Source organism: Zalophus californianus, chromosome 10, assembly GCF_009762305.2.
Source record: "Zalophus californianus isolate mZalCal1 chromosome 10, mZalCal1.pri.v2, whole genome shotgun sequence".
NCBI lineage: Eukaryota > Metazoa > Chordata > Mammalia > Carnivora > Otariidae > Zalophus > Zalophus californianus.
In genome coordinates this window covers 55,604,914-55,749,092 of record NC_045604.1, presented here as the reverse complement: position 1 = coordinate 55,749,092, position 144,179 = coordinate 55,604,914, and the positions used below count along the sequence as shown (strand labels likewise).

Sequence of the window (144,179 nt, the reverse complement as noted above, 5' to 3'; positions counted from 1 at the left end):
GAACTCTAGCGCTAGGGGAATACTGCACATAGAATTCATGGCTTTTTTTTTACCATGATTCATTAGTTTTTCAAAGTTAATTTTTTAACTGTTTTTTTTTAATTTTTCTTTTTCCCTTTTTCAACCAACATCTTATGAATCCCTTTTTGAAAAAAAAAATTTTCATTTTTCATTTTTAGAGTCATATTCTATCCCTTCAGAGTAGTTACCCTTATTTTTGGCATATATATATAAGTTGTTCTCTCTTTAAAATTTTGAGATACAGTTTCTTCTAACAGATCAAAATATACCCTAAATCACTAGTGTATGGCTTTGTTCTAGTCTCCTGCCTGATCACATTCTCTCCCTTTTTTTTTTTTAATCTTCTTCTTTCTTTTTTCAAACAGCTTCTTATCTTATCAATTCCTTTTATAAAATCTTTTATAATTTTCATATTTACAGTCATCTACCATCCCTTCATTGTATGAACCCTTATTTTGTACATATATAAATCTTTCTTTCTTTAAAATTTTAGGAGGCACTTTCTTCTAACAGACTAAAGTATGGGTAGCTATGGCGGCTGGGTCGAGTGGCTTGTTCCTGTCGGCGTTTGGGCTGCGATTGCTCTTGGCTGCTGTACTTCAAACGGTGTCTGCATTTGGTGCAGAGTTTTCATCAGAGGCTTGCAGAGAGATAGGCTTCTCCAGCAACTTGCTCTGCAGCTCTTGTGATCTTCTTGGACAGTTTAACCTGCTTCAGCTTGATCCTGACTGTAGAGCATGCTGTCAGGAAGAAGCACAATTTGAAACAAAAAAGCTTTATGCAGGTGCTATTCTTGAAGTTTGTGGATGAAAATTGGGGAGGTTCCCTCAAGTCCAAGCTTTTGTCAGGAGTGATAAACCCAAACTATTCAGAGGACTACAAATCAAGTATGTTCGTGGTTCAGATCCTGTATTAAAGCTTTTGGATGACAACGGGAACATTGCTGAAGAATTAAGCATCCTCAAATGGAACACAGACAGTGTAGAAGAATTCCTTAGTGAAAAGTTGGAACGCATATAAATCTTGCTTCAATTTTGTCCTATCCTTTTGTTACTTTATCAAATGAAATTATTACAGTACCTAGAGAATATTTTAGAGTTTTGCCTCCTCCCTTTGATCATTCTGTGAGGCATTAAACAGCTCATTAACAGTTGAAGTGGCAGCACAACCCATGGTATCTGAGGAGTTGGCAAGCTTAACAGAACCCAGTTTTCATAAATTTCCATCCTTCCATATTTGTTGATACCACTAACGAAATGCTTTGTAATAGTTGGCTAATTATGCAAATGATAGTTTGTAATAATTGGTCCAGTTTTAGGAACAGCAGATGTTTAGAGTAAGGCAGGTGATAAGGGAGAATGCCTACTGTGCCTCATGCATGTGCTGTGTGCTCTTTGAAAGCAACAGCAAAAACCACAAAGCAAGTAAGAGCCACTGAGCCTCAACAGATTGCCTGCTTCTTGTTTTCCCAGCTTTCCTTTTAATAGAAATGTTATAGTTCATAATGTGTTGCATTAAAACTTTATGGCTTCATTATTGTAAAACAGATTCAAGATCTACAGTAAGAATGAAACATTCAGAGATTTGCATTAATGAAGACTACACAGAAAACCTTCAGGAGGATTTCTGTGGTTCTGATATTTAGCAAGTTTTTGTGCTTCACACTCTTACAGAAAAATAAAAAATGATCATTTAAGACCAAAATATAAAGTTTCAAAAAAAAAAAAGACTAAAATACACCCAAAATCTAGTGCGTGGCTCTGATCTATGCACTACCCTGATCATATTTGATCATATTCTTTTTGTTTTGTTTTGTTCGGTTTTTATTTCTTTTTCTTTTTCTTTTTCTCTTTCTTTTTTCTTTCTTTCCCTTTCTTCTCCCCTGGTTTCAGGTCTTTTCTGATTTTTTTAGAGTATATTTGCTGGGGACATTGTTAACCTGTTAGCATTTTGTTCTCTCATTCATCTATTCTCCTTTGGACAAAATGACAAGGTGAAAAAAATCACCTCAGCAAAAAGAAAAAGAAGTAGTACCATCTGCCAGGGACCTACTCAATACGGACATTAGTACAATGTCGGACCTAGAGTTCAGAATCATGATTTTAAAGATACTAGCTGGGCTTGAAAAAAGCATGGAGTTTTAGAGACACCCTTCCTGGAGAAATAAAAGAACTAAAATCTAACCAAGTTGAAATCAAAAAGGCTATTAATGAGGTGCAATCAAAAAGGGGGAAACTAACTGCTAGAATAAATGAGGCAGAAGAGAGAATTAGCGATATAGAAGACCAAATGATGGAAAATAAAGAAGCTGAGAAAAACAGAGAGAAACAACTACTGGATCACGAGGGCAGAATTCGAGAGATAAGCAATACTATAAGATGAAAACATTAGAATAATTGGGATCCCAGAAAAAGAAAGAGAGAGAGGAGCAGAAGGTATATCGGAGCAAATTATAGCAGAGAACTTCCCTAAGGTGGGGAAGGAAACAGGCATCAAAATCCAGGAGGCACAGAGAACCCCTCTCAAAATCAATAAAAATAGGTCAACACCCCGACATCTAATAGTAAAACTTACGAGTCTCAGAGACAAAGAGAAAATCTTGAAAGCAGCTCGGGAGAAGAGATCTGTAACCTATAATGGTAGAAACATTAGACTGGCAACAGACCTATCCACAGAGACCTGGCAGGCCAGAAAGGGCTGGCATGATATCTTCAGAGCACTAAACGAGAAAAATATGCAGCCAAGAATACTATATCCAGCTAGGCTGTCATTGAAAATTGAAGGAGAGATAAAAAGCTTCCAGGACAAACAAAAACTAAAGGAATTTGCAAACATGAAACCAGCCCTCCAAGAAATATTGAAAGGGGTCCTCTAAGCAAAGAGAGAGCCTAAATGCAGCATAGACCAGAAAGGAACACAGACAATATACAGTCACAGTCACCTTACAGGCAATACAATGGCACTAAATTCATACCTTTCAATAGTTACCCTGAATGTAAATGGGCTCAATGCCCCAATCAAAAGACATGGGCTATCAGATTGGATTAAAAAACAAGACCCATCAATATGCTGTCTGCAAGAGACTCATTTTAGACCCAAAGACAACACCACATTGAAAGGGAGGGGGTGGAAAACCATTTACCATGCTAATGGACACCAAAAGAAAGCTGGGGTGGCAATCCTTATATCAGACAAATTAGATTTTAAAACAAAGACTGTAATAAGAGATGAGGAAGGACACTATATCCTACTTAAAGGGTCTCTCCAACAAGAAGATCTAACAATTGTAAATATCGATGCCCCTAACATGGGAGCAGCCACTTTTATAAGGCAATTAATAACAAAAGCAAAGAAACACATCAACAGCAATACAATAATAGTGGGGGACTTTAACACCCCCCTGACTGAAATGGACAGATCATCTAAGCAAACGATCAACAAGGAAATAAAGACTTTAAAGGACACACTGGACCAAATGGACTTCAAAGACATATTCAGAACATTCCATCCCAAAGCAACAGAATAAACATTCTTCTCTAGTGCCCATGGAACATTCTCCAGAATAGATCACATCCTAGGTCACAAATCAGGTCTCAACTGGTACCAAAAGATTGGGATTATTCCCTGCATATTTTCAGACCACAATGCTTTCAAACTAGAACTCAATCACAAGAGGAAAGTCGGAAAGAACTCAAATACATGGAGGCTAAAGAGCATCCTACTAAAGTATGAATGGGTCAACCAGGAAATTAAAGAAGAATTTAAAAAATTCATGGAAACCAATGAAAATGAAAACACAACTGTTCAAAGTCTTTGGGATGCAGTAAAGGCACTCCTAAGAGGAAACTATATAGCAATCCAAGCCTTTCTCAAGAAACAAGAAAGGTCTCAAATACACAACCTAACCCTACACCTACAGGAGCTAGAGAAAAAACAGCAACTAAAGCCTAAACCCAGCAGGAGAAGAGAAATAATAAAGATCAGAGCAGAAATCAATGAACTAGAAACCAAAGGAACAGTAGAACAGATCAACGAAACTAGGAGCTGGTTCTTTGAAAGAATTAACAAGATTGATAAACCCCTGGCCAGACTTATCGAAAAGAAAAGAGAAATGGCCCAAATCAACAAAATCATGATGAAAGAGGAGAGATCACAACCAACACCAAAGAAATACAAACAATTATAAGAACATATTATGAGCAACTCTATGCCAGCAATTTAGATAACCTGGAAGAAAGGGATGCATTCCTAGAGATGTATCAACTACCAAAATTGAACCAGGAAGAAATAGAAAACCTAAACAGACCTACAACCACTAAGGAAATGGAAGCAGTCATCAAAAATCTCCCAACAAACAAAAGCCCAGGGCCAGAGGGCTTCCCAGGGGAATTCTACCAAACATTTAAAGAAGAATTAACACCTATTCTCCTGAAACTGTTCCAAAAAATAGAAATGGAAGGAAAACTTCCAAACTCGTTTTATGAGGCCACCATTACCTTGATCCCAAAGCCAGACAAAGACCCCATCAAAAAGGAGAATTACAGACCAATATCCTTGATGAACATGGATGCAAACATTCTCACCAAAATACTAGCCAATAGGATCCAACAGTACATTAAAAGGATTATTCACCACGACCAAGTGGGATTTATCCCTGGGCTGCAAGGCCGGTTCAACATCCACAAACAATCAACGTGATACAATCTATTAACAAAAGAAAGAACAAGAATCATAGGATCCTCTCAATAGATGCAGAAAAAGCATTTGACAAAGTCCAGCATCCTTTCTTGATCAAAACTCTTCAGAGCATAGGGATAGAGGGTACATACCTCAATATCATAAAAGCCATCTATGAAAAACCTACAGCGAATATCATTCTCAATGGGGAAAAGCTGAGAGCTTTCCCCCTAAGGTCAGGAACGCGGCAGGGATGTCCACTATCACCACTGCTATTCAACATAGTATTAGAAGTCCTAGCCACAGCAATCAGACAATAAAAAGAAATCAAAGGCATCCAAACTGGCAAGGAGGGAGTCAAACTCTCACTCTTGGCAGATGATATGGTACTTTATGTGGAAAACCCAAAAGATTTCACCCCAAAACTGCCACAACTCATACAGGATTTCAGTCAAGGGGCAGGATATAAAATCAATGCACAGAAATCAGTGGCATTCCTATACACCAACAAGACAGAAGAGAGAGAAATTAAGGAGTCGATCCCATTTACAATTGCACCCAAAACCAGAAGATACCCAGGAAAAATCTAACCAAAGAGGCAAAGGATCTATACTCAGAAAACTATAAAATACTCATGAAAGAAATTGAGGAAGACACAAAGAAATGGAAAAACGTTCCATGCTCATGGACTGGAAGAAAAACATTGTGAAGATGTCAATGCTACCTAGAGCAATCTACACATTCAATGCAATCCCCATCAAAATACCATCCTCTTTTTTCAAAGAAATGGAACAAATAATCCTAAAATTTGTATGGAACCAGAAAAGATCCCGAATAGCCAGAGGAATGTTGAAAAAGAAAAGCAAAGCTAGCGGCATCACATTTCCAGACTTCTGGCTCTATTACAAAGCTGTCATCATCAAGACAGTATGGTACTGGCACAGAAACAGACACATAGATCAATGGAACAGAATCGAGAGCCCAGAAATGGACCCTCAACTCTGTGGTCAACTCATCTTTGACAAAGCAGGAAAGAATGTCCAGTGGAAAAAAGTCTCTTCAACAAATGGTGTTGGGAAAATTGGACAGCCACATGCAGAAGAATGAAACTGGACCATTTCCTTACACCACACACAAAAATAGACTCAAAATATTTAAAAGACCTAAACGTGAGACAGGAGTCCATCAAAATCTTAAAGTAGAACACAGGCAGCAACCTCTTCGACCTCAGCCGCAGCAACTTCTTCCTAGAAACATCACCAAAGGCAAGGGAAGCTAGGGCAAAAATGAACTCTTGGGATTTCATCAAGATAAAAAGCTTTTGCACAGCAAAAGAAACAGTCCACAAAACCAAAAGACAACCGACAGAATGGGAGAAAATATTTGCAAATGACATATCAGATAAAGGGCTAGTATCCAAAATCTATAAAGAGCTTATCAAACTCAACACCCAAAGAACAAATAATCCAATCAAGACATGGGCAGAAGACATGAACAGACATTTTTCCAAAGAAGACATCCAAATGGCCAACAGACACATGAAAAAGTGTTCAACATCACTCAGCATCAGGGAAATCCAAATCAAAATCTCAATGAGATACCACCTCACACCAGTCAGAATGGCTAAAATTAACAAGTCAGGAACTGACAGATGTTGGTGGGGATGCGGAAAAAAGGGAACCCTCCTACACTGTTGATGGGAATGCAAGCTGGTGCAGCCACTCTGGGAAGCAGTATGGAGGTTCCTCAAAAAGTTGAAAATAGAGCTACCATACGATCCAGCAATTGCACTACTGGGTATTTACCCCAAAGATACAAATGTAGAGATCCAAAGGGGTACGTGTACCCAATGTTTAATGCAGCAATGACCACAATAGCCAAACTGTGGAAAGAGCCAAGATGTCCATTGACAGATGAATGGATAAAGAAGATGTGATATATATATATAATGGAATATTATGCAGCCATCAAAAGGAATGAAATCTTGCCATTTGCAACGACGTGGATGGAACTGGAGGGTGTTATGCTGAGTGAAATAAGTCAATCAGAGAAAGACATGTATCATATGACCTCACTGATATGAGGAATTCTTAATCTCAGGAAACAAACTGAGTGTTGCTGGAGTGGTGGGGGAAGTGGGAGAGATGGGGTGGCTGGGTGATAGACATTGGGGAGGGTATGTGCTATGGTGAGCGCTGTGAATTGTGCAGGACTTTTGAATCACAAATCTGTACCTCTGAACCAAATAATGCAATATATGTTAAGAAAAAAAAAAGATAGCAGGAGGGGAAGAATGAAGGGGGGTAAATCGGAGGGGTAGACGAACCAGGAGAGCCGATGGACTCTGAGAAATGGACTGGGGGTTCTAGAGGGGAGGGGGGTGGGGGGATGGGTTAGCCTGGTGATGGGTATTAAGGAGGGCACATTCTGCGTGGAGCACTGGGTTTTATGCACAAACAATGAATCATGGAACACTACATCAAAAACTAATGATGTAATGTATGGTGATTAACATAACAATAAAAAATTTTTTTAAAAATGACAAAGTGAATAGAAAAAAAACTGTATTATCTTAAATTCAGCTACTCTGTTGTATATAATAATATTTTTGTCAATTCTCTTGGGTTCTCTAGGTATATGATCCTTACGTATAAAAAATAAAGATAACATATTGTTACCTCTGATCAAATTATTTTCCTAAATTGTATGTTTTTGCCTTGGCCTTTAAAGTTCCATTTTGTGAATAATCTGACCTCTCCTTTGCCCATTTACCTATTATGATCTGAGTGTTTTTCTCGGTGAATTATATGATTCTCTGTCTCTCTCTCCCTCAAAAACACACACACACACACACGTTTGTGAAGGATATCAAGTAGCTTATGAACATAGTGCTTTGACTATATACATCCTTAGTGAAATATATTCTAAGGACAAAAAAAATCTGTAAAGAAATATTCACTTTTACTGAGGAGTTTTATGAATATTGTATGTTGATGATATAATTTTAAGACTCTGGTATGCATTCATATAGCAGAAAGCAAATAAACAAATATATTAACACTATTGGCAAAAAGTTTTTCCAGGTAAGAAAAAGATGAAGCAAACATAAAACTGTTAAAAGTTAACATAAACTCTGTTATGTTATATTTGAATTGAATATATCAACATTGTCAAAATGAACTCATGACTTAAGAAATAAAAAAGAATAATTCTTAGTTTCAAGTAAAGGCCAAGAGGACATAATATTCCAATAACAATGAATACATTCTAGTACTCATTTCTAATGGTTGCCAAATATCATTGCTCACTAAAAGGAACCTTGTCTCCTTGAAGAAATGGCTGATTTCAGGGGCAAGAAAAATATAAGCCTGGGACATCTAGTTTTTCCACAAGCAAAGAAGTTCAAAGATAGATGGGTCACGTCAAAAGGATACAAAAGTCAACTTGAAAGGCCAAATTTAGCATCAAAAGAAAGAGTAACTGCAAATAATTATAATATATTGGGAAAAAAAATTTTTAAATGCTTGAGTCCATGGTGGGACTCAAACCCGGAGAGCTGGAAGAGAGAGACAGAGCGACGGATGCCAGCCAGTAAATATAGAAGGAATGCTAGACATGGAAAATTACCCCTTTGCAAGTTCCAGTGTGATAACTAAATAAAGAAATAATTATCAATGAATTTTAAAATCATTAAATGAAATGTTGTTGGAGAAGAATATTCACATAGTACCAAATAAATGGAAAATATGCCTTTATGTTTTGATGTGTGGTGATCACTCAAAAAGAACTTACCTTGATAATATTTGGAAATAACACATCAATAACCATCAGTCTTCCATTGTTCCTAATCAATTTCAATTATCTAATTTTCTTTGCCTCATAACTGGGACAAAGCCTGGCATATGTAATATAGAAAAGCTGCCCCAGAAGATCCTGGTCCCCATCCTTGGTTAAGAACCATTGACACAGAGAGTATCCAATATTCTTGTGAAGTTTTTAATCTATTTCACACCCTTTTTCTCACTGCTCATTTTATGTCTACTTTTTATATTATATTGGTCAAAATTGGCCTATTTGAATGCTTTTTTTTCTAGCACAGGCATTAGATTGATTAATTCCACTGTTTTTCTGTTTCCCAATTCCATAACCTCTGCTTCTACCTTTATTATTTTCTTATGCCAATTTTCTTTAGTTCAATCTTATTGCTTGTGATATTTCATGTCTTGTAATTTCAGGAAATAAATAATTTATTCATTTTTAACATTTCTTTTTAAGCAAAGTCAAGTTATGCATTTCCTTCCAACCACAGGGTAAACATCTATTTTATTTTTGTTGTTTTTATTGTTTTTGCAGTAATCTTTGTTGTATGTTTGATTTCCTCTGTGGTTTATAATTTTGATCCACAAAATAGAGGAGATTTCTCTTAAATTTCCAAGTGCTTATAGGCTTTTGTATTTCCACTTGAACTTTCTTCTTGGTTTCTTCTTTTATTATAGATACCATGATTTTTTTAAAGGTGGTTTTTAAATGATTTGCTTTAGGGAAGTTATTGATTTTTTGGATCTGATAATTAATTTTTGTGAAAGTTGTTTGGAATGTTGAAAAGAATATATGATCTACCCTCCCTTCTCACTGTTGCTCTCTTGTTCTCTATTCTTCTGTGTACTTGACCTGTCTTAGTGATATTTTAAATTCTTGAAATTTTTTTTCTAAAACTGTCATTTGTGTTTCTAAGGCATTTTAAAAATATGTATATTTTGGCTGCTAGTTACTAGATGCATAAAAGCTCATGGTAATCACATCTTCATTTTGGGTATTAGCTGTTAAAGACTAAAACTCTATAACCTAGCCTCCACATCCTGAGCCACCTGCCTTGCCTGTCCACCAACCTCACTACCCTTGCCATCCTATCACTCTGGCCTTCCTTCCGGTGTTCAAACACACCCTGCTTATTTACCACAGGCCTTTGCACATGGGTTACCCTCCTTGAGGAGATCTTCTCCAAACAATTTATCTAGCTAATGCCAACTCTGCTTTCAAGTCCAAATCTAAATATCACTTTTTATTCTAAATTCAGTTTACAACTGCACAGTCTAAATTCAGTTCTCCTTTAGATGTTTTTGTGGCACCTTGGAACTTTTCTTCCTAGTACTGATCAAAATTAGCAACTCTGTTTTCATTAGAATAGTGTAGTATAGCATTATTGTACAATATCAGTCTCTCTTGCTAGTCTATAAGCCCCACAAGGTCATGGATTGAGACTGTTTTGCTCACTACTGTATTCCCACTTACTAGCATAATACCTGGCCCATAGTAAGCACAGCCTCCTAGTACATATAAACATTCACTGTCAAGGAACTCACCCACCTAACTATAATCTGGGAGAGGGAGGTAATTTAAATTGAGTCACTAAGTTTCCAGCAATGGGGAGGAAAAAAATTTAATGCATATATTTAACTCCTAACAACATGGGAGTTGGATGCTGACCCCCATACCATCCAAAATCCACATATAACTTTTGACTCTCCAAAAACCTAACTACTAATAACATAAACAACACATATTCTGTATGTGGTATTGTATACCATATTCTTACAATAAAGTAATCTAGAGAAGAGAAAATGTTATTTTAAAAAATCATGAAGAAGAGGAATACATTTACAATATTGTGCTATAAAAAAATCTGTATATAAGTGGACCCACACAATTCAAGGGTCAACTGTAGATATATACAGAAATATATATGCATGTGCTTCCTATTATGACTGCTACTTCTCCTTCCAGAGAACACAAAAACTATGAACACAGAAATATGTGTGGGGATATGTGTAAGTATCTGGAGTTTTAGTGAGACTTGTGCTTCAGTTTTACTGAAAATGTCTCAATTTTTATGAGTGGCGCAGAAATAGTGCATTAGCCTTTAATTTTGCTTATGAACTTATCAACTGTTTTCTTTCAGCTTCTGAATAACTTCTTCAAGGACCCATTCCCAGAAGAGTTTTTGGTTCTCTTCAGAAACTGGGTCAATGACTCCAATCCTGCAGTTAGCAAGCTGAGCCTTCAGAAAATCGCCAGCATGGCACCAGTTATCAATGAGGCACGTGAGTGTATGATTTATGGATGCCGTCACCATCATAGTCAATCTAAGATTTGATATTGCTCAAGATCCTTACCGATAAAACACTGATATTTCTCAGTTTCTGTATAGCTAAAACAATTTCAAAGCCTGGGTTGAATGGAAGCAGTGTGGTAAGTAAACCCAGACGCTTAAGCACCCTGTTTATATTTTTCCTAGAAAATCATTCATTGCCCTTAGAATGGATCAGCATTGCCCTACACAAACTCATAGAGTCTAAACCAGACACACATAAGTTAATTTCCCCTCCAACATACACACCTGCTGACACATTAATTCCTATCCCAGAGCACTCGCTCAAGTTTTGTCTTCCATTCAGCACATTCCTCCTTTACCCATACATATTCACATTGGTCTCCTTTCTCAGCTCAGGTCAGACTCTGCTGAATATTCTGACCTGGCAGTCACATCCTTCTCAGAGCCACACCCACTATGAGCACTTGCTTATACAATACTTTATAACAATAGTTCTCCATATATGATGCTTGAACCAGCAGTATCAGCATCTCCCAGAAACTTGTTATAAATATAAATTGTTGGGCCCTACCCCAGGTCTGTGGAATCAGAAATCATGGAGGTGGGGCCCACCAACCTGTGTTTTTGAAAATCCTCCAGGTGATTCTAATAGTTTAAACCTGAGAACCACTGTCTTACATTCTTTACTACTGAGTCATGTGAATACTTCTTGCCTTCCAGGAAGACCGAATCTAAGCATGTTTTGTAATTCTCTTATAAATTCTTTTTTTTTAAGTTTTTATTTAAATTCCAGTTAGTTAGCATACAGTGTAATATTAGTTTCAGGTGTACAATTGAGTGATCCAACACTTCCATACCACACCCAGTGCTCATCACAAGTGCCCTCTTTAATCCCCATCACCTATTTCACCCATCCCAAAGTACCTTGCATAATGGAATTATGCTGATTCCATAAATCATTGTTGATTTAATAAGTTTAATAATAAATCCTTGTTTATCTATTAAGCATTGTCTCTAAAGGCTCAAAGACTGTCTGTGGGCACCCATTTTGAGAATGAAATGAGCCATGATCTGTTTGCTTGAAATAAATCACAGAAGTCAGTGTACATTCTTTTAGTAATCAGAGTTATTTATTGCCTTGTCTAGAGCTCTTCCCACTGTTATTAACAACTGAAAGGAAGATTCTATGTCAAGGTTATCTAGGAGAGTAAGAGAGAAACTGTGGAGAGTGAGCTGGGTTGAGGTCACGTACTATTTATTGGTAAAGACAACTTTTCAGAGACACAAGGCCTCTATTATTTTGGCAAATAGTATTTGTTTATTTCTTTTGCTTCGTCTCTTTCCAGACTTTGTTTCTCTTCTTTGGTGTCTCCTTTTTGCCTTTTTCCTTGCTTTCTATTCTGTTATCTCTGATCCACAATTGACTCTCATGATCTGGCTCAGCAGCTCAGCAGCTCCCATGTCCACATGAGTCACCGGCACCCGGTTTAGAGGTCATCCTGCTCATGGTGTGCTGGTGAATGCTTAACAACCAGCTCTCTGGAAATAATACCAATTGCTCTGGTGTACTCTTACCATGGCTAATTTCAAGCTATCAAAGGGACATCATTAAACATAGAATTGGGGAGAAATGCCTGGTAGTGCATCATTATTTAATATTTCCATCATACAGATATAATACATGTAAATAACCTCAAAGGTATATAAGAGTAAAATGGAGCAAAAGAAATAGCAAGTGATAAGTTTTGAGTATTTATTACCTTTATTTCTTCCTAGTTTTCTAAAACTTACTTTTTTAATAATGACTTTTTAATTTTAACTCCAGTGTAGTAAACATACAGTGTTATATTAGTTTCAGGTGTACTATGTGGCAATTCAACAATTTTATACATTACTCAGTGCTCATCGTGCTAAGTGGACTCTTAATCCCCTTCACCTGTTTCAGCCATCCCTCACCTCCCTCCCCTCTGGCAACCATCGGTTTGTTCTCTATAGTTAAGAGTCTGTTTTAACAATCAGCTTACAAAGTTTTTGACAATTTGACAATTGAATCTTGTGAAGCATTCCCAGCACATGACTGCATGCTGCCCAAACTCAGACGTGTGTGTGCCAAATGCTACCTCAAGTCTCCTTCTAGTTCCAAAATCCAACCATTTTCCTCTTTTATATATAGATAGAAAATGTCTGCAGCTTATTAATATCCATCTTGGATGCCTTCCTTTCAAAAGACAAGACTGTTATAATTCGGGCCTTAATCACCCTTCGAAGACTTTTAGTCAAACTGGACAAGGTGACCTACTCCTCTTTGTGTACTAGAATTGCTTCCAGCTACTGTCCTCTGATGGATCATGTGAGTTACACAGTTAGATATGTGAAATCATTAAGTTTTATAATTAAGCTGAAGCCCCAGCTGAGGCAGTGATATTACATTTCAGAATAAATCAACAGAAGATAGTCATTTTGTGCTGAGCTACCATTTCTTCTCCAGAGATAACAATATTAGTCAAAGAAGTACTATCTATCTATATATATATATAGTTATATACATATACAACTACATTTTATATATTTGTGTGTGTGTGGAGATATATATATATATACATATATATAACTACACTGTGAGAACCTGGAAAAGTTTGTCCCTAAGAGAGGAGAATCAAAGAACAGCCTCTGTCTTTGGAGGAAAGAGAAATTGTATGTAGCTTAGGGCTATATATTGGCTGACCCTAGATCAGGGCTGCCTGGGTTCAAATCATTATTCTGGCTCCACCTAAGCAGGTGATTCAGTTTCTTACTGCTTCAGTAATCCCCCCAATAAAATAGAAAGAGTAGAAGGTGTATTATGGACATTAGAGATGACATGTTAATGTTCCCAGTGTGTTTGTTATTATCATATAAAACTCAAAAGATCTTTCATCGGGATGCTTGAGTGGCTCAGTTGGCTAAGCATCTGTCTTCAGCTCAGGTCATGATCTCAGGGTTTTGTTATCGAGTCCAGAATTGGGCTCCTTGCTCAGAGGGGGCCTACTTCTCCTTCTGCCTGCCCCTCCCCCTGCTTGTGCTCTCTCTCTCTCTCTCTCTCTCTCTGATAAATAAAATCATTTAAAAAAAATAAAAGATCTTTAATCAAAAAGTTGTGCACTTTGAAAATTCTTGTTTTGTATGGTAAATGTATTCCAGAAAAGTTGGATGACAGTAACATACTTTAATAAGCAAAGACACTTTGGTATGCCATATGGAATATTTATATTTAAAGATTTATATAATGAGTTGTTTGTGAATCAGATAATTATTTCATAGAAAATTATTTTCCAAAAATTTATAAGTTCTTAATTATCCAGATTTCATTGAAGAAGGGAATATTATTAAATTATAGAAAGAAGTAATTTAATGGCAAGAATTATTTTCAAAAAGACATAAGGATAATAATAGTAATAATAATAGTGGCTGGATTTATTGAGCATTTACTAAGTACCAGTCACTATTCTAAGGGATCTACATGTACTATCTTATATAATTCTCTAAACAACTATTACTATTATCCAGTTTACATACAAGGAAAATGAAGCAAAGAGAAGTGAATATTTGGCAAGTTCACACAGCTAGTAAGTAGTTGGAATGTCCATGTAAAAAAAAAATATTTTCAAAATGAAATCACTTGGGGGAAAAAAAATGAAACTAAACTAAATAAATAATCAAACCACACCAAGTGAAAAGAAGCAAAATCAGAGAGAAGAGAAAATGACCAAATATCAATTTACCCTAAGTCATTCCTTGGAGATAGAGTGTTTGAAAAATATTAGGATATCAATGAAACTATGATACTGTGTTTCTCCATATTTAAAGAAAAACAATGACAGGCCTGCGGCCCACAATCTCCCTGGCCACCTCCCCCAGGCATGACACAAGGCCTCGGCTCCCTAGGGCAACAGCACCGCACAGCACCTGGACTCCAAGCTCCGTGCCAAAGCTGATGGTGAGAACATCAGCTCCATGTTCCAGGAGGAAGGGATGATGGAGTCAGTGCACACCTGTCAAGACCACAGTTATTTAGCGACCAACATGAACAAAAATGTCAGCTTTGCTAATTTGAGAATTTACCCACATGGATTGGTGTTGTCAGACCTTCAGAGTTACCGCCAGTCTTTTGAACAAAAGAGAAGCAAGAATGAAAGACTTGAGTCAGGACAGTACTGGCCGGGTGAAGCAATGACCACCCATAGTTCGAGGAAGGGCCATAGACAGATACCGACCCACCAGTAATGGTCGCCTGGTTGAGTAAGACATAGATGTAGTGGTGTATGATGGAGATTCACTTTATCAGAACACTAAAATTCTACAATCGAAGCAGTTTGGAAATACTCTAATCCTTAGTGGGGCTGTTACTCTGGCGGAGAGTGATTTGGGTATCCCCAGGCCATCATGCGCAGTGGGAAGGACTAAAAATAAAGAGGCAAAGACGCACTGATTCTGGGGGGTGGAGATGGGGCATTTTATGTGAAATAGTCAAACTGAAACCAAAGATGGTCACTATGGCAAGAAATTGGCCAAATGGATGGATGTAAGAAACACATGCGAAAAACATGTGGCCACGTCTTACACAGTCTTAAAGGAGACTGCCCTCAGGTCCTACTAGAAGACTGTATTCCAGTGCCGAAGAGGGAAACCAAAGAAGGGAGAGAGTTTGACTATATGATTAATGATTTCACAGCTGTTCCAATCGCCACATCTCCAGAAGAAGATTCCACATGGGAGTTTCTCAGATTGATTCTTGACCTCTCAGTGAAAGTACTGAAACAGGATGGGAAATATTTCACACAGGGTAAATGTGTCAATTTGAGGGAAGCCCTATCACTCTATGAAAAACAGCATTGGCACCTGTATTGTCTTATGGAATTCTTGAAGGAGTTCCTCTGTGTTACTTCAAACTTGGACTTGTATTTTACAGTTTGGAAGAAAGCTAAACCTTGAAGACCTGTATCCCCTAATCGTGTGTGCTGCAAATAGCCTTCCTGACCTTCATATGCCATACAGGAGATTGGAATGAGTCAGGCAATTGATTATGAATTCTTTCAGGTTTTCTTTTTTTTAATTATTATTTTTAATTTTTAGAAAAGCAAATGGAAAATGTATATGTTGATGAGCTAGGGTGGGTTGTTGATGGTGGTTTTTTGTTGTTTTGTTTTTTTTTTGAAAGTCAGCTGAAGAATGATTAGACAGCACAGGGAAGGCTGCTAAAGGCACTGAACCCCTAGAATGTGATTTTTGTTACTTTTTTGTGTGTGTTGGGGGTGCTTTTTGTTTTTGCTTTGGTAGACTTCAAATTTGGTTGGAGGAATGAACATCATTGTTTTGTACTTGATGCTGTTTCCCAAAAGATTTACCTAGATATTAAAATTTGGTGCTTATAAGAAAGAGTTGAGAAAAAAATGAATAGCAATGTTCTGATTAAAAATACAAATGAGAAAAAAATTAAAAAGAAGAGAAAAAATAACTTGCTCAAGCTTACCCAATCTTTGGGCGACAAAACTGGGATTTCAGCGGGTGTGGGGCATTTCAAAGCTCTTTCCACTAGTCCAGATAGGCTTTCAATGGTTAGCGTATATCTTCCTGTAGACCAAGGATACAAACAGGTAACCCACAGATGAATACAACTTGCAGGTGTGTTAAGTTTGAGTCTCAAACAGTGTAAGTCCAATATTTTTAAACTGGGAGATTTCTCACAGAAATCTGAATTGTAAATGAAGTTTCAGAAGATTTGAGAATACTAGAGCCCACAAAACTACCTGGCAACACTCTGCAGGAGCTGGATGCCCTCTCTGAGAGAGGGCCAGAGCTTTCCTTTGTCTCAGCCTCCCTGGTCTCCCTGCTTTCCTTGAATGCCACCTGCTTTGCTCATTTACATCAGCTTTCCAGCCCCTAGGACATGATTTGATGACCATTGCTTTATGTTTTCACTTTGATCCACATATACAACATAAGAAGGTATATTAGCCATTTGTATTTTCTTGGGAATATATCTGATATGTTCCTGAGAACAGAAAGTAAAAAAAAAAAAAAAAAAAAATTAATGAAATCATAAACATTTCCTAAAAACTGGAAAGTGATATTATATTTTTTAAAAAATTAACCTCTTCTCTAACTTGCAATTTTTCTCTTCTACCTCTTTATAATCCCATAACCTTCCTATCTGGCATAAGCAAGGCCTTAGAAAGCTGGTTCTACGCCAGTATGCAAAGAGCTCCCATTGGTATTCACTGGCAATCTGCAAAGGTCTACAGCATTTGAATACACCATGTTGCTTTACTTTAAGTACCTTTACAGAAATTACTTCCAGGTTATACAGATTATTCCAGTTTATCTTTTTAGGACATTATTAAATACTGTCTTCCTAAATTTAAGAAACACTTTTCTTTTTTTTTTTTTAAGATTTATTTATTTGACAGAGAGAGAGACAGTGAGAGAAGGAACACAAGCAGGGGGAGTGGGTGAGGGAGAAGCAGGCTTCCCGCGGAGCACGGAGCCCTATGCGGGGCTCGATTCCGGGACCCTGGGATCATGCCCGAGCCAAAGGCAGACACCCAAAGACTGGGCTACCCAGGCGCCCCCTAAGAAAACACTTTTCACAGGGAATTTTTCTAATGCATTTTTAATTTTGGTAAGCAAATCTTTATTTTACAATCAAAAAAAGAGCTGACTACTTAGACCCAGGTGAATCTTTTCTAAAAACAAATGATAAGGATGCCTGGGTGGCTCAGTAGATTAAGCATCTGTGTTACGCTCAGGTCATGAGCTGGGGTCCTAGGATCGAGTCCCACGTTCGGCTCCTCGCTTAGCAGGGAGCCTGCTTCGCCCTTTACCCCTCCTCCACTTGTGCTCTCTCTCTCTCTCTCTGACAAATAAATAAATAACCTTAAAAAATTTTTAAAAACAAAATAAAAATAATTGATAATAATTATATATGTATGTATGAACACATATCTACACGGTATATATACACATATAGTATATATACATGTAAATATATTAAACATATATATATTAAAGTGTGAGATATATATATCTCCCACTGCTTAAAGAAAAGAACCCAGTGATATCCTCAAATGAGGCCTTTTTCTGTGTGCATATTCTAGAGTAATGGAGGCATTCGGAGTATGGCCATTCAACACTTTGGTGAATTACTCAGGGACATGAGTCAGTACACATGGATGCTGAATGATGTGGTTCTTGGAGGCTTGGTGCCTCTGATCCTGTTTTTGGAGGACACAGAAATAAGAGTGGTTCAAGTAAGTCCTACAATCTTTTTTTTCTTAATTTTGCAGAGAATCTCAGTGTTTTATGTAACATCAGATGAACAGATCCTCAGTGACCTTTTTCTACTTCACAGGCATGTAAGTATACATTAGCAATTTGTGTCTCAGAATTAAATTGGCCAACATCGTATTTGCTCAAAGACGAATTTTACAGTTTTGAGGTGGTGGTGCTCAACATCTGTAACAATCTTGTAAGTAACCCCTCAGTATTTACTACCGTAAGAGTTATAGAAATAATTTTAAAGGAGATCCCAAGTGATGAAAGGTGTGGCAGGGACAAGAGTGGATCCTGGAGAAGGAATGTGAAGAAAAGATAACACATGAGTAATTACAGCTAGGGCTTAAGACCAGAAAAAAATTCAATTTTCCATTACCTCTTCCCTGACATTGATTCTCTCTGATTTTCTTTCTCCAACTCACCCACTTTTAGCTATGGATGGTTATAAAGATAGGAAGAGCATTTCAGATCACCAAAAGCAAAACTGGAATTATTTTGCCACCATCTACTGAGCTGGTGCTCTGAAAACCAGTATGAACTGCAGTGATAAACAAGTGGGGATGGAAGAATGCTTTCCAAAGGTTGGAAACACAAAATTGGGAATCACATAATAGACTGAATACACCAACAAACAAAAGAGTAAAGAGATTACTATCCCCTATTTTTAAATTGGCCCTGATTTGGTATAAGCAACCAAGCTCTTTTTTCTGGAAGCCTCTCCAGAGGGAGCAAATGTGCTTTTTTAATGATTGAGTATTTTTTCTTCATTTTATTCTCAGCTTACTTCTCATGAGAACTACATTACAGATTTGATATCTGATGCCTTAGGATTCCTGAGAAGTTCCCAAGTATATCTAAGGAGAGCATCAGTTATTTTAATAGGTAAAGAAAATTCAACTCTCATTATCTAATTTTCCTTAAAAGGTACAAAATGGGGTAGCAGCTGGAAATGTTTCTTTAAAAATATAAATTTTCTTTGTTTATGATGGACAGCGCCTGCCATGGTGATATCTATGAATAGAAGTTAATGCATGTGATGAGAATAGAGTTCTATTTTATAACACAGTGAATATTGCTGTGTGATTAAATTATTATACAAAGTGTATCCAACAAGATGAATTTCAAATTTAGGATGGACATCTCTAACCACAAACTACAACAAATGAGGAAATGCTACCAAATCCAGCAAAATTTTAAAAAAAATATTTTGGGGGAGGAGAGATGCAGGAAGATTCCAACAGAAGACACCTAAGGTTTTTGATCTTGGACAAACCTAACCAAAAAAAATTTTTCCCAGGCGCCTGGGTGGTTCAGTTGGTTAAACGACTGCTTTCAGCTCAGGTCATGATCCTGGAGTCCCAGGATCGAGTCCCTCATCGGGCTGCCTGCTCAGCGGGGAGTCTGCTTCTCCCTCTGACCCTCCCCCCTTCTCAAGCCGTCTCTCTCTATCTCATTCTCTCTCTCAAATAAATAAAATCTTAAAAAAAATTTCCCATTAAATTCTCACCATAAAGATCAAAATTAATAAACCTTTATTTGGAATGACAGGAAGTGAGTTCCCAATTTGACAGCGGGATCTTTCCTTGGCCCTATTTGGCATCATGGAGTAGCAGGGCCACCAAGGACTGAGGAAACACAGTCATGTTGTACTTGTAGAGAGGAGTCTTGTCAGTTAGTTAGGGTAGAAGGCAAACAACTATGATCATCACTAGAGCTCCTGATCTATGTTGATCTTAGAGGAGTAAGGGAACACATACAGAAAACCCTGTGTCATAGAGCTTTATTTCAAACCAGAAAGAATTCCTGCTATCTTGAATTCTACCCTGGAACTTTCTACAAACATTCCTCTGTATATAATATTGCAAGATCCAAAAATAAGTAATTTAAAAAAGCATTATCTTTCTACAGAGGTATTCTCAGGGGGAAAACAGAGGAAAAAAGAAAACAAAGTTTATAAAATGTTTCTACAGACCAGGTTAAAATCAGGATATATGTTTCCGTGAATCCAAAACTTTTTTATATAAAGATAAGGTATAGATACAAACACAGGAAATATAGGATGGGAAAATGGGAGCTCAGGAAAAATAAGCCTTGAAAGTATGGGAGGAAGCATAAGAAAAAATGCATAAACATTTTTAAAAGGTACACTACAACCATCAAAAGAGAAAATATATATTGTTGATAATCCAGTAAAAGACAAGGGGTACAAGGCTGAGAAATGCTAGTAAAAGGAATGAAAACCATCAAGAAACAGTTTGAAAAACTAAGGGACAATAAGAGATATGGAAGATAAATGAAAGACATCACTCATCCTGAGGGAACTACAAATCAAAACCACAATGAGATACCACCTCACACCTGTCAGAATGGCTAAAATTAACAATTCAAGGAAACAATAGGATGTGGAGAAAGAGGAACCCTTTTGTACAGTTGGTGGGAATGCAAACTGGTGCAACTACTCTGAAAAACAATATGGAGATTCCTCAAAAAGTTAAAAACAGAACTACCCTATGGCACGGCAATTGCACTACTAGGTATTTATCCAAAGGATACAAAAATGCTGATTCGAAGGGGCACATGCACCCCAATGTTTATAGCATCCCTATAAATAATAGCCAAATTATGGAAAGAGCCCAAATGTCCACCGACTGATGTATATATATATATTTATACAATGAAATATTAGTGATCAAAAAGAATGAAATCTTGCCATTTGCAACATTGTGGACAGAACTGGAGTGTATTATGCTAAGCAAAATAAGTCACTCAGAGAAAAACAAATATCATATGATTATGATTTTTGTATTAAAATAAAATTCCACTCATGTGGAATTTAAGAAACAAAACAGATGAACATAGGGGAAGAGAAGGAAAAATAAAGTAAATAAAAACAGAGAGGGAGGCAAATCATAAGAGACTCTTAAATAGGGGTGGAGCAAGATGGCAGAGGAGTAGGAGACCTGGATTTCCTCTGGTCTCAGGAATTCAGCTGAATAAGAATCAAACCATTCTGTACACCTATGAACTCAACAGGAGATCGAAGAAAAGAATAGCAACAACCCTGAACAGAAAAGCGACCACTTACTGGAAGGTAGGACGTGCGGAGAAGTGAATCCAAGGCGATATTCGGGAGGATAGACGGCGGGGTAGGGGGCCTCCATCTGCCGCTTCTGGCAAATGATAGAGCCGCAGAACACAAAATCGGAACTTTTAGAAGTCGGCTCCGCTGAGGGACGTCACTCCAGTGGCTAAGCAGGGGGTGGAACCGTCGCGGGACAATGTGGTCTCAGGACCCTTAGAGTCACAGAAAGACCGGGGGGGCCAGAGAGCGGCAGAGCTCCCAGGTATCGGAGCAGAGAGGCCGGCTGCAGAGATGGAGCCGAGGCACAGGCTCTCAGCTTGGGGTTGCCATAAACCATGATCCGCGGCACAGTCGGGCCACTGCTCCTCCAGCAGGGACCCAAAAGCAGCAGATCCAGGGAGACTTCCCTTCCTCCTCCGGGAGGAGTGGCAGGAGAGTGCACCGCAGGGATCTGCTGGGTTTGGAGACTCCACACCAAGTCAGGTGCCAGAGATAGAAACGCTCCGTCACAGGCTGGGTGAGCATGGAGTGCGGCCGGAGACCGGGGAGACGGGAGTGACTGACTGCTTTTCTCTGGGGGCGCACTGAGGAGCGGGGCCCCGAGTTCTCAGCTCCTCCAGGGCAGAGATTTGAGGCCGCCATTTTCACTCTCATCCTCCAAAGCCATGCGGACAGCTTGCAGGAAACAAAAGCTCCCGAGAGCAAACCTGAGCACATTGCTTAGCCCAGACTCACAAGGACGGGGGCAATTCCGCCTCCAGCAAAGACATTTGGGAACCACGGCAACAGGCCCCTCCCCCAGAAGATCAGCACGAATAGCCAGCCAAGGCCAAGTTTACCGATCAAGGAGAATGGGAGAACTCCAGCGCTAGGGGAATACTGCACATAGAATTCATGGCTTTTTTACCATGATTCATTAGTCTTTCAAAGTTAATTTTTTTAACTGTTTTTTTTTTTAATTTTTCTTTTTCCCTTTTTCAACCAACATCTTATCAATCCCTTTATAAAAAAAACATTTTTATTTTGCATTTTTAGAGTCATATTCTATCCCTTCATAGTAGTTACCCTTATTTTTGGAATATATACATAAGTTGTTTTCTCTTTAAAATTTTGTGATACAGTTTCTTCTAACAGATCAAAATATACCCTAAATCACTAGTGTATGGCTTTGTTCTAGTCTTCTGCCTGATCACATTCTCTCCCTTTTTTTTCTTTTAAATCTTCTTTCTTTTTTCAAACAACTTCTTACCTTATCAATTCCTTTTATAAAATCTTTTATAATTTTCATCTTTACAGTCATATTCCATCCCTTCATTATATCAACCCTTATTTTGTACATACATAAGTCTTTCTATCTTTAAAATTTTAGGAGGCACTTTCTTCTAACAGACCAAAATACACCCAAAATCTAGTGCATGCCACTGATCTATGCACTAGCCTGATCATATTTGATCATATTCTGGGTTTTTTTTGTTTTGTTTCATTTTTGTTTCTTTTTATCTTTTTCTTTTTTCTCTTTCTTTCTTTTTTCTTTCTTTCCGTTTCTTCTCCCCTGGTTTCAGGTCTTTTCTGATTTTTTTAGAGTATATTTTCTGGGGACATTGTTAACCTGTTAGCATTTTGTTCTCTCATTCATCTATTCTCCTCTGGACAAAATGACAAGTAGAAAAAAGTCACCTCAACAAAAAGAACAAGAGGTAGTACCATCTGCCAGGGACTTTACCTACTCAATAAGGACATTAGTACAATGTTGGACCTAGAGTTCACAATCATGATTTTAAAGATACTAGCTGGGCTTGAAAAAAGCATGGAAGTTATTAGAGAAACCCTTCATGGAGAAATAAAAAAACTAAAATCTAACCAAGTCAAAATCAAAAAGGCTATTAATGAGGTGCACTCAAAAATGGGGGCGCTAACTGCTAGAATAAATGAGGCAGAAGAGAGAAATAGTGATATAGAAGACCAAATGATGGAAAATAAAGAAGCTGAGAAAAACAGAGAGCAACAGCTACTGGATCACGAGGGCAGAATTCGAGAGATAAGCGATACCATAAGACAAAACAACATTAGAATAATTGGGATCCCAGAAGAAGAAGAAAGATAGAGAGGGGCAGAAGGTATATTGGAGCAAATTATAGCAGAGAACTTCCCTAAGGTGGGGAAGGAAACAGGCATCAAAATCCAGGAGGCACAGAGAACCCCTCTCAAAATCAATAAAAATAGGTCAACACCCCGACATCTAATAGTAAAACTTACGAGTCTCAGAGACAAAGAGAAAATCTTGAAAGCAGCTCGGGAGAAGAGATCTGTAACCTATAATGGTAGAAACATTAGACTGGCAAGAGACCTATCCACAGAGACCTGGCAGGCCAGAAAGGGCTGGCATGATATCTTCAGAGCACTAAACGAGAAAAATATGCAGCCAAGAATACTATATCCAGCTAGGCTGTCATTGAAAATTGAAGGAGAGATAAAAAGCTTCCAGGACAAACAAAAACTAAAGGAATTTGCAAACATGAAACCAGCCCTCCAAGAAATATTGAAAGGGGTCCTCTAAGCAAAGAGAGAGCCTAAATGCAGCATAGACCAGAAAGGAACACAGACAATATACAGTCACAGTCACCTTACAGGCAATACAATGGCACTAAATTCATACCTTTCAATAGTTACCCTGAATGTAAATGGGCTCAATGCCCCAATCAAAAGACATGGGCTATCAGATTGGATTAAAAAACAAGACCCATCAATATGCTGTCTGCAAGAGACTCATTTTAGACCCAAAGACAACACCACATTGAAAGGGAGGGGGTGGAAAACCATTTACCATGCTAATGGACACCAAAAGAAAGCTGGGTGGCAATCCTTATATCAGACAAATTAGATTTTAAAACAAAGACTGTAATAAGAGATGAGGAAGGACACTATATCCTACTTAAAGGGTCTCTCCAACAAGAAGATCTAACAATTGTAAATATCGATGCCCCTAACATGGGAGCAGCCACTTTTATAAGGCAATTAATAACAAAAGCAAAGAAACACATCAACAGCAATACAATAATAGTGGGGGACTTTAACACCCCCCTGACTGAAATGGACAGATCATCTAAGCAAACGATCAACAAGGAAATAAAGACTTTAAAGGACACACTGGACCAAATGGACTTCAAAGACATATTCAGAACATTCCATCCCAAAGCAACAGAATAAACATTCTTCTCTAGTGCCCATGGAACATTCTCCAGAATAGATCACATCCTAGGTCACAAATCAGGTCTCAACTGGTACCAAAAGATTGGGATTATTCCCTGCATATTTTCAGACCACAATGCTTTCAAACTAGAACTCAATCACAAGAGGAAAGTCGGAAAGAACTCAAATACATGGAGGCTAAAGAGCATCCTACTAAAGTATGAATGGGTCAACCAGGAAATTAAAGAAGAATTTAAAAAATTCATGGAAACCAATGAAAATGAAAACACAACTGTTCAAAGTCTTTGGGATGCAGTAAAGGCACTCCTAAGAGGAAACTATATAGCAATCCAAGCCTTTCTCAAGAAACAAGAAAGGTCTCAAATACACAACCTAACCCTACACCTAAAGGAGCTAGAGAAAAAACAGCAACTAAAGCCTAAACCCAGCAGGAGAAGAGAAATAATAAAGATCAGAGCAGAAATCAATGAACTAGAAACCAAAGGAACAGTAGAACAGATCAACGAAACTAGGAGCTGGTTCTTTGAAAGAATTAACAAGATTGATAAACCCCTGGCCAGACTTATCGAAAAGAAAAGAGAAATGGCCCAAATCAACAAAATCATGATGAAAGAGGAGAGATCACAACCAACACCAAAGAAATACAAACAATTATAAGAACATATTATGAGCAACTCTATGCCAGCAATTTAGATAACCTGGAAGAAAGGGATGCATTCCTAGAGATGTATCAACTACCAAAATTGAACCAGGAAGAAATAGAAAACCTAAACAGACCTACAACCACTAAGGAAATGGAAGCAGTCATCAAAAATCTCCCAACAAACAAAAGCCCAGGGCCAGAGGGCTTCCCAGGGGAATTCTACCAAACATTTAAAGAAGAATTAACACCTATTCTCCTGAAACTGTTCCAAAAAATAGAAATGGAAGGAAAACTTCCAAACTCGTTTTATGAGGCCACCATTACCTTGATCCCAAAGCCAGACAAAGACCCCATCAAAAAGGAGAATTACAGACCAATATCCTTGATGAACATGGATGCAAACATTCTCACCAAAATACTAGCCAATAGGATCCAACAGTACATTAAAAGGATTATTCACCACGACCAAGTGGGATTTATCCCTGGGCTGCAAGGCCGGTTCAACATCCACAAACAATCAACGTGATACAATCTATTAACAAAAGAAAGAACAAGAATCATAGGATCCTCTCAATAGATGCAGAAAAAGCATTTGACAAAGTCCAGCATCCTTTCTTGATCAAAACTCTTCAGAGCATAGGGATAGAGGGTACATACCTCAATATCATAAAAGCCATCTATGAAAAACCTACAGCGAATATCATTCTCAATGGGGAAAAGCTGAGAGCTTTCCCCCTAAGGTCAGGAACGCGGCAGGGATGTCCACTATCACCACTGCTATTCAACATAGTATTAGAAGTCCTAGCCACAGCAATCAGACAATAAAAAGAAATCAAAGGCATCCAAACTGGCAAGGAGGGAGTCAAACTCTCACTCTTGGCAGATGATATGATACTTTATGTGGAAAACCCAAAAGACTCCACCCCAAAACTGCCACAACTCATACAGGAATTCAGTCAAGGGGCAGGATATAAAATCAATGCACAGAAATCAGTGGCATTCCTATACACCCACAACAGACAGAAGAGAGAGAAACCAAGAAGTCAATCCCATTTACAATTGCACGCAAAACCAGAAGATACCCAGGGATAAATCTAACCAAAGAGGCAAAGGATCTGTACTCAGAAAACTATAAAATACTCATGAAAGAAATTGAGGAAGACACAAAGAAATGGAAAAACGTTCCATTGGATTGGAAGAAAAACATTGTGAAGATGTCAATGCTACCTAGAGCAATCTACATATTCAATGCAATCCCCATCAAAATACCATCCACTTTTTTCAAGGAAGTGGAACAAATAATCCTAAAATTTGTATGGAACCAGAAAAGACCCGAATAGCCAGAGAGAATGTTCAAAGCTGGCGGCATCACAATTCCTGACTTCCGGCTCTATTACAAAGCTGTCATCATCAAGACAGTATGGTACTGGCACAGAAACAGACACATAGATCAATGGAACAGAATCGAGAGCCCAGAGATGGACCCTCAACTCTATGGTCAACTCATCTTTGACAAAGCAGGAAAGAATGTCCAATGGAAAAAAGACAGTCTCTTCAACAAATGGTGCTGGGAAAATTGGACAGCCACATGAAGAATGAAGAAGAATGAAACTGGACCATTTCCTTACACCACACACAAGAATAGACTCCAAATGGTTGAAAGACCTAAATGTGAGACAGGAGTCCATCGAAATCCTAAAGGAGAACACAGGCAGCAACCTCTTCGACCTCAGCCGCAGCAACTTCTTCCTAGAAACATCACCAAAGGCAAGGGAAGCTAGGGCAAAAATGAACTATTGGGATTTCATCAATATAAAAAGCTTTTGCACAGCAAAAGAAACAGTCCACAAAACCAAAAGACAACCGACAGAATGGGAGAAAATATTTGCCAATGACATATCAGATAAAGGGCTAGTATCCAAAATCTATAAAGAGCTTATGAAACTCAACACCCAAAGAACAAATAATCTGATCAAGAAATGGGCAGAAGACATGAACAGACATTTTTCCAAAGAAGACATCCAAATGGCCAACAGACACATGAAAAATGCTCAACATCGCTCGGCATCAGGGAAATCCAAATCAAAACCTCAATGAGTTACCACCTCACACCAGTCGGAATGGCTAAAATTAACAAGTCAGGAAATGATAGATGTTGGCTGGGATGCCGAGAAAGGGGAACACTCCTACACTGTTGGTGGGAATGCAAGCTGGTGCAACCATTCTGGAAAACAGTATGGAGGTTCCTCAAAAAGTTGAAAATAGAGCTACCATACAATCCAGCAATTGCACTACTGGGTATTTACCCCAAAGATACAAATGTAGGGATCCAAAGGGGTACGTGCTCCCCAATGTTTATAGCAGCAATGTCCACAATAGCTAAACTGTGGAAAGAGCCAAGATGTGCATCGACAGATCAATGGATAAAGAAGAATTGGTATATATACACAATGGAATATTATGCAGCCATCAAGATGAATGAGATCTTCCCATTTGCAACGACGTGGATGGAACTGGGGGGCATTATGCTGAGTGAAATAAGTCAATCAGAGAAAGACATGTATCATATGACCTCACTGATATGAGGAATTCTTAATCTCAGGAAACAGACTGAGTGTTGCTGGAGTGGTGGGCGGCTGGAAGGGACAGCGTGGCTGGGTGATAGATATTGGGGAAGGTATGTTCTTTGGTGAGCGCTGTGAATTGTGCAAGACTGTTGAATCACAGATCTGTACTTCTGAAACAAATAATGCAATATATGTTAAGAAAAAAAAGAAGAAGATAGCAAGAGGGGAAGAATGAAGGGGAGTAAATCAGAGGGGGAGACGAACCTGAGAGACAATGGACTCTGAGAAATGGACTGGGGGTTCTAGAGGGGAGGGGGTTGGGGGGATGGGTTAGCCTGGTGATGGGTATTAAAGAGGGCACATTCTGCGTGGAAAAAAAAGAGAGACTCTTAAATATAGGAAACAAGCTGAGGGTTGCTGTGTGGGGGATGGGCTAAATGGGTGATGGGCATTAAGGAGGGCACTTGTATTGAGCACAGGGTGTTATATGTAAGTGATGAATCAATAAATTCTGGTCCTGAAAGCAATACTACACTATATGTTAACTAAATTGAATTTAAATTTAAAAAAAGAAATGGAACTATGCATAAAGGATATCCCTGGAGAAGAAAAATTATTAGAGCAGATAAAGGGTTTCAAAGATATAATTTAAGAAATAAAAAAAGACTTGATTAAATAAATTGAGGTGGTAAATAATTTTTCAAGAAACATTTTATACAGAATACAACATTGAGACATTTCCTAATAAAGTTATGGAACTACACAGTTAAAGAATTCTTGAGCATTTAGGGGGGTCATCTACAAATTAAATAAGTAAATCTGTCATAGATTTCTCCCTTCAGTATTCAACCCTAAAATACAGAAGAATAGTGCCTACAAAATCCTAAGTAGAAAGAAAAGGGGAGGGAGGAATAAAGAAGGAAGGAAGGAAGAGGGGAGGGGAAAGCAAGAGGGGGGAAAGGAAAGAAGGCAAGAAAGAAAGCATCCCGGGGGAGGGAGATGAGCAAGGGAGGAAGGAAAGGAAGAAGTATGGACAGATTGAAGGAAGGGAGACCCAGAAAACTCTACAACACATGCAATATTTCTATTTTAAAAACTTGCAAATATTACTGAAAGACACAAAGAAGATTTGAATAAATAGAAAGGTATAAACCATATTTTGGCAAAAGAATCAAAATTTAAAATGTGCATGGAAGGGATGCCTGGGTGGTTCAGTCAGTTAGGCATCTGCCTTCAGCTCAGGTCATGATCCCAGAGTCCTGGGATCAAGTCCCACATGGATCTCCTTGCTCTGCAGGGAGCCTGCTTTTCCCTCTGCCTGCCGCTCCCCCTGCTCTCTAGCTCTCTCTCTCTCTCTGGCAAATAAATAAATAAAATCTTTAAAAAAAAATGTGCGTGGAATATATGCATGGAATGAAATGCCAATTAAAATATCAGTAGGGGGTTGCCTGGGTGGCTCAGTCTGTTAAGTGTCTGCCTTAGGCTCAGGTAATGATCTCAGGGTCCTAGGATTGAGCTCCTAATCCGGCTCCCTGCTGAGCAGGGAGTCTGCTTTTCCCTCTCCCTCCACACCTCCCCTTGCTCGTGTGCACTCCCACACACGCACACGCGCATGTGCTCTCTTTCTCTCTTTCAAATAAATAAATAAAATCTTAAAAATAAAGAAAATTAAAAATAAAAAATATCAGTAGGGCTTTCTTTTCTCAAAAGTGACATGATGATTATAAATTAATGTAGAATTTATCACACAAAAATATCCAGGAAATTCCGACCAAAAAAAAGAGAGAGACAGAGACAAAGACAGAGAGGACTATCTCTATCAGATATTAATATAGCTACAGTACTTAAAATCACATGGAATAAATAGAGAAATAAATAGAACAAAATACCATCCAGAAATAACCATCAAAACATGCAATATTTTAAAGTGAATCATTGGCTTTAACAGTGATGAAAATATAGAATATTTCTTAAATAGCTTGGGGACACCTGGTGAGCCATCTGGAATTTTAAAAAATTATTTTATTCCTATCTTACTTCTTACTTTAAATAAATTCCAGATAGTCAAAGGCTCAAATGCTGAAAATGAAACCATAATAATGATAAGCAAAGTTAGTTAGAATAGTATGGCAGAATTTGCTTTATAATCGGGGGTGGGTAAGATCTTTCTAAGGTAAAAGTCAAAATCTAGGAACCATAAAGAAAAGATTGATAATCTATGAAAAAAGTAAATATTTCTGCAGGACAAAACCACCATAAACAGAGTGAAAAACCAAATTGAGATGAAATACTTATGACACTACAAATGAAAGGTTAGTTCTTCCTGTCCAAAAGATTCTATACAAATCCATAAGAAACGACAACCCATTAGAAAAATGGACACTGAACATGAAAAAAAATTATTTGGCTCATAAACATGAAATTTTCATAACTTCATCCAAGAAGTGATGCAAATTGAAATGATGAAATATTTCTATCCATCACATTGACAAAGATCAAAAAGTTTTATACTCGACCGTCACCGTGAGGTTGCAGGAAGAAGGTAATCTCTTCACATTACTGGTGAGAGTGTAAATAGCTACCGTCTCTAAGAAGAACAGTTTGATAGTATCCATCAAAATGTGAGATGTGTACTCTTTTGACTTAACCTCCTCTCAGGAGGATTTATTCTCTGTTATACTTGCATGTGAGAAATGATGTGTGTACCTAGATATTCATTGCACTGTTGGCTTTATTATGCCACCCGTCCTTAGCATGTGGCATCTCTCCCCATCTGTGTTTTGTGATTACCTTCAGCATGTCAACAGTGTTACACCAAGGAAGAAACAAAAAAGTAAAGGGCAAAAATTACCTTTTTGTTTCTGGGTTGGCCTGATCTTACAAAGCTTTCTTCACAGTCTCAACTAGTAGTTTATCTTACACCCCCAGAGACTGTAATGGTCATTGTGTTTTTCAAATCATTAGTTGAAAGAAATGCTTGGAATTGTTTTGTTTTGTTTTGTTTTGTTTTGTTGTTTTGTTTTGTTTTGTTTTTAATGGGCAAGAAGAGGACAATGATATTGATTGGCAGCTAGCAGTATGTCATAGCTGCCGACATGTAAAATTTGAGACTTTTCACATGAGTCTCTCTGGATGTCCAATTATTTTGAGCATGGGGGAAGGAAAGATAAAGTGCCCCTGAACCACCATGGTAGCAAACTGAGTGGAGTTAACAGTCACCACACTCATGGCTGGAGCTTGTAATTCCTGTCCACCACTCTCCCCACTGCCACCAACTGCAATCTTCCACACAGCTGAGGTTATACTCATGTGGGCCTCCTTGGCATTTTGGTTAATCCACCATGTTTGTCAAATCATCAAATTCTGCTCAACCTTTCCTTTGTGACTTTCACAACCACCCTGTGACGAGAGCCATTCAATTTTCAGGTGTTGTTGCCTAACTTTGCCACCTGTTTTATTCCTTTGGTGGTAATACCGCATTTATGAAATATGTCCCTGCTGTGTAAGAAAGACCCAAATACAGCTGTGGCTGAAACGAGGTAGTAGTTTATTTCTCTCTCATGTAGCAGGCCAAATGCCTACTACAGGCCAAGGGTTCTGTTGCTCTAGCATCCTCGTCACAGTTTCCTACATCAAGTTGAAGATGTTTGCTCCAGCACGTGCGACCACTTCTACATGCCAGTCAACTACAAAGGAAAAAATATCAAGAGGTCACACCCAACTCCTTAAAGAGTAAATATTGCTTCTGCTAAATGATCATTAGCCCAGAACACAGACACGTTGCCAAAGTGCAAAGAAGTCTTGAAAATTTCGATATCTGCTGGGTGGTCATATGTCCAGCTAAAATGCAGTGACTTTAGTAAGGGAACTAAAGGAAAGAAGCAATTTGACATTGGGGGGAATTAGTACTTTCTAGCATAGGAAACTTTTATTCATTTATTTGTATTCTCCATCTAATTCTAAAAGGAATTGCACTGGATTACAAAATTAAGCAGATCTAAAAACTTGACATTTAAGGATACCTCACAACACACATTGTTGTTTCAAGCATTGTTCTTAAAGGTTTAAGACGATGTTCCCCCCTGCCAAGAATAGTCGCTTGAGCTTTATGATCTGTAGATGGGTTTTGAAAATGATCAATTGTGATTTTTGTGATCATAGTTTTGACTAAAGCAGAGACAATAAGAAATATTGGTGGAGGTTAGATTACCTTGCATTCACATCTCAGAATGAATGCCCATTAGCCATGTGACCTTTACCAAGTTACTCAATCTCTGTAGGCTTGGTTGTATAATTTGTAAAATGAGGATAACAAGAACAGTTTCAAAAAGGCTTTAAAACCCTATCTGAAATTTAAGAGCTTTTATAAAGACAGTGATCCAGAACAGAAGAATAGAAACACCAAAAGAAGTAGACCTGATATCTGGGGATTATTTCCTTTTTTAGGTTTTGCCAATTCTAAATGCAAAAGTGGTAGTTGGGAAGCTGAAAAACAGTGCATAAATTTTAGGTTTCACTGAACTGAAGGAACAAAACTTGCAATAGACCGACCATGAGGAGGAACTCTAGTAAATACTCCCAGGCTTTTCCAGAACTAAAATAAGGTAGTAACAAGAAATAAAATGTATACATTTGGACAAAAGAAAATAAAATTTTTAAAATTTGTAGATAAAAAATTATATTTAAAAATATTTAGAACACTGGAAAGAATTCAGAAAAAAACTATTTGAATAATTTGTAAATTTAGCAAGTTTTCTACATACAGCATCAAAATACAAAGATCAATTGGATTTCTATATCCCACCAATAAACAACCAGGAAACCACATTTTTTTAAAGATTTCATTTATTTATTTGAGAGCCTGAGAGAGGGAGAGCACAGAGGGAGAGTGGAAGGGGGAAGCAGACTCCCTGCTGAGCAGGGATCCCAATGTGGGACTCAATCCCAGGACCCTGAGATCATGACCTGAGCCAAAGACAGACGCTTAACCAACTGAGTCACCCAGGTGCTCCAGGAAACCAAAATTTTGAAAATGCCTAATACAACAGCACCAAAAAAATCATCAAATGCCTCAAAACAAAACTAAGGAAAGATGTACAAGACTGATACACAGAAAACTAGAAAACATCAAGAAAATTTTTAGAAACTTTAGAGTGACATACTATGTTCGTGGATTAAAGGATTAGATATTATGGCAATGTCAACTCTCCCAAATTCATCTGTAGATTCAATGCAATCCCAAACAAAATTTCACCGTGTGTATGTGTATGTGTGTGTGTGTGTGTGTGTGTGTGTGTAATGAGAAAAGCTGATTCCTAATTTTACATGAAAATTTAATGGTTAGAGAGTTAGCCAAGATAATTTAAAGAACCACAAAGTTGAAGAACTTCCACTACTGGAACGATATCAGGACATGTCATGCATTAACAGCAGTAGGGAAAGGACTTTTTTTTCTTTTAATGATGCTGGGTTAATTACACAGGTATATAAAAAATATATTGACTCCTACTTTATGCCATATAATTATAGTTCAGTCTACAATCTCAAAGAGTAAAAGGTAAAACAATAAAGCTTCTAGAAGTAAATATAGTAGAATATCAGTATGACTTTGAGACAGCAAAGATTTTCTATCAGAACTCCAAAACTCACTAACCATAAATAAAAAGATGGTGAATTGGACTGTATTAAAATTAGAGACTTCTGTTTATAAAAAAAAATACAAATAGAAAAGTTTAGTCCCAAAGTAGGAGGAGATATTTGTAAGTCATGTGACATTAAAAAAGATTAGTATCCCAAATAAAACATGCCTACAAACATATAAGTAAAAGACAACTCAATATAAAAACAGGCAAGATACTTACAGATATTTTACAAAAGAAATAGCCACGTCGGGGCACCTGGGTGGTTCAGTCATTAAGCGTCTGCCTTCGGCTCTTGTCATGGTCCTGGGGTCCTGGCATTGAGCCCCACATAGGGCTCCCTGCTCTGCGGGAAGCCTGCTTCTCCCTCTCCCACTCCCCCTGTTTGTGTTCCCTCTCTCACTGTGTCTCTCTCTCTGTCAAATAAATAAATAAATAAATCTTAAAAAAAAAAAGAAATATCCAAGTGGCCAATAAATACTATATAAAACTCTTATTAATCATCACCAAAAAAAGCAAAGAAAATCATAGTGTGATACTACCACCAAATCCATGAGAATAACTGAAAGGAAAAAGACTAACAATGTCAAGTGGCAGAGAGGATGTAAAGCAATAGAAATGTTCATAGTTACTGGTGGGAGTGAAAATTGGTACAACCACTTTGGAAATTGTTTGGCGGTAATGATTAAGGGTGAAAATAAGCATATCCATTAGCCAATGAATGCCCACAATAACATCATCATTCATAATAGCCATGAGTTGAAAACAACACACTGTCCATCATTAGCAGAATGGATTTAAAAAAAATGCTGCATTCATTAGATGGAATATCCTATAACAGCGTTTAGCAAACTCTTTCTGTAAAAGACCAAATAGTAAATATTTAAAGCTATGTCTCAAATGTCTGGTCTCTGTCAAAACTACTCAGCTCTGCTGTTGTAGGGTAAAAGCAACCAGGATAGATATTACATAAATAAATGAGAAATGAATGAACCATTGCTACAATAAGGAACCTGGATGAATCTTACAATAATGCTCAACAAGTTGAGCAAAAGAATATTTTAAAGGGTAGAGGAGGAGATTGGAAAGGGCATGAGGGAGGCTTCCAGAATGCTAGTAATTGTTCTATTTAATGGTCTAAGTGGTAGCTAGAAGTGTTCAATTTGTATTCATTGACCAAGCTGTGTAATTATGATTTGTGCACATTTATACACATAAATATATCTCAATAAAGAGTTTCATTAAATAATTATTTGAAAGCACTAAAGGATGTTTCAAAGATAATCTAGAGATCCTTTTCTTTGAAGAAAGCTATGAAGGCAGCCAGATCAGAGGATGCATTTGCATAATGTATTTTGGGGTAACTTTAATTTTACTTCGTTCACAGGGTACTTGGCAAAATTAGGTGGCCATTTACTGCTCAGAGATGAAATTGAAGTCATGCTTGAGGGTAAGTGTTGAAGTTATAATGAAATCTGTATGTATATGTCTAAGTGAATTCACTATTTGTGATTCAGTTAACATATGTGTTCTGTAATGGTGCCAGGGATGGGAGGAGAGTGGTAAGGAGGAATCAATGGAAGGACTAGGTTACAGCACATCTTTTCTTCCTTTCCCTTCCCTGCTTCCCTTCCCTTCTGTGTGTGTGTGTGTGTGTGTGTGTGTGTGTGTGTGCGCTTAAATCTATCTATCCCTCTCATTATTTGAGACTTATCATCCTAGAGCCCTTAGGAACAACAGAGTTGAGATTTATTCACTCATTCATCTACCCAACAAATATTTTTCCAGCATCTACCATGTGATAGCACTAGTCCAGCTGTGGAGCATATAGCAGCAAACAAAGCAAAGTCTCTTCCCTCAGAGAATTTACATTTTAGAGGATAGCAATGCACACTTGGATCAGAGGGAATTAAAGAAGGAGAATGTTTGCTCTCAAAATGTCTGAATCTTTGGCATCTCTCTCTTAGCCTCTAGTTCCTCCCCAGGATGAGAATTACAAACAGGTGAGGTAGAAAATAGGGTGGCAGCCTTTCTTCCTTCCCTTTTTTGTGTGTATCACTGACTTTATTTTTCAGAGCAGTTTTAGATTTACAGCAAAATGGAAAGGGAGGTACAGAGATTTCCTATATGCTTTCTGCCCCCCCCACACACACCTCCCCCATATTGACATCCCCCCCCCATGGCACGTTCTTACAACTGATGAACCTACACTGACGCATCATTATCTTCCTTCCTTTTCCACTCAATCATTCACCCATTCACTCATGTACTCAATACATATTTATTGAAGGCCTGCAAATGTTAAGCATGATAATTCTGCCTCCATGTCCCACAGAATCTTCTTTCTGTCCTCGTTCACTTCCTTCTCCTTCTCCTCTCTCTTTTCCACATCTGTCCTTATTTTCCCCTCTTGATTTCTTTTTGTTAAGAAGAAAATAAATCCTACAAGCCCGGTATCTGGGTATAATGGTATTAGCATTTTGGTATATGTATTATCTCAGATATTTTTAAAGAGTATAAGCTATTACATGTTTATTTTTTAAACGATCATAACTGTTGTATAACTCTTTCACTTCTTCATATATTCATGCCAAGAAACACGGGTTTAATCATCATGGTATCATGTGTGTGCTATTTCATTTTATGATACGCCTAATTTTTACATGGTTCTCTGTTGATGAACATTGAGACTGATTCCAACTTTTTTCATTATTATGAGCACTATTGAACCTCTTCATGAATATATGTATATGCTACTTAGTAGAAGGCTCAGCACATAATAAGCACTCCGTAAATATTTAGTGAGTGTTCCTATTTTTCTTTATTGAGATCTGGTGGGGATAAGCAGATAAAACTTCCTGGATGCTTCTAGTCGAAATAATGAAAATTAGGGGGTTGGAGAAGAAAAGGAGAGACTCTGTGAAAGGTGGTGGTGCTGTTCAGGGTTAGAGCTTCTCAACCATGAGAGAGATGTCTTAAACTAAAAGGCCCTTCTGCTCTTACAGCTATTGACCGAGTGCTTCGGGACGAAGACCCTGTGATCAGGAAGTTGGCAGAAATAACCTACAAAATTTTTAAGGAAATAGCCCATAGATTGACTGCCTCAAATCTTAAGCAAATCTTCCGAAGAGTATTTAATTCTATCTACACAAAAAAATTGAAGCCTCTTTATAATTATAACTGGCCCAACAACCTGGCAGGCAGTCCTATGAGGATTAAGGAAACCAAGAACGACAAGGAAGTCCATACAGATGAGAATTATGAATCCAATTCGGTAAAGAATGAGATGTTGGTCTGTGGCTTGGAGCACATCTCAGAAGAGAAATGATTTTCCTTTTCCTCTTGATAACTTGAATCTATACATACATGCTTTTCTGAAGGATGCTAGAAGCCTTTCCTGTCACTTAATTCTCTATTCAAATATAGAAATCCATTGCCTTTCTATGTTCGACATGATCAGAGGGCCACTAATAAAATTGAAAAATCATATAAGCAAAGTGTTTGATCAGAGGTCTTGGATTTTGATTTAATCAGTAAGTGTCTATTGAAAACTTTCTAAGTACCAGCCACTATGCTAAGCAGTGGGAACATTTGGATAATATAAACAAGGGTTCTGTTCTCAGGAAGGTCACAGTCTAGTGACACACAGTGTGGCTATTTCCATCCTGCTGGGACTAATGCTGCCTAGAGCAGTACTGACAAAGGAAGAAATGGGACTTGCATGGAAGGAGGAAGGGAAGTAGGGAAATGTATTCCAGGTGGAGACACTGAGGCAAGAAGAGTGCTGGAGACTTTGTTATGGACACAGGTGGGCAAGAAAAGAATGGGGAGAGCTACAGCTGAGGGGAAGATGATGTTGTGCTAATCACTTTAAACTTCCTGAAATGAAAATTGGATAACGCATCATAGTTACTGGTGGCCCATTGCCCTCTGTATCCAGTCTAACATTGTCCTCAGAAAGTCCTCAGTGATCTTGCTTGACCTGTGGCTTGGGCTCATTTTTCACTTCCCTCACTGTATCTTCCTCCCACCCTGTCCTACCACCCTATCATCAGCCCTTCCAGTCACAGGAAACTACTTGTAGTTAGTTGAAAGCCCAGATTATTCGGGTGTTGTGTCTTTGTAATGTGTCCCCTTGCAGTGCATGCATGTTTTCATTTCTCTGGTGTGGGGAAGCAGCCACTGCTTCTGCCCTGAGTCCTCCTTCAGCTTCTCTGGCTTCTGAGCCAGTGGGTTGAATTCTGTTGACAAATGACACCAGCTTCTCCTGTGAAACATGCACATCATCAACACCATCAATGGTAGAGGCCATACCCAAGATTGTGTGTTCCTACCCTGTCGTCTCCCACTCCCACTTTACACGCCCCTTCCCTTCCCAACTGCATGCCCTGCAGACTTCAAGCTCCAGCGTCAATGCGAAGACAACAGCCTTGAAGAGACTACTTAACCTGCAATTGTTTGCAGTCAAATCCCTGATGCTGCTTCTCTACTTGAACCCTGACTGATATATCTGAGATGCATCTTCCAGACCCCTTTGATCGAGTAGGTTCGTGTTGCTCCTATGTTTTGCCTTAGTGTTCCACGTAGCTTTCATTGCATTTACCAGCCTATAGTGAAATTACTAATTTTTTCTCTTTCTGCCCCACAAAATTGAAGTTTCTTGAAGGCAAATGTATTTTACACTCGGTTAAGTATTCTGGAACTTCAGTGCCTGGCACCTAATGTATGCTCAATGAATACATGCCAAATGAACGAGATGCTAACAGGACATATCTCCCTCACGCTTCAGTAAAAATTTTCAGATGTTAATGAGTGTTACTTGATATTAAAAATAATGAAAGAATGGATAATTTTAATTTATTCTTTAATCCATATTGCTTCATAGTACTCAGATGTTCCAGACCTCACTTTTCAAAATCAGGGCAAATTTCTTTGCTCACCTTCTAAACTAGCAGGATGCCTACTATGCTAGGCTAACTAGTAACCTTCCCAAAGATATCCAATTCCTGATCCCCGGAATCTGTGAGTGTGTTACCTTACATGGCAAAAGGAACTTTATATACATAATTAACTAAAGGATCTTGAGATGGGAGATTATCCTGGATTATGCAGGGGGCCAAATATAATTATGAGGCCTTTATAAGGGAAGGTAGGAGATCAGAGAGAAAGATTTTTGGAGAGGCAACACGCCTGCTTTGAAATGGAGGTAGGTAGCAGGAGCCAAGGAATGCAACTCTAGAAGCCAAAAAAGGCAAGGAAATGGATTCTTTTCCAGGGCCTCAAGAGGGAGCATAATCCGACCAACACCTTGATTTTGTCCCAGTGAAACTCATTTTAGACATCTGAACTCCAAAACTATAAGATAAGAAGTTGATGTTGTTTTAAGCCACTAAATTTGTGCTAAATGTGCTAGAGTAGAAATAGGAAACTAACATACCTGGATTTCTATAAAACAAAGCAAACCAAACCAAACTATAGCCCTCCCCATGCCAAAAAACAAACAAACAGATATAGCAATGAGTATAATGAACCTTATACAAAATTTGAGGCTTGAGATTTCTGTAAAAGATCTGATATTCTGTGATGTTTATATATTAGACATTTTCTTCAAAGTCTGTGAGGCTACCCTCACCTTCACTCAATCTACATTGCAACCTCCTTCATCACCTCTTGGTTCTCTCTCTGCTCTCTCCCTCCCATCTTTTCTCTTCCCTCTAGAGTTCCCTGATTCCCCAGGAACTATGAGCTCTTTTCACTTTGTTCTGTAGAGTCAGCTCTCCACAGTTCCCAACGCCAACCTGGATTCCCTTATCTTCCATATGTTCTGAAGACATAAAAGTATCCCTTAAAAAGATCCTACTTTCTTGAGGATTAGTTGTGGTTATAAATAGCACATTTCCATTGGCATATGTCTATGTTATTCCCATTATCTTTTGACTTCTCCATGGGAATAGTTAATATGACTTTTGATGCTGTGCAGAATGTACCTTTGCATCATTGGCCATCTTCCTATAACACTCACCCCTCATTCCCTGCTCTCTGTAGCCACTGGCTTTCTCAGCTCTTTGTGAGCCATGCATTAGGGCCTTCATTCATGCTCTTCCTATGCCTGAAACACAGTGCCTTCCCCATCACCCAGTCAGTTCCTACCCAGCTTCATCACCTCTTGGTCAAGCTCCAACTCAAAATCAGTTTGAAGGGGTTCCACAGAATCCCCTATATGCTTTTGTAGTACTAACCACAATAACTTGGTTAATTAGCTAGGATAATAACAGGATAATTTTGGAACAAATTAATAGAAAAAGTAATTTATTTTACAATTAGTTGCCTATATTCTGATCCCACTGTTAAAATGTCAGCTCTATAAGGCCATGAATCATGTCTGCTTGGTCGGCCCTGTATCCACAGAGGCCTGGTACAGTGCCTTGCACATAATAATATCTAATATATATTTATCACATGGATGAATGAATGAATAAATGAATGAATAAACACATAACCAGGTTTTTTGATACTAGGTGGCTAGATATGTTGGTGATAATGTTTAAGGGAAGAGTCAGCCTGAGCTTGATTAGGCACATTGCTGTGGCCCACGGTATATGGAAATGGCCTACCATTTTTTGCACACCTGCTATGTGATGTGCACTTTGTTATGATTATTTTATTTCATCTTCACAATAACTCTGAGAAAGAGATATTTTTGCCCCATTGTGCAGATGAGGCACTACCATACACTCTATTAGTTTTGATATCCATGTAGCTGGAGGGGATGCAAGTAGTCCCCGGTAAGGTCACTATTCCAGAAATGACAACTGGCCTCTAAAATGATGGTGGCACCTGGTCAGGAAAGAAAATATCCTCCTACTGAGATACCTTCTTTAACTCTCAGTGTGTTCCCATAGCACACTCTCCCTACTTTCCTCAAACAAAGTAATAATAATTGATAAAATTGAGTGGCTACTATATGCCAGACACTATGAAGTGCTTTGCTTGCACAATCCAAATTTATTCTCCCAGATATCTTAATAGTTGGCTATTATTACTGTTTCCATTTTACCCATAAGGAATTTGAGTCTCAGAAAGTTCGGGTAAATCATCACCAACTTAAGGAGAAGTAGGTAGTATATTTGACCTCAGGGACTCCAGACCCAGGGCCCTTAGTCACTACACCATTGTGTTTGCCTTTTATGGATCTATTTTTCCCACTGAGTATGAACTCTAGTTATACACTGGAATTACTTGGACTGTTTTGTTTTGTTTTAAATGACAAATAGCAGACTTCAATCTAGACAATTTACATCAGAATCTTTGTGCCTGAGGCCTGGGCATCAGTGTTTTTTAAGAACCCAGGTGGATCTAGAGGGAAGACAGTACTGTAAATCAATTTTGTCCTAGAGATTGGATTTTAGACATTTCTGTATCTCAGCATCTAGCACTGTGTCTGAAATGTGGAGAAAAACTTCATAAAATTTATCTATTATTTATTAACACATATGGAAGACAGGAACTAATCATTTGTAAACAAACATATATTAAGCATCTAGTGCACGCAAGGCACTGTACTGGGGAATAAGGATATAAATTAAGCATTTCCAGATACATGATTGTAATAAGATATTGCCAGTCAGTCCTTCCATAATAGGATGAGCAGCAGGGGAAGAGAGTCTATTTCCCTATAAAAAGAAAAATGTACCTAAATTCTAAATAGATTTACTGTTTAAACCAGCATGGTTTGGATTCTAAACATCTGGCAAAGTAAAAATTGGAAGTTTAATATACTTACATTAATTTGTTTGCTTTCCAATATATTTTGCTTTCTTTGCAATATCTAAATAGACATTGATGCCAAGCTAATAAATAGTGAATCATGTCCATGGTATTGAGGCAGCAACACCTTACAATAATCACGTGGGTAGACAGGAAGGCACATTTGGTAAAGACTGTGTCACAGTGGTCCTAGCAAGGAAGTGTCACAGTGGTCCTAAAACCTTTCAGCAATCAGTGTGAACCACTACTACAATGTGTCCCTCTTGGAAAAACAGTAGAAGAACCTAGGCTTAAATTGAGGAGACATGGGGTTGAATCCTGTCTTCTCTGCTTACTAGCTCAAAGCCTTAAGGAATTCACTTCATTTCAGGTTCTCTTTCTGTGAAATGGGTTAATATTCTCCAAGCCAGCTCAGGATTATTATGAAGATTTAACAGTATAATTATATATGAACACCTTATAAAATACTGTGTATAAACATAAATCACTGGGTCAGTAAAGGCCACATCTCTAGTCCAGTTATGTCCCCTAATTTGGATTCCTGAGTTTGTAGGTTATTCCTGAAAACCTCTGAGCTGGGAGAGATATTCTCTCCATGCACCTCCACCCCCACCCCTGGCTATTCAAGCTGTGGGGAGAAAGAGGATCAATAGCTGGGTGACCTTCCACAGCAGAGCTCCTTCCCTGGACTCCCAACCTTCGATTCGCATCTCATTGATTTGGGATTCATCACTAGGAGTCTTGTTCTGCTTATAGGATCCCCCAGGAAAAACCCAGCATATCATTCTCCTGAGAAGTCTTCAGTGAGTCCTGGTTGTTCTCAGCATAAAATTCTAACTCCTGAGCTTGGCAAACCTTCCCTCTCAGCCCTGCTTACCTCTCTAACCTCGTTATGTCCCCAACCTCCTCTTATTATGCATGCTATTGTCCCACCACAGTGATCTGGAGTGAAGAGTTTAGAATCAGGTGGCCTGGACTCCACCACTTGCTAGCTGTTAACTTGCCCTAAGAGAATAAGTATAGACGACTTAAGTTCACTGTCTAATAGTTAATCATTCATGAACATTACTATTTTTATTATTGTTCCTGCCCTTACAACCCTCTTCTTTCTTTTTTCCCTTAAAATAATAGCATCAAGAGCTCCCATTCATCACAAGCCTACTGATTTCAAAGTACTGCCCCCAGGAATTTTAAACATAGTGTTTTTATGTTTTTCTTATTATTACAACTCTAATATTACCCTGATTTTATAGATGTAAAATTCGAGGCTCAGAATCTAAGTCGAGTGATTTCAGCCTGCTTAATCTGAATGATGTTTTTGCTTCACTAATTCCCACTTCATTTGGGGATTCAGCCAATTCTTCACCTCTTCCTGGTGCCCTGCCTTGGCTTCCTAACTAGCAGAAGTGTCCTTCTGTGTTTCCAGGAAGAGGCACAATATTACAGCAGATTTTTACTGCTGCACTCAAATGTTTTGTCCACTAGATAAGAGTTCCTTGAAAAAAGGAATCTTTTTTATTCATTTCTGTGCACCTGGTAGAGTGCCCGTTTCAATGAAAGAGTGAACATAGAGTAAAGCAATGAGACAGCTATTACGCCTGAGGAGAGGGTTCTGCCAAAGGAGTAGGAATTTGTGAGTAGCTAAAGCTAAAGCTACCCTGAAATGAAAAGGAAGCTTTAGCTCACTTGACAGCAGCTACTGCCTTTGGCCTGATCCCCCTGGGCTAGGACCTAAGGCCTGCAATTGCCATCTGGGATCAAGAAGAAATCTTATGTGTTTCCAAATATCCATTTACCGTTTTGAATATTATATTCCCTTTAATAAATCAGCAACTGTCTTTCAAAAAGTATGCAAAGTGAGATTTCTCAAACATTTGAAAAATTACTTGTTATCTTAATAAAACTCTGGCTTATATGGGCAAAGAAAAAACTTCAGTGTTTTTCAGAGTAAATAATAGTCCAGCAAGGTTAATTCTTCAGTGATTCTAGCTGATCACAGTGATTTATATCTTTAATTCATGAATCCATAATTAAAACAATTTTATTTAATTATCTTCTAGACTAGTGTTTATCATCCAACATGCCACATCTAGATGTTTACTTACTGTGTTATGTGAAAGTGACCATTATTATTTTTATTTCATTTGATTGAATAGTCATATGAATGGAGGTTGATGGGAGCAATTACTAGAACCTCAGCTGGGTCTGTTGTCCAGAACAGCTACCCATAGATTCTCTATGTGACCTGGGCTTTTTCACAGCTCCGGGAGTGAGACTCCTATGAAAACAGAAGGAAGCTGTAGCACTTTTTTATGACCTATCCTTGGAGGTCACAAAATGCCGCTTCTGCTGTAGCCATAAGCAACCCAGATGCTTGGGGAAGGAACTTAGAACCCATCATTCAGTAGGAGAGGTGTCATAGTAAGTCTGTAAGAAGAGCATGGAGGATTGGGGATAACGTTGCACCCATTTTGGGAGAATGCCATCTGCCACAGTCCCAGTTTGTAGCCTTGCAGAGTTAAGAAAGCCAACTGCTACCAAACGGAAAGCATTACACGCAGAGGCTTCGGAGATAAAATCAGTGCTACTATCATATAAAAGCAGAAAGCTTCTGTTGCAGATGGAATTTGCCATTTTCTCAAATTTCCTCACAGCAGGAGCCATCTAAAAAGATAGCACAGAAGTTTGTAGGAAAAAGATCAGAATTTTCACATGTAAAAAGCATGTCTTCACAAGATCTTTAGCGGTTGTTTCTTATGTGTGGAAATGACTGGAAGCAAACAGACAGCAGACCTGCAAATTTGAATAGAATAAATTGGTCAAAGGAGCCCCAAGCCTGGCCTGTAAAAGCTTTTAAGTGCTAGAGTAATCTCAAATCTCAGTGCACTCAAACTCCCATCCAAATAAGTGGACTTCAAAAGCTGGGCAAATTCCCAGAAGTGCATCCATCATAATCCTCCCCTTGGAGAGGAAAGATCCAGGTCCACAGAGGACAACGGACAAGGGAGAGTCTCCCAGGAAGCAGAATCAAAGCAGGGGTTTCCAGATTGCCTAACCAATGAGCTTACTCCTGAGCTAGGACCCAGAGTCCTCACCATGTCAACCAGGCAGAATTTGATGGACAAGATGGCTGATGGACAAGAATCTATGGACAGATGACTGCCACATTTCCCATCCTTCCTTTTTCTGAATGGTATTTCCTACTACATTTACCTGTTCCTTCTCCACTGTTGTATATTGAAGGGTTAGAGGCAGACGACATCCCTTCTGTCTGCCTGGAATGTGGTCACTCTATTGTGAAGAAAAGAGCCACCATGTGTAACCACCATGAGAAGCAAAAAGACAAAAAGGAGCCTGAGACCTAGTGGGTCATTAAAGCCAATGCATTAACTCTGCATTCTCAACTCCTCAACTTCTTGTTAGATAAGGAAAATTTACATTCCTTTTTCTAGCTACCATTTTTAATCTGTGTTACTTGCAGTCTACTATAATTAGACTGGTCCAATGCAATCCTGACGGGTACAGTATTGTATTCTATTCTTGTAATCAAGTCCTGTACCATATTTTATTGGTGCAATCATAAGACTTGCCCTTATTTTATGTACCAAAAACAAAAGAAAAAAGTATTCTGCCAAATAGAGCTGTAAGATGGCATTAATTGTAAGACACATACCCATTGCAATGATGTTAAGTGTGACCTGATTAAATACATTATGTAGAGTTAGAGTTTGATCCATTTGCTTAAAAATAAAATAGTCACACATATTGACATAAACATAGAACATTTGGGAAAGATACAAAAAGCCATTAATGGTGATGACCTCCGGGGAGAAGAAATGAGGGGTATAGAGTAGGAAAGTCAATTTTTGCATTTTGCTTTCTGTAATTCTAAGTATGTATTATTTTTATGAGTAGTCTCAGCCAGAAGGAGAGCACTGTGAGGGTGAACGTTTAACTTTATCCACTACTGTTGCCCCAAATGCTAGAACAGTGCCTGTCATTTAACAGGCACTCAAATATATGTTGATGTCAAAACCAGATAAATGATTTTTTAAATAAGTCAGTGTCATTGAAAAGGAAATAAAGAAATTGCTATGACATGAATGTTAGTGTTTCCCCAAAATTCATATGTTCAATCCTAACCCCCAGTGTGAGGGTGTTAGGAGGTAGAGCCTTTGGAGGTTAGGAGGCCTTGAGAGCCGAGCCCTTTCAGAAGAGACCCCACAGAACTCCCCAGCCCCTGCCACCATGTGAAGAAGATCCAACAGAAGTCTGCTACCTGGAAGAGGGAACTCAAGACCATGCTGGCTCCCTGACACCAGACTTCCAACCTCCAGAACTGTGAGAAATAAAAGTCTTTTGCTTATAAGCCACCCAGTCTGTGGTACTTTGTTATAGTATCCTGAACAGAGACAGAAATCATCTGTTTTCTCGTTAGTCTACAAGCTTGATGAGGGCCGTGTCCTATTAGTCATCGAACACCCAGCACTTTGCACAATGCCATATTAGGAACTAGATGAATATTTTAGAAACTGGGTAAATATTAGGTCCATATTAGGGACTAGATAAATATTTTAGGAATTAAAAAATGTTAGGCAGAGGCATTTAAGCTCGTTACGTTGAGGATTCAGTAATGATATAGAGCAGGGGCATGATTTCATCAAGCTATCAGAAAAAAATCTGTTTGATGGCCATCTGCTGGAGATGGGAGAGAGGAGAAGTACAGTCAGGAAAGTAAGCCGCACTGACACGGAGCTACCACAGGTGAAGTCATGTGAGGGCTTCTGTCCAGACTGACACTGGGAACGAGAGGTGGAACTTTGCATTTTCCTTACGCTTTTAATATTTCAAAATACAATATTACACTTATCACAAAAGGCAATATCCCTCTTTATTCTCCCAACCCAGTGAGAATAAGGTAAGATGCACAAAGTGCAGCCTCAAAAAATTCAGCCAGCCTCCTTGAGGCTCCTGATACTCATTTGCAGAGCTGGAGTAGGATTCAGCAGTTTTGTTTCTAATGCTCTGGTTTCCCTAGACTCTGCTGATTCCTTTTCAAGAAAACCTTCTCTCTGTCCCTCTTCCCTCACCACTTCACCATGACACAGAGAAAAAAACTGAGAACTACAAATCTACAGCTTGGAAAGAGAATGGTAAGAAATACTCTTTCTGGAGATCCTTCATCAAAGAACATGGGAACCAAAATTCTATAATCGTATATTGATTGGAATTGGACCACCGCTTAGAAATACGTTTTTGAGGACAGAAGCACTAAGCTCTCCTACGTCAGGGAATTTAATTCCTGATATCCTGGGGTCCTATTTCTTTACAGCTTGATTTCAGTTAATGCCTTTCTCCCTTTTATTCTCCCTTTCACCATCTACAGATATGGAATATGTTCCAGAATAGATTCCTTCACCAACTGTCAGCTACAGAGGAAGGTGTTCCATTAAGGGGTTATAACTGTAGCCAAGAAGAGCAAAAAATAAAGAGAGTGGGCAAATGGAGGAAAAGCCCCAAGTAATAAGAGTTATCTGGACCAACAGTAGCTAATGAACATGATGTGTTTTGCAATAAATAAGCTAGAAAAGACTGCTTCACATTGTTATTTAAGAAGACACAGAGACTATAAGTCAATAAGGTCTAACATACATGTAATATTAATTGCCTAAGTTGTTGTATAACATATTGAAATTTGGGAGTATTTAAGGTCCTTCCTTGCTCATAAAATGTCCATCACTTTACAGATGTGTTTAGAAAAAAAATTCATAAACTAACTCCAAAAATGAAATATTCTCTTCTTCAGAAAAGTTTAAAATAAGCACAGTCATGCATTCAGAGGATATTACAGGTATTTCAAACACTTAAGTCTTTACCAAATTAAATAGTTTTAAAAAACACTATTATCTCAGTCAATCAGAGAAAGACATGTATCATATGATCTCACTGATATGAGGAATTCTTAATCTCAGGAAACAAATTGAGGGTTGCTGGAGTGGTGGGGGGTGGGAGGCATGGGGTGGCTGGGTGATAGACATTGGGGAGGGTATGTGCTATGGTGAGTGCTGTGAATTGTGTAAGACGTGTACCTCTGAAACAAATAATACATTACATGTTAAATAAAAAAAAAAGAAGAAGATAGTAGGAAGGGAAAAATGAAGGGGGAGAAACTGGAGGGGGAGACGAACCATGAGACACTATGGACACTGGGAAACAAACTGAGGGCTCTAGAGGGGCAGGGGGTGGGGAAATGGGTTAGCCTAGTGATGGGTATTAAGGAGGGCAGGTATTGAATGGAGCACTGGGTGTTACACGCAAACAATGAATCATGGAACACTACATCAAAAACTAATGATGTAATGTATGGTGCTTAACATAACAATAAAAAATTAAATTAAGAAAACTAATAATGTATGGTGATTAACATAACATAATAAAATTAAAAAATTTAAAAATAAAAGTTCTTTACAACTTTTTATTTTGTTAAGCCACAATTACAAAATAACAGACACCTGCTTGGCTCTGCAGTTTCCATAGGTTTCCCATAGCTCCTCCCCAGAGTGTGCTTCTGTGTCTAAACTGATCACAGTAAACTTTTGTGGGGCTTTTCTGTTAAAAAGAAAGAAAGAAAGAAAGAAAGAAAAGAAAGAAAGAAAGAAAGAAAGAAAGAAAGAAAGAAAGAAAGAAAGAAAGAAAGAAAGAAAGAAAGAAAGAAAGAAAGAAAAGAAAGAAGAGAAAGAAAAGAGAAAGAAAGAAAGAAAAGAAAGAGAGAGAGAGAAAGAGAAGAGAAGAGAAAGAAAGAAAGAAAAAGAAAGAAAAAGAAGAAAGAAAGAAAGAAGAGAAAGAAAGAAAGAGAAAGAAAGAAAGAAAGAAAGAAAGAAGAAAGAAAGAGAAAGAAAGAAAGAAAGAAAGAAAGAAGAAAGAAAAGAAGAAAGAAAGAAAGAAAGAAAGAAAGAAAGAAAGAAAGAAAGAAAAGAAAGAAAGAAAGAAAGAAAAAGAAAAACAACAAGCCCTAAATGGAATCATTTGCCCCCAAGGATGGCAAACCAAAAATTACAGTTTCAACCTATTTTAGGAATGTGATCTTTTAACAGTCAATCTGAAATTTCCTGATCAGTGCTAGTGAAGTAATCTGCATGATAAAAAAAATAAAAACTCTGTCAAAACCACAATGAAATATCACCTCACACCTGTCAGAATGGCTCACATCAAAAAGACAAGAAATAACAAGTGTTGGAGAAATGTAGAGAAAAAGGAATCCTCATGTACTGCTGGTGAGTATGCAAACTGGTGCAGCCACTGTGGAAAATGGTATGGAGGTTTCCTCAAAAAGTTAAACATAGAAACACCATATGATCCAGTAATTCCACTTCTGAATATTTACCTGAAGAAAACAAAAGAAAAAAAAAAAACACTAATTCAAAAAGATATATGCTCCCATATGTTTACAGCATTATTTACAATGGTCAAGCTATGGAAGCAATCCCCTGTGTCCATTGATAGATGAATTGATATAAGATGTGGGGAATATATATATATATATATATATAATGGAATATATATAATGGAATATTAGTCATAAAAAGAATGATATATTGCCATTTGCTACAACATGGATGAACCTAGAGAGTATGATGCTATGTGAAACAAGTGACAGAAAAAGACAAATATCATATGATTTCATTTATATGTGGAATCCAAAAAACAAATAATGAACAAACAAAGCAGAAATAGACACATAAATACAGAAAACTGATGGCTACCAGATGGGAGTGGGTGGGAGGATGGGCAAAATGGGCAAAGGGGAGTGGGAGGCACATTCTTCCAGTTATGGAATAAATAAATCACAGGGATTAAAGTTACAGCACAGGGAGTATAGTCTATGCTATTCTACCAGCTTTGTATGGTGACAGGTAGCTACATTTGTAGTGAGCGTAGCCTCACCCATAGACTTGTTGAAACACGATGTTGTACACCTGAAACTAATGTAACATTCTGTGTCAACTGTACTCCAATTAAAAAAGAAAGAAAGAAAGAAAGAAAAGCCAGCCTTTCCCTTCCCTACAAAAAGATGTAACAATCCAGGGCACCTGGGTGGCTCAGTTGGTTGGGCGACTGCCTTCGGCTCAGGTCATGGTCCCGGAGTCCTGGGATCGAGTCCCACATAGGGCTCCCGGCTTGGCTGGGAGCCTGCTTCTCCCTCTGACCCTCTCCCTTCTCAAGATGTTTCTCACTCTCTCTCTCAAATAAATAAATAAAAACAAAAACAAAAAGATGTAACAATCCAATAATCCTTTCTTTTCCTTTGCTAATAACTTCCTTTCTCCACCTTCTTTCCTATAAAAAACTCATTTTGTACAGTTCCTCAGAGCATCTCTCTACTTGCTGGTTGGCGAGCTGCCTAATTCACGAATTGCTTAAGAAAGCCACTTAGATCTTCAAATTTACTACTTGAATTTTTTTAACACTTCCTAAGAGCCAAGCACTTTGTATGTGTTACATTATTTCATCTATATAATAGCGCTCTGAAGGTAAGGGTTTTTATTCCTTTTTCATAGATAAAGAAACCAAGGCACAAGGACAGTCATTTGCCCAAGGACACAGAACTAGTAAGTGAAGTTCAAGGATTCAAACCCAAATTTTCTGACTCTAACCTACCCAACTGTTGATTGTTAAGCTCTGCGACTTCTAATCTTTTTAGGCTCGTAACATGAGGGCATCACACTTTGGTTACAGGATCTTACATTCATGCAAACATCCTGATTATTACAAACCCTTATACATATGGTACCTTCACAACAACTTTATCTGTTGTAGGAAGGATATATCCCTATTTAAAATTTTTAAAAATTAGGTTGAGTACCTTTCTTAATCAAGACCAAACAGACCGAGCTAGCTTTAGGTATATGGAGAAGTGTGAGCCTGGGGCATCAGAAGGACACCCAGATTCTTTTCCAAAACCAAGCCCAAATACAGTCCCTGCAATTCTTTCATTTGTCATTAAGTTAATGTTGCAGGATTTCTTTTCTTTTAGTGCCTGTGGTTCTTGGTCACACCGCTTCAAAGAATAGAGATAGAACAGATGGAGAGTGGTGGGCAGCAAAGTTTATTGAGTGATAGTAAAGTTTATTGAGTGATAGTCCAAAGCTCCCGAAGAGGGAGGGAACCCAAGAGTGTTGCCCCCAGAGTTTTTAAGTCTAGGGGGTTCTGTGGGCTTGTTGGTGAGCTGTTTTAATCTGATTAACCCTCCATGAGCCTGTCATCTGATCAGGTTTTTGTCATCTATCTATCATGTGAGAAAGGTTGGAGGGCTTCTTCCAGGGTGGTATAAAATCATTTTAAGGGTGGTTTCCTCTTAGGGTGGGGGCCCTTGTCCCTGCCTGCCTTTCTACCAACTATCCTTCATCATTAATACTTATCAAGTGCTGTCTGCCAAGCAGTGCTAGGGGTACAGTAGTAAGCTCATGGAGTTTACTATTTACTGGCAAGGCAATCTTAAACATATAAATGTACAAATTAGTGTCCAATTATAAATTGTTATGCATGCTATGAAAGGAAATATAATAGGCTCTGAGATCATGTCATAAAAAGACCTAATATAAAGTAGAGATTTAGGAGGCTTCTTTCCGCTGAGATGTGGGTTTATGTAGGAATGTAGCAGCGGAAGAGTTGGAGACCATTCAGGTAGAGGAGACACCGTGTTTGAAGGCACAGAGGCAGTAAGGAGTCCTTAAAAACAGGTGGGATGGATGGAACGTGGTGGGGAAGGGGGTGGGGTCTGGGCAGGGTGTGTTGCTCAGGATGATACTGGAATTGTTGACAGGAGTGCAGGCTGTACCAAGAATTTTGGGTTTTATTTCAAGTCCCATGGGAAATCAATGAAGAGTTTTAGGCAGGAAAATAATGTCCAATTTGAAGTTTTAAAAAAGATCATTTGGGCTGCTTTGTTAAGAAAGGATTAGAGGTGGGAAAGTTTAGAAGCAGGGAGACCGGTTGGGTTGTTGCACAAGCCCAAGAAAGAAGTGGTAGTGAACTGTACCAAGATAGACTATACCACACCATGATGTGCAGCACAAACCATCCCTTCATCAGACCCAAATGTTCCAAGAGAAGACCAGGGATTAACTGATATAACAGTAACTCTGAACAGACCCATGTGTTCTATTTAAAAAAAAAGGCCCAAAATGGAGTCACTCATAGTAAGCGCCACCAAAATTTAATACCTATCCTAACTGCAATTTCAGCCTCTCCCAGGAGTGGAATTTTAAACGAATCTGTGGAATTTTTCTGGCCAGCACTAGTTAGGTAATCTGCATGGTAAGACCCCCTATCTTCCTGTAAGGGAAGGTAACCTTGCCTGAAACAATCCTTTCTTTTCATTTGGTAATGACCTGTGTCCCACCCCATTTCTGCCTACAAAATCCTTCCATTTTGTACAGCTCGTCCCAGTGCCCCTCCATTTACTAGAAGCAATGATGTCCATGAACTGCTGAATAAAGCCAATTAGATCTTCAAATTTACTCAGTTGAATTTTGTTCTTTAACAGATTCCAAGACCAGCATCTCTTGCCAAGTTCACAAATTCTGACCAAGACCTTGCCTGCTTTCTTTTGCCTTAAAACCTCCCTTTGATAACCCCAGTCTCCAGAATGTGTAAGTACCTCTCCCAGTAACCCCTTTTAAGACACTATCAAAGTTTGCCAGGGCAGTTCTCTCTTAGCTTTCTATGTTCTGCTTGTTGCCTTCTGGTCTCTGTACCTGGCAGCTTTGAGAGTCACTTAGACTATGGTGGTACCAGGCAAAAAAAAAAAAAAAAAAAAAGTGGATGGAGTCAATGTATATTTTGGATGTAGATGCCATAAGTCTTGAAAATTGGATATAAAAGATAAGAGGAACAAGATGATAAGGATTAGTCCCAAAGGTCCTTTATTTTATTTCAACTCCAAGGAGATGAAGCCTGAGGAACTGATGTGAAGTACTTGGCACAGTTCTTGGCATATATTAAGCAATAAATATTACCTACTGTACAGAAGATTATTCACAAGCACAAATTCTAATATGCAAGACATTTAGCTTTTCTATATTAACTGTATTTTTCCACAACAACTTAATTTTTGTCACAAGCCCCTTTTCTGCCCAATGACAGAAACCTTCTCAGTCAGTTCAGTTGTTGTCCCCCCATCCATCCTCCAGACAGGATGTTTAAGAGCTCAGGTAACTCCAAGCCAGCGGGTGCTCTGGTGACAAGAAAGTGGATGTAGCTGGTCCTTGCTCAGCATCCCCACACTGCTGACGCTACCTCATGTCTGTCAGGAATTCTGTCATTCAACCATTAGGTCATCCCTGTGCCCTGTTCATTCTCACCTCAAGACCTCATGAAGCTCAGCTCTCTCAGCCACTCAGGCCTCCCTGACACATGACAAAACCTGTTCCTTTTTCTAAACACCAACTGTGGGACATTAGATGGGGCTGCCTAAGGCACTTTGCCTTTTATATTCTACGGTGGGACATTAGATGGGGCTGCCTAAGGCACTTTGCCTTTTACATTCACTTCATGCCGGACCTGGGAAGCTCTGGGGTCCTATCAGCTTCCTGGTGCTTCCCTGCATCTATAAGGATGGGCAGGAGGCTCAGGTCCTTTCTTCCCCAGATCTGTGGGTCCCTGGAGTGCATTCATCCCTCTCTCCCATCAAGAGAATTTAAGGGAAGGGTGGCCAGAACCACACTTTCCAGTTCTGTCTCCCCAATGAGGAGACAAGCCCACCTGGCTAGGGGGGTGAGATAAAATGGTATTCTTTCAAATCTTTTGTTTATGCCCAGAACTTATAATTTAATCATCATGGAGGCCAAGAAGCCCACTATTTGCTGTCTGCCAGCTGGAGAACGAGGACTGAGAGCCAGAAGCTCCAATGTTTGAGGGCAGGAGTTGGACGTCCCAGCTGAAAAAGAGAGAGAGCAGATTTACCCTTCCTCCATATTTTTGTTCTATTCAGGCCCTCAATGGATTGGATGATGGCCAGCCTCTTTGGTGAGGGGGATCTTTTTTTTTTTAATTATGTTATGTTAGTCACCACACAGTACTTCATTAGTTTTTGATGTAGTGTTCCATGATTCATTGTTTATGTATAACACCTTGTGCTCCTTGCAATATGTGCCCTCCTTGAGGGGGATCTTTACTCACTTTACTGATTCAATACTAACCAGAAACTCACAGACACACCCAGAAGTCATGTTTTACCAGCTATGTGGGCATCACTTATCCCGGGCAAGTTGAGACCTAAAGTTAACTTTCACAGCTGCTTTTTCTCTGTCTTCACGTGGTCCTTCTTCCATGTGTCTGTGCCATAGCTCCTCTTCTTATAAGGACACCAGTCATACTGGATTAGAGCCCATCCCATGACCTCATTTAACCTTAATTACTTCCTTAAAAACCCTATCTCCAAATACAGTCACATTCTGAGGTACTAGGGGTGGGATTTTAACAAAGGAATTTGGGGGGACACAATTCATCCCATAACTTTCCTTCCTACCACACCAGGTCTCTACTTTATTGGGACACTCAGACTCTTGAGCCCATCCTCTCACATCTTCATTTCTTTCTTTGTACAGCTTAGGACTCTTGTCTTTCACTTCAGCAAACTTCCTAACAAAAAACACAATTCCACCACCCTTCTTCTGTTGGACCCATCTAAGAAAACATAAATCTTGGATCAATTCACCTGTTATGTAACTGAATGAATGTGAATTCGCTCCTCAGTGAGACACATATAGAGACTAAACCAGGTGGAATTGTCAGCCAAAGCAAAATTTATTAGATGCAATGAGGAACCATAGGTAATAACTTCCAAAGCTGTGACTCCCTGAGTGCAGTTGAGTGGCCTTCTTTTATTTAGGGTTAGGATAAATACTCAGAAAGGGGAGTTTTGTCAACACATGTAAATGTGGGTATAAGGTCATACATGCATACTTAGGAAACATGCCTATACATGTATCATATGTTATTCATTAACAAGGAGGTTTGTGCTCCTCTTTAGGCAGAGATTTTAACATTATAATGGGGTAGATTTAACTGTCAGACACTCCATAATCCATCTGTGCAGGTGTGAGTCTGTGGTTGAGCTTGAATTGGTCTAGCCACTGGAGCTCTCCCTGTTGTTCGTCTCTAAAAGATAAGATTAACATTCCTGTGAAGAAGAGGGGGGTGGGGGTCAGTGGGGTTCTTCCTGGTGATAATTTTAAGCTCGTTAACCCTGTGGGGCACAGTTTCAGTTGTATCCCCTTTCTAGATCCTAGATCCTAGATTGACATTACTCCTGGCGGAAAATCACACAAGCACCCAGAAGGTGCTACTGCATATGAACAAATTATGTTCTATTAGAAATTCATGCTCCTCAAACCCAACTAGTCCCTGGGGCCCCAGGCAAGCCATGTGGCTAGTTCCTACCTTTAACACTTTCCCAAAGTTTCTTCCTATACCACTTGCCCACTTGTTCTCAACAGATGACTTTTCTCCCTATATCATAGAAAAAATAGATGCCATCATCCAAGACACTGCTCAGCTCCATGCTCCAGACCCATAAACATTTGCTTCTATTGCCTTTCTTACCCCCAGTCTATTTGGTTTGGAATCTATTTGATTCCAAAACTCCTGTGTTCTGTTTCTATAGGAGGGAGGGGGTAGCAGAGGTGGCAGAAGAGAAGAAAAAGGTGTTAGCAAGATGGTTATTTCTAATCTGTAGCCAAGCACAAAAATAAAACAAAATTTGTGTTGATATTTAATGCAAAGTTTTACATTTATTTATTTTGTTTTAGAAGCTTTAATATAAAATCATATCCTATCAAGCTCTATTAAAATATGTAGGTTTCTACACTATATTTTATACCTGATACTAATATAGCACTGAATGTTAGCTACACCAGGATTAAAAAAATACCTTAATAATAAAATTTTTTAAAAGATAAAATCATTTCTTCTTTCTTGAGAGGATATCATAAGATCTTAGGAAAGTTACAGGTCAAACTTGAAAACTAAAACTTACCCTAAGGAGTTGAGCAGTGGTTGTATGTGTGCACATGAAGCAGATATCAGCTGGGCAACTGCCCTCAAGCTATTTTTAGTTCCAAGGTGGAAGCCTATTACACCAGGTATCAACTGTAGCATTTGGATGAGGATTCCAGGTGTCCCTGGCACATCCCATCAGGCTTTGCCTTCCATTTCAGCTTTTTCCCAACTCTTTGCTTTCTCTTAAACTCATAAAAAAATCTTTCATGCTTATGTTTAATAGCTCCTTGTATGCAGTTTTCTGAGGTGATCACAAATGAATCACTTTTTATCTCTTGTACCGCCATCAGCTTCAAGCTGTAGACATAAGATAATTTAACTCAATCACTATGTTCAAAGTAGGGGGAAAAAATCAGAAAAGAAGCTTAGCTGCAATCTTGGAAGAGTTTTTAGATCGCATGTGTGATATTTTATGACTCACTCATATTTTTTACAGTACAAAATTTATCTTCTCAACCAAGAAAAGGGATTCATTTCTAAACATTCACCATGGGTTATTGCAGATCTATGTATCGCTAACATGAAAAATCTGGCAGTGTTTTCTAAGGTCAACTTCAGTATCTCTCACATGTTCACATTTTTACTGACTTTTTTTTATTCCCAAAGTTCTTTCCATCTATTCATTTCCCTTCAATATGTACACAATCTGTTTTATGTTCAAGGCCATGTTCAAGACCACATTCCTATAAAGAGATTGTTAAAAAAAAAAAAAAAAAAACCAGAAGTAATGGCTCAGATGGTTCTTCCACACCTGGTCATGGAAAGATCCCAGAACTCCATGCACAGAATCTTCAGGTTAATACCATTGCACCATCCCTAGTGCCTCTCCATGTCCAGAGGCCTTATGTGCAATATCTCATTTTAGGACAACAGTGTGAGATACACTGAAATAAATGAGAACTCTTTTGTCTAGAGAATCTAAATGACTTGTGCATGATCAAGTACATAGTTAGTGGAGAGAGTTAAGTCTATTAAAGGAATATATCTCCAATTTGAACTTTATTGTATTTTTATTTTTCATTGTGTTAGTGTCTTGCTTATGAGGCTATCAACTGATAAAGAGGCACTGTCCTAGACTCTAAACTCCCAATAGAATATCTAGAAAAGGTCTATCATCTTTTTTTGTAATCTAGACAGTCATTAATTTTGAGTTAGAGAGAAGTTTTACTTTGATATCCTTAGCCTTCTAGTGCAACTCTAATGCGGAACAGAAGTGTATTAAGTACCTGCAGCCACTCGCCTTTAGTCTATGTAATACAGCCAGACATGCATTAGAACCAAAGATCTGAGGACCAAGGAAGGTCAGAAAATAAAGATAGTACCAACCAAGATTTATTGTATACTTATCTGATGTTTTCACTTTCCCCAGCATTTGTTTCCCAGAAATCAACACAAACTATCTGGTATTTTTTTACTTCCCACAGAAGAATGATACCAAGGACAGAGTCAGAGGGCCACAGATTATAAATCTGTATTAAGGTTATCTAAGAAGATGATGACCTCTAGTAATTTCCCCATTACAAAAGATTATCCTAATTATATGCCTGATAGTTAAAGTCATGAGAGATTTCCCCACATATACAAAGCACTTTGGCCTACTAACATATATTCAATTTAAGAGAAGACAAAGAATTTATTAATAATAAGATAATAAATTATAATATACTTGACCAGGGACTCTTCTTTTTACAGTGAAATTATGTCAGTTTCATTTATAGCAATAGAAGTACCATAGATTTGGCATTTAGCTCATTCTTCTGCATGGAAGAGCAAAGAGGATGACCTTCTTGCAGCCAGGCTGACTCTGAAAGAGAGAGTTTAAGGAACTAAACCCCAGCAGGTTCAGCTCCTTATCCCAAATGCTACTGGGACTTCATCTCTCACTCACTTTCTGGGCTTTGCTAAAGGCTCAGACTCCCCGCCTCCTCATACTTTCATTCCTGGTGGCTGCCCCACCATCACCACAATGCCAATGACTACCACCAATGCCTGTAATCTGACACAAGAGTACAGGCAGTTTTATCTATAACTCACACATACTACTATCAAAAACAATTGCCTGCCCTTTTTTGGAGTCATGGCTTCATCTTTTTAGGAAGGAGAACACATTTTCTAAACAATATGGTGAAATATTTGTACCTGTGGGCCAGATGAATAAGGCACAATTTAAACCTGAATGAAGAACCAACATAGCCTAGAATCCTAGTCACCTCTTTAATTTCAACAGTTTGCTCAGCAATTTTCCATAGTAATAGTGATTTTCCCAATGTCATTCTCTCAGGCCACATTATTACAAGGTCAAATATGAAGGCATTTACAGAAACAGTAGTGTCCTTTGAAGATGGCACCAAGGAGGAAAACACTGATGCTGTCATTTTTGCCACTAGTTAGTCCTTCTGTTTACCCTTCCTTGAGGAACCCATCCTCAAAATCCACAGCAACAGTCAGATCTCCCTCTACAAATATGTTGGTCTCCCCTCCACAGTGGAAAAGCCAACACTGTCATTATTGGCCTCCTTCAATCTCTGGGAGACATCATGCCAATTACAGAGTTGCAAGTACACAGGGCTACCAGGGTTTCCAAGGGTGAAGAGAAGTGTGATGGGTTGGAGAACTCAAGAGCACAGCCTCCTGGCCACAGCTGTGCCTGGGTTTATCAGTGCTGCCTAATCTCTTGGTTTGAGCCTCCAAAACTCAAATGACCTCACTGCTTTGCTTCCTGGTGCCCCTTCTTCCAAAGTTAACCTAAACCATTTAAAACATAACTCAGGTGGATCCACAACAATCCTTTACTAAGCAAAGCACACTTAACATGTGTAAGTTCAGTTGACTGAGGCTTCCAAACAGGCTTGAGCAATTTTTACAGTTCATCAAGTATCACTCAATTTTTAATTCATACTCTATACCTTAAGTGCCAGATCCAGCCAATATAGGTAAAACCTCATCTAGTCCAAAACGTCTCATGTTCAGTCATACATTTGGAGTTATATACAGTTATTTTACAACTCATAATCCCATTTCTACACATGCCCTCAGTTTGGGCTTCTCATTCTCACTAAGACATTCCAAATTTCATCTGTCTGAACTCTTCTATAGAACTAGAGGTCCAGTTCCTGTGTTTGAAATCCAGCTGAAACAGAACAGGGACTGGACTCAGGTTCCCTTGGCCTTAACCACCAAATCCAGCATTCCTTGATAGCTAAAACTCTATGCCCATTGAGTAGCATATCTTGCCGGAATGCAGAGGCAGAAATGTTTACCCAAAAAAGGACTTGACTACAAAGACTGGCAAAAACCAGACCAACCCCAGCACTGAACTTTCACCCTTTCTCCCTCATTATAATGTTAAAAATCATGCCCAAGGATGGAGATTTAACATGCTAACTAGACATGCAACCCATGAGGAAGCATGACCTTTAAGTGCACAGGTGCCAATAAATCTCTGCCTCTACATGCTTAACCACCACCCTTTTCCTACCAAGTCCTCTTTAAAGCTCTCCCAACCTCTCCCTGGGAAGCCAGCCTGAAGGACTGTATCTTTTAAGATTATTTCCATTATTTAAATGTTTTTCAAATATGTATTCAAATTAAATGATTAGATAAATGAAGTTTGAAAGATGAAGATAGGACTTTGCAGAAGCCACAGCCCAACTGTTGGAAGAGATTAAGCATCCATAACATGAGCACTACTCTACATCTGACACACTTCTGCTCACCACAAACTCCTGTCGCTCCTCTCTATTACTCTTTTTGGTGTCCTATATCAAATGACACTTTTATTGACACTTTTTGTTTCAAGGTCCTATGCTAGGCATGGGGATATCACCACAGTGTAACATATATTCTCTTTCTTTGAAGAGTTTAAAGTGTAATTGGAAAGACAAGACAAACAGGAAATTAAATAATAATGCAAGAGATAATAATAACAGTGCAAAATAACAAGCAAGGCAGAACATGAAAAGTTGCCATGAGTTAAGGAAATAGTTAGAGACAGCACTGGTACTTCTAAGAACCTGTTTTATGCCAGGCTCTATACTGGGTAGTTTTATAATTTAAGCTTTCTAGATGGCAACATTATAGAATTAATGCTGTTTCCGTGAGTTTTGTCTATTTGAGCCTTCAGAATCTTGATTAGAATGGAAAATAGTCATGTAATGTAGTAATTTACTACTATAACATAATTCTATCAAGTTGCTACTATTAATCTCCCCATTCTATGAAAGAAAAACTTACAGCTCATAAACATTAAGTAATTTACCCAAGGTCAAATATCCAATATATAGAAGAAGCAATTTTTTTATTCTAGACTTTATGCAAGTTACACAAGAATTTCAGAGTATCTCAAACCCACACTATGGAATAAGAGCCAGATGGCCTTCCCTGTAGCTAAATTAAGCATAAATATAAGTAGCACTACCCTAAAAGACATGAAGCAGGGTGTTTATATGAATGTGCAGTTGCTCCCTACTAAGGACCTAGCCAAAGTAGCCAGAACGTGTAGGTTGTGTACAAAGGTACCAAATCTAGTGTGGTCTGGTCAAGTTTATATGTTGGACTTTTCTGATCCTTCAACTCAGCAGTTCTCATGCCTAGGGAAGGTTTTTGCTTTCTTCCTTTCAGAGCTAGTGAGTGAGGTGAGGTTTTACAAGGGAAGTGATTAATTCTTGGAATTTGCCCTTCATTTCTGATCCAGTAGGCTTGGGATGAAGCCTGGTCATGGAATCTGTTTTATGTTCATTCATAATCCATTCAAGTTCATTTTGGTGTTCACTAATGTTTACGAATCTTTAATCCTCAAACGCATGTATCAGGGCAAAACAGATTAAGTTTGGCTTCGGTATAAGTGATTAAATAAAGGCCACTTTCAGTGATTCACCACTTGAATTCTCAAGCTACTTGCTTACTTCTACTAAGAGCTACAACATGCACTGTCTTAACCTAAGAAAGCTTCTCTTAAACAGAATATATTTTTGTGCCTCTATTTTCCTTACCAGCTGTGCTTTCTTTCAGAATGATCATGCTTTGCTGCTAAATGAGTATGTGTGCAAAAATACTCTCTGCCAAGTTTCATATACATCAGCTAATTTATTCCTGTGACCACCTTCTGCAGTAGTCTACATCCCTGTTTTACTGCTTTAAAAAAGATTCAGAAATGAAATAATTTTCTTAAGTTCATGCAGCTAGTACACACTGGAGCTGAGTTCCAAACCAGATCTGTCTGATTCTAAATCACTCTTCTTCGATTTTTTCCTCTTTGTCTTTTCTTTCCTGCCATGTCTTGAGTGCCATCATATTACCCACAGGCATCTCTTAGTCTTACTCCTGGCTCTGAAGACTGAAAAAGTTGAACCTTGGTGCTAGGTAGATTTCTACCTAGACTTTCAGCTCATATATGAGTCTTTGGATAATTCGTTGGTTTGACACACCACTAAAAAGACTAACAAGTTTGCTGTTTGGTAATTTTGACTTTCATTGTGGAGACTATGCATAAGTGTTGCCTATTGTTTATTCATTAATCTCATTCTTATCTAATACTATGGCACTGAGAGCAATTCTCACATTTGGCAGGGGGAGGAGGGAATCCCCCTATACCACCAAGCAATTCTCTGGACACCAGCTGGGTGTCCTGCAATTCAACTCAATTCTGACACTATCTACCCAGAGAGTGCATCAGATTCCATAGGTTAAGAGTTCAGTCCCACAAGACTGCTGCCTCACCCACTTCAGATACCAGTCATAAGCATCTGTGACTGTCTGACTGACTCACTACAGCTTGGAGGTTCCTATGACTTCCTCCTTGGATTCAATTTATTTACTAGAGCAGCTCACAGAACTGAAAGAAATGTTTTACATCCTAAATTACCAGTTTATTATAAAAGGCTATAACTCAGGAACAACCAGATGGAAGAGATGCATAGGGCAAGGTATGGGGATAGGGTGTGGAGCTTCCATGCCACTCTTCACAAATATCCACTTGTTCACCAAGCCAGAAACTCCCCAGCCCAGTCCTTTTGGGTTTTTATGGAGTAATGAATTCATTAAGTCATTGGCCTTTGATGGGGACCTCCAGACCCTCTCCCCTCCCAAGAGGCAAGAGGATAAGACTGAAAGTTCCAACCCTCTTAAGCACCATGGTTGGCTCCTCTTGCATCTCCCTGCCATTCTTAGGTGACCTGGGGGAACCAAAGTCACTTCCTTAATATGACAAAAGATTCCTTTGTCACTCTCATCACTTAGCAATTCCAAGGGTTTTAGGAACTCTCTGCCCGGAATGAGGATGAAGACCAAATATATATTTCTTATTATAAATCAAAAATTATAAATGCTTGTTTTTTATTGTAAAGATTGATTTATTTCCCAGGAATACAAGGTCTCCAATTGGAAAGAAAATATTTCTGTTACTGGACCTTTTTTTTTCCAGGTCTGATCAAAATCCTTAACAATGATGTCACAATGGTTGATATTATCAAGGTGAAGGACAGTGAAAAGCAGTACAACAATATTTGTCAGTTTCATAACTTTATATGGGCTTGACTGCAAGGAAGACAGCTAAAAATCATAGCCCCTTCTCCTGTACTAGACTTCTGCTTCTAAAACTGGGCCCTATTTCTAAAACTTCAGACCATTCAGTAAATAATCTGATAAGAATATATGTGTGCCTTGGGCATCGTGCTAGGAATTGTGCCAAGAAAAATCCAAGGAAGGAAGAAAAATATGACTCCTACACTCTGAAAAATCTATCATCTATTTTTGGAAATGAAATATCATTGTGCAATTACAATGATAATGGTAGCTAAGGCATGATAGTGTCAAAATAAAATAAGGTGGAGATCAGCCTTAAAGATCCTCTGAGCAGACAAAACCAGCTAAGCCACTTAAGCAAAACTTAATCTAGCTTAGTTCATAAATGTAAATGCAATTTAACTCTAAAAATCATAAATGAAATGTGTCATCTTCCTAAAATGGGATAAGATAATCACTTTTAAACAATCCCCTGCCATCTGGAAACTTCTATTGTAATAATCTGATAGTGATTATCATCATCATCATTGTAAAGTTTAAACAACTTCCTCGTTTTCACTTTATAAGCCACCCTGTAACATAATGCCTCTGAGCTTCATAACACTTTTGGGTTTGAACTCTCCCTGTTCAAGACTATTTTGTTTCTCACTCAATAAAATATTCATATCAGGTAAATCTCTCTGAATTTTCTTTTGACAGTAGATATTCAGTACAGTGAAAGTTGAGATGTCAAAATAAGTGGGTGCTTCTTTGAGCCTAAGGAAGTCCTTGGAATGAAAAGAAAAAGATCATTTTACTATAAAATAGCCATCATATGGTATTAAGGAGAGCACGTGTTGTGATGAGCACAGGGTGTTTTATGCAACTAATGAATCGTTGACCACTACATCAAAAACTAATGATGTACTATATGTTGGCTAACTGAACATAATAATAGTAATAATAATAAAATTAATTAATTAAATAGCCATCAAATAATAACTTTGACTTTTGTGGGTTCTGACCACTATCTTGTGGGCTTTGACCAGTAAAACCCATGGCGGCAGAAGTAATGACTTGAGACTATTTTTCAGTCAAGAGAGGTGAGAGGGAGCCTGAGGATAGACTCCCCAAGCCACTCCTAGACTCTCCTGTTTATTAATGCAAAAACTTTAGGTAATAAAGTGCAGAGCAGAGGCCTAAGTGCAGAGCAGGGGGCTACAAGTTTCTTGAAGTGAACAAGGTAATTAATCTTAAGCAATTCAAAGGGTAGGCTTTATTATTTCTGGATATGAGTTTTCTATAGGTAAGGCAGAAGCAGGCAAGAATCCCACAAATTTGGTAGAGCCTGTACTAGATAAGCGAAGCATGTCCTGTTTCCAACAAGACAGAAAGCAGTTTTCTGCTATAACTTATCAACCCATGATTGTATTCCCACAGACTTTTATCTCATCAGAAAATATTAACTTGTGTGCTTAAACAGGGTACTTCTTGGTCTCTGACGAAAAGATCAAAGAACGTTTGAATCTCTTCTAACACCTTCAGAAGTCAAGCCAGCAAAACTAGTTCACAAACATACTAGGTTTCATATAAATAAATGCATTCTGATCTTCAAACCCACTTGATTGATCTGCAGATAATCATCACTATAGATTGATCTGTACAGTATTCATCACTAAAACATTTTTATCATTACATGTAACATTTTCATAAACTTTAAGCTTTCTAAAGCAATTTCAAAGTTTTTTTGTTTTTATTTATTTATTTTTTTTCTTATTATGTTGTGTTAATCACCATACATTACATCATTAGTTCTTGATGTAGTGTTCCATGATTCATTGTTTGCGTATTAACACACAGTAGTTCTGACTTTTAAGTCACTAGTCACTGTTTCATATCAGTTCATCCAAGGGTCAAAAATCACAGTGATTCACAGCCAAACTTTGTTTCACCCTCCTGTTGCAATTTTTACCTGCTTGCTAGCTCCAGGATGAAATGGACAGTCTTTTTCCTAGTTCTAGAATATTTATTTTTATTTTTTTTCCTGATCAGGATATTTTCACTTCAGTTTTCTTTATTTTTTAAATTTTTTTGGTCAAGTGATTGATTTGGTCCTAGCTTTTTCATCCATTCACATGATTACTTCACAAGATAAAGCATATTCCCAATTTGGTATATGTCCATTCATATTTTTCTCCCTAATCAGAGTCTATTACAGATTGCATGAGTGATGGTGCATGTGTTTGTCCATCTGTATGCAGAATTTTAAAAAATCATTGTTTATCTTTGAAGTTAGGATCATATCATGGGCACTTTCTATGCCATGCTTTTTTTTCTTTCTTTCTAGTACTTTATGGGGTATTTTTCTAAGCCATCTGTTATAGCTCTAATTCACACTTTTTGGTACCTGCAAACATCTGATGGAAGGGATGGAATAATTTATCCAGTTCTCTAACAAAGAGCATCCATTCTATCCTCAGTTTTTTCACACTTTGAACAACATAGAAATAAACTTCTTTATGCAATATATAGAAACATGCTTGTATTTTTATTTCTGTAAGATAGATACCCAAGAATAAAATTGCTACATCAAACAGTATATATCTTTTTTCTTTAATGAGAAAACCTGGAAGCACTTTATCATCATCACTATCATCACAATTGAAGTTAACTAATGATAAATCCACAAAAGGAAATGTTTTATATAATTTTACATCACTGATCCAGGACCCACAGATACATAACACAGATAGAAGACACACAAAAAATACATCTTTGGAAATGAACACAACACTCCTGTTAATATAAAACTTAAAATATAGAATTCTTCTTAAGTTTGTAGCAGAAAGTGCAATGGACTGTCTCAGCCTAACTTAGCAGTGCCTGTACAAGATGTCCCTCTTGAGATGTTAGCTTCAGAATGTGCACACTGAAGAGGCTGCATCTTTGGAGTGTTCCACAGGAACACTGGGGATCTGGTTTAAATTTTTAAAGGCCATTGTCATTTCATACAAACCCTCCAGTCATTAAGAGTTGCCAGACAGGACAACATAGCACCACAAGAGTTATCCGTCCCATCTCTTATAAGTCAATTAGAAGATAAAACCAAAACCAAAATGTCTTCAAAATACAGAGCAGATCATGCTTCTCTCCTAGGAAAGGTTAAGGAGATTGATGGGGCCAGATATGCATTATTTGTACCAAATGGCAGATGTAGATTTGATCTTCAAGTATAGCGGAGTAGTCACTGCTCTCACTACCATTGCTGACCTGCAGCAAGTTACAGCTACGGGCAAGCCAGCCATGCCAGTCTGCACTCTCTCCACAGCACCATTTCAGGAGATTTAACACATACATAAACCACTGTATTTTTCAGCAGTGCATTCTAGGGTCGTCATCCAAGTAGCAACGTGCAACCTCACTCAGTAGGAAAAATGTGTAGAATAATTTAACACAATCTGACATGCTTACACAATCCTACTACCTGCTCTCAGCAAACAGGATGTTTTAGCTCAAACCTTTTCCTTCTACTCTTAGCTACAACTCCAAGACTTCATACATCAAAACAACAAGGCATAATATTATGACCCCTAAGCCAATGCTTACTCTGGATTCTAAAAGCAGGCCTTTTAAAACTAACATGTATTAGAGATCAACCAGTTGAGCATGCCTTTATTATTATTGGCCAACTAGAATTGATCTACAGTTTCTTCTTAGCCTGGTGATTATACCACTTACAAGCTTAACTGAATGTAATCTTCTTAAATTATGAGTCCCTGTAGTATATTTATTACTCTTCCAAACCAGAAATTGGACAAATTTCTCCCTAGGACCATCAAGGAAGGAGCCCTCAGCTCCACCATCAGTACCCAGGGCTGAAATTCTACTTAAACTATCCCCTGTATTGTTATATGTAAACAAGAATCATTATTGTCATATGCTAACTCAATATTGAGGAAAAAAATAAAAATTAACCCACTATGTACATCATGCATTATGTGATCCACCACATACTTTTTTTATTTTATTTTATTAGTACATACTTGTTTAATTACACATAATATTGTATACAATTGTACATTAAACTATTTGCCCCATTCACATAAGGATGTACATTAAACTACTCATCTTACTTAATACATTTGATGGTGTATCATACATAAAACCCCAGACCACATGAATAGTATATACCACATATCACCATTAATATCACATAAGACAACACATTATTGATTATCCATAGCACAAGTTAGTCAAATTAATCTTTGTCACTATGTTTATCATAGCCATTTTCTCTCCTTAAGCACCAAGCTTTGAGAAACCAGCAATCTACTCAGGTTATACACTTCTTTCCTCTCCGGCCCCATAATATGTGAGGAGGTTTAATGGGAAACTATACCTGGCATCTGATTCTTACTTCAGGACCATCTCACCTAAAATTGTCCATCCATTCCCTTAAATAAGACATCCCAATGGACTAATGACTAATCAGCTCATGCTCACACATAACTGCGGTGCCACACATGTGGTATTTTTTAATTTGGGGGGGATGCTGTTACTCAGCGATGGCCATCAAAGGCCTTAACATAGTCAAGCAACTTGTAGCTGAGCTTAAACTGAATATTATTTACCAACATTATAACCATAAGGTATTAATTGGTCAATGCTCATAGGACACATAAAAACTTAATTATAAATCTGTACACATATTATCATCAAACAAAATTAGCTTGGCAAACCTCCTCACCTCCCAATAAACTTTTAGTTCTGTATAACATATGTTTATCCTGCCAAACCCCCAAAATAAGATTCTATAAAAACACATCTAAGACCTAAATAATCTTAATTATTCCATAATTTATATATTTTCTCCCATTATAGTTTCAACCAAAACATATTCTAGCCCAACTCTTAATTAAATAAAATATAAAAGCACTAAATTTTTTTTCCAAATATTAGCTTAGTGGGCTAGAAAATTTTTATTCTATTTTTTTTAATTTTATTATGTTATATTAGTCACCATACATCATTAGTTTTTGATGTGGTGATCCACGATCCATTGTTTTTGTATAACACCCAGTGCTCCATGCAGTACGTGCCCTCCTTAATACCCATCACCAGGCTAACCAATCCCCCCTACTAAAACCCTGTTTGTTTCTCAGAGTCCATAGTCTCTCATGGTTCATCTTTCCCTCCAATTCCCCCCCCCTCATTTTTCCCTTCCTTCTCCTAGTGTCCTCCATGATATTCCTTGTTCCACAAATAAGTGAAACCATATGATAATTGACTTTCTCTGTTTGACTTATTTCACTTAGCATAATCTCCTCCAGCCCCATCCATGTTGATGTAAAAGTTGGTATTCATGCTTTCTGATGGCTGAGTAATATTCCATTGTATATATGGACCACATCTTCTTTATCCATTCATCTGTTGAAGGGCATCTCAGCTCTTTCCACAGTTTGGCTATTGCGGATATTGCTGCTATGAACATTGGGGTGCATATGGCCCTTCTTTTCACTACATCTGTGTCTTTGGGGTAAATACCCAGTAGTGCAATTGCTGAGTCATAGGGTAGCTCTATTTTTAATTTTTTGAGGAACCTCCACACTGTTTTCCAAAGTGGCTGTACCAACTTGCATTCCCACCAACAGTGTAAGAGGGTTCCCCTTTCCCCACAACCTCTCCAACATTTGTTGTTTCTTTCCTGTCCATTTTTGCCATTCTAACTGGTGTAAGGTGGTATCTCAATGTGGTTTTGATTTGAATTTCCCTGATGGCTAATGATGATGAACATTTTTCCATGTGTCTGTTAGCCATTTGTATGTTTTCTTCAGAGAAGTGTCATTTCATATCTTCTGCCCACTTTTTGACAGAATAGAGAACCCAGATATGGACCCTCAACTCTATGGTCAAATAATCTTTGACAAAGCAGGAAAAAGCATGCAATGGAAAAAAGACAGTCTCTTCAATAAATGGTGCTGGGAAAATTGGACAGCCACATGCAGAAGAATGAAATTTGACCATTCTCTAACACCATTCACAAAGATAAACTCAAAGTGGATGAAAGACCTTAATGTGAGACAGGAATCCATCAAAATCCTAGAGGAGAACATAGGCAGTAACCTCTTTGACATTGCCCACAGCAACTTCTTTCAAGATACATCTCCAAAAGCTAGTGAAACAAAAGCAGAAATGAACTTTTGGGACTTCATCAAGATAAAAAGTTTCTGCACAGCAAAGGAAACAGTCAACAAAACAAAGAGGCAACCCACAGAATGGGAAAAGATATTTGCAAAATACTCTACAGGTAAAGGGCTGGTATCCAAGATCTATAAAGAACTTCTCAAACTCAACACCCAAAATTGTATTCTTTATTAAGTTTAATTTCACTGCTTTCAAAACTGACATAGCACTTAATATTTTGAGATTTAAATGGAAAGGAATTTCTATAGATCTGATTTAGTTAATGTAGCTTACCAACTAAAACAAGGCACTGAACATGCCTAGATGAGTTTATAAAACTCCTTAAACTCATAGGCTTGGTCCCACTCTTTCTATTAATTTTGTATCAAATTACACATGCAGGTATACGCATCCCAATGAGAATGCCTTCTAGATCAGCAAAGATAAAAGGAGCAGGTCTCAAGCTCAATAAGAAGTATTTCATTATACCTTGCTTAACCACACCCCCACAGGAGAGCAGTGATAAAAATTGTTCTAAATGAAAGTTTGACTAAGTTATATTAACTTGTTATTAGAGTTGGTAAATTTTTTGTAGCAGCTACCACAATCATGCAGTTAACCCAAATTAATAAAATTTTGGTGTAAAGCATGCTTAAGATAATTTAATAATAAAGTTAAATTTTAATTAAACTATAAGAAGGTGCAACTAAAACCAAAACAACCTACAAAAGTGACTTTAATATTTCTGTTTACACAATAGCTAAGATCCAACCTGGGATTAGATACCCACTATGTTCAACACTATGCCCAAATAATTAATATAACAAATTATTCGCCAGAGTACTATTAGCAATAGCTTAAAACTCAAAGTACTTGGCAGCGTGTTCTAGGATTGATAAATCCAGATAAACCTCACCATCTCTTGCTAATCCAGACTATCTACCACCATCTTCAGCAACCCACCCTAAAAGGAATTATAATAGGCATAAATATCAGCATAAAAATATTAGGTCAAGGTATAGCTTATGAGGTGGAAAGAAATGGGCCACTTATTCTACTTTGAGAACATTAAATATCATGCAAAAGCCTTTATGAAACAAAAGACTAAGGAGGAGTTAGTAGTCATTTAGGAACAGAGAGCTTCATTTCATTAGGCCATGAAGCACACACACACTGTCCGTCACCCTCCTCAAATATTAATTTCATATTTAAGACTATTTATAATTATCTAACATGTGAGAGGCGACAAGTGTTCTTGGACAAACCAAGGGGTAAATAAAGCACCTTGTTTACACTCTGGAGATTTCAACTTAAAATGACCACATTTTTTTAAAGATTTTATTTATTTATTTATTTGAGAGAGAGAGTACACAAGCAAGGGGAGGGGTGGAAGGGGAGGGAGAGAGAGAAATCTCAAGCAGACTCTGCACTGAACGCAGAGTCTGATGTGGGGCTCGATCTCACAATCCTGACACCATGACCTGAACCAAAACCAAGAGTCAGACACCCAACCCACTGAGCCACCCAGGTGCCCCTAAAATGACCACTTTGAACTAAAGCCAACCAAAGCTTAACTACACCTAACAATTATATTTAAATGAAATAAGATATTTATTTACAAAGATAAGTATGGGGGGTAGAAATCTTAGTGGGTGCTATGGAAAAAATACTGTAAGAGAATGATGAAATAAGTACTTAAAGTATTAGAGAACAAAGTTTACCCTTTTACCTTTTGTGTAATGAATTAACTAGAACAATTTCACGAAGAGAACTTAAGTCAAATATCCCTAAGCCAGATGAGTTACTTTCAGACATTAAGGAACAAATTCATTTGTTCAAAATAGTGAGAAGGTCTATAAATACAGGTGAAAACTTGATGAGCTGGGGGATAGCTGACTCTCCAGGAGAGACTTTCATTTCAACTTTAAAATTAACTAAAAAGGTAATAAGTCCTACATAAATTTAGATGTTAATCTAAAAAGTGTGGCTCTTTAGACATAGGAAATAACCTTCCTTAGCAGGTAAGTATTTACAAATCCACAGTTGGCTTAAAAGCAGCCATCAGTTAAGACAGTATTCAAGCTCAACAATTTTATTTTAATTCCAATAAGAAAAATTAACTCCTAATATAAGATTGGACTAATCAATTAACAAAAGGAATACTGTTATAAGTACTTTTAATACTAGTATAATACTAGTAATAAGAATTATTCCTTGTTACAAACTTCTATCAGATCAGATAACCACTGATAGTAATTAAATAAATTTAACCTAATAATTAACTATTTATTAAATCAATTGTTAATCCAACACAAGCATGCACCAAAAGAAAGATTTTTAAAAGTAAAGGGAACTCAGCAAACATAAATCCCACCTGTTTACCAAAAACATCACCGTTAGCATTTCTAGTATTAGATGCACTGCCTACCCAGTGATGTGTGTTTAACAAACACAGTATCCTAACCATGCAAAGGTAACATAATTATTTGTTCTCCAAGTAAGGATTTACATGAATGGCCACATGAGGGTTTTACTGTCTCTTCCTTTCAGTCAGTGAAATTAACCTTTCTATAAAGAGGCAGGAATTACAAGATCAGAATGGAACTTTAATTAGTCTAAATATAAACATTTTAACCACACTGAGAAATGATAGAAATTTAAGTGGATTAATAATTTTGATTGGGGTGATCTCAGAGTATAAAATAACTTCTGATTGAAATTTAGACCAAACTACTCAAAATATGTGTTATCACTTATTGATCCAAAATTGATCAACAGAACAAATTACCCTAGGGATAACAGTGCAAACCTATCCCATTCTAGAGTTTATAAAACCTCAGTGTTGGATCAGGACAGCCCAATGTTGTAACCACTATTAGTGGTCCTTTTGTTCAATGATTAAAGTTTTACATGATCTGAGTTCAGACTAGAGTGATCCAGATCAGTTTTTATTTAATATTTTTCCCCATAGGAACAAAAACTGAGAGAAATAAGGCCAACTTGAGAAAATTGCCTTCAACCCAAAACATGATATAATCTTAATCTAATTAATTTCTATCAGCCCAGACCAAGACCAGGGCTTGTTAAAGTGGAAGTCCAGTAACTGCATAAAACTCAAAACTTTTAAGTAGGGGTTCAAATCCTCTTCTTAACACTATATTCATAATTAATCTTCTGTTAATTATTCTTATTTTACTTGTTGTAGCACTTCTTATATTATTTGAATGAAAAGTATTAGGTTATATAGAACTTCATAAAGGACCAAATATTGTCGGTCTTCATCATCCACCTTAACTATCACCAATGCCCTCAAATTCTTTATCAAAGAATCTTTACAATCATTAACATTATTGATATCTATATCATAGCCTCTATCCTAGCCCTTACAGTAATCTTAATATGTATTTTATTACCCATACCATATCTACTAATCAACATATATCTAGGTGTGTTATTCATATTAGCTGCAGCAAGTTTAGCTGTTTATTCTATTCCCTGATCAGGATGAGCTTCAAATTCAAAATATGCCTTAGTTGGTGTATGCCGAGCAGTAGCACAATTTCATACGAAGTAACACTAGCAATTATTCTGTTATCAGTACTACTAGTAAATGGATCATTTACATCATCAACCCTAATTATTACTCAAGAGTATTTATGATCAATTTTTTCATCATGACCGCTAGCCATAATATGATTCATTCCAACCCCAGCAGAAACTGATTGAGCCCCTTTTGACTTAAGAGGGAGAATCAGAATCTGTCTTTGGTTTTAGTGTCATATAGGCAGCAGGCCCATTTGCTCTATGTTTTACTAGCAGAAACATGCCAACACTATCATAATAAATACTTTAACAATTCTTTTCCTAGAATTTCACAATACTTACATACCAGAAATGTATACAATTAACTTCACTATTAAAACCCTTCTTCTATTTTCTTTTTATGAATCCAAGCATCATATCCACAATGCTGATGTGACCTTTTTACACATCTCTTACAAAAAAAATTTATCACTAACGCTAGCATTATGCATATGATATGTATTAATTCACATTACTAAAATAAGTATCCTGCCACAAACATTAAAAATATATCTGATAAAAGAATTACTTTGGTAAAATAAATAACAGAGCCTTAAACCCTCTTATTTCTAGAATTATAGGGATTAAACCTAATCCTAAAAATTTAAAAATCTCCATGTTACCATATCACACTATGGTAAGGTCAGCTAAATAAACTATTGGGCCAATACCCCCAAAATGGTTTATATTCTTTCCATACTAATAAGTCCTCTTATCTTTATTATTATGTCACTTACCATTATTACAAGCACCATAATCATTATGTTAAGTTCACACTAATTAATAATCTGAATTGTTTCAAGATAAATGTCAACGAAAGTTTCAAAAATTATAAAATGTTCAAGATAAAGGTAATAAACCATATTCTAATTCTAATTAAAAATTGTAATCCATGACCCATAGAAGTATCCATTAAATATTTCTCCACCACCTCTGTACTTTTCACAATAACTATCATTATTAAATTAATATATTCTGGTCAATGAACAATTACAAAAATTTTTAATCCAACAGCACCCTTTATTATTACAGTAGCCTTTATTCTAAAACTTCAATTTTCCCCATTCTACCTTTGAGTACCAGAAGTTATACAAGATATTCCATTAATGATCAAACAGTTTTATTGACGTGACAAAAACTTACATATCAGTTTTATATCAAATTTCACCATCAGTTTTATATCAAGTTTCACCATCAATTAATCTAAATATATTAATTATTGGTATAGTACCAATTGTAGTTAGGAGAATGAGGAGGGCTTAACCAAACACAACTATAAAAATCTAGCCTATTCAGTTGGCCATTTAGGCTGACTAGAGCTATCATGATTTATAAACCAAATAACATAGCTCTAAATCTATTCGTTTACATTATATTAACATTACTACATTTGTACTATTTATTTACAGTCATCTACCACAAGACTTCCATACACATGAAATAGAATACCTTTAATAACCACTATGATTTTTCTGATTATATATTGTCCCTAGGAATCCTCCCACCACTCACAGGTTTTGGGTTTTTTTTACCCAAATGAATAATTTTCTAAAACTAGCAGCATTATTATACCAACATTAAAAGCTATTCCAGCCTACTTAATCTATAGTTCTACACATAACTAAATTATTCTACATCACTACCATTTCCATCAATAAATAACAGAAATAAAATAACAATTTGCAAATATAAGCCAAGTAATTTTTTTACATCCATTCATTATTGTATCAACATTAGTTTTTCCCTTAACACCAAAATTATCAGTGCTGGACTAGGAATTTAAGTTAACATAGACAAAACACCCTTAAAGCTCTATGCATGTATTATCTTTGTTCCTGAAATACAGATTGCGGGCTACCTTACATCAACTAAATGCAAATCAAACACTTGAATTAAGCTAAATCCTCACTAAATATGCCAGTCAACTGGATTCAGTCTTCTCCAGGGTTTAGGGGAGAAAGATGGGACAAGCCTGACAGAATTGAAGCTCCTTTTTTTAATTTGAAGTTCAATCTGTTATTCATCACAGGGCTTGGTAAAAACAGGATTCAACCTCTGTCTTTAGATTTAGTCTAATGCTTACTCAGCCACTTTACCTATTTTTATAAACCACCTACTATTAACAAACCATAAAGATATGGCACATCATGTTTACAGTTTGGTGTTTGAACCGGAATTGTAGGAACCTCCTTAAGTCTTCTTATTCATGCTAAATTAGGTCAACCTGGAGCTTTATTAAGAAATGATTTAATTTACTCAAATAAATAAATAAAATCTTTTTTAAAAAAAGAAATGATAAAATTTATAACATAATTGTTACTGTTCACGTTCATAATAATCTTTCCAATAGTCATATCTGCTAGAATTGGGGGCTTTGGCAATTGATTAGTACCATTAATAACCATAGTGTCTGATACAGCATTTCTTCAAATAAACAATATAAACTTTTACTTCTTCTACCATTACTCTTATGTCTACTTGCCTCATCAATAATTGAAGAGGTGCTGGAATGGAATGAACAGTATGTCTGCCCTTAACCAGTAATTTAGCCCACACAAGAGCTTCTGTATATTTGACTATCTTTTCATGACATTTAGCAAGTGTCTCATCGATTTTAGGTGCAATCAATTTTATTACTACAATTATCAATATATAACCACCAACTATGTCTCAATACCAAACACCACTATTTGTTTGATGTGTTCTAATTACAAATATAATATTATTACTTACATTTCCAGTACTAGCAGCTAGTATTACTATATTATTAACAGGTCATAAGTACCACTCCCTTTGATCCTGAGGAAGGAGGTGACCCAATTTTATATCAACATCTATTCTGATTCTTCAGCCACACAGAATATATTCTTATTTATGGGTTTGGAATAATTTCACATATTGTTGTATGTTATTCAGGAAAAGAAGCTTTTGGATATATAGGAATAATATGAATCATATTATACTGGGGAGTTAAAAGTTACTCACAGATTTTCAACTACACAAGGGATCAGCGCTTCTGACCCCCACATCGTTCAAAGGTTAACTATACTTGCAACACTGGTATTACACCTGGTATATTTTAACCAGAACAGTGCACTCAAGTAGCACACACAAATTAACCAATAAAAGCAACATATAGACATTTTATTCAGTAGTATTAATTCCCAAGAACTTCTCCCTTTGTTCATGAGCCCTTCCTGTTCTTTTTCCTTTACATCTAGTTCCAAATCCTTGATTTTTCTCCTGTTGGGACCCCTTCCTGCATTTTGGATTGATGGCTCACCTTGGCTTTGTTATATTCATCTTTACAGATTTTAAAAGAGTTTGACTTAATTCTCTTTACTTCTTGACACATCAGGTAGGATATTCTTCCTTAGTTCTGACCCCTTGTGACTGCAAACCCATTTAGGCCAGATAGTAGGCGTATGTCACCTTGGTTTCCTCCTCAAGGTAATTCAGATAACTTAACCATCTGTAAGATGTGCTTTTCTGCGTAGGTAAAGTGTCAAACATTTATCTATTTAGGAAAAAAATTTTACATTTGTTCAACAACACTCTGATTCAGATCTAAGCATATCTAGAAACATAAAGTTTCCTTTGCTCGTCTATTAATTCACACATTTTTTGATATTAATATTTTAATTCTTTTTTTATTATGTTATGTTAGTCACCATACAATACATCATTAGTTTTTGATGTAGCGATCCACAATTCGTTGTTTTCGTATAACACCCAGTGCTCCATTCAATACATGCCCTCCTTAATACCCATCACCAGGCTAACCCATCCCCCCATCCCCCTCCCCTCTAAAACCCTGAGTCTGTTTCTCAGAGTCCATAGTCTCTCATGGTTCATCTCTCCCTCCGATTCCTCCCCCCTTCATTTTTCCCTTCCTTCTCCTAATGTCCTCCATGCTATTCCTTATGTTCCACAAATAAGTGAAATCATATGATAAATTCACACTTTTTTAAAGATTTTTTATATTTATTTGAGAGTGAGAGAGCTAGCATGAGTGGGGGAAGTGGTAAAGGGAGAGGGAGAAACAGACTCCCCACTGAGCAGGAAGCCTGACGCGGGGCTCCATTCCAGGACCCCAAGATCATGACCTGAGCCAAAGGCAGGTGCTTCACCAACTGAGACACCCAGGTACCCCTAATTCATACGTTTAAATAAGAATTCCCAGTGTTAGAAATCAATGATCTCTTATGAAGTAGGATTCAGTTTTCTTGAAGGAAATCTATATAGCAGTGGGACTTGTTAGTTAAGGACTTGTTTGACTTGGATTTGTCTTTATTCTGTTGGACTTTTAAACTTTCATTTTACATCATTCTTCGTCATTATTGCATCTCATTGGGGCTTTGGATCTCTGTATGTGAGCAGGTGAGTAAACAGATGGAACTAATAACTGATAAGCTTTTTAAGATCACCTCACAGAAGTCCTGCAATACTCTGAACAATGGTTCACTAGAATAACGTAATTTCTCCAAAGTAGGGGTAAACCTGTGGTCAAATCTGGTCCCGTTTGTTTTTGTATGAGTTGCAAGCCAAGAATGGTTTTTACAGTTTCAAATGATTTGGGGGAAAAAATCAAAAGAAGACTAATATTTCATAACATGTGAAAATTATATGAAATTCAAATTTCAGGGTCTATAAATAAGTTTCATTAGAACACATCCTCGCCCATTGATTTACATATTGTCTACAGCTGTTTTCAGCTACAGCGGCAGAGTGAAGTAGTTGCAACAGAGACTATATAGTCCACAAAGCTGAAGTATCTGTTATCTGACCCTTTGCAGAAAAAGTTTGTCAACCCCAATTCTAGGCTTATGCAAGAGGAAAGGAGGTACCAGGCACTGAATCTCCCTGGATACATACAAAATGATGATCTCTTTACAAGCTTCTATAAGCACCTCTTCTATGCAGTTATGGGAACTGAACAAATCAAGGAAGAGAGAAAAGAGAGTGAGCTGGTACAGTCTTGGTGCTTAACTCGAACATTCCTTCAGGAAGTCTCAGTTGTCAGTCCTCTTCACTGAAGCACTCACATTCAAACTTCTGCCTGGAAACCTGAAACTGAAGGGTCTAGAAGAGCAGTCAAAAATAGTGAGTGAGGAATGTGGCCAGGAATTAAGAGTAAGCTTGGGACACACCTGATCTGCTTCTGAGGAGTGCCAGACTCCTCTGAGCTAAATTGCTCTACCAAATGTTCTAACTGGCCCCAATCCAGAGAACAGGAAGGAAACTGCATTAAAGGTTTGGAAAAGAGGGGGCAATGAAGCAGGGAGTGGCCACTGCCCCAACCAAGCCTGGGCAGTTGAGATTCTGAAGATGAAAAAGAGCTTTGCAGAAAGCTACAGCAAGCAAAACTAGGCTGAGAGGCCCAGGAGAGGGATCAGGGTCAGTAAATGTGTCTGCCACGGATGGAATATACTCCTGGAAAAGGCAGAGGGGAAGAGTGGCCTTTTTCACCTGCTGGAGAGAGAAAACATCAGAGGCCAAGATGGAATTAGGTGTGTCCTTCCCCTCCTTAGATGAACAAGGCTACAGGAATGTTCCTGAGGAAGAGATCCTCAGGATTAGCATTAAACCTAAAAAGAGCTTTATGAAAAATAAGAGGAGATAAAATCATGTGGTCTGAATTGCAGCCCTAGAAAATTTAGTGAACCCTGTGATTAAAAAAAAAATCTTACCTACACCCCACATTCACCATTGGGTAATTGCCACCTACATGCCATGTGTGTGTATATGTATAAATATAAGTATACTTATACACATAAATATCCTATAATCCTTGCAACAACTGAGCAAGACAGATGATAATAGTGTAGTATCCCTATTTCATTAATGAAGGAACCAAGAACTGGAGATTTTAAATGACTTTCTCAAGGCCAAACTGCTCTAAGTGACAGAATGAAGATCTGAAGTCTAACTGTTCACTTAACTACATTTACTTTACAGATGAGCACTACCATCTCCAAAAGATATAAAAAAGCAGTTCCTCAAAAATTAAATATATGCCAGTTTATGCTAAGTATAGCCTGCTTAGTGAAGGGATTGACTGGGTAGAATAATTGAGGTGTCATGATTTTAAGTGATAAAGAATATACTTGATAGGGAATTGATTTTTAGAAATTACACTGTATTTCAGGAGTGGGAGTTAGGTGCACCTCATTTAGTCTTATCACCAACATAATTTTACCTGGTACTAATGGATCAATTTATTAAATTTGATCTTTTCCATGATGAAACATTGTCCCCAGAATCAAAGAAATACCAATTTGCAAATTCCAGGCCTTTGACCACAAGAGTCAAAGGAGAGAACAGGAGGAAGGAATGTCGAAAACCCATTTTCACTGCTGGGATATCTCAACTAAGCAGCTAGATTTCTACAGTATTAAGGGGGCTACTAGGAGATACCCCCCAAAAAATTAGGACTGAGTAAAATAAGGTAAACTTCAAAATAACACACAATAAAATAGAGCAGAAAACCGAAGTCATCTGGGAGAAACTGCCTGACTCCCAGGCCAAGTATCCAAAAGTGTAAGCAGTGGATCATGTTTACCTTGACTAAAGGGAAACCAGTCACCAGGTAGCCAGAAGACTGGGAGAGCCCAGCCTATCTGGGCAGTTGGTGGTGTGGGCTCTTGTGAGAAGACCAGGAAGTGAGGTTCCCCTTTAAAAGCAGGTCCTCCCCAAAAATAAAAAAAAAAAATAAATAAATAAAAGCAGTTCCTCCCATTTTCCAATAGTTTCCATGAAGTGCTGGTTCAGGGAAAATATTTTTCCTTCCCAACTGCCCAAACGACTTGGACAGGACTTAAACATACAGAAGGGAAGATAAAGAAAAAGGTAGAAAAGGGGAAAAGGGTGATATTATAATGGGTTGAGAGGGAGGAGAGGGATGGGTAAATGGAAAAGGGAATCTATATTTCATACCAAATGTGGTCAGAATGAGAATGACATATAATTCAGCTAGATCTTTTTTCCCTGAGAAGTAAGGGTCAAGATTCTTATCATTCAAGTCTATTTCACTATGTATCTGCGTGATTTTGTCTAAAAAGAAAAAAAAAAATAGAGAGAAGTAACAGCAAGTCCTAAAGATAGTGTCAGAAACAGGAAAAGATTAGGAAATCTAATTTTTAAAAAAGAGAATGGAGGTGGGGGTGGCAGCTAGTGGAAAGAAGTTTTTTTAGACAAGAGACCTGACTTTTCTTTTTAATTGAGAAGGTGGAGAACATTGTAGGGGAGAGATGGGGTGATTGCCTGATATACTGAAATGTAGACATGCCCTGACCTTGTTCCTCATTGAATCTTATGTCAAAGAGAAAGAAGAAATAAATGTGTGGGTGCACACACACTCATGCATATTTGTTTCTTCAGTCATATATACATACATGTTTATGGGTATTGGTGTGTGCATATGTGTTTTAGTTGTGAATCTCCTTATCTTTCTCATGTTCACTCTGTCTGGTGGAAAATTAATGACAAAAGGCCAAAAGCAAAAAAGATAAACATATATGCTAGACCATCAGTCTCTTAATTTGGGGGAGTTGACTAAAAACAAAGTGCTTCTTTTTTTGGAACAAAACATTCTCTTTAGAAATCAGAGAAATGCAAAATGTAGTTAGATTAGTAAAAAGAGTTCTGATCTATTTTTTAATATTGATTTCTTGGTGCAAAAATAAAGTTTTTTAAAGATTTATTTATTTATTTGAGAGAGAGCGAGGGTGAGCTCCTGTGGGGGGAGGGGCAGAGGAAGGAAAGAGAGAACTTCAAGCAGACTCCCCGCTGAGCACAGAGCTCAATCCCACAACCTATGAGATCATGACCTGAGCCAAAATCATAAGTTGGACACGTAACCGACTGAGCCACCCAGGTGCCCCTAAATTTTCTAATTAAGCCAAAGAATGATACCAAAAAAAAAAAAAAATTTTCAGCAATACTATTGCTAGAAATGTTCTTTTCATGGGTCTTTGCACAGGCAACCATGGGGAAGAGAGTAGCCATCATTGGAGCTGGCGTTAGTGGATTGGCCTCCATCAGAAGCTGTCTGGAAGAGGGGCTGGAGCCCACCTGCTTTGAGAGGAGTGAAGACATTGGGGGCCTGTGGAAATTCTCGGTGAGTGGGACATCAATGCAGCAGACCAGGAAGTGAGGTGTGAAGTATGTGAGAACACATAGGTGGAGCACAGACCTCCAAATCAGCTTCCATGCAGTTATCCCTCTTAGGTTGGAACCTACAAAACACAGCATTGGGAGAAAGTTGGAAAATAAGTTCCTTGCTCACTTCAAAAGTAAATGAGATAGTGGGCTAGCTTTGAAGGTCTCTGCGTACAGAATTCACCCCTGGTAAACCATTAATAATTGAGCAACTTTATTCCCAATAATTGGGAATAGAGTCCAAGGGCAAATATTGGTTAGGTTTATGTAATGTAACTACATGAGTTACTCATTTAAAAAACAAGGTTGTTCCCATTCTTTTGTTGAGGTTACCAAAGGTCCACTTAATGATTCAGACCACAGATTTTTTTTTTTGTATTTGAATTAAGAATTACTTTATTAAGTACTTAGAATGCACTTAAAAACTATGTATACATCAGTAAAACTACCACTCATATCAAGATATTGTACATTTTACAGATGAATGCCATGTTATTTACCACATAAAGCTTCTTAAGTGCTACATCCTACACTGTTTTATACTTTGTTATAGCTTAAATTCTGATAAAAATGTTGCTCCCTATTTCAATTTCTATGCCTTAACAGTTTTCATTATCTTTAAACTCCTTTATCCTTTGTTTTATACAAATGTGAACATCCAGGTTCAGAGACTGATTTTGACCCCATTTGAATCTCTTTAACAGGGATATTTAACCTGTTTATGAGTGTGATAATTCACCTGTTATCTCTGTTAATCTATTTTATGCTAATTTTAATGTTTCCTTGCTGTTTTTGTTTTTTCACCATTTCCTCTCCAATTTTATCTGTAATACTTATCTCAATGTCAAATTTACTTAGAATGAACTACTACATGAAGTGGTTACTACTGATTTTCCCTAGGCAAGATGTACATAAAACAAGGTTTTCATCTGCCACCTCCCCAGTCAGTGATTTGGAAATTTTTTTACACTGTCGGCGTTAACATTATAAACAAGCTTGTTACTTTCCCCCCTCTATAATTAAAAATAAAGACCACAGATTTTAAGGTTTCAGGTGCTATTTGGCCTTGCAAAAAACAAATAATTAATGAGACTGCTATGGGAGGAACCAATAACAAGATACACTGATTTGAAGTTCTTCAATGCCCTTTTGTCCGGGCATTCATAATAAGGACTCTGTTAGCAGACATGCCTCTATGCAACCATTAAATCACTTCCTCTGTTGCCTGACAACCACATCAGCAGGTGTGAGGGCTTGCCTGTGCCCCAACTCCCTCATTGTCTACAACCTTAAGAACACTGCATGGTTAAGCCTACCCCATTTGTCTTCTTCTTCTGATAGACCATACATATATGCAAATTTAGGAGGAGCAATAACCCTTTTTAAGCTATTTCCTCCTCAAGTGCAAAATTAATATGTTTTATACCTCAATTAAAAAGATTGCATTTAAGGAGACTGTGTCTGTGACAGACAACTCTTTAAATATTATAAAGATATGAGAATTATTCTTATTAATATAACTATTTTTCTAGGCTGTAAAGAATTCTTGAAACTGCTCAACATCTTGTATGACGTTGTAGAGCCTAGAATATGTTGCTGAAATGTGCTGACAGGGCTTCAGATTAGCACACTGTTGATTCTTAGGGCTATTTTAGTGAGCTCTTTCTATATGCCTAACCCTTTTTTCCATTTAATTAAATCTTTACAATGATCCTATAAGGTAGGTATGAGTTTTTCCCTTTTATAAATGAATCTGAAACTTAAAAGGAAAAGAAAAAAATGATAAATGGCCAGTAAATGACAAAGACAAGATCCTGATTCAAGCTGACCTGTCTCTCCAGCCTGAATGCTTAATCCTTGGTAAACTGCTGGGTGCCATTGCAATAAGTGGCCTGTTGAACTAGTAGGATTTCTACAGGAATCTTAACCAGTCCTTGTATTCAAACTTTGCAAAACATTGCTGCCAATACAGCTACATCTCCTACTGCTCAATGAAGACTCTGACATTTGAACCTGGCATCACAGATTGATGATGTCTTCAGCTGCAAACATATGCTTCTCTTCAAGAAAAATATGGAATACCCCAGAGGATGAAACTGCAGGCCCAGAGGCTGGCACCTTGAGACACAGAAGATTATTCCTAGGCCTTGAGACCTAATAATGTGTACCCTACTAGATTTCAAAATTGGGACTGTTAACTCTTTTCTTCCTTCCATTCTCTCCCTTTTGGAATGGGAACATCTGTAACTGGTACCCAATGCCTGTCTCATTGCTGTACTTTAGTAGAAGAGAATTTGTTTTCTAGTTCACAAGTCCACAGATGGAGAAGCATTTTGGCCCAGATAGATCAAACCTGGAGTCTCATCCATACCTGATTTAAGTAATTTTAGGTGATACAATTTGGGACTTTTGAGCTGATGATGTGTAGATGAGATTCAGGACTTGATCTGATGCTGCAATGGATTGAAACTTTGGGGTGATGAGATGGGGTAAATGTATTTTGCATGTGGAATAAATGTGAATCTTGATGGGCCAGTGGACTGTGGTAGGCTGAACAAGTGAACAATGGTTCCTCCCAAAGGTACCAGGTCCTAATCCCTGGAACTTGCAAATGTTCTTAATTTGGAAAATTAATTTCTTAATTTGGAAAACTAAGAATCTTGAGATGGTGAAATCATTCTGGATTATCTGGGTGGGCTAAAAATGCCATAGCATATATGCTTATAAGAGGGAAGCAGAGGGAAACCTGACACCCAGAGATAGAAGGGGAAAGATAACGTGATCACTTCAGCAGAAAGAGAGTTTTGAAGATGCTATGCTCTGACCTCCATCTTCAAGATGAAGAAAGAGGCCATTAGCCAAGGAATGCAGGTGACCTGGCCACTGAAAAGGCTAAGGAATGCTGGCATCCACTAGAAGCTGGAAGGGACAAGAAATGAATTTTCCCCTAGACCCTCTGGAATGAACACAGCCCTGCGAACACCTGGATTTCAGACCAGTGATACTGATTTCTGACTACTGACCTCTGGAATTGTTAGAGAATAGATTCCTGCTGTTTTAAGCCATCAAGCATGTGGTAACATTACAGTACACAGGAAACTAATACACTGGTTATTCAGAGTTTCCTAATTACTTTACCTCTGTGAGAGGGTCCACACTGCAGGTGGTGGCATCACTTCCTGTGTTTCTCAAATACCACTAGGAGCCTACAGCTGTATGCCTAGAATTCACATTATGGGATTAAATTATAAAATCCTGTTAATTTTGTATTTTCATTACCTTTGGTTTCTAAAATCAGCATTTTACAATCTCTCAGCATTTTCCCCCTTTGAGAGGTATCCAAACATTTCTTAAGTGTGAAAAAATAAGGTGCAGATCGTTCAAACTTTTGTAGCTGTTTCCTGTAGCACCTCCCTATGTGCTTCTAGTTGTCATTTGTAACACTGATCTAAAGCCAGAGTGATGTATTTCCCTCACCTGCTTTGATCACTGAGAAAATAAAGTACTTTAGGACTAGACCACAAGTTGAAGGGAAATGTCTTTCTTTCTCAGGAGATCCCCAAAAAATACATCAGTAAATTGTCTGGATTTGGGCCTGAAGTTTCATGAATAAAGGCTCTTTTCTCTGGGCACACAACCCTTTGTTCACTTCCCCTGATTTTAGTCTACTCTTTGGATCAATTTGTTTTTTAATATGTAGTCTCTCCTGTGTTGATTACATCTCTACCAAGCTTTCTAACCTCATCAAAAGCTACAAATCACAAAACTACTAGACAAAAATCAATTGTTTTTATATATTTTAGAGTTAGCAAACTGGCTCTTTTTATACTGCAGCTAATCTATTTTATCTATACAGTTTTTAAGATTTTAATCTAATATTTTAAAATCATGATATTTTACATAAAAATCTAGAGATCTGTCTTCTTTTGAAAAATCAGAAAATCAGGCAACACTGGACTCCCTTTACTCATAGTAATAACTGGCCTCTTCTAAACTAAATTTAAATTCTCTGTTTCACTATATTCATTTTTGGCTCATTTCACTCATTTCTTGTAACCTCCTCTGCACCTATAAAACTTGTTTTGACTGATGCTATGTACAAACAGCAATCCCTTAAATTATATGGAACAAAAGTCACACCCATTTACAAAATTTTTAATCTCCTTCTTCATATATTTTTATGATCTTTTTTGTTTAAACAAACCATCATGTTTATAATACTATAAACATGTAAATACTGGTCATTGCTGAGCCACTTAGTGGATTCTAATTACATTTTCTTCCTTGAACAACTTTTGTTTTCACTGGAGTTAATAATTGCCTAGTATCCTTTGTTTAACCTTACAAATACTATCTCTAATTCATTCCCCAAGCTCTCCCACAGAATTATAATTCTCTTCTCAATATGTTTAAACACATGGCTAGTCCATCAACTTAATTTTTCTTTTAACTGTCTCTTAAAGATAGTTCTTCTGCTTGTCTTCCTTCTCTAGTCAAAGCTGCATTGCTGTGGCCTAGGTAACCCTGTTTTCTGAAGCCCTTATTGTCCTACTATTTAGTTTATTCTCTCCTTTTAGTAGAGTACATTAGAGTACATCCTCCCAGTAGTTCTCTGAGAAGTTATACACGTGAAATAAAAGACTATAGACCTAGAATGTCTTATGATACCACTATTGGATCTGGATTCCCATTTGATTAGACTTAGGCTTAGCTTTCGGCTTTCTTAGGTCTTCTTTCTATTTAGCAGGGTTTGGTTCTTTGTTGACCACTCCCTCCAAAAAAATTTATATTTAAAAATGCAATTATTGACTCTATAGCCATTCTCTTATAAACTTTCTACCTGATCAACTTAGAAGAATCAGTCTATAAACATGGGTTCTGAGATGCACTATAATAACACTGAGTAGAAACAGTAAGACGTCCATGATTAAGGGAAAAAAAAGAGCAACTCACAAATGATGTATTTAATTATGCTGCAACTCCTTTCTCAGTAATCAGGACCTTTTGGTGGCCTAAGGAAAACTGAAGACCAATCAGCTCAACATTTCTAGGGAGATTGATTATCCTGGAGCAGCCAAAGTTGCAAAGCTATCTGAAACCTGTCTCAAAGGTTTGCATCATTTTTATTTTATGAAACTCCTCCCTTGGTGTAGTATTACATAATTTTCCCCAACCTTGGCTTGCTCCAGTACCTTACCTTTGCCCTTGTATTAGTTTTCTATTGCTGCATAACAAATTACCACAAACTTATCAACTCATAACAACACCCATTTATTACTCTCAGTTATGTAGTAGGTCAGAAGCACAGCATAGTTCACAGCTGAGTTCTCTGCTTACGGCCTTACAAGGCCAAAAACAAGGTGTGGCTGGGCTGGGCTCTTACCTAGAGGCACTGGAGAAGAATCTGCTTCCAAGTTCATACAGGGTGGTGGCTAAATTCAGTTTCTTGCTGATGTTAGGCTAAGGTCTTTTGTTTCCTTGCTGGCTACAAACTGGGGATTCCTCTCTCATCTCTCATCTCCTTGTAACTTCTTGATATTTTGCAATGCTTTATCCATAAGTACATACTAGACTACTAATGCTCAGGTCACTCTTTTATGTCTAGCACAAATAAGACAACAGACAAATATCCAAAATTACACTGGGAGAAGCATAAAAGCATTCCAAGACAAGTACCCCCAGTTGGCATAGCTTAATCTCCAAGTCTCTTTTGGATCAATGCTCAGTCTTTCAGATCCCCCCAACCCCTAAATTCTTCCAAGATTGTATCTGGACTTATGGAGAAAAAGGCCTTATGTGACCTTGGGGTGGAGGAAAGCCAAAGTTCCTCAAATTCAAACACAGATCCTGGGACTGTTGTCTGGCCCCTCTAGTCTCTTGGTGTCCCTTTTTGTTTGCTTATCATTCATGCTCATCCTTTAGAAGTCTTAAATTGAAGACAGCAGATGATGAACTTGGAGACTGTCCTCTCTTAGCTTAGTTTTAGGCCAATGGACCTTGCTGATTAGATCTCACTTGCCCCTATGAGCATATCAGATTAACCTCCCCAAGATCCAGTTTTCCCATTGAGCTCCTGAACTAAGTAGCCCACTCTACTGCTCTCTCCTAAAATACCACTTAGCCCCCTCCATAACAACTCTCTGGTAGACTATCTGCTATGAGTCTCAAATAATTTCTTCATCCCTGCTGGGAGCAAGTGGGAACTCCTTGTTTTACTCAAACTGAATGGGTTCAAGAGAGCTAAACTAAGATCCTACCTCTTCCTAATCACTGCTACTTGACTCTTCTGTGTCAACCTCCCCCTACTTAGGTTGTTCCAGGGGGAGTCTTTAAGATAAGTGATGTCTTACCAAAATCTCAAATGTAAAAACAAAAGCCCCTCTGCCCTCAGTGTTCCACTAAATTTTATATGAGGTATGTTGATCTTGAAATTTCAGCCCAAAGAATAGACTTTAAGACCTAGGTGATTTACCATCACCCTCTTTCCTGCCTCTATTCCCCTTTCTCCCACCCAATCCTCCAAACTTCACCCTTCCATTTCCTTTAAACCACTGATTTTCAAACTAGAAATTATGACCTATTAGTGTGCTATGAAATAAATTAATGAATCAATCTGCATTTTAAATGGAATGGATAGAAAATATCAGAATGCAACTCAAATAGTTAGATATGATTTATTCATAAAACTTGTTGTGTGTGTGTTGCAATGTAAAATATATTTCTAACTATAGGTTGTGGTCAAAAACATTTGCAAAACACTATTATAAACATAACCTAAGTTTTCTCTGCCTTAGGTACATAAGAAAATATAGTCTAATTCACCAGAACTACCTCATGATATGTTAAAGGAGATTTTTTTTATTGTGGCAAACATAGCACAATAAATATTTACCATTTAATCATTTTAAAGTGTACAGTTCTATGGCATTAAGCTTATGCACATTGTTGTACAATCATATCATAATCCATGTTCAGACTGTTTTTTAATCTTCCCAAACTAAAACTCTGCCAATTAAACAATAACTCTCCATTCATCCTAGCTTCCTAGCCCCAGGCAACCACCATTCTTTCTGTCTCTATGAATTTGATAATTCTGGGTATCTCACATAAGTGGAATTTATAGAATTTATCCTTTTGTGATTGGCACGTTTCAGTTAGCATAACGTCCTCAAAGTTAATCCGTATCATAACATATATCAGAATTTTCTTTAATTCTAGTTATATATTCCTAAAATAACATAATGAAATTCAAAATTTATTTCCCTTAGAAAAGATGTTAAGAAGGATATATTCTTCCATTTTCTAAGGTCCTTTGATTAGCATCAAATTGTTTAAGTAAAGTTAATTTATTCTTCATCTTACTGAATTTCATTATGGGTAAAGGTGAGTGATAATTATTTGGAACTGGCACTGACCATGGTAAGTGCACGCATTTACAAACTCTCTTCTGTTTGAAACTATACATTTACAGGACCACACAGAGGAAGGCAGAGCTAGCATTTACCAGTCTGTCTTTACCAACTCTTCCAAAGAGATGATGTGTTTCCCAGACTTCCCATATCCTGATGACTTCCCCAACTTTATGCACAACAGGAAGCTCCAGGAATATATCACTGCATTTTGCAAAGAAAAAAACCTCCTGAAATACATACAATTTAAGGTAAGATGCTGTCAAAAGATTAGTTTGAGGCATAATTGTGAGGAATTCTATATTTATTAGCAGATTCTTATTTGTTCCTTTCAGTATTTCTTCCTTATTTGTGAACATTTTTAACAGTGTGGACTCCTTGACCCTAGATTTAAAGAATACATTGGAAATTTACAAAATATCACATATAGTTCTTAGACCAAAATGCCATTAACTTAGAAATCAATAAAAAATAAGTAAAATAGCCATGAATTTCAAAATTCAAAACTCTTTTTTTCTGAACAATTTATGGCTCAAAGAAGAAATTGTGATGGAAATTTTGATATTTAGATCTGAATGATAAATTCTACATATCAATACTTGTGGGAAGCATAAAGACCAAAACTTTCCTGAAAATTATAAACTTAAATACTTATTTAGAAAATAAGAAATTTTCCAAAACTAACAAGATAAAGAAATTAAGAAAAGAAAAGCAGAATAAACCCAAAAGAACATAGAATGAACAAGATAATAAAAAGAAATTAATGAAATACAAAAGCATATTAAGAAGATAGAAAGTTCATCCTTTGAAAAAAAATAGATGAATAGCTGACAGTTTGAGGAAAAGAAACAAAGATACAAATAAATAATATTAGAAATTAAAAAATGGATAAAACTGATGTGGATGAAATAAAAAATGTAACAAGAATACTATAAAAGTGTTTGCCAAATAATGTTTAAATTGGTTAAATTTAAAATCTTTTTTTTGAACTTGCCAAAATGCACACAAAAAGAAGTAGAAAGCCTGAATAGTCCTTTGATAACTTCGAGTTCTTTTGACTCAGAAACTAAAATTTTTCCCATTAAGAAAAGATTCCATAGGTAATTCCAAATTTGCAACAAAAAAAAATTTCAATATTTTATAAACTCCAGAGACTAAAAAATAAAGTATGACTTCCAAACTTATTCTATGACATTAGAACCTTGACATCAAAAGCAAACAAAAATAATAAGAAATAAGAAAATTGCAGAGATATTTCCTTCATGAAATCTAGTAGAAAAACTTCAAAAATGAATCTAACAAAATATTTTTTAAAAATTAACTGTCTTCATTGAGTTGAGTTTGAGCTAAGGATACAGAATATTTTAATGTCATGAAATATAAATATGTAATTCAGTGCAAAATCCTGTCACAGGAAGAAAACAATACATTTACCAAATCTGAAAAGGCATTAAATAAAATTTAACATCCATTTCTACCTAAAAGAAAGACAAAGAAAAGCAAAGAAAAAAAAGAAAAAAAAACTCACTAGGCTAAAATTAGAAAGGAATTTTTTTGATCCATAGAAACATATAAATATTATCTTAAATCTGCACTGCTCAATATGGTAGTCACTAGCCAAAAACTGAGGTGTGCTGTAAGCATAAAGTACAGACTTTATCTCAAAGTCTTATTTTGAAAAAGAATATAATATACCTATTAATGATGTTTATTTTGGTGACTTGTTAATCCAATGATATATCAGATGGATTGGGTTAAATTACACATTTTTTCTATTTTTAATGTGACTACTAGAAAATTTTAAGTTACATATGTTGCTCATATTATATTGCTACTGGACAGTGCTGTTCTAAAGAGTGCAGAGTTAGAATCATTCCCTTAAAAATCCAGAACATGACAAGGATTCCTATTATTACTGCTTCTTTTCAATAGTCTCAAGAAATTTAAGGGACAGTTTAAGTAAAGAAAAATAAATAAAAAGGAATAAATAAATAAAAGGAATGACAACTAGGAAAAAAGTAACATCCATCACAGATGATATGACTTTCTGCATGGAAAACCCCAAAGAATCTAGAGACAAATTACTAGATTTAATAACAAGATGGTAGTATATAAGATCAAGATATAAAAATCAATTGCATTCCTGTATGCCAGCAGCAAAAAACAAACTATAATCCAAAAAGGAACCATTTACCATAGCATAAATAAATGCATAATCCCAGAGTTATTCTAAATAAATGATATGCAAGATTTTATGGATTCATACTGCTTGTTTTATTATATTTCATAAGTAACAAGCATTATACAGATATGTGTACATGTATTGTTTAATATGTATGAAATACTATACATAATAAAGTTTATAAGAACAATTCATACCAAATAGAGGTTCTCTTCCAAATATAATCAGAAGAACTGAAAAAATATTTTTGACGAGGTAGCACACCAACCAACAGGCAGCTGTTCAGCTGTGAATAAATATTTATTGATAGTCTAATCCAGTGCTACTCAGTATATGGGCCAAATATCATCACATCTCCTGGGAGCTCATTAGAAATTCAAGTTTTCATGTCCTATGCCAGACCTACTGACTCAGAATATCTGGAACTGTGGCCTTGGAATCCGTACTTTAACAAGCTTTCCAGGTAATCCTTATGCACACTAAATTTGAGAACTCATTCTCTGAATATAGACAATATCTTTCATGTTAAGACAATATATTGAAAAATAAAATAGCTAAAGAGGTATGTTAAGAAGTAGTTGTTGGGGGGTGGAGCAAGATGGCGGAGGAGTAGGAGACCTGGATTTCATCTGGTCTCAGGAATTCAGCTGGATAGGGATCAAACCATTCTGAACACCTACGAACTCAAAAGGAGATCGAAGAAAAGGATAGCAACAACACTGAACAGAAAAACGACCACTTTCTGGAAGGTAGGACGTGCGGAGAAGTGAATCGGAGGCGATATTCCGGAGGATAGATGGCGGGGGCGGGGGCGTCCGTCGGCCGCTTCTGGCAAGTGATAGAGCCACGGAGCACAAAATCGGAACTTTTAGAAGTTGGCTCTGCTGAGGGACGTCGCTCCAGTGGCTAAGCGGGGGGTGGAACCCTCACGGGACAGTGTGGTCTCAGGACCCTCGGGGTCACAGAAAGACCAGGGGTGCCTGAGTGCAGCAGAGCTCCCAGGTATCAGAGCGGGGAAGCCGGCTGCAGAGACGGAGCTGAGGCGCAGTCTCTCAGCTCAGGATTGACATAAACTGTGATCGGTGACAGTTGGGCCACTGCTCCTCCAGCAGGGACCCAACAAGCGGCAAAGCTGGGGAGCCTCCTCCTCTGGGAGGAGCGGGGCAGGAGCGCACCACAGGGATCTGCTGGGTTTGGAGACTCCACACGGGCTCAGGTGCCAGAGATAGAAACGCTTGGTCACAGGTCGGGTGAGCATGGAGTGCGGCCAGAGACCGGGGAGATGTGAGTGATTGACTGCTTTTCTCTGGGGGCTCACTGAGGAGCAGAGCCCCGAGTTCTCGGCTTCTCCAGGTGGAGATTGGGAGGCCACAATTTCACTCTCGTCCTCCAAAGCTGTAGGGAAAGCTTTCAGGGAACAAAAGCTCCCAAGAGCAAACCGAGCAGATTACTTAGCCCAGACCGGGCAAGGGCGGGGCAATTCCGCCTCCAGCAAAGACATTTGGGAACCATGGCAACAGGCCCCTCCCCCAAAACATCACCAAGAACAGCCAGCCAAGACCAAGTATACCGATCAATGAGAACGGCAGAACTCCAGCGCGAGGGGAAAAATGCACATAGAATTCATGGCTTTTTTACCATGATTCATTAGTCTTTCAAAGGTAATTTTTTTAACTGCTTTTTTTATTCGAATTTTTCTTTTTCCCTTTTTCAACCAACATCTTATCAATCCCTTTTTTTATTTTTTAAAGTACTTTTTTTTTATTTTATTTATTTGACACAGAGAGATACAGCGAGAGAGGGACCAGAAGCAGGGGGAGTGGGAGAGGGAGAAGCAGGGTTCCCGCTGAGCAGGGAGCCCAATGTGGGGCTCGATCCCAGGATCCTGGGATCGTGACCTGAGCTGAAGACAGACACCCAACAACTGAGCCACTCAGGCGCCCCATTCCTTTTTTTAAAAAAACATTTTATTTTTCATTTTTAGAGTCATATTCTATCCCTTCATAGTACTTACCCTTATTTTTGGCATATATATATAAGTTGTTCTCTCTTTAAAATTTTGAGATAAAGTTTCTTCTAACATATCAAAATATGCCCTAAATCTCTAGTGTATGGCTTTGTTCTAGTCTCCTGCCTGATCACATTCTCTCCCCCTTTTTTTCTTTCTTACTTTCCTTTTTTTTAATCCTCTTCTTTCTTTATTCAAACATCTTCTTATCAATTCATTTTTTAAAATTTTTTATAATTTTCATCTTTACATTCATATTCCATCCCTTCATGGTATCAACCCTTATTTTGTACATATATAAGTCTTTCTTTCTTTAAAATTTTAGGAGGCACTTTCTTCTAACAGACCAAAATACACCCAAAATCTAGTGTGTGGCACTGATCTATGCACCAGCTTGATCATATTTGATCATATTCTGGTTTTTTTTGTTTTGTTCTGTTTTTGTTTGTTTTTATCTTTTTTTTTTTCTTTCTTTCTTTTTTCTTTTTCTCCCTTTCTTTTCGCCTGGTTTCAGGTCTTTTCTGATTTTTATACAGTATATTTGCCAGGGACGTTGTTAACCTGTTAGCATTTTGTTCTCTCATTCATCTATTCTCCTCTGGACAAAATGACAAGATGAAAAAAATCACCTCAACAAAAAGAACAAGAGGTAGTACCGTCTGCCAGGGACCTACTCAATATGGACATTAGTGCGATGTCAGACCAAGAGTTCAGAATCATGACTTTAAAGATACTAGCTGGGCTTGAAAAAAGCATGGAAGTTATTAGAGAAACACATTCTGGAGAAATAAAAGAACTAAAATCTAACCAAGTTGAAATCAAAAAGGCTATTAATGAGGTGCAATCAAAAATGGGGGCACTAGTGCTCGCTTCAGCAGCACATATACTAAAAAAATGGGGGCACTAACTGCTAGGATAAATGAGGAAGAAGAGAGAATCAGCGATATAGAAGACCAAATGATGGAAAATAAAGAAGCTGAGAAAAACAGAGACAAACAACTACTCGATCACGAGGGCAGAATTCGAGAGATAAGTGATACCATAAGATGAAACAACATTAGAATAATTGGGATCCCAGAAGAAGAAGAAAGAGAGAGGGGCAGAAGGTATATTGGAGCAAATTATAGCAGAGAACTTCCCTAATGTGAGGAAGGAAACAGGCATCAAAATCCAGGAGGCACAGAGAACCCCTCTCAAAATCAATAATAATAGGTCAACATCCCGACATCTAATAGTAAAACTTATGAGTCTCAGAGACAAAGAGAAAATCTTGAAAGCAGCTCGGGAGAAGAGATCTGTAACCTACAATGGTAGAAATATTAGATTGTCAACAGACCTATTCACAGAGACCTGGCAGGCCAGAAAGGACTGGCAAGATATCTTCAGAGCACTAAACGAGAAAAATATGCAGCCAAGAATACTATATCCAGCTAGGCTGTCATTGAAAATTAAAGGAGAGATAAAAAGCTTCCAGGACAAGCAAAAACTAAAGGAATTTGCAAACACGAAACCAGCCCTCCAAGAAATATTGAAAGGGGTCCTCTAAGCAAAGACAGAGCCTAAAAGCAGCATAGATCAGAAAGGAACACAGACAATATACAGTCACAGTCACCTTACAGGCAATACAATGGCACTAAATTCATACCTTTCAATAGTTACCCTGAATGTAAATGGGCTCAATGCCCCAATCAAAAGACACGGGCTATTAGATTGGATTAAAAAACAAGACCCATCGATATGCTGTCTGCAAGAGACTCATTTTAGACCCAAAGACACCCCCACATTGAAAGGGAGGGGGTGGAAAACAATTTACCATGCTAATGGACACCAAAAGAAAGCTGGGGTGGCAATCCTTATATCAGACAAATTAGATTTTAAAACAAAGACTGTAATAAGAGATGAAGAAAGACACTATATCCTACTTAAAGGGTCTATCCAACAAGAAGATCTAACAATTATAAATATCAATGCCCCTAACATGGGAGCAGCCAATTATATAAGGCAATTAATAACAAAAGCGAAGAAACACATTGACAACAATACAATAATTGTGGGGAACTTTAACACCCCCCTGACTGAAATGGACAGATCATCTAAGCAAAAGATCAACAAGGAAATAAAGACTTTAAGTGACACACTGGACCAAATGGACTTCACAGACTTATTCAGAACATTCCATCCCAAAGCAACGGAATACACATTCTTCTCTAGTGCCCATGGAACATTCTCCAGAATTGATCACATCCTAGGTCCCAAATCAGGTCTCAACCGGTACCAAAAGATTGGGATCATTCCCTGCATATTTTCAGACCACAATGCTTTGAAACTAGAACTCAATCACAAAAGGAAAGTCGGAAAGAACTCAAATACATGGAGGCTAAAGAGCATCCTACTAAAGAATGAATGGGTCACCCAGGAAATTAAAGAAGAATTAAAAAAAGTCATGGAAACCAATGAAAATGAAAACACAACTGTTCAAAATCTTTGGGATACAGCAAAGGCAGTCCTGAGAGGAAAGTATATAGCAATACAAGCCTTTTTCAAGAAACAAGAAAGGTCTCAAATACACAACCTAACCCTACACTTAAAGGAGCTGGAGAAAGAAGAGCAAATAAAGTCTAAACCCAGTAGGAGAAAAGAAATAATAAAGATCAGAGCAGAAATCAATGAACTAGAAACCAAAAGAACAGTAGAACAGATCAACGAAACTAGGAGCTGGTTCTTTGAAAGAATTAACAAGATTGATAAACCCCTGGCCAGTCTTATCAAAAAGAAAAGAGAAATGACCCAAATTAACAAAATCATGAATGAAAGAGGAGAGATCACAACCAACACCAAAGAAATACAAACAATTATAAGAACATACTATGAGCAACTCTATGCCAGCAATTTAGATAACCTGGAAGAAATGGGTGCATTCCTAGAGATGTATCAACTACCAAAGTTGAACCAGGAAGAAATAGAAAACCTGAACAGACCTATAACCATTAAGGAAATTGAAGCAGTCATCAAAAATCTCCCAAAAAACGAAAGCCCAGGGCCAGATGGCTTCCCAGGGGAATTCTATCAGACATTTAAAGAAGAATTAATACCTATTCTCCTGAAACTGTTCCAAAAAATAGAAATGGAAGGAAAACTTCCAAACTCGTTTTATTAGGCCACCATTACCTTGATCCCCAAACCAGACAAAGACCCCATCAAAAAGGAGAATTATAGACCAATATCGTTGATGAACATGGATGCAAACATTCTCACCAAAATACTAGCCAATAGGATCCAACAGTACATTAAAAGGATTATTCACCACGACCAAGTGGGATTTATCCCTGGGTTGCAAGGTTGGTTCAACATCCGCAAATCAATCAATGTGATACAATACATTAACAAAAGAAAGAACAAGAGTCATATGATCCTCTCAATAGATGCAGAAAAAGCATTTGACAAAGTCCAGCATCCTTTCTTGATCAAAACTCTTCAGAGTATAGGGATAGAGGGTACATACCTCAATATCATAAAAGCCATCTATGAAAAACCTACAGCGAATATCATTCTCAATGGGGAAAAGCTGAGAGCTTTTTCCCTAAGGTCAGGAATGCAGCAGGGATGTCCACTATCACCACTGCTATTCAACATAGTATTAGAAGTCCTAGCCACAGCAATCAGACAACAAAAAGAAATCAAAGGCATCCAAGTCGGCAAGGAGGAAGTCAAACTCTCACTCTTGGCAGATGATATGATACTTTATGTGGCAAACCCAAAACTCCACCCCAAAACTGCTAGAACTCATACAGGAATTCAGTAAAGTAGCAGGATATAAAATCAATGCACAGAAATCAGTGGCATTCCTATACACCAACAAGACAGAAGAGAGACAAATCAAGGAGTTGATCCCATTTACAATTGCACCCAAAACCATAGGATACCTAGGAATAAATTTAACCAAAAAGGCAAAGGATCTGTACTCAGAAAACTATAAAATACTCATGAAAGAAATTGAAGAAGACACAAAGAAATGGAAAAACGTTCCATGCTCATGGATTGGAAGAACAAACATTGTGAAGATGTCAATGCTACCTAGAGCAATCTACACATTCAAGGCAATCCCCATCAAAATACCATCCACTTTTTTCAAAGAAATGGAACAAAAAATCCTAAAAGCTGTATGGAACCAGAAGAGACCCCGAATAGCCAGAGGAATATTGAAAAAGAAAAGCAAAGCTGGCAGCATCACAACTCCAGACTTCTGGCTCTATTACAAAGCTGTCATCATCGAGACAGTGTGGGACTGGCACAAAAACAGACACATAGATCAATGGAACAGAATCGAGAGCCCAGAAATGGACCCTCAACTCTATGGTCAACTAATCTTCGACAAAGCAAGAAAGAATGTCCAATGGAAAAAAGACAGTCTCTTCAACAAATGGTGTTGGGAAAATTGGACAGCCACATGCAGAAGAATGAAACTGGACCATTTCCTTACACCACACACAAAAATAGACTCAAAATGGTTGAAAGACCTAAACGTGAGACTACTGATAACCATAATATACTGTGAATTGTGCAATACTGTTGAATCACAGATCTGTACCTCTGAAACAAATAATGTAACATATGTTAAGAAAAAAAAAAGAAGAAGAAGGTAGCAGGAAGGGAAGAATGGAGGGGGGAAATCGGAGGGGGAAGACGAACCATGAGAGATGATGGACTCTGAAAAACAAACTGAGGGTTCTAGAGGGGAGGGGTGGCGGGAGGATGGGTTAGCCTGGTGATGGGTATTAAAGAGGGCACGTTCAGCATGGAGCACTGGGTGTTATGCACAAACAATAAATCATGGAACACTACATCAAAAACTAATGATGTAATGTATGGTGATTAACATAACAATAAAAAATTTAAAGATTATAAAAAAAGTAAAGTAGTTGTTACTACAAAAATGACTGGCCACCAGATTACTTGGTGCCTGTGGTACATGCTATTTGTAAACTATGATTGAATTCACAGTCATATCTCCGAGAGGGGAGTCACTCAGTCCAGAACATACTGGCTATGCCCAAGAAGCCATGTAAGGATAAAAATATATATTTACCTGGGCACCTGGGGGGCTCAGTCGGTTAAGCATATGCCTTCAGCTCAGGTCATGATCTCACGGTCCTGGGATTGAGCCCCACAGCCGGCTAGTGCTCTCTCTTTCTCTATCTCTCTAAAATAATCAAATAAAATCATAAAATACATATATTTACCATTTAATGTTTTGATTTTTGAGTTTTGAATTCAAATATGTATCTTTTTAAAGTTTTTTTTAAAGATTTTATTTATTATTTATTTGAGAGAGAGACAGCGAGAGAGAGAAAGAGAGCATGAGCCGGGTAAGGGGCAGAGGGAGAAGCAGACTCCCAGCTGAGCAGGGAGCCCAAGGTGAGCCTCAATCCCGGGATTCCAGGATCATGACCTGAGCTGAAGGCAGACACTTAATTGACTGAGTCACCCAGGTGTGCCCATAATATGTATCTTAATAATGGATTAAGTATTTTTCCTAAGCCACTGTTAAGCATTTTTTTCAATACTATTTGATCAAGTTGGTGCCAAATCTACCTGTTAGTATAGAAAAGGCTATCTTTCTATATTTCTTTTAGACACTTGTATCTGGTATAAATAAACGTCCCGATTTCTCAATCACCAGCCAATGGGATGTTACCACTGAAAGGAACGGTAAAAAAGAATCAGCTATCTTTGATGCTGTATTGATTTGTTCTGGACACCATGTGTACCCCCACCTACCAAAAGAGTCCTTTCCAGGTAAGGCTGAAATTTCATCTACCTCTACACATCTGGCATGAATGAATATCTTGATAATATCTTTTTTAATATATATAAAAGTACAGATTGAATTAAAAGATGCTTCTATCATATGTAATATACCTGGAGTGTTAAAGTTCCATATTATTGTGACTACATTCACCCATAAGTCTTTTACAGCAGTTTTCAGTTTTTTAAATGGAAACCAAATGATTCTTATGTTTCCCACTTTTCACTCAGGACTAAAACTTTTTAAAGGCAAATGCTTTCACAGCCGAGAATATAAGGAACCAGGAATATTCAAGGGGAAGCGAGTCCTGGTGTTGGGCCTGGGGAATTCAGGCTGTGATATTGCCACAGAACTCAGCCACACAGCTGAACAGGTACCGTTTCTCAGATACTCAGAAACTATCTTTAAAGGAACAGAGACAGTTACCATTTGAAAGGTGTGCTAAGAAACTAGGGAAGGGGTAGTAGTGTGCAGGGTTCTTGACAGAAAGACTAAGTAGTGTTTCATACATCTCAGGTTCCCTCCATAACAGGGGAGGGTTGTTTTGTTTTTGTTTGTTTGTTTGTTTGGATTTATTTATTTATTTGAGAGAGTGTGTGCAAGCGGGGGGAGGGGCAAAGGGAAAGGTAGAGAATCTCAAGCAGACTCCCTGCTGAGCAGGGAGCCCCATGCAGGTCTGGATCCCACCACCCTGAGATCATGGCCTGAACCGAAACCAAGAGTCCAGCTGACTGAGCCACCCAGGCACCCCAACAGGTGAAGTTTTAAATAGTTTGGTATGACAAAAGCAGAATATCAGCAAGGAGTGATGTTATTCAATAATCTTCTTCAGGACATTTGGTGTCTAACATGTCTGATCAATTCCTCCAAAACTAGTATGGATTTAGGGTTAAGATTATGACTCTGACACTCTTAAGTCCATCAATCCCTCTGAGTGTCAGTTTTCTCATAAAGATAAATAAAACAGATAAAAATAGAACCTACTTTTTGAGCTTGGTAAGGAGTTAAATCATTTAAATACGATTTCATCAACATAGAGTTTATATTCATTCATTCATGCATACGGTCATCCCATAGTTATTTGTTGAGAGCCCACTATGTGCCAAGCACTGGCTTGGGTTCTGGAGAAAAAGTAGAGAGCAAAACAGACATGATGCCCACCCTGAACTCAGAGTCTAGTGTAACAAATGGGTATTAAACAAGTAAATGCACAAATAATGTAAAAATTGTGAAAAGTGCTAGTAAAAAAAAGAAAAAGCATGCTGTAAGAGTAGATAATAAGGGTAACCTGTCCTAGACAAAGAAGTGAGGAAGGCCCTTTCCAGCTGATGACATTTAAGCTGAGAGCTAAAAGTTGAGAAAAGGGTTCAGTGTCAGAAGAGGACTCCAGGAAGTAAGTCTTGAAGCAGGAAGAAGCTTAGAGTCTCAAGAAACTGAGAAAAGACCCCTTCACTGCAGTGCATTGGGTTTGGAAAAGAATGGTATGAGGAGAGGTTGGAGAGGAAACAGAGAAGAGATCAAATAGGGACCATAAGGGGATGAGAAGGAGTTTGAACAAATGCCACCTACTAGCTTTGGAAGATTCTTTAGGGACTGACTGCCCAGAAGCCCACAGACAGGAATTTTATCTCTAGAGGCTGTTCCTTACTAATGTCACACTGGGCATCCCCAACATAGGTCCATTTTAAATGATGGTTTTACAACCAGTGAAGGAAGGAGATCATGACAGGACAAATGGTATAAAAATATATTCCTGTTTACCTGTTCAAAGCACTATACTGAAAGTATAGAGACACAAAGAAGTCCAAGTAATTTAAAATCTACTTGGGAAAATAATACATTGATATAATATAAATTAAACATAACCTCAAGAATTAAGTAGAAAGTCTTAAGAGTACAAGAGCTGCCACTGGAAAAAAAGATGCACAGGTGATTCAGGAACTAAATGCTCTGATTATGGAACTGCAGGCCTCACAAAGAAGGTAGACCTGAACCAGTCCTTGAAGGATATTTATGAATCATATGGTTGAAGAGGTGTCAAAGGGTGTTGTTGGAAGGGAGAATAACATATGCGAAGGGATGGAGACAGGAGTGAGTACAGCATATTTCACTATTGTGGTTCATCTTGTTGGAATGGAGATAAATAACAATAAAAATTTGTGTAATGCATTATGGTACTCCAGTGCCTGCATATAAATGTGCTCCTTTGATTGTAGAAAGAAAGCAGACCAGGTTTTATTATGCCCATTTTACAGAAAAGATAACTGAGGACTAGAAATGTCAATTGTCTTCTTGAAAGTCATAGAGGAAATTAATTAAGTGTTAAAGGACTGAACACCAGATCTGATTCCAAGGAACAGAGTAGCTATAGGAATTGAGAGAGGAAAGAAAGATTGGAGTCAGGTTATGTCATATTCTTTAAGGAATTGAATGACAGGCTAAAGAATTTAAATTTCTTTATAAATAATGGTAAATCACTTCAGCATCTTGAGCTAAGGAAAGATATGATAAAGACATAGTTTTAAAATAAGATTTATCCATTAGTTGCATATATGATAAATTAGAGGAAAGAAAGACCAATTTCAGAAGCTCTCAACAGATTGATCCTCCAGTCTCTCCTTCTTTGCTTGGCTTCCCTTATAAAAAATACTTTGAAATGGCATTATATTTAAAAATTCTTTTTAAAAATGCCTGAAAACCTACACAGTTAGGGATTATCATGATAGAAGGGGAGTTAAGGAACACATTCTCCATGTCAGGCAATGGTGGTCCTATTTCATGGTAAGCACACTGCATGAACTCGCACACAGATTTGATGTGGCAGGTACTTATTATCTCCATTTTATGAATAAGGGAACTGAGTATTAGAGAAATTAAAGGAATTTTCTCCAAATCACATAATCAGTAAGTAAGCAGAGCCATGATTTGAGCCTATGGTTCTCTGATGCCAAATTTCTTGCCTTCTTTTGGGATGGGGAAAAGCAGTTAAGTCAAAATGCCTATTTTGGGGTCATAATTGCTTGATTGTAAATAATGATCATCAGATAAGTGCTAGAGAAAATGTGATGAGAATTCAGTTATTGGTGACCTCCCCCAGAGAAGATGGCAGGGTTGTTGGTCCTAAGATGTAGGCTGGAGTGTACGAAGTTTATTTGGGAGAGCTCTCTGGATGAATATCTCTGAGGAAAGGGAAGGAAGTTTCCCTCCACCCTATTCCAAAGCTATCCTTCTGAATTGTCCCAAGTTGGGGTGAGAGATTGGACCTTTATATCCCTGCATTAAACAGACACTGAAGGCAGGGAATCCAGAAAGAGAATAAGACTTTGGGTAAGACCCCCTCCCCGCTTTTCAACGAAAGCAACTTTCAAAGAGGACTGACAGCTGAGGGCTGCCTCTGGTAACACCACCAGTAGCTAGTGTAATAACTCCATTCCAAAAGTCAGATCGGAGGGACATACCACAGTACCCACTACAAATAGTCACTACTTTAATGATTAAATTGCTGTTTTTTTTAAGGTCATGATTAGTTCCAGAAGTGGCTCCTGGGTGATGAGCCGGGTCTGGGATGAAGGCTATCCATGGGACATGTTGTTTATCACTCGATTTGAAACCTTCCTCAAGAACAACTTGCCGACAGCCATCTCTGACTGGTGGTACATGAAGCAAATGAATGCAAGATTCAAGCATGAGAACTATGGCTTGATGCCTTTAAACAGGTAATGCAGAGTTAATTATGATATGCCTGTTAACTTTTAGTTCAGTGTCAACAACTCACAATGTGTGTTGTAACTCCCAAACCAATCAAAATAATATTAGTGAAATAACCACATCTCACATTTCAGAGGATGAAGAACCGCAAACATTCAGAGTGATTTCCTGTTTCACAATCCTCCTTGCCAGATTTGTACAGCTGGAAAGTTATATAATGAATCAGGAATTAGTCCCTCGAGCAAGGATAATAATAGTTAACATGTTTTAAGCACTTAATGTGACTCAGCAAGGCTCTGACATGCATCATCTCATTTTATCCTCATAACAACTATGAGGAGGTCTCTATTATAATCCCCATTTTTAAAGATGAGAAAACTGAGGTTCAATGTAGTGAATAACTTTACCAAAATCCCATAGCCAGAGGGAGAAGAAATATTCAAAATGAGCCCAAATCTGCTGACTCCAGAGCCCTTCACTCTTAACCACCTTGTTCTACTGCCTCTCACTTCATGGCAAAGTTCAGTTAAGCAAAGCAGGACTTTCCCTGTGCTACGCTCTCATCACCTGCCCTTAACTGAAATGTGGCCACAATACCTGCATCTTCAGTATCCTCCTCACTCTCTCCTATAATATCCCCCTAGACATATCCCTCAGACACATAAGAAATTACTTTGATGTGTGGTGAATAATCCAAATTATAAACTGTTTACATCAAAGTTAACTTACTCAACAAATATTTACTAAGCATTTATTATGTGTTAGGTCTTATTTGTTAAGCCCTGTGAATACAGCTATGAACAAAACACACAAAATGCCTGTCTTCATGAGCTTACTTTCTAGTAGGGGAAACAGACAGGAGACAAACAGCAGAAGATCATATGCTGATATGTACTATGGAGAAAAGAACAAAGCAGGTAGAGGTAATGGGGAGCGCTACTAGCATCCCCAGAGGAGGCCTTACTGAGAAGGAGACTTTTAAACAAATTCCTGAAGGAGCTGAGGAAATGAGCCAGGCAGATGTCTGGGAGAAAGTATCCCGGAAGAAATGGTTAGGACACTGACTCTTCAGGGCCTCTTCAGGGCCATGACTGGAATGTTCAATGGCCTGCTCTCCCTGCGGGAAAAGGGACAAAGGGACAAAAAGACATCAAAATAGCCTTGTAAGCCTTCATAAGGACTCTGGCTTCTACTTTGAATGCAATGGGAAGCCAGAGCAGGCATCTGAGCAAGCCAGGGACTAGATCCAGGGTAATCTGAAGAAATTAGTCGACGCTGTGGTCATCATTCAGTGTATAAGGATAGGTCAAGGAAGGAAGTGAAAAGACTAGGTAAGAGGCTCTTGTCAAAAACCCAGATGACAGAAGTTGGTGACTTGGACTATGATTGTTAGCAGCAAGTGTTCAGAAGTGGTCAGATTTGGGATATATTCTAAAGGTAAACCCCCAAATAGGATTTTCTGTTAGATTGGATAACAGATATGAGAACAAGAAAGGAGTCAGGGATGCCTTCCAGACTTTTGATCTGAGCAAAGATGCAAGGATGGAGTTGACAGTTACTGGGATGTGGAAGACCACAAGAGGAGTGAAGTTTAGTTTTAAATATATCAAAGTTGAAATGCCAATTAGTCATCATTATAGAAGAATGTTAAGCAGCCTAGGGATACACAAGACAGTAGGGAGATTGAAACCATAAATTAAAAATGTGGATTCAACAGAATATAGATAGTACTTTAAGAAATGAAACCAGATGACATCCCTTAAAGAATGAATGTAGATGCAGAAGACAAAAGGTCTGAGGGCTGACGTCCTGGGGCATGTCATTGTTCAGAGGTCAGGAAGAGGAGGAGAATTCAGCAGGAGACAAAGAAAGAATACAGCAGGAGACAAAGAAAGAATAGCAGGTGGGTAGGAAAGGAATCGAGAGAGAGAGAGAGAGAGAGAGAGAGAGAGAGAGAGAGAGAGAGAGAGAGAGAGAGAGGTGATGACCTGAAAGCAAAATGAAGACAGTGTTTCAAGAAGGAGGAAACCATCAACTGTGTTAAACACTGCTGGTAAGTTGAGTAAAATGAGAAGTGACAGTGGATCATTGGATCCACAGTTTGAGGATCCTGGTGGCCTTAACAAAAGCAGTTTCAAGGTGACAGTGGGTCATCAGCCTGATGGCAGTAGGTGTAAGATAAATGGCAGGTAATTCTCACAGTTGAATCCAGCCTTTTTCTAACCAGATTCCAACCCATCTCATTGTCTGACTCAGTTTTGTCCCCAGTAGACTCTCCCTGTGGCTTTCTCTCACAGCTCCCATAGTAATATAAGAGCAAAGCCTTTTCCTTCAGTGTTATTCACATTCACCCCAAAGTTCAGATTTATCTGCACTCACTAAAGATAGTGCTGAACAAAAAATAATCAAAAGCTCTCCTTTTCAGACTTCCACTGACCAAAGATTCAAACTAGCCCCCTCCTCCTTCTGGCCTGTATAAATTCCTGGAACTCCCTTCCTCACCTCACTTGTGCCTTTGTCTGCAAGGGGCTTAATACCCCAACCCTATCAGAGAGCTCAGCCTAGATCTTTGTATTATTTTGGTCTCCCAATGACCCGAGATGGACATAACAGTTATTGTCACTCCAGATGAGAAAGATGAAGCAAGAGAAATTAAGAAGCTTTAATTTGATCAAGGTTCACAGTTAATAAGAACTGAAGAAAAAAAATCCAAATACCCAGGTACTCTGATTTAAGATCTTTCCTGATACAGCTGTAACAGGGGTTAGGGCCTGGGTGCTGATTCTGGGATTTGGAGCTCTGTGGAAGAGAAGAGAACGATCACAGGAAATAGAGAAAGGATCAACAAAAGGCAACTTGTCTTACTTCACAATATTGCCTTACTTCAGTTTTGTTCTTCAACCATATTGGTGATACTCCATGGCACAAGGAAAAAAGCTTAGGTAGTTTTCTCCTTCCTTATGAATTTATTATTAATTAATTATTATGGAGCAATAAAACAAAGATAAAATATTACTGTTCTATTTGTTGTCTTTATTTTCCATACAGAACCCTGAGGAAAGAACCTGTGTTTAATGATGAGCTCCCAGCTTGCATTCTGTGCGGCATTGTGTCCGTTAAGCCTAATGTGAGAGAATTCACTGAGACTTCAGCCATTTTTGAGGATGGGACGGTGTTTGAGGGCATCGATTGTGTCATTTTTGCAACAGGCTATAGTTATGACTACCCCTTCATTGATGAGTCCATCATTAAGAACAAAAACAATGAGGTCACCTTGTTTAAAGGCATTTTCCCTCCTAAACTGGAGAAACCAACCATGGCAGTGATTGGTTTTGTCCAGTCCCTTGGGGCTACCATTCCCACAGTTGACCTGCAAGCCCGCTGGGCAGTACGAGTAATAAAAGGTGAGTAGACTAAGAAGGTCATTAATGGGGAAGAGGGATGCCAATAGAATGCCTTTGAGTCTTTGTGAAAACAGTAATCTTAATAACAAGGGGAGAATCCTAGGTCCCATCCAGTTTGGAATCTATAATTCTGTATTTTTGGTACTATCTTTTATAAGCATTTAAAAATATATCATGTTGGATTATCATATGCAATAGTACAAGATATTATTCAAGAAGTATTTTGTGATTTATAACTCCTTAGAGCTGTTAACTTTTATTAAACTTGAGAACACTGGAGCTTCTGGTCTTAAATGCATTACAATTTTATAAAACTGTGATTTCAAAACTCAATAGAATGACCTTGTTTGAAAGGTTAATAAGAGAAGATGTTTCCAAACCAATATCCAGCCAACTTCAAATATTCACAGTCATGGAAAAAATTATGATTGCTGGAAAGACAGTGTCTTTTCTGCTCTATATTTTCCCCTGTCATGTGCCAGATAAGAACAAGCAGTGGATCATTAGAAGCAGAAAGTACTAGGTGTAGTAGATGATCAGTCTCTAAGGTAGAGGAATACTAAGTTCTTGTATTAAAAAAATAACAACAACAATAAATTCGATTGGGGTCAGGCAAGGAGAAAGGGCAGCATCCTCCAACAGAAGTTACGAGGTTCAGATTCATATTAAGATTCGAATGCAGTTGTGTAAAGATTCAGATCATAAGACCAAAAGTCAATGGTTATAGAACAGAAAAGATGTCAAAGTTTAATATACAAAGTTTGTTTGGTCCTAGAGGTATAAAACTTCTGGAAAAGGTTGATTATCAGGTCTACTTCCTTTGAAGCCATATGTAACTGGTCCTACCTGATTTGCTGGGATTTAAATATTCTTTTATACAGGAGAATGGAAACTGCCACTATGTATACCGAGACACCTTTCATCACCAGGCTGTCATCAACAAGATAAAAGTCGCATATATCAGTGATCCCTTTATATCTCCTTCACTCTTTCCTCCAAGGCAGAGATGTGTTGCACCATGGAGCAACAGCCCAGAAGGTGGTGGCATGAAACCCCACTCAGAAAGAAGTGAGCTTAGGGTTCAGGCTCCAGGGGGCTGGCATTAGAGGGTCAGACACCTACTCTGTTAGGGTAAGTTGTAACCTGGGCTCTGAAGAAAGGAAACAGTGCAGAGACCCAATCAATAGAGAATTAATATACAAGGTAAAGACTCAGCCTTAGTGGAAATGAGTGATAAGGCAAATAACTCAATTTGGGGAATCCAAATACCAGGCCAGAGGGACCAGCTACAGGCAACCCAATGGTAGTAGCTGGTGGGCTAGTGAGCATAATCACTTTCTTCTTGATCTGTCTTTCTGCCCAGGGACAGGACAAGTTCCAAGGATTGGAACAAGGCCATGCCTACAAAGGCTGTTCGGGTGACCCTGCCTGCAAGAATTGCAGGAACAGGGAGTTAGGCAATCATTGTATGTCTTGAGTAATCAGATCTGGGATTTCTAGTCTTGTTCTAGGCGGTCCCAAATTTGCCAGAGAAACCACCCTAAATTTCAAGTATCTCTGGGCACAAAAGCATGTTTTGGCATGGGTTTCAGAGAAGTCTGTAGACCTATTCCAGAATGAGCCTGCAATCCTGAACAGGCCCAATCTGGATCTGGTCTCTTGGGGCTCCCCCAAATCCTCAGTGACCTGTGCACAGTTCATATCTTCAGTCTCATCCAGAAAGTGTTGGCTCTCCAGAGGAACAGTTGGGACTTGACTAGATTCTACATCTTATGTGTTAGAAATTTCTTTTTCTGACAAAGCAGGATAATTTCCTATGAAGTTTTTTTCCTTAAATCTAAAAAAGAAATGCGGATATACCTTTGGCTGTAAACTATTAGATAACATTTTAAAAATACAGCTGAGGGACTAGACTATAATCCTTAAAACTAATTTTAAACATCTGCTAACTGGTTTAAGAGCAAACATACAAAGATAAAGAGCTATTTGGTTCCTAGATTTTAATTATGTCGCATTTCATTTCTGAGAAAACTGGAAATGATTTGTATGTTTGCCTCAAAATGACCACCTGTTGATTTGCTCAAGATTTTATTTTGCTAGGCAATGACCCCCCAAAAATGGAAATACTAATGTGATACATAAATCATTATTAAGAAGGAAAAATTGCAGGCTGACCTTATGCCAGACTTATTTTACTATTATATCTTTCCCATTTTTTTTTTTTTTAGGAACTTGCACTTTGCCTTCTGTAACAGACATGATGGATGATATTGATAAAAAAAGGGGGAAAAAGCTCAAATGGTAAGAGCACCTATTGTAAAGAGAGTCTAGGGTTTCCATAGAAAAATCAGAATCTGTGAATACTTGTAACTATTTTAGTCTTAAATGGTCCAGAGTGAAGTCATTAGGGTGACAGCTATGAGCTAAGTTCATCCATTCAACAAGGATTTATGGAGGATTTACTTTGCACCTGACACAGGACTCAGTCCTGTTTCATCCCTCCATGGCTCTTGCAATATATGACAGAGAGAAGACCCAGAAAGGATTGGAAATCAGAGGAGTTTGGGAGTGCATGAATGTGGACTTCTATTTTCCAGCCTATGAATCCTCTAAGGTACAAATGATGCCTCCAAACAGATGGCTCTAAGAAACATGACTCAGTAGATGAGAATAGTCAGGAGATCAGAGCTCTAGTCCTACATCTGTCACTAATTAGCTCAGTGGCCATGAACAAACTTCATGAGTAAGAGACAATTTCCACATGTGAATGGGGATGGAAACGCCTTTCTCAGCTGCTGAGCAGTACTGGGGAATGTCCAGATGAGATCAGTATTCAGGTCTCTTGGAAAAAGCTACAAAGTGCAAAATAAATAAGCAAGGTCCCCTTACAACACAAAGGATTGACGTTGATTCCTTCTGATAAAAAAGCTATGGGGCATTTTCCCTGTTCTTGTTCCTATAAGACATGTACCAGAGCTTCGGTATCCACAGTGCTGTTTCCTCTTCCCACCTCTAGGTTTGGCACCAGCGAGACTGTACAGACGGATTATATTACTTATATGGATGAACTTGCCTCCTTCATTGGGGCAAAGCCCCACATCCCATGGCTGTTTCTCACAGATCCCAAATTGGCTGTGGAGGTTTTCTTTGGCCCTTGCAGCCCATACCAGTTTAGGCTGGTAGGCCCAGGGAAGTGGCCAGGAGCCAGAAATGCCATCCTGACCCAGTGGGACCGGACCCTGAAACCCATGAAGACAAGAGGTGTCGGGAAACCTCAGAAGCCTTGCTTGCTTTGCCGTTGGGTCAGGCTCTTCGTTCTCCCTGTTATGTTCATTGCTGTTTTCTTTGCATTGATCTAATTATCATTCCCCCCAGGCTTCTGAAAGTTACTGACAAGAAGGAACTTTTCTAGTTAGAAATTAAGAATTTCACACCTCCTACTTTCTTATTCAGCAGGCACTAGTCAGTAAAACTGTACTATTTCCAGGCTTTTAAATAAGCCTCTATAAGAGTCATGTGATAATCTAAAGGGAGCACTAATCATTTCTCTTTAGGTTTCCACTAACAACATTTCATCATCAGAATTATGCTCTTCACCTCTAACCTCAACCATCTCCCAAAACATTTTGACGTGATTCCTTTTCTCCTTCAATCAAGGTTTGAATTACATACTTCAATCTAAACAAAGAGCAAATTCAGCGGAATAGTTATGATATTCTCCAGCCACCCCTGCAAACCATTTGCAGGAGGATCAAGTAGAGAATTTGGCTATTAATTCTATTTTTGTTTATACCAAATTCCCCAGGCAATGCATCCTGATCCCTGGCCAAAAATTATAGCATGGAGACCTGGTCTATAATGAATTCTAACAAGAAGTAACTTAACATATCTATATTCTTAATGAGGACACAAATTTTCCAACATGTAGCAGCAAAATAATATCAACAACAATGAGTAGAACACTAAATATACCTTTCTGCTGAATGAAATGTCTTAAAAAAAATAAACATTTAACCAAAGCCATGACCAAAATCAAATGCTACCTTTATTACATGAACTTTTGGGGTAACAGCATAAATCTAAAGTTCTATTTTTAAAAGTATTATCACATTGTATAGTTAAAATTTTGATAGTTAACATTTTTAAAGCTTGACATTATAGAGCAGATCTGTCCATGTCATTAGTCACCAGAGGGCTCTATAGGTAGTTACATCACCTATTTCTTATTACACTTTCACTTCTGAAGCAGCAAGATACATATATGAGAAAGGGACAGAAGACCACATTTTTCTGTAATACTCTCTTCTTCTTCTTTTTTAATTCTCTTTATTTTTTTGTCTTTGGAGCTAAGATCTATCAAGGATGTTGTTCTACACAATTTTAAATATTTCCCTTTCCCTAATTGTTTAAGGTAGCAAAGTAACATTCTGCTTTTTAGGTCTTCTCACAAGATGTGAAATATTCCCAAGTGTTCCCAAGTGAAACAGAACTTTTCTTGAAACTCCGTGTCCTCTATGGAATCAAATAATGAAAAATTAATGACAGCCCATAGAGTTTATTTTGTTTGATGTTATCAATGCTAGTCCATAAAATAAATTGCATATAAAATTGATGTAATCCAGGGGCACCTGGGTGGCTCAGTCATTAAGCAACTGCCTTAGGCTCAGGTCATGATCCCAGGGTCCTGGGATCGAGCCCCGCATCAGGCTCCCTACTCAGTGGAAGGCCTGCTTCTCCCTCTCCCACTCCCCCTGCTTGTATTCCCTCTCTTGCTGTCTCTCTCTCTGTCAAATAAATAAATAAAATCTTTAAAAAAATTGATATAATTGTTTTTCCTCATATGATTATTTAAGTTTTTGTAAACATTAATTGACTCATAAAGGATATAATATTCTTCCTAAACTAATGTAGCAAACACATTCTCTTAATTGTCCTATTAACATCAATCTATTTCCATGCTAAATTGAACTATTGCCAATGTTTTAATTACTTCTACACACAACAGTAATTACTTTCAATCATTCATTTTTGCATATTTTACTGATAAAATTAAATATATGTTTATACCTTAACGGACATACAATTTGAATATATGAAGAACAAAAGATCTTTTCACTCCCAATTTCATCTCAAAATTCTTACCAGGACTTAAAAGTACATAGTCAGATATTATGAATACAACCAAATAAAAATTGTCTTTGCAGCAGACACAGCTTTGCTGATTAGATCCAAAGCTGAACTGCATGATCACAGGGTTGTCGACTACACCCAGTTTCCAGGATGGGAAGCAAGAATTTGAAGCAGGCTTTTGGCTCTTCAGCCCTTCTGGAGGTTTCAAGCTTCTGACACCAAGCAGTCATTCTCAGCCAAATACTAAACCAAACTTCAATGTATATATCTACCTATCTTCTTCTCATTCCTCTGTTCCTTTCTCCTTCCACTTTATCTTCCTCTTCTTTCTTATTATTATTCTTACTTCTTTCTCCCTTTTTCTTTCTCTAACTTCTTTGTCTTCCTTCTTTCCCTTTGTTCTTTCTTTTACCTTCTCCTTTAGTAGGAATGATCGGAGGTAGGAATATTCACTTTGAAGGAGTCTTGGATCTTCTGGGATAGTGTCCCAGATGCTACCCCAAATGGGCTTTCAAGAAGTGAGTATATTGGGATGCCTGGGTGGCTCAGTCGGTTAAATGTCTGCCTTTGGCTCAGGTCATGATCCCAGGGTCCTGGGATCAAGTCCCACATGGGGCTCCTTGCTCAGCAGGGAGCCTGCTTCTCCTTCTGCCTGCCATTCCCCCTACTTGTGCACTCTCTCTCTCTGACAAATAAATAAATAAAATCTTTTAAAAAAAAGTGAGCATATTCCCCTACATGCAATTACCCAGCCAAACTCAACGTTACATGAGATCCAACCTCACTGTTCATTCCAGTCACTGCTCAACTGTTAATTCTATATAAAAATACAATCCTTTGTCACTCTTTACCTCCTGTCCTGCGTTTTTCCCATGGCATCTGACATAGTCGCCATGTGTTTGTGAGTGATCTCTCCCCTCACTAGAAGTAAGCTCTGTGAGAGCAGAAACATTTTGTCCACAGCTGTTCCCACAGTGCTTGGAACAGGACCTGGCACCTCGTATGCAGCCAATAAATATTAGCTATTCTTGTTGAAAACAGGCATTATTCAGCCTCAGTCAAATGTTCCAGACACAAAGCATTAAGTGTAAGGTGATAAGAAACTGTTTTGCTATGGGTGGCTCTTTTAAAATGTAGGTTTTATTATTATTCGGGTATGGTGAGGCCAACAGACCAGATGATTGCCATTGAAAAGATGGGTTTTTAATACTCACAGATCCCAAGAGTAGGAGGCATGCCCACACCACAGTCACCAGGGTCAGACAGGAGGCAGAAAGAAGAGAAAACCTGGGCAAGAGACTTTATTGGTTTTTGGGGGGAATTTGGGTTTTTTTCTATGAGAAGGAACAGGGAGACTGCGTAAGCAGGTTTAGGACTGGCTGGTTTGAACAATTTCAGCAGGCTCTGGGGTGTAGGGGTTGTCCTTATTTGTCTGATACCTGGAGTGTGAAAGCCAGCAGAGGAGGGACTGGGGGTGTGAGCTCTGGATGGGTTGCTGTGCTTATGAAAGCCTCACTCCTTGAGCTAGGTAAGTTTTTTGCTATCTGTACGGATTAGCTAGCCCTGGGAAGGGCAGTCCTGCTGCATCCAGCAAGGCTTCAAGATGTCAAAGCATCAAAAATACTGACTAAAAAGACATGATTAATACAAGGTCAAATCTGCCCTGGGTTGGTGCTGGAAGGAAAAGCAGGAGTCAGACCCTAGAGAAGGGAGGGATTTCTAAAGCCAAATGACAGGGATTGAAGTGAGGTAGCAAAGCCAACTCACTAGAGCCTACATTGGTGGCAGAGGCCACCAGAGGCTTGGAGCAGTTATATGACATGAGTTTGGGAACCTTCAATGGTTGTGTTGAGGGCCACTGACAACAAAGGTTTCTACTCCAAATGAGACATCTAAATATACAGCTTCTCAAGCCGGACACCCAGGCATAATCCTTGATTTCTTTCTTTGCCTCACATAGTAGTTTGCTAGCACTGCCATAACAGAATACAACAACCTGAGCGGCTTAACAGAAATGTATTTTCTCACAATTCTGGAGGCCACAAGCCCAATATGTAGGTGTCAGCAGGGCTGTTTTCTTCTTGTCGATGATGACTTTTTCCTCCCTGTGTCTTCACATGGTCCTTCCTCTGTGTGTGGCTGTGTTCAAATTCCCTCTCTTTATAAGGACACCAGTCTTAATTAGGCCCACCCTAAGACTTCATTTTAACTTAATCACCTCTTTAAAGACCCGATTTCCAAATACAGTCACATTCTGAGGTACTAAGGGTTAGAACTTCAACATAGGAATTTGGGGAGGACACAGTTCAGCCCCTGACACCTCACCACCTGCCTATCCACAGCGTCAGCGAATATTTTCACTTCCCTCTACCTCCACAACCTCTACCCTGGTCCAGGCACCATTAAGTCTCCCCTGTGGTTCTAAGAGCTTCCTAAGTTGTGTCTCTGCTTCCGTTCCTGCGGAATGGAACTGTGCAGCAGCAGAAGTGATCTTTCTCAAGCATGAATGGGATCTTGTCACTGCCATGCTTCAACCTTTACAATGGTTAACCATTGCAATAAATATGAAACCCAAGTGCCATCATGACCTACAAGATCCCATTCTACCTTCAACCCCATTTGATACCTTTCTCCTCCTTTTCCATATTCCCAGGACATTGGCCTTCCTTCCCACTACATTCATTCCCAATTGACAGCATTTGTTCTCTCTCTCTGCCTGAAATGCTTTATCCCAAGATCTCTGCATAGCTAACACTTTCTTATATTCAGATTTCAATTTACATAGGACAATCCCAAAAATGAGATGCCTTCCCTGGCCACCCAGTTTACATCAGCACAACCTTCTTTCAAATCATCCTATTTTGCGTCCTTCTTGGCACTTTCATTTCTGAAATCATCTTACTCATTTTTTTTACTTGTTTACTTTTCTCTTTCTATTTTTTTAGATTTATATTCAATTAATTAACATATAGTGTATTATTAGTTTCAGAGGTAGAGTTCAGTAATTCATCAGTTGTAAATAACACCCAGTGCTCATTACATCCCATGCCCTCCTCAAGGCCCATCACCCAGTTACCCCATCCCCCACCCCCCACCCCTCCAGCAACCCTCAGTTTGTTTCCTATAGTTAAGACTCTTTTATGGTTTGTCTCCCTCTCTGATTTCGTCTTGTTTTATTTTCCCTCCCTTCCCCTATGATCCTCTGTTTTGTTTCTTAAATTCCCCATATGAGTGAGATCATATGATAACTGTCTTTCTCTGATTGACTTATTTTGCTTAGCATAATAATCTATCATCCCCTTTCTCACTTGCAACTAGGATCTAAACATAAATATTGCTTGTTTTATTCTTCACAATATCTTCAATGCTTTCAAAATGCCTTGCATGTAGTAGACACTTAGTGAATATTTATTAAAATAATCAATAAATCTGCATGTATATTGACTACACACATTTAATACACATTCTTAATACATAATAACTTAAATAAAACTAATATGTTCCTTCTAAAGTCATTTTTACTCAGTAAAATAAATAATATTGTTCATTACTTACCTTCCAAATGTCATATATTCATTATATAAAATGATACATCCATTGGCATTTGGGTAATACAATATAAATTCACTTTTATTGCTCCTAAGTATTATGGTTGCCTTTCATCAAGGAGACTAGTATCAAAATCAACCTATCATAACAAATTATGTCAATAATATTAAATCAATAAATCTTACATGTTTTCTTAAGTACCTTCTTCTAATATCCAATCTACTGTTCTTGAAAAGAGGTTTAAAATATGTAAAGTGATAGACCAGGTTAAAGTCAAATTTGCACTCTATTTGATTTTTCATATTTATAAAAGTAATTGGGAATACTTAAAAGACACAAGAAGTTATATTCTTAAAAACAATCCCTTTTTATCAGAGAAAGACATGTATCATATGACCTCACTGATATGAGGAATTCTTAATCTCAGGAAACAAACTGAGGGTTGCTGGCGTGGTGGGGGGTGGGAGGGATGGGGTGGCTGGGTGATAGACATTGGGGAGGGTATGTGCTATGATAGTGCTGTGAATTGTGTAAGACTGTTGAATCACAGACCTGTACCTCTGAAACAAATAATACATTATATGTTAAAAAAAAAAAAGAAAATAGCAGGAGGGGAAGAATGAAGGTGGGGGAAATCGGAGGGGAGACAAACCATGAGAGACTATGGACTCTGAAAAACAAACTGAGGGTTCTAGAGGGGAGGGGGGTGAGGGGATGGGTTAGCCTGGTGATGGGTATTAAAGAGGGCATGTACTGAATGGAGCACTGGGTGTTATATGCAAACAATGAATCATGGAACACTACATCAAAAACTAATGAGGCAATGTATGGTGATTAACATAACATAATAATAAAAAAAAGAAAAAGATAGCAGGAAGGGAAAAATGAAGGGGGGGAAATCAGAGGGGAGACAAACCATGAGACTATGGACTCTTAGAAACAAACTGAGGGTTCTAGAGGAGAGGGGGTTGGGGGGATGGGTTAGCCTGGTGATGGGTATTAAAGAGGACAGGTACTGAATGGAGCACTGGGTGTTATACGTAAACAATGAATCATGGAACACTACATCAAAAACTAATGATGTAAAGTATGGTGATTAACATAACATAATAAAAAAAATCCCTTTTTTTTACAATTATTCCAACTGAAGACTTTCCTCATTTTGAAACTATTTGAGGGCTAGAAGTCAACTAATGAAAAGAAACCCATGTTACTATGTCTTGTGGCAAATCAGCTTACTGCGTGAAGTCCAGAACTACATGGTTAACCTGGTTCACTATTCTCACCATCTCTAGCAGATAACATTACCATTCTCCAAGTTACTTTATATTGACCTTGTCCTTTTTTCAAAAAGAGCATGTAACCTGGCCTGGACATGCTCCTTGTTCATATCACTGATGAGGAAATACATACGCAAAGAAATAGTGATATATCCATGGATCTTCCTTCCCCGGCAGGCTGCAAGCTAATCCTTATGAAAAAGCATAGGAGGGAAGCACCTATAATCTAGAAAACCATCTATCTGTTGACAGTTTCTTCAGGTTAAGATAACACTGTCTAAGGGTCCCTAGGTGGCTCAGTTGGTTAAGCGTCTGCCTTTAGCTCAAGTCATGATCTCAGGGTCCTGAGATGGAGCCCTGCATTAGGCTCCCTGCTCAGCAGGGAGTCTGCTCCTCCCTCTGCCCCTCCCCCACTTGTGCTCTCTCTTTCTCTCTCTCTCTCTCTCTCTCTCTCTCAAATAAATTTTAAAAATCTTTAAAAAAAAGTAACACTCTTTAATAAAGGAAATTCTGACTACAATTTCTAATCCTTAGATGGCGCCTACACTGCTCAAACCTTCTCCTAGAGACTTTTGTTTCTACTGTATTCACAACTTCTCACAGACTCAGTTATCAGTTTAAATATGGTTGAAGCCCTGAAGATAAAGAGCTTGCTAAGTTGGAAACATAAACCGGTCAGGATAATTGCCCATTTCTGATTGCCAAAAGGATTAAGCTGTAATGCTATAACCTATGTGCAAACCTATAGCTTCCTGCATGTTGTGTAACTGGGTGGGTGTCTGACAAATAGAGATTTCAATTCTGGTTGAGTCCATGACACAGGTATGTAGAAAGCCCACAGCACTCCCTGACATTGGAACAAACTATGGTGGTAATGAGGTTTTACTTTGAAGTTACTGGCTTGCCCTTTGGCTTTTGTGCTGCTTAGAATATTTTCTGTGTCAGGGCGCCTGGGTGGCTCAGTTGTTAAGCGTCTGCCTTCAGCTCAGGTCATGATCCCAGGGTCCTGGGATCGAGCCCCGCATTGGGCTCTCTGCTCGACGGGAAGCCTACTTCTCCCTCTCTCACTCCCCCTGCTGTGTTCCCCTTTCGCTGTGTGTCTCTCTGTCAAATAAATAAAATCTTTAAAAAAAAAAAAGAATATTTTCTGTGTCGCTCAAATACCCACTGCTTTCATATTTCTTCTGCTTTCACATTAATCCCAATAAATATCTGTAATTTACTTTTAATAAGGATTGCTGAAAATGTAACCTCTCCTAAAGGGAGTATATTTCAATATCTCTTTTAGGTTATTGGTACTCTACCTCTTGATACACAGGAAGGTAGGACATCAGTTATAGGCTGGTGTGAAGGTAACAAAGCCCCAAATCATGCAGGCTACAGGCTTATGTAACTAACCCGCCTATTCCAGTATTAACACCACAGAAAGGCGGCCAGTGGTAAAAATTCCAGTTTCCAACTTAGATCAACTCATAGTTGATATCCAAGAGGAGGACAAGTTGATTTTTTGGTCTTAGCAATAATGATGACAAGATAATGAGTTTCTAGGTGGTAGCAATAGTCAAATTCTTGCAGAGTTCTGGAAGAACACTGTAATTCTAGATGGCACACGCATTTAAATAAGAGTCTCACCAGAAGCAAATAGCATGTAGGAAAGATTCAGCATCTAATTAAAGAGGAGAGAATATTGCTAAGAACCAGACAATATCAGAGTCCTGATCAAGTGACCTAGGGATCAGAACGGAAGTTCAGTTCTGATTTAAAACACAAAGAGGGTAAAAGCCCAGTCATAGAGAACGAGTGTGTTAGTCCAGGGTTCTTCGAGAAGGATATGCCAAGACAGGAGTAACGGAGCCAGGATTTTGTTAGGAGAAAGCTGTGAGAGGTAACAGGGTGGGAGCAGGGAGACAGGAACAGCTGTCAGATAGGGAGGTAGGTCTGAACAAAGCAAAGAGGTTAGGAGGGCTGGGTGAAGAGTCCTAGACCACTGAGCAGTCTAAGAAAGGTGTGTCAAGGCCAGGCCTTAGGAGAATTGCAGATCCAAAGTTGGGCATCAGACGAGTCCTGTGTCTATAAGGAACAGACCTGCTCAGTGTCCCTGCCACCCTCAATCATCAGCTGGGAGCAGCTCAAATGAGCAAGGATGGCCTCAGTTTAAAGGCAGTGTGCAGTGACCAGCTTGGGTCCTTGGTCAGTTATGCTTCCTGTAGTTGGAAATCTGTGCATTCTCGTGGCTGCCAGAGGGCCAGTGCAGTAGGATTTCTTAAAAGGCTTGGTGAGGGAACAAGTGAAAAGCTTCTACTGGATACTAATATTACTAAAGCAAGACTCATCCCAGACCCTGCAGCCGGCCAGTGTGAACTTTCCACCCAGGGGCATGGATTGGCTCAAGGATTGGCTCAAAGACTGGCAGCAAAATCAACAGATTGAAAATTCTCTGTGTATAGGTGAACAGGTGCCTCTTTGTGAAGACATAACTGGAAATTATTAATCCTCCTTTTCCAAATGTATATAAATTCAGGAGAGGCTCTAAACTATCAACTTAAGACCCAGAGCTTTCAAATAAGGACATAATAACTTCTTGAAAATTTTCCAACAAGATAATGGCAAACTCCTATCTAAATGTCCATGTGTCACTTGCATCCTCAGAAAACACTATTCCCATCCAGTGTTTGATGTTATTCCCCTGACCTCTTCTCAAGTCTTCATCCTGCAGAACAATAAACAGATGGTACTGGAGGCAACATCATCTGCTTCTTTCTCAGACTGCTGCTCTGCTGCAAATAGCATTTTAATGATAATGCTTCCAGCCCCCAAACCATTACCATGTTTTCCAGTCCAAAAGGCTCAGTAAAAATGATACTACTTAGGATACAATTCATATTTTTTGTTAACAGTTATTAAATGTTTATTACATGCTAGAGTTTATCCAAGGCCTTGGGATCTACCAGTGAATCAGAAATTGTCCCTACTATTAAAAAGGTTACATTCTACTGGGGAAAAACAATCAATAAACAAATATACAAATTAATTTTTTAAATATCATAGAATAATAGAAAATAAAGAATATAATAAAATATTTTATCTTATTAGATTTCATGTTATTACACTTCTAGTAGTTATCATTATGTATTATATTTAATATTCTTTTAAAGAATAAAGGAAACACTGGAAAGAAAGAATAAAGGGCCAAAAAGTGATCTGGTCCAGTCCTCTAGCTTTAGACCAAAGTGACCCAGGAAATATGCAATGTGGATGGTAACCAACCCCAACAACCCCGCTAGAGTAATGCATGTATTTGTCTCAATCTCTCCCCTCCACTGCCATTCTCCTCTGCACAGACATGTCCATGAAAGATGACCTATGAATGCTGGAACAGTAGTGACTCCTTTGTCCCCACATCTCCTGTGACTCCTCAGTAGCTCATTATCAATTTATTCACACTGAATCCCCAGTGCCCACAACTGGACCTAGCACATAGTAGGCATATATATTTTAATGAATGACTAAATGACTTAGTGAATGAATTTAACTGAATTGAATTGCAGTCTGGGCTTGGCTGACACCAGGGGTTTTCATATATGGGAATGGCTTGCTTAAGCAGTAACTCATCTTTGTGAAGTGACTGACCTAATCTCAAACTCAGGAAACTTCTCAGGATCTAACTCACTGCCTTCCCCACTGCTCCCTCAACCATGTCAGAAGGAATACGTATGCCAAAATCCCATGGATTTAAGTGGATCCATAACCTGAAACTAGTTTCACATAACACAACAAATGTAGAGAATGTGTTTTGCAACCAATTCTAATGACAAAAAAAAATATTTATTTGGCATGGACTTGCTTGAAAAGATAAACACAGCGTATTATATTCAAAACAAAGGAAGAATGGCCCCAAGCATTCCTTGGGACAGACAGGAAGTCTGTTCCAAATCCTGTGGTACAGATAGTACCCTGGAAGATAAAGTTAATCACTATTCTGTGTCACTAATAAGGAAACACCTAGAAAGGGGTCATCAGGTTATATCCACATTTACTTATGGAGCTCCTGTTGAATACCCAGCTCTCCACTAGGTGCTGAAGAAGATAAAATTAAAAGTATACATGATGGGGGGGTGGAACAAGATGGTGGAGGAGAAGGAGACCTAGATTTCGTCTGGTCCCAGGAATTCAGCTACATAGGGATCAAACCATTCTGAACACCTATGAACTCAGCAGGAGATCGAAGAAAAGAATAGCAGCAACTCTGAACAGAAAAGCGATCACTTTCTGGAAGGTAGGATGGGCAGAGAAGTGAATCCGAGGTGATATTCGGGAGGATAGACGGCAGGAGAGGGAGCCTCCGTCGGCCACTTCTGGCAAGTGATAGAGCCACGGAGCACAAAATCGGGACTTTTAGAAGTCAGCTCCACTAAGGGACATCGCTCCAGTGGCTAAGCGGGGGTGGAACCCTCGCGGGACAGTGTGGTCTCAGGACCCTCAGGGTCACAGAAAGACCAGGGGGTGCCTGAGTGCGGCAGAGCTCCCAGGTATCGGAGGGGGGAAGCTGGCTGCAGAGACGGAGCCGAGGAGTGGGATCTCAGCTCAGGGTTGCCATAAACCATGATCGGCGACACAGTCAGGCCCCTGCTCCTCCAGGAGAGACCCAACAAGCAGCAGATCCGGGGACACTCCCCTTCCTCCCCCAGGAGGAGCGGCATGGGAGTGCACCACAGGGATCTGCTGGGTTTGGAGACTCCACACCGAGTTGGGTGCCAGAGATAGAAATGCTCGGTCACAGGCTGGGTGAGCACAGAGTGTGGCCGGAGACTGGGGTGATGGGAGTGACTGACTGCTTTTCTCTGGGGGGCGCACTGAGGAGTGGGGACCCGAGTTCTCGGCTCCTCTGGGGTGGAGATTGGGAGGCCGCCATTTTCACTCTCGTCCTCCAAAGCTGTACAGAAAGCTTTCAGGGAACAAAAGTTCCCAAGAGCAAACCCGAGCAGATTACTTAGCCCGGACCGACAAGCGCGGGGCAATTCCGCCTCCAGCAAAGACATCTGGGAACCACAGAAACAGGCCCCTCCCCCAGAAGATCAGCAAGAACAACCAGCCAAGACCAAGTTTACCGATCAATGAGAACAACAGAACTCCAGCGCTAGAGGAATACTGCACATAGAATTCATGGTTTTTTTAACATGATTCTTTAGTTTTTCAAAGTTAATTTTTTTAATTGTCTCTTTTTTTTGAATTTCTCTTCTTCCCTTTTTCAACCAACATCTTATCAATCCATTTTTTTAAAAAACATTTTTATTTTTCATTTTTAGAGTCATATTCTATCCCTTCAGAGTAGTTACCTTTATTTTTAACATGTGTATATATGTGGTTCTCTCTTTAAAATTTTGAGATAAAATTTCTTCTAACAGATCAAAATTTACCCTAAACTTCTAATATATGGCTTTGTTCTAGTCTCTGGCCTGATCACATTCTCTCCCCCTTTTTTTTTTCTTTCTTTCTTTTTTTTTTTAAATCCTCTTCTTTCTTTTTTCAAACAAAGCAACTTCTTATCTTATCAATTCCTTTTCAAAAATTTTTATAATTTTCATCTTTCCAGTCATATTCCATCCCTTCATCGTATCAACCCTTATTTTGTACATATATAAGTCTTTCTTTCTTTAGAATTTTGGGAGGCACTTTCTTCTAACAGACCAAAATACACCCAAAATCTAGTGTGTGGCACTGATCTATGAACAACTCTGATCATATTTCATCATAGTCTGTTTTTTTGTTTTGTTTTGTTCTGTTTTTCTTTGTTTTTATCTTTTTCTTTTTCTTTTTTTTTTCTCTTTCTTTCTTCTTTCTCTCCCTTTCTTTTCACCTGGTTTCAGGGCTTTTCTGATTTGTTTAGAGTATATTTTCTGGGGACGTTGTTACCCTTTTAGCATTTTGGTCTCTCATCCATCTATTCTCCTCTGGACAAAATGACAAGACAGAAAAAATCACCTCAACAAAAAGAAAAAGAGGTAGTACCGTCTGCCAGGGACATACTCAATACGGACATTAGTACGATGTTGGACCTAGAGTTCAGAATCATGATTTTAAGGACACTAGCTGGGCTTGAAAAAAGCATGGAAGTTATTAGACAAACACTTTCTGGAGAAATAAAAGAACTAAATGTAACTAAGTCGAAATCAAAAAGGCTAATAATGAGGTGCAATCAAAAATGGGGGTGCTAACTGCTAGGATAAATGAGGAAGAAGAGAGAATCAGTGAATTAGAAGACCAAATGAATTAGAAGACCAAATAAAGAAGCTGAGAAAAAGAGAGATAAACAACTACTGGATCATGATGGCAGAATTCGAGAGATAAGTGATACCATAAGACGAAACAACATTAGAATAATTGGGATCCCAGAAGAAGAAGAAAGAGAGAGAGGGGCAGAAGGTATATTGGAGCAAATTATAGAAGAGAAGTTCCCTAAGGTGGGGAAGGAAACAAGCATCAAAATCCAGGAGGCACAGAGAACCCCTCTCAAAATCAATAAAAATAGGTCAACACCCCGACATCTAATAGTAAAACTTACGAGTCTCAGAGACAAAGAGAAAATCCTGAAAGGAGCTCAGGAGAAGAGATATGTAACCTATAATGGTAGAAACATTAGATTGGCAACAGACCTATCCACAGAGACCTGGCAGGCCAGAAAGGACTGGCATGATATATTCAGAGCACTGAACGAGAAAAATATGCAGCCAAGAATACTATATCCAGCTAGGCTGTCATTGAAAATAGAAGGAGAGATAAAAAGCTTCCAGGACAAAAAAAAACTAAAGGAATTTGCAAACACGAAACCAGCCCTACAAGAAATTTTGAAAGGGGTCCTCTAAGCAAAGAGAGAGCCTAAAAGCAGCATAGACCAGAAAGGAACACAGACAATATATAGCAACAGTCACCTTACAGGCAATACAGTGGCACTAAATTCATTTCTTTCAATAGTTACCCTGAATGTAAATGGGCTAAATGCCCCAATCAAAAGACACGGGCTATCAGATTGATTAGAAAACAAGACCCATCGATATGCTGTCTGCAAGAGACTCATTTTAAACCCAAAGACACCACCACATTGAAAGGGAGGGGGTCGAAAACAATTTACCATGCTAATGGACACCAAAAGAAAGCTGGGGTGGCAATCCTTATATCAGACAAATTAGATTTTAGAACAAAGACTGTAATGAGAGAGGAAAGACACTATATCCTACTTAAAGGGTCTATCCAACAAGAAGATCTAACAATTGTAAATACCGATGCCCCTAACATGGGAGCAGCCAATTATATAAGGCAATTAATAACAAAAGCAAAGAAACACATCAACAGCAATACAATAATAGTGGGGGACTTTAACACCCCCCTGACTAAAATGGACAGATCATCTAAGCAAAAGATCAACAAGGAAATAAAGACTTTAAAGGACACACTGGACCAAATGGACTTCACATATTCAGAATATTCTATCCCAAAGCAACAGAATACACATTCTTCTCTAGTGCCCATGGAACATTCTCCAGAATAGATTGCATCCTTGGTCCCAAATCAGGTCTCAACCGGTACCAAAAGATTGGGATTATTCCCTGCATATTTTCAGACCATATGCTTTGAAACTAGAACTCAATCACAAAAGGAAAGTCAGAAAGAACTCAACTACATGGAGGCTAAAGAGCATCCTACTAAAGAATGAATGGGTCAACCAGGAAATTAAAGAATTAAAAAAGATCATGGAAACCAATGAAAATGAAAACACAACTGTTCAAAATCTTTGCGATGCAGCAAAGGCAGTCCTGAGAGGAAAATATAGAGCAATACAAGCCTTCCTCAAGAAACAAGAAAGGTCTCAAATACACAACCTAACCCTACACCTAGAGGAGCTAGAGAAAAAAACAGCAACTAAAGCCTAAACCCAGCAGGAGAAGAGAAATCATAAAGATCAGAGCAGAAATCAATGAACTAGAAACCAAAAGAACAGTAGAACAGATCAACGAAACTAGGAGCTGGTTCTTTGAAAGAATTAACAAGATTGATGAACCCCTGGCCAGACTTATCGAAAAGAAAAGAGAAATGACCCAAATCAACAAAATCATGAATGAAAGAGGAGAGATCACAACCAACACCAAAGAAATACAAACAATTATAAAAACATATTATGAGCAACTCTATGCCAGCAAATTAGATACCTGGAAGAAAGGGATGCATTCCTAGAGATGTATCAACTACCAAAATTGAACCAGGAAGAAATAGAAAACCTGAACAGACCTATAGCCACTAAGGAAATGGAAGCGGTCATCAAAAATCTCCCAAGAAACAAAAGCCCAGGGCCAGATGGCTTCCCAGGGGAATTCTATCAGACATTTAAAGAAGAATTAATACCTATTCTCCTGAAACTGTTCCAAAAAATAGAAATGGAAGGAAAACTTCCAAACTCGTTTTATTAGGCCACCATTACCTTGATCCCCAAACCAGACAAAGACCCCATCAAAAAGGAGAATTATAGACCAATATCGTTGATGAACATGGATGCAAAAATTCTCACCAAAATACTAGCCAATAGGATCCAACAGTACATTAAAAGGATTATTCACCATGACCAAGTGGGATTTATCCCTGGGCTGCAAGGATGGTTCAACATCCACAAATCAATCGAAGTGATCAACACATTAACAAAAGAAAGAACAAGAGTCATATGATCCTCTCAATAGATGCAGAAAAAGCATTTGACAAAGTCCAGCATCCTTTCTTGATCAAAACTCTTCAGAGTATAGGGATAGAGGGTACATACCTCAATATCATAAAAGCCATCTATGAAAAACCTACAGCGAATATCATTCTCAATGGGGAAAAGCTGAGCGTTTTCCCCCTAAGGTGAGGAACGCGGCGGGGATGTCCACTATCACCACTGCTATTCAACATAGTATTAGAAGTCCTAGCCACAGCAATCAGACAACAAAAAGAAATCAAAGGCATCCAAATCGGCAAAGAGGAAGTCAAACTTTCACTCTTGGCAGATGATATGATACTTTATGTGGAAAACCCAAAAGACTCCACCCCCAAACTGCTAGAACTCATACAGGAATTCAGTAAAGTAGCAGGATATAAAATCAATGCACAGAAATCAGTGGCATTCCTATACACCAACAACAAGACAGAAGAGAGACAAATTAAGGAGTCAATCCCATTTACAATTGCACCCAAAACCAGAAGATACCTAGGAATAAATCTCACCAAAGAGGCGAAGGATCTGTACTTAGAAAACTATAAAATACTCATGAAAGAAATTGAGGAAGACACAAAGAAATGGAAAAACGTTCCATGCTCATGGATTAGGAGAACCAACATTGTGAAGATGTCAATGCTACCTAGAGCAATCTACACATTCAATGCAATCCCCATCAAAATACCACCCACTTTTTTCAAAGAAATGGAACAAATAATCTTAAAATTTGTATGGAACCAGAAAAGACCCCGAATAGCCAGAGGAATGTTGAAAAAGAAAAGCAAAGCTGGCGGCATCACAACTCCAGACTTCTGGCTCTATTACAAAGCTGTCATCATCAAGGCAGTATGGTACTGGCACAGAAACGGACACATAGAGCAATGGAACAGAATCGAGAGCCCAGAAATGGACCCTCAACTCTATGGTCAACTCATCTTTGACAAAGCAGGAAAGAATATCCAATGGAAAAAAGACAGTCTCTTCAACAAATGGTGCTGGGAAAATTGGACAGCCACATGCAGAAGAATGAAACGGGACCATTTCCTTACACCACACACAAAAATAGACTCCAAATGGTTGAAAGACCTCAATGTGAGACAGGAGTCCATCGAAATCCTAAAGGAGAACACAGGCAGCAACCTCTTCGACCTCAGCCGCAGCAACTTCTTCCTAGAAACATCGCCAAAGACAAGGGAAGCAAGGTCAAAAATGAACTATTGGGACTTCGTCGAGATAAAAAGCTTTTGCACAGCAAAAGAAACAGTCCACAAAACCAAAAGACAACCGACAGAATGGGAGAAGATCTTTGCAAATGACATATCAGATAAAGGGCTAGTTTCCAAAATCTATAAAGAACTTATCAAACTCAACACCCAAAGAACAAATAATCTGATCAAGAAATGGGCAGAAGACATGAACAGACATTTTTCCAAAGAAGACATCCAAATGGCCAACAGACACATGAAAAAGTGCTCAACATCGCTCACCATCAGGGAAATCCAAATCAAAACCTCAGTGAGATACCACCTCACACCCCTCAGAAAGGCTAAAATTAACAAGTCAGGAAAGGACAGACGTTGGCGGGGATGTGGAGAAAGGGGAACCCTCCTACACTGTTGGTGGGAATGCAAGCTGGTGCAGCCACTCTGGAAAACAGTATGGAGGTTCCTCAAAACGTTGAAAATAGAGCTACCATATGATGCAGCAATTGCACTACTGGGTATTTACCCCAAAGATACAAATGTAGGGATCCGAAGGGGTACGTGCACCCCGATGTTTATAGCAGCAATGTCCACGATAGCCAAACTGTGGAAAGAGCCAAGATATCCATCGACAGATGAATGGATAAAGAAGATGTGGTATATATATACAATGGAATATTATGTGGCCATCAAGAGGAATGAGATCTTGCCATTTGCAATAATGTGGATGGAACTGGAGGGTGTTATGCTGAGTGAAATAAGTCAATCAGAGAAAGACAGGTATCATATGACCTCACTGATACAAGGAATTCGTAATCTCAGGAAACAAAGTGAGGGTTGCTGGAGTGGTGGGGGTGTGGGAGGGATGGGGTGGCTGGGTGATAGACACTGGGGAGGGTATGTGCTATGGTGAGCGCTGTGAATTGTGCAAGACTGTTGAATCACAGATCTGTACCTCTGAAACAAATAATGCAATATATGTTAAGAAAAAAAAGATAGCAGGAGGGGAAGAATGAAGGGGGGTAAATCGGAGGGGGAGACAAGCCATGAGAGACGATGGACTATGAAAAACAAACTGAGGGTTCTAGAGGGGAGGGGTTGGGGGGATGGGTTAGCCTGGTGATGGGTATTAAAGAGGGCACCTTCTGCATGGAGCACTGGGTGTTATGCACAAACAATGAATCATGGAACACTACATCAAAAACTAATGATGTCATGTATGGTGATTAACATCACAATAAAAAATTTAAAGAAAAAAATAAAATAAAAAAGTATACATGATAGGAAATATGAAATCTCTTTACAGAGGTCATTAATATTCATGAGACAATTAGCAGACAATCCCTGGAAGTCTGCAATGTTGAATAGTGTGGGACAAAGTGTTTGATCTCTGGGAGCTCAGCAGCAAAAAGTGCAGGTGCTCAGAAGACTTCTTGGGGACACTGAAGTTTGTTCATGGTCTTGGCCCACGGATAAGACTTGTACGGATAAAATGAAAGTGCAAGGGCCCCCACCCCAGCGTCAGAAAGACGAGAAGGAATGTGGTATATGTGATGGGCATTCAGGTGTTAGACATCCTGATAGGCAGGGTACGTGCAGAGAAATAATGAGAACAGTGTGAATGCCAGTGGGGTGAGGCTGTCAACCCCTAAAGAGGGGCTCGACATAATGGGTGGATTAGGAAGATTAACTTCCCCGATACTAGTTGAAGTCCCAACTTTAGAAGAACTTAGAATGATCCCTGAGAAAGAGAAAGAAACTTACTGCTACAAGTGAAAGATCTCTATGACAAGAATTAAGTTGAGCTTAAGTTCACTGGATGAGCAGAGTGGTGTCAAGAAGAGGAAGTAGTCACTGGACAAAGGAAAAGTGATCCTGCCGTTTGGGCCCTTTTCCCTTGGCCCAGGGCATCCTCCTGGCCAACATGAGGGGTCACTGCAAGGTGGTGTACCAACATATCTGGTTATGGAAGGAAACTTCAGGAAAGGGAAGGCTAAATCTTTTCCCCTGTGTCCCTCCTTCTATCCCTGAGATAAGAGAGAACCAGTGAGGCATGGGTCCAGACAAGGAGGTGCAGGAGTATGTCTGTGGTAAGAACTGGCCTGGAGATGTGATAGAATGAAGCCAGGGATCCGGAAATCATAAGAAATCAAGACCTCTGCATACAGTTGTAGATCCCCGAAAACTCCCTTAAATCTAGCAAAATACAATAATGAGAATTACAAGATATAACATGATCTGGAAAATCTCCCCAGATTCTCATGCATTCTGCAATAATCAGCTTGTCTGGTGAGCACCACACTTCCCACACTTTACCACAAAGCCCAGAGTAAATTCTCTCATCCCCTCCAAAATCCTAGTCTGTTGCCCAGGGAAGCCAAATAACAGGCACCGTGTGTAAACCACTCCCGCTCAGTTTGGTATTCAAACTACACACTACTCATGGAATTTGAAAACTGGAAAGTCTATAAAAAATCCATGAGCCTGACGAGGTAGTTGCTGCTGTCCCATCATCTTGTAACGTACTTAGTCACTTTGAAGGGAGGGACAGATTTTTCAACCTTCTTAAATTCCTTGCAGCCCCTTCAAGGGATGGAACTCTGTATTTCCAAAACACACTATAATCCCCAAGTAGCTAATCAGTCATTTAATAAAAACATACTTACTAAACACCTGCTATATGCTTAGCAGTGCCCTAGGTAGAGAGATAGGAAGATGAGTAAGGCATGGTTTTTGAAGTAAAGAAGCTCACTACTTAATGGTTGAAACAGTGCACAGTTAAACAATAGCTTAGAAAAAAAACATACAAATGACCAACAGTTACTGGAAAGATGCTCAACATCACCAATCATCAAGGAAATGCAAATCAAAACCACAGTAAGACTTACCTCACACCTGTCAGAATGGTTTATGAAAAAGACAAATAAGAATTGGCAAGGATGTAGAGAAAAGGGAGCCCCTGGGCATTGTTGGTGGGCATTTAAGTTGGTGTGGCCACTCTGGAAAACACTATGGAGATTCCTCAAAAAATTAAAAATAGAACTACCATATGATCTAGCAATTGCACTTCTGGGTATTTACCCAAGGAAAATAAAAACAGTAATTCGAAAAGATATGCACCCCCATGTTCATTGCAGCATTATTTATAATAGCCAAGATATGGAAACAACCTAGGCCCACTGATGAATGAATGGATAAAGAAAATGTGGTATAGATATACAATGGAATATTATTCAGTCATAAAAAAGAATGAAATTTTGCCTTTTGTGACAACATGAATCAAACATGAGTGCATTATGCTGAGTGAAATAAGTCATATAGAGAAAGACCAATACCATGATCTCATTTATATGTGGAACCTCAAAGAACAAAAACAAAAACAAAAAAACCCAAGTTCATAGACACAGAGAATAGATTGGCGGTTGCCGGAGGTGAGGAATAAGGAGCAGGGAAAACAGGTGAAGGGGTCAAAAGGTACAAATTTCCAGTTATAAAATAAATAAGCTATAAGTATGTAATACACAGCATGGTGACTTTGGCTAACAATACTGTATCATAAAAGTTCTCATTATAAGAAAAAATTTTGAAACTATGTGTGGTGACAAATGTTAACTAGACTTATTGTGGTGATCATTTTGCAATATATAAAAATATTAAATAATATCATATACCTGAAACCAATATAATGTTATATTTCAATTAGGCATCAATTTAAAAAAAACAATAAAGTATACTTCTTATAGTAAAAATAACAACAATAGTTTTAGAATACTGTGAAACTGACTAGAAAAGGATTGGGAGGTCAGAAAAGAGAGAGTCTGGTGGAAACTAGAATTTTGGGAAAAGCTACTCACAGTGCATCACCACCCACATGCGTGCAAAACCCTAAACACACTGGGCAACAAGCCCAGTTGGAAACATTTGCTCTGAGTCAGAGCCTTGGGGAAACAAGGTATGTTTGCATCATTTAAGAAAATGGTTCTCCTTGGTGGACTTGTCTTCTTATAAAGTAGAACCGTTCAATAAGTAAAATTAAGTCTTACAGAAGACTATTTTGCACTTATACTATAAGAAGTTTCCAGGAAACAGACTCTAATCTAAGACCGTAGTTACCAGAAAGAGAGCCAGCAGTGTTTGTAGAGGTTGAATGGGCCTCTGGGATGAAATCTGAACTAGGGTAAGAGTATCTCTTATAATAAGTAAGGTGACCATATCATTTTTCAATTAAACCAGACTACTTTTGCAAGTGAGAGAGGGCACTATTAATAAAGATGCCAGCACAGCAGTTCCAAGATGTGTGGAATAAACCAGGATGCATGGCCACCCTGCTTATGAAAAACTACCCTCTCTACCAACCTGACCTTTCTCTAATGGTCAAAGTTCCACTGTTAGAAATACATTCCTTTAGTTTAAGACATTGCTGTCTCTTAAAAGCCAAATTCCCCTTTCATGAGTTGCTATATCAACCCTTTCTTAGTCATTCACCACTTAGTGTGACTGTTATTCAGATCCCTTGCAAAGAGACATCATTACCTGGAGAGAAGGCTTTGAAAGGTTCAGGTGGGAGATACACCTCCCTCTGACTCAAGCATTCCTGTGCACTCTCCCAGGTGCATGCCCACCCTCCCTGTGCACTCTGACAGGTGTGTGCGTTGCTCTTGTCATCCCCAGGGCTGACAGGCTTTTCCTCTCTCTCTCACTACATTTTTTGTCCTCATGGTTCAAGACCAAATCAAACACTGATGCAACTGCAAATCTTTCTCCAGTCCCTTCCTGCAGGGTAAACTCCTTACCCTTCTGAGTTTGAAAGACCCTTTTATAAGCCTCTGTTATTGTGCTGATCATCATCAAAAATGTATCAGCAGCAGCAGTGTGTGTGGCATACTCCCATCTTTATGTTCTACCGCAGTGCCAGGCACCTAATAAATACTCTGTGCACATTCATTCCTTTCCCCCTACCTTTGTTCCCCTTGAGAGGAGCTGGCAAAGGGTCACAGTCCCATCGCGTGTTAGCTGTGTGACCCTGTGCAGCTTAACCTCTCTAAGTCTCAATTTTTCCTCTATAAAATGGAGACAGTAATACACCTGACTCCCCAGGTCCTTACAAAAATAAATGAAATAATGTGTAATAGCATGGAGGACATTAGGAGAAGGAAGGGAAAAATGAAGGGGGGGCAATCAGAGAGGGAGACAAACCATGAGAGACTATGGACTCTCAAAAACAAACTGAGGGTTTTAGAGGGGAGGGGGGTGGGGGGACGGGTTAGCCCAGTGATGGGTATTAAGGAGGGCACGTTCTGCGTGGGACACTGGGTGTTATGCACAAACAATGAATCATGGAACACTACATCAAAAACTAATGATGTAATGTATGGTGACTAACATAACAATAAAATAAAATAAAATTTAAAAAAATAAAATGCTTAGCTCACTGCCTGGTATGCAGTGAGTGAACAGTCAACACAAACGATAGTGGTTATTATTAGTGGTAAATGCCAATACTACCCCATCATTTCCTGAGCACCAGGCATGGTGGGAAGCATTTTACGTGCTGTATCCTGGAGTCTGCACTAGAACAATGCATTCTTAGGGGCTGGTACTCTCTCCTCTTTTTGTTGTTGTTGCATCCCAATGCCTCAAACAGTGCCTGGCACATTGTAAGTGCTCCATTAATATTTGTTGGACAACCCTCTGAAGTATTATCTTCTCCATGCTTTCCAAAGTAGATATTCTCATTACACTCATTTTATAAGATATTGGAAAAGACACACTGTAAAGTCAAACTTTTGTTGGTTTGATTAATTTGAACAGCTCAATTTCTTCATTAGTAAATTGCAAATCACAGTAATAATTATCTGACAAGGGTGTTAGGAGATAACAAATGGAAAGGAAACACTTTCTAAATAGTTAATATTCTACAAATGTTCCTTAATCTCAATCTGATCTTCATCCAGTTCTTATAAAGTCTAGTGTGAACTTCAGGGTGCTGTCAGCCTCAGTGGTTTAAGCTACAAAAAAAAAAGCATGGTATTTTGAGGACATGGAGAGCTGGGGCAAACCAGGAGATAGACTCCCCGCTCATGGGGAGGTGAAGGAGCCCTGGTAATACCTTCTCCCTGGTCTGACACATTTCTGCCTCCTGGTCCTTCATCGTGCTCAGGGTCAGAGCTGAAGAGGCAGCTCCAGGGCACTTCAAAAAATGTTCTCTCATTGTTTCTCAGTTGTGCTCACTTTAATCTATCACATAACTCTGAGGACATTATCACTCATCTGTTTAAGTACCTGGAATACCACCACTTATGTCCCTAAAGATGCTGTCAAGCTGCGGGAACTTAGAGGAAAAGACCCCCAAGCTCATGACTTTACTGATTACTTTTGGGTAATAGACATTTCCACAGTCTTGTTAAGTCACAACCACACTCTTAATTCAGAAAATGGAAGATCCGGTCTCTCAGGCAATAATCAAAAACTTGGATTTCATTTAAAGTTCTAATCTTTTCTTTAGTACCTCCACCTGGGCCTGCTGCTGGGGGAAACTAAGGTCCTGGAAGGGGGCATAAAGCTTTTCTCTACCACTTAATGCTTCCACTCTTCCTCCCCATGATGCTGATGGGGAGGTTTCTGAAGCTTCCAGAAAGGCCAGGAAGGGAGTAGAAAGAGGAAAGGGAAAGAGAGGTTTAAAAAAGGCCAAGTAGGGGATGGGGTGGAGGGCTGGTGGAGATCTAGTTTCATTGGTATTATCATATTGCAGCTTCCAGGTCTCTGGGCAGGTAGATGTTTAAAACTAGGTCTTACTTATATGGATGTCTTGGCTTATACTTCAGGCACCCCAAACAATGGTGACCTCTCCCCAGTAATTCTCTTGACCCGGAAGAATGAACCCTATCCTGGCAAACACTTCTGTAGCCCTATTAGACAGGACCTAATATGGCCCCATATTTACTCTCTCTTAGTGAATCACATCTGGCCCTCAGGAAACCCTTATACATGCTTTGTCTCAATAAACTCTGGGAATGCTGGCCAAACACAATATAAACACAACTCCCTGTCACAGTTAGCCAGCCCAAATCCCATCCTCTAGATTTCCCAGGCAAGATCAGGTAGACAAAAATTCCATGGAGCTCCCAAACTGCTCTCCAGGTGGTAGGATTGAGCCCCTTGCCTCATGTTTGCCTCAAGAAGCAGGTCTTTTGATTCCATTTCTATGATGGGAAAACAACACACAGCACACCAACAACTCTTTCCAAAGAGATCTACTCCAAAGATTCTCTCTCATGCTCCATGTTTTGGACTCTTATATTCTCAGTTCTAGTAGCTGAAACTTCCTTAGTTTCAGCTTCTAGAGCCCCAACAAGGGGCTCTCAGGAGCAAATTAAATCAAGTTTTTGACAGTTGGATAGGTCGAACAAGAAAGATCCTCTTAAGCAAATTAAATGCATTTGTGTCATCTTTGGCTTATATTTTCTATTTTTGAGAAGGTTTACTGAGGCTTAGTCAATAAAGTAAGAGATTTGTGGAATGTTGAAAGGACTTTAGTAAATATCTAGTTCAACTTGTTCATTTTACAGAGGAGAGATCTGAAGGCCAATAAGAACTATCACAAAATATACAACCAAGGGGTGCCTGGGTGGCTCAGTTGGTTAAGTGTCTGCCTTTGGCTTGGGTCAAACTCTAGTCTTCTCTAATAGTAATACAGTAAATCCTCAGTGATTTATTCTTTTGGTTGTATATTTTGTTTTTGTTTTTAAATCAGTTTTTAACTTTTTATTACTTTTTTGTTTTTTTAAAAATATTTATTTATTTATTTGACACACACAGAGAGAGAGAGAGAGAGCACAAACAGGGAGAGCAGCAGGCAGAGGGAGAGGGAGAAGCAGGCTCCCCGCTGAGCAGAGAGCCCTACATGGGGCTTGATCTCAGGACCAATGCAGCCAGATCACAAATTTTATTTAAGGAAGCAATAGATGACAGATCAGTAAAATGCAAAGTCAAGACTCTGAGTTATCCAAAAGACGGATATTTCTTTCCCATCAGGTGACTGGTTATAAGCAGAATTATACTCCATGGCCCCATGGGCTTTTAAACACATAAAAATACTCTAAAGTTTAGTCCCCTCCATACACTGCACCCCTTTCTTCTTTTCGAAGAAAAGGTGCTTGGTACATACAATCCATTCTCAGAAAGGGATTTTTGAAAAATGTGTTACATAAGCTTTTATCTTGCAAGTCCTGTTAGGCAGAAGGTATTCCGAAAGAAAGAAATGTGGTAATTCTAAACTTTTCACCATGTGCTTTTTCTGCAAAATGGAAACCAAATGAGGTTTAAACACTAGCAGGCTGAAAGTGAATATGTTTTAAGTTTCTTATACTCCAATATTAAGACCTCGTGTCCTCAAAAGACTTTCATGCTGCTGCTATACAAAAGGGGAAAACAATGGAACCAGAACTATCTGGACTTTTGGTGGATCAAATGAATGAAGTCCCCATTCATTTATTCACTCAACAAATACACTGGGAGTACACTATGTATAGGATACGATGTTAGGTTATGGCTCAGATAAGATGTACGGCAGGCAGCCAGCATTTTTAAATCAGAGAAAACAAGTCTCAGATTAACTATAATATACGTGAATATGTGATTAGGGCAGTAAAAATGATCAGAGGTTGGTAGAGGTGGGGTCAGGACGACTTCTGGTTGATAAGAGAGAGGCAAGGAAAGGCATGATGGAGGGGGCGACTTTTGAGTTGGCCCTTGAGAGTATATTTGGACAAGTAGAAATGGGATTGACAAGCAGAGATGGAATCTGAAAGAAGATCAAGGCAGACTGCTGACATGCATGCACAACATTCTCGAATTAGCCTCTGACCTCGCCCTCCAGTTGCTGACGTTCTAGTGGGGAAGATGAGACATGGACACAGTTATAACCCAAGACAGGCCGTGATACTGTGACCAGAGCTGCTTGGATCTCTGGGTCTAGGGCAAGCTCTCTCAGCCAGCGTCAGAGTCTGCGCTTACCTTCCCCCTTACCCATTCAAAACACACCACATGCTGAAATTGAAAATATGAGCTCTCTGAAGCAATTGTCTGTTGTTACATAATACATCTGTTTTCCTTTGTGTGTAGAACAGCCCTTTAGGGAAAATTCCAAGGAGGGTACATATTCTTCCTCTTCCTGTTATGATTGGCTGGGGTCAAGAGGCAAAAGAGCAGAGATTCATTCATGATGGAAATAATCCAAGGTCTTATCCTCTGTTTCCCCGAGCAGTCTTAGATTTTTTTAACCAGTCCCCTGCCTGAAGCTCAAGCCTCCCTCCCTTCAATGCACAGCTGAGAAACCTCCCTCCCACTTCTCCTTCTCACAACCACCAACGAAAGTTATGGCTGTGGGTGAATGGGAAAGACTGAAGCTTGAAAATCGGCCAGGCATGAGCCATCACCCTTTTTCTGACCTTAGCAGAAATTTCAAAGTGAGACTTAAAGAAAGTTAAAATCTCTGAGCCTGGTTATTATGAGAAACATAGCAACCATGACTAGAGGAAGTTTTATTTTCAAACTGAGGCCTCAGGAAGCCCCACCCCACACACAAGCCTGTCAGTCCTTTAGGAGACTTAGCAGTTATTGCAGAGATGACTTGGCTCCATAAATAACAATAATACTTCATATTTGTTTAGAATTCTTAATCTCAACTCATTACTGTTAAATACAAAGCATATATATGTAGTGAGAAAAATAATCAACAAAATTATGAATTGGGATTATATTTAATATAATTTCCTTTATTTATTATTATTTTATTTATTATATTTAATATAATTTTGCATATATTTACATAATAGTCATACTATGGAAGTGGCTAATATTTCCAAGGGAGAGTATCTGTACATTGCAAAGGGGAAATAAAGATTGATAACCTTAAGATATTCCCATATTTATGGAATTGATAGAAAATGAGGTCAAGAGAGAAAGAAGCCGGGAATGTCAGTTGAGGGTGGTAGTAAGCAAATGAGATGGCATCGTTCACAAGAATATTCAGTGTAATTTACCCCGAATCTATTAACTAGATGTCAAAAAAGTAAATATGCCCCACTGGGTAATTTCTCTTGAGAGATTTGAAGAATCACTATGACTCCTTATTTTGTTTTCCCATATATTTCTCAATGATCAGGGAACTCATGACAATTATTTCCTCTACAGAAACACTGTGAAAATTAAAACCCATAGAATTGTAAATAGAAGGAATTTCTTTCTGGTTTTCTTTAAGACCCTGGTTTCTAATATAAAGAAATGTCCCAACTTCTTAGTCACCGGACAGTGGGAAGTTGTTTCAGAAAAGGATGGGAAACAGGAATCTGCTATTTTTGATGCTGTAATGATTTGTTCAGGATATCATGTATACCCCAATCTACCAAGTGATTCCTTTCCTGGTAAGTTTGGAAAATATACAATAGTCTGGGGACATACACAAATATCAAGGGTTGACCTAGATCTTTCCATAGATTGTATGTAATAATTATTCTTAAGTTTCCAAAGATTTCAAAACAAAATTTTGAAGTCTGATGATATGTGAAATATAGAAATAATTGGCCTCCTGAACTCTTATGCTAAAAGAATCAAGGACCTGCAAGTCAGAGATCAGATGAAGACCTGTAAAGGAAGTGTTTGTGTAGAGGAAGGGTTTTTAAAAAGTCATCTGTAGGCACATTTTGCAAATTCACTTTAGAAATTTCAGTGTGGGGTGGGGGGATGGGTTAGCCTGGTGATGGGTATTGAGGAGGGCACATACTGCATGGAGCACTGGGTGTTATGCACAAACAATGAATCATGGAACACTACATCAAAAACTAATGATGTAATATATGGTGATTAACATAACAATAAAAATTTAAAAAAATAAACAGTAACACAAGAAAAAAAAGAAAAGAAATTTCAGTGTGTGTGTGTGTGTATAGTTGCATACTCCATTACTAAACAAAATGCCAAACATCAAATAAATACAATACACAAGCAACCATCCTTTCTCCTTCCTTCCTTCTTTCTTTGCAACAGGAACACATGTCCACTATAAAATACTAGACTTCCAATCTGCAAGCATGCTGTTCATAGGCCAAGATCATTAAGAGTAAGATTCAGGAAGAATAGAGGATTGAAAGCATGAAGGTTTTAAGAGGCAGTGTATTTAGGGGTTCTGAATGTAGCCTTAGAACACTCGGGCTCAACCTCTTATGCCGCTAGTTCCTTACCATGTGACCATAGACGAGTCACTTAATTTCTCTGTCTTGATTTCCTTGTCTTTTAAAATAGGGATACTAGTATCTGCCATTCAGAGATGTTATCAAGATTAAACGTTAAACTGTAAATCCTTTAGCAGAGGGCCTAGCCCACATTAAGTACTCAATAAATATTAGCTATGATGACTATCAAAATATAAGTTCCCATACTGTAGGTTTTTTAAGGCACTGTAAGTACTTAGTTGGGGGTTTATTGTCGAAAACCACTAAAAGGATTAACGCATTTCAACTAGGAAACTTTTTTAAAAAATTAAGACTGATAATAGGAATTTTTTTAAAAAATGGAAACAGTGAGTCTCCATCATTTCTTCTGAAAATCAACTCAAACCACTCCTCATGTTCCACTGAGGCTGACATCAGTTTCAAGGCCACTACCTCCACAGCAGTGACTATAAGGACCCAGAAGCCTTCAAGGGGAAGAGGGTCCTTGTGATCGGCCTGGGGAGCTCAAGATCTGACATTGCTGTGGAGCTTAGCCGTCTGGCTGCACAGGTACACTGTGAGAAAGAAAGCTGGGGTACAGCTCTGCTCTTAGATCAAAGCTTAGGCTCTGAGGCTCGTGTTTGCCACATCATAAGACAAGGGATCCACCTATTGCATATGCCCATTGAATCAAGGAGGACTTAAGACATTCTCCCTGTGAATCAAGGTAATGTGGCCCAGGCTGGCAAGGAAGTACATTCTGCCGGACCCAGAGGTAAGTGTACATGTGTATATATGTATATATAAGAGTGCATTTTTTGTTTTAATTTTGTGTTCTGATCACTTCTAAGCAAACTGTTGCTAGTCAGGATCCACCTTTATTTATATAACAGTATTTCTTATCACCTACCATACAAAAGGCATTGTGCTTATCTTTCCGAAGGTCTGGAAGACATGTACAATTTGGTTCTTGCTGTCATTTATCCACTCAAAGGCCAGTGCTCAACAAACACTGGGCACATGTTATATGCCAGAACTATGTCCGACTAGAATTAAACACAGAAATAAGTCAGAATACTTCTTGATTTGCAGGAGCAGTCAGTGGGTGGAGGTGAGATGACAGGCACGAAAGGAGGTAATAAAAATGCCACACATTAGGTGTGGCAATGGCAGCACCATAAAAAGAGAACCTAGCTTAGCCTGGATGAAGTCAAAGAAGGCTTCCCAAAGGACTCTAAGCTAAATCATCCATGACCAATAGACCCTGAAGAACTTAACCTATTTTTAAGGAAACATATGCTCAATAAACAAATTCTTAAGGGTATGTAAATAAAATTTAAGGAATTCTTTGAAGTTCAGTTCCCTTGGGTTGTCACAAAAGTGGCATAATAAACAAGCAGCTGGGCTTGTCTCAGAGCTGAGACAGCTGCCATGGTTTGGGTGCTTAGCAGAGGTCGTGGAGTGGGTGTGTAAGGACTGGAAGAGACTTCAGACAGAGAACTGAATTAACTCTTTGGCATCTCTTCAGCCTAATTTCAGGTAAAGATTTAGCTACATTTCTTCCACCCAATCCAGCAACTACCACCATCTACTACCACTGAGGCTCTGGACTGGCTGGTATCCACCAGTCCTACATCAATGTCTCTGACTCTGTGAAGATTAGGCCCATCACAACAGAATACACAGCCCTCTTGTTCCAAGATGACAGGTTCTCATTATTTCCACAACTCTGCACTACCCCTCTCGGGTGTAGAGGCAGAGTAGTTCTGTCTCTACCTAGTTTCAATCATGGACTATTCATCTTGACCCAACTCTTTAAAAATGCTTCTGCCTGGATATTGAGGGAAATGTATGGAGATGTCCACAGAACATGTCCATTGTGTCATATCTGCTTCTTTCTTACAGAGTGATATTGAAATCCATGTTGCCTTCCCCACCAGGTCATTATCAGCAGCAGAAGTGGTTCCTGGGTCATGAGCCAGGTTTGGAATGATGGCTATCCTTGGGACATGGTGTATGTGACCCGTTTTGCAACCTTCCTCAGGAATGCCCTTCCTTCATTTGTCTCTGACTGGTTATATGTCAAGAAGATGAACATGTGGTTTAAGCATGAGAACTACGGCCTGATTCCTTTAAATGGGTACTACAAATAACTCCTATTTTATCATCCAAAAAAGTGGGGCACTAGTTTCAGTGGAAATTTTCTCTCTAGGTCTAACTTTAATCAGCTCACTGAGGTTATTGGGATTGAACTGAGGACTGCATGACTGACACAGTATACTCGGAGATCACGCATGCGGTGAAAATCTTACTGAAATGACTCTAGTGGGGAAAGGTGCATGGGAAAATACAAAATGGCAAAGGAGCAGACAGCTAGATACCCCTGACATGCAAGATTCATTTATGGTAGCTACAAGCTATAGCATGGAATTTTGAGGGCTGAGCCAATTCATGAATTGTCCTTTTGCAGAATATCTTACCCATGTTATGGGTAAATGGGGATAGCAATAATAATATCTACCCCTCAAAACTATCGTGGTATGAAGTAAGATAAAAAAAATTAAGGCATTTTGTAAACTATAAAGCTTTACAAATATTGGTTCTTATTAATCTTAAATTTTCCAATATGCTTCTAAAGAGCAATGAACAAAGTAGTACTAATCAACATGTCTCAGAAAGCAGAAAATCTCAAAATGAAAGTGCACACCTCCTTAATCACAGAGTCTGGGATTTTAGCAGGACAGTCAGGATGCATGGAACATGTAAAACAATGAAGATTCACAAAACTGATGTAGCCTTTAAAATTAAGATTTGTTTATATACTTCTGTATAGAGACAGAGCCCAACACCTACTAACTAGAAAGGCATACTAGGGGCACCTGGGTGGCTCAGTCAGTGAAGCATCGACTCTTGATTTCAACTCAGGTCATGGTCTCGGGGTCATGAGGTCAAGCCCCGTGTCCGGCTCCATGTGGGCATGGAGCATGCTTAAGATTCTCTCTCTTTCTCTCTCCTTCTGCCCCTCTGCCCCTCCCACTCTGCTCACATGCTCCCTCTCTAAAAAAAAAAAAGGAAAGAAAGGAAGAAAGAGAGAAAAAAAGAAAAACATTCTTGGCAAAAGAATCAGTATATCCATAGAAAACTATTAAAGTGGGTAAGACAAGAAAGGACTCACTAAGAAATTTCATCTTGGCCCATGCTAACAAAAATGTTTCATTCTGGGGGCACCTGGTTGGCTCAGTCAATAGAGCATGCAATCTCAGGATTGTGAGTTCAAGCCCCATGTTGAGTGTAGAGGTTACTTAAAAATAAAATCTTTAAAAAAATGTTTCATTGTGTTTAGAGAATCAGATAAGGAAAAACAAGAGGAAACTGTAAATTGGAATAGCAAATAACAGGTTTAGGAGCCAGACCCTCACTCCACAGCATTTATCCTATCTAGTCTGGCAGACTGCTACATCCCTAAAGAAAAAAAAAAATGTTGATTTCATGGATTTAAAATTGTGTTTAATGTAACAGAGGCTCCAAAACCTGAGCTGATTAAGACTTTTTGTCTTGTAAGAGTAACTGTAAATCATATTCTGGCTTTGCCCTTTAGACAATTGAAACATAGATTTGGAAATCCATTCATTCCAAGAATGAAGCTCCCTCTTAGAAAAGGTTCCAATTACTGTAAGGTATTGATGACACCTTTTCACTCCTCCTTTGGGTAGGGGGCAGGGGGAGAAAAACAGGTTTTATTGTGACCTACTTTTTGTCACCTTATAAAGCAAAAGAAGAGGTGGCAGAATTATAGACATAGAGAATGGTGTGGAAGTATATAAACAGATTCTAAGATTTATAAACTTTCTGAGTGCTTCAGATACTTGGAATAAATTCCAAAATCTCTGAATCCTAGAATTTTGGCAATCAAAGTAAAGGAAACCAAACATGGCAATAAAGCAGCTCACCAAGTAAATTTGATTTTCTCATAGAAGACCTCATTTATAATAATAGTTCACTTACAACAATGACGCTTGCAAGTGGCAGACACTCTTTAAGTGCTTTCCAGGTAATGTTATTTAATTCTCACAACAACAGTATGAAGTAGATTCTATCACTATCCCCATTTTATACATAAGGAAACAAATACAGAGAAGTAGCCGCTCGTGAGAGACAGAGGTAGACTATAAATTTGGGCCATCTGGTTCCAGATTCTGCACTCTGAACCACTGATTATGTTTAGGAATTAGTTTTATTCTCATCTATTTGGTGAATCACGAAATCGTATAAGTACTCATAGGGAAATCTTCAAGCTTCAAAAGGCCAAAAGAGGCAGCTCAGACAGAAATTCTTTTTTTTTAAAGATTTTATTTATTTATTTGAGAGAGAGAGCAAGAGCGGGGAGTAGGGGCAGAGGGAGAAGCAGACTCCCCACTGAGCAGGGAGCCTGATGCGGGGTTCTATCCCAGGAACCCTGGGATCATGACCTAAGCTGAAGGCAGATGCTTAATTGACTGAGCCACCCAGAATTCCTTAAGGATTGTTGCGGACAATAGGAAAAAAACTGCCACAAAAGGAGAGCTCGGTAGTCCTCATGCTAATGTTTAACTCCTCAAATTTGGTTCCAGTGCTATAAACTATTGCAGATATTTCTTGGAATTGAGGTATGTTACAGCAAGAGCCTTTGTATCTTGTTTCTGAACAGTCCCCTGAGGAAAGAGCCTGTGTTCAATGATGAGCTCCCATCCTGCATCCTATGTGGCACTGTGTCCATCAAGCCCAGTGTGAAGGAGTTTACAGAGACCTCAGCAGCCGTGTTTGAGGATGGGACCATGTTTGAGGCCATCGACTCCATCATTTTTGCAACAGGCTATGGTTACGCCTACCCCTTCCTTGATGACTCCACCATCAAAAGCAGAAACAGTGAGGTCACCTTGTTTAAAGACATCTTCCCCCCAAAAATGGAGAAGCCAACCTTGGCTGTGATTGGCCTTGTCCAGTCCCTTGGGGCTGCCATCCCCACAGCTGACCTGCAGGCTCGCTGGGCTGCTAAAGTGTTTGCAAGTAGGTGGACCATTCTGTCTTTTATCCATTTAGTCAATGAGCATTTATTGAGCACCTACTATATGCCAAGTACTGTGCTAGGTGCTAGGAATACAAAGGGAACAAGACATATTCCTTGACCTTACACAGTCTAAAATAGAGCCAGGGGAATGTTAGGAAGTCTTAGGGTGTTCTGTAAAACAGAGGCAGGGAGTGGCAAGAAATAGAGAAAGGGACTAGAGCTTAAGAGCTATGTTACAGAGCTTAGACTTCTCATAGGGAAATTGGAGGGACTTTGCAAGGCTTTAAGCAAGAGAAAGACAGCAATAGGTAGAGGCAATGTCAAGATACACCGTGAAGGTTAGAAGGGCCCTGGAGGATGTTGCAGGCAATGCTAGAGATCTTACTGGTGTCAAACTGTCAGAATAGCAAGGTCAGGCCACACCCACTCTATTGACAATCTTCCCCTCCTCCCTCCACTCTAGACCCCATGGTCTCCAGTGGCTACAAGTGTGCTTTTGTGAGGAAATCAAGAATATGAGGATTACATGAAGAAAGGCAATGTCTTAAATATATTGATTTAATTTACATCAATCATACTGATCATCCTTATTACTTAAAGTGCCTTTTTATTCAAGGGTTCAAAAACCTTGGCAATATAGGTATACTTCACCTAACATATTGTCAGTAAAAACTTAGACTATAGGTAATGAAGAAAATGTTACAATCATAGACTATATGTTTTCTAAAAATGTTGTGGATAAATAAGCTATTTCAAGTGTACCACAAAGGATCATTATTTAAATAAACCCTGTCATGCAATCTTTTATAAGGGTGCTTTCTGTAAAATACTTCTATTGTGTTTTTCTCTTAAAGGCACAACAGTGCCAAGCACCTGGGGTTTTAGAAAAAAGTTGGTTACAGTTCATAAACCCAAGAAATTTACATGAAACAAAAGGTATCATTTATCCATTCATCAAATACTTACTGAGCACTACTATGTGCCACACTCTATCTTGGCACTTAGGACACAACATCAAACAAAGCAGACAAAAATTTTAGCAAACATCTGACCACAAGATACTTCCAGGCTAGGTAAGATGCTACCAATGACTAGGAAGTGTTCTGCATCATGAATGTCATAATAGCTTTCTACCACTGTTACAAAGGCAAAGAGCTACACTCAGTAATCAGATGACCCCTCAGTAATCAGATGACCCCTCCACTGCAAAACACTAACAATTTTCTGATGCCCCTTTAAGATCCCCTCTGGCTGCAGGCTGATGCTGGAAAACTCATGCTTCTTTCCATTGTTCCATTTTAATCGCCATGTCCCTTAGAGTGAACTATTTTACCAGATTATTTCTTGAAAGAATTATTAATAAGAGGATGAAAATAAGAAATACAAAGAAACTATTAAGCTATTATGTGCATGAGGTGCATCTCAGGCATGTTGAGGATTAGGCCTTGCATGACATCACAGAAATATGAGGTTGGGTGATTTGAAATCACAAACTTCTCTGTGGTCACTATCTCACTGCAGGCCAGCTTTGCCATTCACAGAGGGGTTCATTGCCTTCTCAAGTCTTTATTTCTGTAAATTGTTATTCTACTAAAGATACCAAAGGCAGCTCCTCTTGATACAAAATCTTTTAGGGACATAGTTCATAAATACTAAGAAAAATTCTTCATGTGTCATTATATATTTCTGATTTTTTCATCTTTTTAAATATTTCTTTCTTCATTTCTTTTCTAGAATCATGTACCTTGCCAACTACAAGTGAAATGATGGATGATATTGATGAGAAAATGGGAAAAAAACTCAAGTGGTAAGAGATTGTACTTGCTAATGAAACAAATCCTGTTTTTCCTTTACATGTAGGAAAACATTTATATATTTTATAATATTTTTGCTAGTCAAAGTTCATGTTTTTGGAACACTTGCTATGATCAAGCAGTATTCTACAGGAAAATAATAGTCATTACACATCACCTGTACTGTAGACCACACTACACTCTAGAGTACAGTTTCTCAAATGGAGGTGATTTTGATCCCCAGGGGACATTTGGCAAAGTCCAGAGATATTTTTGATTGTTCCAAGTATAGAGGGCGTACTATTGGCATCTAATGTGTAGAAATTAGGATACTGCTAAACATCCTACATTGCAGAGGACAGGCCTCCTAAACAAAGAATTATCCAGCTCAAATGTCTCCAAGAAGTCCTTTCCAACAGCCGCATGTCCACCAGCAAGTTAACTAGCTGGGAACCGAGCACTGTAATAAGAAAACCAAATGAAGAACTAAACTGAGTTCACCTGCCCTGGTATTTTCTTCTAAAAGAATATTCATTTCTGATTCATCCAAACACGGGTTCTCAAGTACAGCATAAATGGGACTGGAAGAAAGTCATTTAAGTGGCTAGACATCAGATATTTAAATGTAATTTTTATGTTAATTACTTCTATATAAGTAAATCTTTTTCAAATTCTATATTAAAATCTGTTGAAAGAATAATTAGATAATGAATCCCATTCAGATGAATAGGTGACTATATAAGAAGTTTCTTTCCTCTTTTGAACTCTAACACATCATTCACTGCCAGGTAGTTGCTGGCGAAGGTAGTTGCTGGCGAAGGATCTAGAGAAGGGAAGACTTGGAACTTTCAGACTCAACAAAACCTCCCCTGCATCTCATCCAGTTCACAGGACAGCTCTGCGAAGTGGGCACCCTTGTGTGCTAGCAATTCACACAGCTCACTCTACTTACCACCCTTTCTATTACAGGCCAGTAGGAATAAGGAGGAGGAAGAAGAGAAGCCCCAAAGTCAACCTCATTTCTTAAATGGTAGACTCTTTTTCAGGGCTCATAAAAGTAAATGAGGCCATGCCCCAAAATCTAACGCCGGGGCAGATCCTAAGCAATGTTTTATAAAGAATAACCATGTGTTAAAGAGTAAATTAAGTTAATCAGTCATCTGGATACATGAAGGTCAGTTCACTCCAGGCCAGAAGCAGAAGACCAAAATAACATCAAACTTAGATAGAGATTAGGAAGTAGAAAAAAATCAACCCATTTATAGCCAAAGAACAAATGATAAATTCAATGCTGTGGAGAAAGAAGAGTGGGATAGTTTGGGAGACGCTGACTAAAATGCTACTTTTCTGAGGTAGAACGTAAGAAACCAGTTCTTGGTTTACAACTGTGACACTCATTCCAGTATGCGTTCTTTCCTCAGGTTTGGCCAGAGCCAGACTCTGCAGACAGATTACATCACGTACGAGGATGAGCTGGGGTCCTTCATAGGGGCCAAGTCTAACATACCATGGCTTTTCCTGACTGATCCCCAGCTGGCCCCGGAGGTGTTCTTTGGTCCTTGCAGCCCATACCAGTTTCGACTGATGGGACCAGGGAAGCGGGCTGGGGCCAGAAATGCCATCCTGACCCAGTGGAATAGGACAGTAAAGCCCACCAGGACGAGAGCTGTCAGTGAAGCTCAGAGACCCCAACACTTTCACAATTTGCTCAAAATGCTTTCATTCCCAGGGCTTTTGCTGGCTGTTTGGCTTACATTTTATTAATGAGGAAGTCCTTTACGTCTCAAAGTTTAGCCTAGGAGTTTAATCACAGATATGTATGTAGTTTAACACTAGATATATACACATATGCATACATAAAATCTCAGAGCTACTCTTTCCCTTCCTGCAGATGTAAAAATGAATTCTGGCCCATTTAACTCAAAGTCTAAATAAAATGGAAAATACTCAGCCTCTCCCTTTCTGATGAAAATCTGTACTCTGAAAAGGCTTTTTGCATGCTGCATTGGCAAGTTTGGAGGTGCTTGAGATAAGGAAGAAGGAGAGTGAAGAGGAGTGAGCACAGATTTGAAGGATGAACAAAGTTTAGTAAATTTCTTAAGGGTGTTTTACCATGGGGAGAAATGACAACACAACAATGTTGAATCCTCTAAGCCGTGACACAGTATATCTCTTCATTTACTTAGATCTTCTTT

General features: G+C 38.5%; 2 protein-coding genes and 2 pseudogenes across 6 annotated transcripts; all 4 read left to right on the top strand.

The window, feature by feature from the left end:
* Nucleotides 1-547: 547 nt before the first annotated feature.
* LOC113932825 lies at nucleotides 548-1,662 on the top strand (annotated as a pseudogene). Its single transcript, XR_003523139.2, has one exon. The product of XR_003523139.2 is annotated as a selenoprotein F-like (transcript).
* A 10,778-nt stretch (nucleotides 1,663-12,440) lies between these two features.
* Nucleotides 12,441-15,781, top strand: LOC113932820 (annotated as a pseudogene).
* A 62,301-nt stretch (nucleotides 15,782-78,082) lies between these two features.
* LOC113932818 (dimethylaniline monooxygenase [N-oxide-forming] 3) lies at nucleotides 78,083-108,741 on the top strand. 4 transcript variants are annotated; one of them, XM_027612284.2, is made up of 9 exons: nucleotides 78,083-78,205; nucleotides 79,338-79,475; nucleotides 86,988-87,176; nucleotides 96,749-96,911; nucleotides 97,152-97,294; nucleotides 100,438-100,637; nucleotides 103,678-104,033; nucleotides 106,262-106,334; nucleotides 107,050-108,741. In XM_027612284.2, the coding sequence occupies exons 2-9, from the start codon at nucleotides 79,344-79,346 to the stop codon at nucleotides 107,390-107,392; spliced, it is 1,599 nt and encodes a 532-aa protein (XP_027468085.1). In that variant the 5' UTR covers nucleotides 78,083-78,205; nucleotides 79,338-79,343; the 3' UTR covers nucleotides 107,393-108,741. The 4 variants fall into 4 exon arrangements, with proteins under 4 accessions (XP_027468085.1, XP_027468088.1, XP_027468086.1 ...); XM_027612285.2 differs by lacking the exon at nucleotides 78,083-78,205 and adding an exon at nucleotides 79,180-79,232; XM_027612286.2 differs by lacking the exon at nucleotides 78,083-78,205 and adding an exon at nucleotides 84,508-84,626 and having other exon boundaries at nucleotides 79,337-79,475.
* Nucleotides 108,742-133,311: 24,570 nt separating this feature from the next.
* LOC113932594 (putative dimethylaniline monooxygenase [N-oxide-forming] 6) lies at nucleotides 133,312-143,748 on the top strand. The gene is given in 7 exon segments (XM_027611908.1): nucleotides 133,312-133,401; nucleotides 134,196-134,358; nucleotides 135,572-135,714; nucleotides 137,085-137,284; nucleotides 139,832-140,190; nucleotides 141,926-141,998; nucleotides 143,406-143,748. Coding segments are annotated over 7 exon segments (1,371 nt in total).
* The last annotated feature ends 431 nt before the right edge of the window (nucleotides 143,749-144,179 follow it).

Excerpts from the sequence above, each read along its gene's own strand:
- LOC113932818 (XM_027612284.2), top strand. The coding sequence starts at position 79,344 with ATGGGGAAGAGAGTAGCCATCATTGGAGCTGGCGTTAGTGGATTGGCC. Across the intron at positions 79,476-86,987 it reads GGGGCCTGTGGAAATTCTCG|GACCACACAGAGGAAGGCAG; the intron begins GTGAGTGGGACA and ends ATACATTTACAG. Across the intron at positions 87,177-96,748 it reads TGAAATACATACAATTTAAG|ACACTTGTATCTGGTATAAA; the intron begins GTAAGATGCTGT and ends TATTTCTTTTAG.